Source organism: Fundulus heteroclitus, chromosome 9 (genome assembly GCF_011125445.2).
Source record: "Fundulus heteroclitus isolate FHET01 chromosome 9, MU-UCD_Fhet_4.1, whole genome shotgun sequence".
Lineage (NCBI taxonomy): Eukaryota > Metazoa > Chordata > Actinopteri > Cyprinodontiformes > Fundulidae > Fundulus > Fundulus heteroclitus.
In genome coordinates this window covers 22,865,382-23,005,688 of record NC_046369.1, presented here as the reverse complement: position 1 = coordinate 23,005,688, position 140,307 = coordinate 22,865,382, and the positions used below count along the sequence as shown (strand labels likewise).

Below are 140,307 nucleotides of genomic sequence, written 5' to 3'. Positions count from 1 at the left end.
AATAAAAACGAAAGGCTTTATTTACTAGCAAATTGAGCCAAAAAACAAAGTATAAAACACCAAAAATAACTAATATGCAGGATGTGATAATCTTTCATAAAACGTTGTATGCAACCAGAGTGAGCTACTGACTTAATAATAAAAAAAAAAAGTCAAATAATGTGGCTATGCACCTTTTTAAAGTGTTGGTCTTGTCTGGGTACACACTGGTCTTGGACTTTTGTTAGTTGATCTCGACTAAAACCCTATTATGTGTGCCGCTGTCATCCTCTTTAGTGTCTAATTGTTCTACTTGTTAGGTCAGACAAATATTGTTTACACGGAAAATGCCTTTTGGGGAAATAAACTCAATGCTCTTTTTAACTTTAGTGACACTGGATATCTTGTGCCGAATGCCCTACTCTACATGTTGCAACTGACGATGTTGTGTAGATTTCTAAAGGGAACAGAATTAGATGCTTCTGTCTTCAGGCTTTCATTAATGCATGTGGGTGTTATGTGTCGTTTATTTAGCAGGGCCATGTTTGTGTGTGTGTGTGTATAAATACTAAATATCTCTTAATGTATGCACAGTTTCTATGTGTGCTTGCATAGATACACTGCATGATGCTTTTGTGTGCTCATCCATGTGCATGTGTTGGTGCTCTCATGTTTTAGGTGTGTGTGTGTGTGTGTTCGTTGTGCAGTACTGACAGGGCTGTCTAAAGGCTGGCAGGCTGCAGATTTGTAGCACATTCAGCTGATCATCTTATCTCCTGTCACCGCCAGTTAAAGATTGGAGGATCCGATCTCACCATAGCACAGACACACACACACACACACACACTCGCATCATATCTACTCTCGTGTCTTTCTCCTGCTCACTCATTCAGTCTAGTTTCCTCCTTCATTCAATGTCTTTCTCTCTGTCCTCTGGAACTTCTCTCCCTCCTTTCAGTAAACTGTACTCTGCCAAAGACTAATTATTACAGGCAATCATTCCAACAAGAAACGCCACCTTCTTACTTGTCTCTCTCCTCCCCTCTCTCTCTCTTTTACTCCCCCACCCCCATCTAACTCCTTTTTGCTCCCACAGTCACATAATGGTTACACACTCGCACTGTAACTCCATTCCATGAAGTCCATTTTGTGAGGAAAGGTTATTGCACTGTTGGTGCAACCAGCAGGTCTTTTTGTAAGCAGAAGAGCTGTCAGTCTGTGGGTGGATGTCTATATATTAGCGGTGCATATTTTAAAAGCTGTTGTCTTGAGCCAAAGATCATTTTTACAGGTGTAAAGATAGATTTTCTTTCATGACTCATGTGGGGTTTATTAGCCAGAAACTAATGTGCTGAATCAAGCATGCCTTGACATTTTAAAGTGGCTTTAGCACCTTATATTAGCGCAGCTAGTGTTGCAAAGAAAACAGCAGGCTCTGTGTTCGTGTGCATGTTCAGGAGACTGTCGATCCTTGCTGGTATAGATTGAGATCCGAAAGAGATGCTGGCAGCATTTCCAAATCCAGCGCCTTCCATGCCAGACAGAAGGATAACAGAGCAATGTTGCTTTGATATGTTTAGCCTAGGGGTGGGCAATATAAAGTGTTGACGATCTGCCAAAGGAGAGGGCTTAGGGATCATCTATAAGGCACATTCTAGGGCTTTCAGTTCGATGCTGCTGCTCAGGCACTTTAGTTTCATTTTACTCCCTTTCCTTTGGCTTCATAAACTACTGTTTACATAGCAGGAATTAAATGATCAGTTTTAATTATGATTATGGATGGAAGTGGTAGTAGTAGTTGAAAATATTCTGGGCTCGACGACGCTCCCTCTCCATTCATTTCCTATGGAACTTGTTCGATGAGGCGACAATCGCTCGCCCTCCTCCAAGCGACTGGCGAAATTTGTGCGTGTTAAATATCAAACTCTTACATCAGTTTCCTTGTCTGTAACATAGGATGAACCTGATTGTATTATTTCTTTATTTATTTGTAGAGTAGACATAAAAGCAAGATTTCAGTCAATTCCAGCTAAATCTTCTGACTCATTGGTCATAGACTGCTTTAAAAATATTAAAATACCTCCAACTTCATAAACAATAACATTTGTGGCAATCAAGTGATCAAACAGCACGATTTGAAACACTGTCGCGTCCTGTGTGTTGGGTCTCCACAGTGGTGGCGTTGAACGCCGTTAGTCACTGTCGTTTGACGCTCCCCGTGTGTCAAGCCCATTACCATCAAAACCATATTTGGTGACCGCAATTTCAAACTCAGTTCTTTGATTGTCCATCACAATACAAGCTCCTCAGGGTGTGTTGATGCAGAAAAAAAAGTAGAGCGGTGAACGCACCACAAGGACTTTCCAATAACCAAACATGTCTTAAACTTTATAATGGGGCAAATCTAACTCCCATAGCCTTCCTTGTCCTAACTACATACAAAGGGAAACTGCAGAGAAAGTCCTTTTCCTCCAGCAGCTATTAGCTGCCTAGTGACTTATGCTAAGTAAACACTTAGCTGGATGTTTACGCCGCTATTCAGAAAAATCTGGTTTGTCTTACGTGTTACCACCTAGTCAGAATTATTATACTACCACCGCCATTTAGGGTCTCTTTATATTTGGCTGGCCGGTCAAAAATACAGATGTTTATATCCATTTTTGACAGTTCAAAATGACAACCCTTCACAATAACACCTTAATCATACTCCAAGCAGAACTTCAAATAGTATAGTTTTAAACCCTTAATATACACAGAATACAACTTTTTTATATGAGCAGCTATTATATGTCTCTCTTAACCTCTTATTCATCCATTTCTGTCTCTCTTTTTATGTTTCTTTCTCTATTGTGTAAATTTACAGATGGTTATATTTTGAAGGCTACCCATTTTATTACATTGGATCTGCTTCTGATCCATTCATAGGGTCTATCTAGCAACAAAAATTAGTTTTCCAAGAATAATGCAGCCATCTGATGGACACAGAAAGGTGGACAGACTTTTGGTGATTTGCGACAATCAAAGCAAATTGTATTTTTGTAGGACATCTGAAAACGACAATAGAGCCGTTTACTTGTTGACAATGTGCTGTATCGAGCGTTATTTATAATAATCCAGTTTAAACCGACGCGATCATCCTTATATTTGTATGAGCCAAACTTTCTCGTTTGGTAATCGGGGGACCACATGAAATAAACAAATGCCTCCTTTTTCAGTTTCAACAACAGAAAAAAAAAAAAAACAGATCAGCAAGCGATTTTAATTCTGTCGGGGATGATTCTTGATCATTTAGGCATTTCTCTTTAATGACCGCCCCGTGTTCCCAGTCAGAACAGCGTCCACTGACGTCTTCACAGCCAGGAGACACTCAGTGCTCCCAACTCCGTGGGACTTTTTAGCGCAGCCATCTCCAGAAGCTGGGCCCATTTGCAAAACGCAGAAATATTTACCAAGACAGGTGAAAATTATGTTGCAACTCTGAGCGGGAGTGTTGAGTTTAGATTTTGTGGGTGGGGGTGCCCCCCTTGTTGAATGGTAGAGGAAACACTCTTTAACTTCTAAACTTGTGCAATGCTCCTTTAAGTATGTAAACGTCAGTAAGTTATCATCCCAAGTAAATCTATTAATTGCTCCATTAAACGTAGAGCAGTGTACGTCCAATATGTGGCATTGAGGCACTTTTCGTTAATGTTGTGACTTGAAAACAAGTAGAACTGGTAGCGCCACACAAACAGCCGCACCAGTCCCCGGCCCAGCTGTCAGCGGCTCCTGCCGAGAACCAATTCCAGCGTAATAAAATCTGGAGAGTGGGTGTGGGGTTTAATCCTCGCTACATTTCTTCCACCACCTCCTCCGTTCTTCTCGTCCTGCCTCTCTCCCTCACCTCCCCTGTCTGCTCAACTGGCTGGCGATGATAAATGAGTCAATTATGAGCGTGTGTGCACGCGGCACTGGAGGACGGGAGCGGACGGGGATGTTATTACCTGTTGCGGCTGGGGGTAATGTTGCGGTATTAATCATATTCTAATTTTCTCCCACCAAACGACCCTCCTTCCACCCACATCCAATGTCCCACCCCACCACAACAACAGAGGGCCCACACCCGCCCTTCCCCCAAACCGTGCCAGTCGCCACCATCAAATCAATCTATCTGCTACCTGCAAACAAGTTGGCGTAAAACTGCCGAGGGCCGAAATGTTCTCGCTTGCTTTAGAGGAAGCTAAGTGTGGAAGTGCAGCTGAGAAATTCATTTCGCTGGGAAAGGGAGCAGAGAAGGTGAAAAGTAAAAAAAAAAATGCGTCCAGTGTTTGCAGGACAGCAAGGAAAGGTCTGGGTGTGCAAGGTAAGACAAAGGACAGACATTTCTCTGACTTAAAGCTGAAGCTGAAAAAAAAATAATCAATGTGAGCGTGGAACAAATGGACACAAAGACAGAAGGGTTTGCTGATAATTAGGAAAGCAGTCAGATGAGAAAGAAGGTCCATGGATGAACTGAAAGTTGTCCAGAGCGAGACGGAGGAAGTGCGAGGAGCAAAGGGACACCTTGGATGTGCCTCCCTGCAGTCTTGGCTGGGATTCAGGCTCCAAGCGTGACTTTGTCTATTTCTGCTCTGCTCTGAGGTGATAATGGGCTGTCAGCACTCCAGTCGCCGCGCTCCCTCCTCCCCAGTGAGCGATGAAGGGACAGAAGTGGAAAGGGGAGGGGATGAGAAGAGTGCTGGAAGAGTAATTTGTTATGTCGCTAATTGCATTGTGTATTTTAATTTGGAGGATGATACGCCAAACAGTTTTTTTTTTATTTATTTATTTTTTCTCCTCTGTTGCAGTTTGAAACTGGAGTGTGAGAAACTGGCCACAGAGAAGACCGAGATCCAAAGACACTACGTTATGGTGAGACGCACTAACGCACATGCCTCTTCCAAAAACAAACGCAGCGCCAAGTCGCATGAATCCCTTTCATCTGCTTACAGGGGCCATACAACACCCACAAAAAAAAATAGAGTGCAATTTCAAACACGGAAATGCAAGCACAGGAAAATATTTATTTGTCCGCTTATAATAGTCATCAGTCTCAAGTGAAAGTTATGAGCCCACATTTAGAGAGGCTTTACATCTTTTCAAGAGATTATTGCAAATACTGTTTATCAGGGATGAGTGGAATCCATCTTTTAAAAGTTTTAGGCCTTTTAAAATGGAATCAATATTCATAATATCGTCGACTCAAAAAAAAAAAATTGACCGTCATTTTACTGCATGAATGGATGGAGTTCTGGGATATTTTTAGCCTTAGTGTTTTCTACAGTACAGATGCAGCATGCAGATGTTGTCTTGTTGCTACTGAATAATGTAGCAAAGGGATTTTAAAATTAGATAAATGGTTTCCCAAAAGGTTTTTATGTGTCAGAAGGCCCATCTAGAGCTTCCCTACATATTGAACCGCAATCATCATTACAACGTTGTCTGAAATAATGCAGTACTCTGTTAAGTGTTTCCCAAACCTTTCGACTTCTGATCGACTAAATACCGGTGGAAGAGAATAGAAGCACCGGGTCTGACATGCCAGTTCAAAGTTAACCCCATTTTTCTCAATAAGGACTGCAACACATAAGAGATGATTTACTGCAGGTTGATCTTAAGATTTTCCCCATGTATGCATCAAACCTTCATCTGATTTCTATTTTAATACTTAAAAAGTGTATTAAAGTGCATATTGTGTGTAGATAGATGGTAACTTTATATCAGACTCAGGGTTCAAATAAAAAGAAAAATGAGATAAACAACCACACAACAAAAATGCATACCTGCAGTCATCAAAAAACGACTTAAGATTTCCCCGACTGTACCACTGTCTCCACAGCTGGGAGCATTTATTAGGACAAATTGTAAAATCATACGTCAGGTTTCTGAGCTCTAAGGTTCCTGCTGACAAACATTTCACTGGCACTGCACCATCTTGGTCTTTACTGAAATACCCTTAATGCATGTTTGTTAGCAACATGAAGTCAATTCAGACTTCTCTTGTTATCGTCTGGCCACAAGTGTGCAGCGTAGAGTGGAGTACAGTGTTTTTTTTGTTTTGTTTTTTAAAGAATAATTTAACTAATCCTAGACCAAGTTGAGATTGCATGCTGAAAAGTTTGCCTGAGCATACCTTCATCATCTGTCAGGTCTTCTCTTAGCTCATGTGATGATGTCTATTGATGTTCTTATTATTGGTGCACATAATGAGGAGAAATAAAAAATGGCTGATTCCCAACTCTATGCATTCATTATATTAATTTGAACTGAAACAATAATGAACTGGACTTGACTGTCAGGGGTCACATGTCTCTACTAAAGATGTCTAAATCAAATACCATCAACTATCATTAGATTTACCTCAAAGACCATGACACCTGTTGATGCAGGAGCCCAACTTTGAGAACCGTCAGGTTATAATGTAACGAACCCCATGCAGTAACTTACTATTCTATTATTAACAAAAATACAATTATTAGTGGGCCAGACAGCAGAATCAGTCAATTTTTCCGTAATCGGTTCTGATCGGTTTTCAGCAGATCAAATCCTGACAATTTTTTACTCTTTGAATGAATCAAAACTGACACCTCTTATCATTCTTGGACCATAAATGCATCAGCAAATAGGAAATACTTTGCACTTTTATTTTATGATAACCTTATTGCAGATTTTCTGTTTAATTTAACTTTTAAAGAAAACTGCATCACGTTTTTCCTCTGTTATAATCCGGGCATGTCAGACCTCTAAAGTGAAACCAGAAACTGGTACCAGGCAGGAAAGGCCCCATAGGGGCATCGCTTGTCATTACACACACGTCAAAATAACTGTGTTATGTTTTAGAATAAACAACTTAATACCAGAGTGTAATCACAGTCTGGTCTTGGTGGCAACTGACCTGTGACGTGAGCATGGATTGGTTTCCCCTTACTGCTGTAAGGAAAGGAGGCTGGGAGCCACGGCACCGGAGGACCACCAGCACAAGAGCTGTACAAAGTTCAGACCACCCAGTTTCAGTGTGTTCACGCATGGCTCGCATGAGGTGTGCAGTCTAGTTTTTAATAGCACTACAGTGATGACATTCCTATTTTTGAATATCCTATAAACAGAAACAAAGGTCCCTGCTTTTGATATTTTGCCAATAAAAGCATTAAACAGCTGCCTGTTTATATCATTAATTACATAGTACTTTACTGATGTTGTTGGTTTACTGAATTATATCAGTTAATAAGACAATTTCTCTTTTTTTGCATCATTACTTAATTTCTTGGTGTTACGTTTTATAGATAAAATGTTTTACCACAGGGGTTGATTTGCATCGTTGCTTCAGACGAGCCTAGAGCTAATGTGAGAGCTGATCTGTTTTAGGAGAAAAGAGTGAAAAGTCTAAAATATCTGACATGCTCTCGATCAGCGGAATATTTGTCTGGACAAACAAAGAGCCAAAACTCATGGTCTGTCTTTGATTTTTAAGTCTGATTTTCCCCCCCCACCCCCCCCCGGGCTTAATTTACCTGTGATCAGAGCCAGAAACCTGCACAGCTGACAGAGCGTGAGCTGCCCAGAACCTGCTGCTCCAAAAAAAAACAAAAAAAAAACAAAAAAAAAAACAGCTATGTGGGATCTTGGCACAGAGTCCAAACTTGTGAGGGGGAGGAGACGGTAGCTGGCATCGGCTCGTCTTTGCTGGCTGATGATTTGGGGTAGTTTGGATGTTGCTAAGCAACAGGCGAAACTTGGCAAAGAGCTGCTAGGCGGAGCTGCCAGGGAAGGCATCTTTTATGGAGGCTTAGAGGCAAACACACACAGACGGAGGAGTGTGCGCTCACATGGCTTGATTTTTTATTTTTTATTTTTTTTTTTAACGCACTCACACCAAAGCACGCAAAGCACATAGGTGCACACGCCCACACAGTTGTAGACTTGTGCTTGAAGCGCACACACACACACACACACACACACACACACACCTGCACACACACGGATGCTAAGTGCCAGGAAAGATATCTGGAGACAGAGGACCCCTGCCATCTCCTCTTCCAGCCTGCCAGCCGGTTTTGGCTGCTCGACTGCCAATCTCCTCTCCCCACTACCAGCCACACTGAAAAGCAAATGTCAGCCTGTCACTTTTCAAAGCATCTGACTTTAAAATGTTCTCCTTTTTGTCCATCTCTGAGGGAAGAGAGGCATCCTCAGCTGTCTCCGTGGCATTCATCTCCTCCTGCGTGTCTCGCAGCTCTTTGTGCTTAAAGATAAAAGCAGTGGTTGAGCAGCACACATTAGACCTGATTATTGCTGTACTTGGTCCAGCGACTGTTTCCCTGCATCACTTTGTTTTTTCTGGCTGTTCAGCTATCGCGGTTAAATTAGTGGGGATGTGCTTTTAGGGACATAAAGCCCTTCAGCGTGCACATGGTTGAACTACCATTGGATGACTCTGGCAGCAGAGGGTTACAAAATATATTCTGTCAATAGTTATTTTTGAAGCATTTCTGGAGCTTAACATTATGGAGCGACTTATGCAAAGCACAAAATCTCTGTTTAGGTTGTTTATTTGGTCGTTTTATGTGTAAACTTATAAAGGTGTATGCAAGTGAGCGCTCAGCTGTTTTACGGTGAAGCAGTTTTATGGGTTAAAATCTTCAGTGAATGCTGCCTGTGAAGTTTTTAAAGTCCAGCGTTATTGGTTTTCTTTAATGCTTAATGAGGTTTTTATCCAAGACGACGTCACAAAAACCCAACTTGGAAGAATCCTAGCCTTGTTGTCGTCTGAGTAACTTTATTAATACAAGGGAGACCTGTCGTCCTGTTCGCTACTTGGCTGTGATGTGGCAGCAGCTTTGACGTGAAGTGAAAAGCAGCGATCTGATCGCTCCATATGGATTCAAACGCGTCAGGGACTGTCTGGCTTCGCCGCTCCTGATCCTTTGGTACCAGGGCTGGAGAGGGCCAAAGTTCATCCGGCTGACTGGATATACTGTAGGCATGCAAAGCCAAAGTTTTATTAAAGTATATCTGATTCTGAATGCATCCCTGCTACTAAATATTGCAACACAACAGTTCTGTCTGAAGCACATTAATATTAAACAATGGTGCAAATCAAGATATTGTGCACCAGTTAGCTGCACAATATCTTGATTTGCACCATTGTTTTAATATTAAATGATATTATATATTAAATGTAAATAAAAATATCTTTGATAGGATTTTTTTTTTTTTTGCAACAGTGTATGACTATGTTTAGGACTTGTAATTTTGCCATTTTCATCCAAGCTTCTGGCAACAAGAGTATATTTTGGGTGGATTAATAAATATATATATATATATATATATATATATATATATATATATATATATATATATATATATATATATCTATATATATATATATATCTATATATATAGATATATATATATATAGATATATATATAGATATATATATATATATATAGATAGATAGATAGTTCTATTTTGAACCAGAAAAATTAAACTGGAGACGTGTGTTAGTTTCTGCAGGAAATGAGTTAAATATTGTTTAATCTCTTTTGTTTTCTACAACAATGGATAACTGTTCCTTTCCTTTTGTTTCAGTATTATGAAATGTCCTACGGCCTTAACATTGAAATGCACAAACAGGTGAGTCAGCTCCAGGTCTGCTGCTCTTTGCTTTGCTCTGTTTCTCCTTGAAGATTTGTTTTCTTACTTCCTACATCCTTTGACCGGCGTTCTTTTCTGCTCTTCAACTCTTGTTTCCAGAAAAAAGTGTGTGTGTTTTTTCTTATTCCCCTGCTAATGTCAGTCTTCTGATGGACTTCTAGAGCATGTTTGTGCTGCGGAGGCATTAATAAGATCCACAAACAGAATTCATTTCTCCACCACAGATAGATGAGAGAGCTCTGCCCTTCCCTCTTGCCCGTCATTAATCCCTGTTTGTTTCTCCATCCCTCCCTCCATCCTCCCATCCCTCTCATTCCTGCACTGCTCTCTTATTTTTTTTCTTCCACTCCCCATTTTTTTGTGTCTCTGCCTCTTTTTCTTTGTGCTATTATTTCTTAAATTATATTTTTTATTGACACTTATACGCGTCTCTCCTCCTCTCCATTGATTCTCGTTCTCTGTCTCCTGTTTGTCTGCGCCTCCCCCCCCCCCCTCCTGCTCGGCCTCCTTCGCAGATATTCGGTCCATGCTGAATTTCACTTTAAATCAGGTCACTGCCTTCCTGCTGTCTGCTCTCTATCTTTCTGCGCTGCCTTCCTTCATTTCGCCATCTCAATCGCTTCGGTTTTGACGTGCCGCCACTGCCGCGTTTCCCCTCCTCCCGCCTCCACCCAGTCTCCATTTTTTTTTTTGTTGCCTCCTCCGCCTTCCTTCTGTTTCTCCTTTCTCCATTTCTCCCCTCCATCCCGCATCCGTCCTTCATCGACAGTCATTTCCTCAACCCAATGTGCCCTTTTTCCTCCGCCCCCTCTTTTCATTTTCCCCTCTCCCATTTCATCCTACCCTCTTATTCTCCTCCTGTAGATTGCTCATGTTCTCTCCCTCCCTCCTCCCCCCCCCCTCCTCTCTCCAGAAGATGCCATTTAGTAGCTGAAGTTCTCTAACAAGAAATCATTGTCTCCCTGGGGGTGAGGGGGGGGGGGGGGGGGGGCGGGCGATGGATTCAGAGGGTGGAGGGAAGGAGGCCAGGGCTTGGGAGTGGAACGGGGAGAGATGAGGCTAGTCAGAGAAATGAGAGAGGAAGCCCAAGGAAGAAAGACGGGTGGAAGTTCAATCCGGCATCAATAAATCACTTAAGAGAGGGTGTGTGTGTGTGTGCGTGTGTGTGTGTAAATGCACACAGAGTCTGAGATGCACGTGCATTCTCGCACACACTTCAAAGTGTAGCTGTCAACAAGATAAACAGCCTGCAGCAATAATGATGCTGTCATGATCTCTGCATGCGTGTCATTACTGGCCCTAACGGCCTCATTCGACCAGCCGCAGAACGGTTTGGTGTGCGTTAGAAATGACGCCGCAGCGCACGTCACACTGATCACCGTCCTGATGGGAAGAAAGAATGGACGGAAAGAGCGATCAGACCGGAGCAGGACGGAGAGAAGATGGAGGAAAAGTTTTCTGCTGGCGATGTATAAGAAACGCACACCCACAGCACCAACGAGTGACCCCACCCCCACCCTCAGCCCCAGCAGGGAGCGCACGCTCACAGAACCCCGCATGCATAAATACAAACACACACAGGCAAAACAGACATGCAAAGATACACCACACGCACAAGATGGGGTCTGCTGTGTCTTCTCTTGTCTTTGCACACACACAAACACACACACACACACACACACACACACACACACACACACTGTGTGGGCTGGTTGCGGCCGCAGCAGATGCTGTCCATGAATATTTTAGCCAAACTCTCTGGCAGAGTTTCCATTTGCATGGACCAGATGTAAGCAGCTGAAATATTTACCACTCTGGCCCTGGGAGAAGCAGGCCAAAACTCTGTGTGTATGTATGTGTGTGTGTGTGCAACCTTCCCAAGTGTGTGCCTTTTCTTTGTGTTCATGCTCAATCTTGGCGGTGTGATTGTTTGTGTGTTTATTCATGGAAGTGACAGTATCTTTTCCTTTTTTTCACTCTTTCAGACAGAGATTGCCAAGCGGTTGAACGTGATCTGTGCTCAGCTCATCCCCTTCCTGTCGCAGGAGGTGGGACACACACACACACACACACACACACACACGCTCTCTCTCTCTCTCTCTCTCTCTCTCTCTCTCTATCTATCTATCTATCTATCTATCTATCTATCTATCTATCTATCTATCTATCTATCTATCTATCTCTATATATATATATATATATATATATATATATATATATATATATATATATATATATATATATATATATATTAAAAAAATAAAATAAAAGATGCATGTCAAAGTGTTTAATCCTGCACTAATTGTCCATGTTGTCATGTGCTCATAGAGGCATGTCAACAAAGTTTAAGGTTGGTTAATTCAGTTGAAGAAGTGAAACTCTTGTATTTTCATTAAACACAGAATTATGCATGTGAACTGTTTTTTGTTAACTTTGAGGATTGTGGCTTAAAGCAAATGTAACCCAAGTTTTATTTTTGCACAAAGTTAGAATACTACTTCAGAGCGGTAAAAAAGGTTTATTGTGGAGAAAAGCTGGTTTATATAAGATGTACTGTAACAGTATATGCGCTCATTACATGGTTGGGGGTCTTTTTTGCATGAATTGCTGCAACAAGGCTGGGAGGCATGAGGGTGACCAGTTGGTAGCTTTGCTGAGGTTTTCAGGAAGCTCAGGTTTAATAGCAGCTTTTAACCTGGCCGGCCAGATTGATGATGTTTAGCACTCTCCGTCCTGCACATTATCAATCTGGGTTTGTCTATCAAATCCCTTCAGGGATTCGATAGAAGCGTCTATCGCTGGTCAAGGCACTTCTTGCTTTTCTTCTTTCAAAGAAGAAACCATGGATTCTTATAAAACAGATGTGATAGCAGCAGCTACTGCCATGTTTATTCTGGTTCGACTATGGGCTTGGCAGCTGTTGCATTTGTCACATCTGGCATGTCCCACCTTGAATCATAATACTGGAATGTGATTGGCCAAACGACTGAGGCTTTTTTGTCTGTGGATGCACAAATACTAGGCAAGAATTCGGCTTGCAGGCAAAGTTAGGCAGCTTTGAGCTTGTCTTTATTGTTGGCTCTTCTGTGTCTCATCTTCGTCTTGACGATACTCCATAGGCCCTGTAGGGGGTTCACGTCAGGCCAGTTTGCCGGCCAAACAAGGAACCAGGGTACCTGAAGCAGCTTTTGGTACCTTTGGCAGTGTGGGCATGTGCCAAGTCCTGCTGGAAAATTAAATTAGCGTCTCCATAAAACTAGTCAGCAGAGGGAAACTCGACGGCTGCTTTGACTTTGGACTTGATAAAACACAGGGGACCAACACCAGCAGGTGACATGGCTCCATAAATCTTCACTGACTCTGGAAACTTGACACTAAAGCAACTTGGATTTGGCTCTTCTGCACCATTCCTTCAGATTCTGTGATTTTTGGTTTCTGAATGAAATGGCAAATGTTCTTTAGTCTAAAAAGAGGACTTTGGATCACTTAGCAGCACTCCAGACCTTCCTAGCCCTGGTTTGATGCATCCAATTACTAATGATAAGTTTAAGTGAAGAACTGACTCCAGCTTCCATCCACACCTTGTAAGTCTACCCCGAACTCTTGAAAGTGCTTTGATTCCCAATCCCTCAAATGGGTATCCCTGCTGCCTATGCTGCTTTCTTTCCATTGAACTTTCCACCAATATGCTTGCTTGATGGTCTCTGAGAAGAGCCAGCATGACCGTTTACGGTTTACCCCCTTCATGGAGGGTAAACTGTCTCCATGAGTGTTAGGGACACGAGGTGGGCATATGTTTTCAGTATTAAAATCTTTGTCTTTAATTGGTCGAGTGTTACGCTATTATTTTCTAAGAAACTTAATTTTGGGTTTTAATAGCCAGCCATAATAATCAAAACAAGCAAATTAAAGGCTGGGACTATTACTCTGCTTGTAATGAGTTCATAAATGAGTTTCACTTTCCAAATTGGACTTCTGAAATGCTGTAAATGATCATATTGATGAGCTCCTTCATTTTTGTTGAATGTAAAGTTGATGGAACGCCTGTAAATTGACTCCCTGACGTCTCGGTTTGCTCCACAGCACCAGCAGCAGGTGGTCCAGGCCATGGAGCGCGCCAAACAGGTGACCATGGGGGAGCTAAATGCTTCGATAGGGGTACGTGGGCTCCCCCCTCTGCCTCATAGCGTGTGTACCTTATACTCCCATATTTAATTTTTCTTCCTTTTTTTTTTCTTTTCCTTTTTTAGTGCAAGCCGACTTTTTGGCTATTCTAAAACGTGCTGACTTCATCAGCTCGGTATTCATTTGCATACTATGGTTATCAAATGTAAAGATTTGATTTTAGATCTTATTCGAGCATCACTTCCAGAAACTTGAGTGCTCCTAAAATGGCCGTCTGATTAAACGTTTGCTGGTATTTTTTTGCAAACATTGAAACATTTTCTTTTCAGTTTTTAAATCTAAATTTCACCTCAGGGCTTTTAATTGTGCCACTGCACTGACCTTGGCATTTCTCCTTACGTGCACATCGCAGCAATTAGTTCCCTCCTCCTTCTTCCTCCTTTTCTTAATTACTTCCAGTGAAGCAACTTCCTTGTAAGTCACCGAAGCTTCTCTCGTCTCGTCTTTCTCTTGCTCTCTGGGTTTGTGTTTATTTTGCCGTGTACAGCAGCAGCTTCAGGCTCAGCACATCTCCCAGCATGCCCAGGGCTTGCCAGTCGGCCCACACCCATCAGGACTGCCCCACCCCAGCCTGGCGCTCGGCGGGGGCTCCGGCCTGCTCGCCCTGTCCGGGGCTTTGGGGGCCCAGCTTGCAGCCAAAGATGAGAGGGCGCACCTCGAGGCGGCGGCGGCGGCGTCCGCCGCTGCAGCCGAGCACCACAGAGGTGAGCTTTAAATGAGCCGTGACATTGTTTTTGTTCTCGCAGATCTTAGAGGGCAGATGAGTTCAGCGTTCAGGCAGGAGTCAGACAGCATTTCTGAAGAAAGAACAATGCTGATGTAGGAGGAGAGTAAGCATTAAGTCTTGGCGTGGCGCATTCTGATGATTGATTTTTCCTTTGGCGCTTTCTCAGGCCATAGACAGTTGCTGGTAATAATACTCCTCAGGGATATCTCTGCTCATTGTCATCATTGTATGAAGTTGCAGTGAATAACTTGTGTACTTCTTTGTCCTTACTCGCCCTTGCTGCATTGCTGCACGCTTTCCTGGACGTGTTGGACGTTTTCCTCCTCGGATGAACAGACCGGGAAGCCGGACCAGTGAGTGCAAATTCCTCCCCACCTCACTATTGATCACTTACATCAAACACTTGCCCACCATTTTGTTCCGCTGTTGTTTATAGCGGGAACCCACATCTAGATTGGGGAACTCTTTCCCCAAAGGTCGGGACTTAAAATAAACATGTGCCCATCAAGCCTTAGTTAAGCGTATAGAAATCTCAACCCAAAGAGTAAAAAATGTCGATTGATAAAATCTACTTCAATGCCCATCAGACACGTTGATGGCCGTTGGCCCGTCCACATTTTGTCACAAATTCAGTGACTGTTGTTGGGATTAATGTGACAGAACGGCCAAAGATTAGCTTAATTGTTGCCCGTGTAGCTACTTGTAATAATTATGAAGTGAAAGGAAATGTATATGATTTAGAATTTCTTTTTGAGCCCCCCTTAGTCACCACTTCCCTCCCATTACAGCAGCCTTTTGTCTTTGGGGGGCGTCTATTCCAGCTTAGCAAAGCTTGCATTCTTCTTTGCAAGATAGCTCAAGCTTCTTCAAATGGAATGCAAAGCGACCATCAAAATTCACATTTGCCACAGATCTACGATCTGATTTATCCCTAGACTTTGACTAGGCCATTCTAACACACAAAAATGCTGCATTCTAAACCATTACATTGCAGCACTGGCTGTAGCTTTAGGGTTGTCGAGGTGAGCCTCCAACTATTTTCTGCCATTAGAGCCCCATATTTAGCTCCATCTGTCTTCCCATCAACTCGAACCAGCTTCTGTGTCCCTGCTGGAGAAAAACGGCATCCCACCATGATGCTGCCACCACTATAATTCCCTGTGGGGATGGCGTGTTTGGGGGTGGTGTGCTTAGTGTTTTCTGAATGGAGGACCAAACAGCTCTCTGGGAGATGCAGTAGATGTGTGTGGTATTATTTTATAACCTGACCCTGCTTTGACCTTCTCCACAATTTTCTCCATGACCCACCTACTGTTTTCTAACACAACCCTGAGGCCTTTACAGAACAGCTTGATTTATAAATTCATTTTCACACAGATTGATTTTAATTTCTACTGAATGCAATTGGTTGTAGTGGAATATATTTGGTGGTTTCTAAGGAGAAGGGGGCACAGATACATGCAACAAGGTTTTCAAAACCACGCATCATCTTTTTTACCACTTTATAATTTGTCCACTACTTTGTGCTGGTCTGTCACATAGAATCCCAGTAAAACACTCATTTTTGGTTGGAACGTTATAAAAACCTCAAAAGCCAAAAGCAATTAAAAGATGTTTTTTTAGCCACCAGATTGATTGAGTGTTACTTACAAGATACTTTCAGGAAATGCAAGCACAATTTAATCATCCTAAATGAGCATCATTATATTATGAGTCAGTTATTTCAGTCAATTTTGTCTTTTTCTGTGGCAGATTACTTGTGGCTAACAGAACTGACTTTATTGTTTTAAATGTTATCTTTGTGCATAGAAACATTGTGTAGCTGTGTAATTGTGTAACATTTAAAGCATCACAAAATGCGCAAAAACCTGTGGGAAAATTTAAAAAAATAATAATTTCAGAGCTAGCTGGAGGTAGTCAAAAACCCAAGGACACATCTCTTTAATAGTGCCTTGCAACCTTGAGCAGTTCCTGTTTGGATAGATGTTATCCCACAATGTGGACAGATTTGTTTTCAGCTGATTTTTAGCTCGCTCCAGCCTCTCCAGTGCCTTTAAGAAAACCCTGCCTCCCGCTGCTTCCCTCTGTGGGCTAGCCAGTCGATGCAGCCTGATATTCTTTCACATTCATCTCTGCAGCTCATGAGCCTGACATGATTTATGCACTCCTCCTCACCTCATTATCACCCTCTTCCTCCCTTTCCACCCTCACGCCCTTTCCTCTACTCTGCCGTACTTCCTTCATCTCCCCCTCTCTCTAATCCCCCCACCCCCTCTCTCCTCCTTTTATCCTCTTGTGTATGGATGCTCACTCTTTTGACCACTTTGCCCTCACTCTCTGATTTACCCCTCCCTGTCTGCAGAGCTCCCTGTCCAACGGGGATAAGGGTCGCCCAACAGACTACCTCAGCAACGGCAAGAAGAGGAAAGCCGAGGAGAAGGAGTTCATGACAGACTATGTGAGGACGCCTCCATAACGCTCTTAAATGTTTGAGTAACTGCGGGAAAGTTTCGCCCAACTCCTCCAACACGAGTCAGATAAAAGAGACAGCGTCTTTGTACAAGAGAAGACCGGCAGACTTCAGGGAACTGCCCTCTTTCTTTGTGAAATATTTACAGTCCTGACTCTCTGTACTGTTTTCCTGGAGTATCTGTGGAAGATCAGACCGGTGGAGGCTCAGTTTTAGTAAATTCTGTTACTAGAAGGTTGATTTGAGAAGTGTTTTACCTCCCACGGTTAATATGGTGTAATGGTATTTTACATTTGTACTGTTTGTTGCACACCTTTACTTCTTGTTATGTTTGTTTGCCGATGTGTCCTCTGCATGCAGCAGGTAACTGAGCAGGAGTGTGTTTTTTTTTTTCTGTCGCAGGGCAGCGATGCGGATAAGAGCGACGATAATTTGGTGGTGGATGAGGTTAGTAGGCGGCCGCCAGCATCTGTTTGCATCACTTGACCGCTTTCATCAGCAAGCACCATGTAAACATATCCAGCAGAATCACACGAACAGGAATAATGACCCCCTAACTTTGGCCCATCTCATTTAGCTGCACACACATCCACACATCCACTATTCATACAGGTGCACCGTCTGAACTGCAGCTCACGCTGCCGGCAGAGTTAGGAAAACATGCAGGTAGAATCCTAAAAAATACAGTCTTCACATTTGGACAATGGAATCACAGTTTCTACTTAGTTTCTACTCGGTTTCTACTCAGCTCTGATAGGTCTGGAAACTGAGACACTTTGTTTGATTTTCCAGGTCTGGAATGATCCAACACTCTTTTCTGTTTTTCTAAAGTGCAAATAAATGTGATGGTTTTTTTTACATGGATTTACTTTGAAATTACATTCATTTTGTCTGATTTGCCACACCTCAGTTTTCTCTTTACTTACTAACTAAAAATGCCACTTTACTACTTTTCTGACTGTAAAACTTTGGATTCAGGCTGGACTGGACCTGTGCTCTTTAAGCTGAATCTACTTTAAACAACTCAGTGAAAGTGTACATTTTATGTATTTTTTTATTTACTAATGAAATTAAAGCACTTTAATAAATCCTATTCATTAAAATTTTTCTTTAAGTGAAACTCCTTATTACCAATGCAATATTTAAAAATGGAGCTAATCCAAGTTTGTTCAGATGCCATATGTTTGTCATGCCACACTCATCAGAAGCCAGTTTCAGCTCTCTGTCTTTTCCTGAATTGTGAATCCTACAAATACGACTATTTAAGCAGCACAGGGTAAATATTTTTGTGCTCAAATGTTCAGAAAACTGCAATAAAAAAATAATTTGACTCTGAAAAAGAACAGAAAGTTGAAATGAAAAATTGTGCAGTGGCCATTTAGGCTTAAGTTTTTTGGGGGAGATTTAGTTCTGATTGGCATGTGGTCTAAACAGCCTTCAGAAAATTTAAAATGTTAAAAAAAAATTGTGTTTAGGCCACATTTGAGTGCAGGTTATAGTCCAGTCTAATCTTCAGATATTGTAGCGACATGCTCTGGTGGACCATGTCCAAATGAACAATTAATGCCGCAGTAAATTATCAGTAGGCTCTGTGGCTGCAGGATGTTTTTTCTAAATGCAAATGTCAGAAAGACACATCACTAAGTTGATGTATGTCTGGTAAAGCACAGTTCAGAAGGAGGGAGTCCAGGTTAATAAGAGCTGTTATATTCTTTTGGCAACTTACAGCTTTGCAGTAAAAGTAGGATTTCAACATTTACAGCCACATCTAAGTGCTCTAAAAACTTCATATAAAATCTATAAACGAGATGCTTCAGCAGCATCAAAAAATCTCATTTAAAGTTTGTGAGCATTGATTTTTTTATTTTTTTTCCCCCGGAGAGTTTTCGTCAGGGGCCTCAATGAAAGCCCTAAATAAACCCGAATGTTGTAGAAAGGAAAGTTGAAACTTCAGCTGCATTTAGTTTTTACTTTAACCGGACTTTGGTTCTTTGTGTCATATTTAATGTTTTTTTGCACTTTTACATTTAGGACCCATCCTCCCCCCGCAGCGTGCAGTCCTACTCGTCGAGGGAGAACGGTTTAGACAAGATCCCCCCGTCCCGTAAGGAGGGGCCCCCACAGGCCAGCCCCACCTCCCTGGCATCATCAAGCAGCGCTACCTCGCCCTCTCGAGGCAAAGAGCCCCCACAGGTAGATGGAAGGGCCCGCTGTCAGACGCTTCTCTTTTTAATATCGCATTTGCATGTTCAGCTACACGTGAAATGTTTTTCTCTGAGCACATCAGTTTTTCATGCTGCCACGCCGTTTTTTGCCATTTTGTTCAGGATCAGTAGTTTGTCTCAGTTTTTGAGCTAGAAGCATCCAGTCAGCTCTCAGTGATTATGTTGTCACTTTATTTTATTTTTTGCAGCTCATCTGGCTTCTCAGTCTTTTACTGAATTAGCCTTGCCTTATGAATTTGACCTCTTACATACAAAACCCTAAAATATGAATTTAAATTAATCATTTATTTTAGGGGAATTATCAGACACTGAAAGATGGTCAAGAATCCAGCCTTTAGTTTCTGTACATTTGTTCAGTTTCAGGGGGGAAAAATCAACATTGAGAATTTATTTATTTATTTAGATAAAATCACCAGCAGCTTAATTATTGTTACAGAGGCCACCAGGTTGAAATTGAAAATGTTTTGGTCATGCTGGCATGATTCCCGCTGCATGTGGAGGAGAAACAGGCCCACAGCACCACAGTTCCTCCATCGTACCTAACAGTGGCCACGAGGCACTTTTCCACCGATTTAGTCTGTTGTTTTCCACAAAGCCCACCTGGAATGTTGCTGAAAAGCTCCATCTTGGTCTGGTTTAACCAAAGCATGTAACTCAAAGCGAGTTTGAAGCCAATGGCACATTTTAACTGGTGTTCACTTCTGATTGGTTAGATAGAAAAAGGCTTACAAACCTGTGCTTGACATTTAGGTGGTATCTAATGGTATCTTCTACAACTTTTTTACTTCCTGCTTACTGTGTGTAGTAACATGCTGAAATGATCGTGTTATATTTAACCCCAGGAAATAAGAAAGTCATGAATTACTTATTAGAAATTCCCTTTATAATCATATAAAAAGCAAAGTGTACATTTTAGAAAATGCTTTAATGTTTATTTTAATATTATGACCAGAATAGAGGCCCCCTACATTTATTTAGGTTTTTTAGCTGTACAATTAGAAAAACTCACACGCTGATCTCATTTTTTGGTGCCTCTTTTTTCTGCAAAGACACTTTCAGCTTTCTGTAACTTGCGCTTACTCAGCATTGCTCTGTGTTTTGATGGAAACGTCTCAAAGGCAAATCCAGTCTGCCCTGGCTGAACGGTAATAAAAAGGTTAAAGGAATTTTAAAGGGGACCAGTGCTTTATCTGTATGTGATTTTTATTAAAAATTAAACAGATCTTTCTCACCACTGCAAACTGAAAACAGAATTTAAATTTTTTTTTTTTTTAGAAATGATTATTTCTGGCTTCACCTTGCTCTTCTCTGTCCTTCTCTGCTGTTGCTCTACTCCAGAGAGAGAAGTCTAGCACTCCCGGTATGAAGCCAGGGACCCCCATGTCTCAGGAGTCCAACACCCCAGGACCAAGCGGCCCGCCACAGTTCAGACCTGGGCCAGGAAAGCCCGGCGTCGACCCGCTCGGTAAGCACGCCACGTCCGTGAGGCTAACGCAGCTTTAACGGTAACCCTGGGCCTGTGAATAAGGTGACGTCCTCCATCACCCCAAACTCTCACAAAGCAATCTGCACACAGCACATCATTAAAAATGGGAATTCACTTCTGCGCCCAGGGATGTTTTAAGCCCGTAGCGACCCCGTTTCCACGCAGCGTGTCAGCCGGTGCCGGCCGGCAGTAGTTGGTATGGGTGTCGGCCCGCTCCTCGCCGCCGACCACCATCTGGACTTAATAAGCTGCCGTGGGCAGAAATATTCAGCCTGCTTCACTTTTTAAATGGAAAGATTAGGAGAGGTGATGGACTGTGACTGTGAGCAGCTTCACAATGAGCCTCTATCTATATTCCAGTGTATCTCTCTTTTTTTTTTTTTTTTTTTTTTCACCTGTTAGCGCCTGCTCCAATTTCACACACCTATTATGCATGCGAGCAAGCATATATATATATATATACACACACAACGCACCAACATGTGCAGACAGAGGATATGAAGGATGAGCTTACACACAGATGATGATGTGCAGCGGCACTGCAGGGCAGCGCGGTGGCCAGCAGGGGTCAGTAGTGGTCCAGTCTTGCGGTACGTGACCATCTCCAGCTTTTTGTTGCAGCTTGTTCACAGCTTGTCAGTCACAGCTGTCTGGGAAGCTCATTTTGGTAGATTTGGTATCGCTGAATTGTTTGCTTTAAGCAGGAAGTTGCTCGTAAGTGCTTTCCATAAACAATAAACGCTCTTTTCTTTCTCTCCCAGCTCTGGGCCTGAGGAATCCCCTCGCGGTGCAGGGGGCGTACCCTCCGGGGGCTTTCGGCCTGCCTCCCCCAGGGGTGAACGGAGATCTGCCCGGGGCGGCGGGCTACGGCGCCGGCCTCCACTTGGTCTCCCCTCAGATGAACGGAGCCGCGGCTGCAGCGGCGGCGGCGGCTGCTGCAGGCTACGGACGGTCCCCTGTGGTGAGGCCCGGCGCTCTGCAGATAATCTGTCTTTGCAGTGTCACTGTCAGCATATGAAGCTGTCAGAGAGGGCTCAGATCTGGATATTTATGGCGAAGACAGGAGGGTTTTAGAGGAAAAGCAGCTGCAGTGTGATTTTTATCTTGAGCAATCTGACAGTCTACGACCTTGGCTCTTAAAAACCTCTTTGCTCTTTTATTATCTTGTTTTATTCAGATCTTTTATCCAGATACTGTCACTGTATTATCCATTGTAATGAGCCAGCTCTCTTCCCTGTGAACCGTCGTCTTCCTCTGAGCCGGCTTTTCGTGTCTCCTCCAGGTGGGCTATGAGTCTCCACACCCACATATGAGGGTCCCTGGGCTTTCTGCCAGCCTGCAGTCTGCCTCGGGAAAACCGTGAGTCTCCTCTTCCTGATTATTGAAATTTTCTCTGGCTTGTCATATCCAGCAGAGGACAAATCTAAGATGCATACAAAAGCAGGAGAAACGGAATACTTACAAAGTAAAAGCTCTCTGGGTTTCCTTTCAATGAGATACGTTTGTAGTGTCTCAAGGAGATAATTGGTTTGCCTGTGCAAAGTTTAACAACTACAGTGGCTTTTAAAAGTGTTCATGCTCCTTGAACTTTATATTTATTTAAGAGACTTTAATATGGGGTTGAAAAACTGAAAATCAATGATGCATCATGAAATGGAAGGAAACTGACGCATTGTAGTCCAAATAAAAACCCGGACCATCCAAACATGTTTCTCTTGCTGCTAATCGGAGCCGCCTCTTTAAATCATTTCCTCCCGACCTCCTCCCCAGCGCCTACTCGTTCCACGTGAGCGCCGATGGCCAGATGCAGCCGGTGCCGTTCCCCCCCGACGCCCTCCTGGGCCCGGGGATCCCGCGCCACGCCCGCCAGATCCACACGCTGAGCCACGGGGAGGTGGTGTGCGCCGTCACAATCAGCACCTCCACACGCCACGTCTACACCGGAGGCAAGGGCTGCGTCAAGGTGTGGGACATCAGCCAGCCGGGAAGCAAGAGCCCCATGGCCCAGCTGGACTGTCTGGTGAGGCGCGGCGGACGAGCGGAGGCCCGGCGGAGCGGCGTCTTTCGCTGCTGCTTGTCTGACTTACCGGTCTAAATCCTCTGTGTCCAATCAGAACAGGGATAACTACATCCGCTCCTGCAAGCTGCTGTCGGACGGCCGGACCCTGATCGTGGGAGGCGAGGCCAGCACGCTGTCCATCTGGGACCTGGCCACGCCCACGCCCCGCATCAAGGCGGAGCTGACGTCGTCCGCGCCGGCCTGCTACGCCCTGGCCATCTCCCCCGACAACAAGGTCTGCTTCTCCTGCTGCAGCGACGGCAACATCGTCGTCTGGGACCTGCACAACCAGACGCTGGTCAGGTAAGAGGCTTAAAACGTTTCCTTCAGTCAGATCAGGAGAGCAGACGGAAACGAAGAAGCTAGTTTTTGGTAAGTTGGCGCTGGTGAAGAGGGAAGAGGAGTTGCGTTATAAAGGTAGATTTAAAAGGAGCGTCTGCTGTTCTAAGCTCAGGTTGTCTCGCTGTAATTTGGAAAGTTTGAAGTTTTTTTTTTCTTCTTATCTCTAACAGCTTCCTAAAACTCATACTAAATTTTGCTTCCCTCCATTATTACTGCTCCCTTAAACCCTCTGTCACCACATTTCCAGAGCATTCGAGACGGAAAATCATTTGTCAGAGAGGTTTTGGTCCCGTGAATATTCAGTTGTTTATGCTGAGCTTCTAAATTCAGTGCCGCTCCAGCTAATGGCATCTGTTTCTCATCAAACCGACAGCAAACCTCCAGGACTAGCTCCCCTAGGCCCCATCATTCAGGTTTATATACTGACAAGTGCAGGAAAGATGACCTGATATTATCTCCTTATGTATCTAAAATGCTGATGGCTCAAAATGTAACGGGGTGTCACACAGGGAAGCATAATAGGATAGCTATTTCACAAATCTGACAGTAGAATCGGGCATTTAGAATATTTCACCATGGCTGCGTTAACTTTCAGATTTTTCCACTGTTGCTTCCATGAGAGCATCACATATCTAGAAAATCTAGTGGATCTGTTTCGTTTTAGCATTAAGCTTTTAGTTTTATTATTGTAGCAGCATTTGTGTTTGTAGGCCCCCGCATGCGGCGACAAATGAGTGGCTAGAAATAACGCGATCAACTATTAAGTGCTTGTTATTGTCACTTTTTATCGTTGGGGCAACCAATTCCATAAAATATAATCCAAGTTTTATGCCATGTCATCAATCTCTAATAAAATATCATTAGCTGATGTTTACCAATGCTGCCTGGAATATTTTGTGACACCTGCACGATGTGCGCAGTGACTGAGCAGTGATCCGAATTCTGGTCGCAAGCGTGAGGAGTGATCACAGCCACTATCGTTTATATATGTTAGAGTTTTATTTCCGTGGCTACGTGTTTCCAGTCAGGACGCAAATATTGTAATTTGTATAGATAAACCTACAATGGAGGGAGGGAGCATTTACTGAAAGAGACTTTCAGACCTGAGTCCAAGTTGATGCAATTTGTGGAAAAAAAACCCTTATTTTTTTATTTTTTTGGTCCAAACTCTAAAATGTTTTTGTAGCGCTAGTCTCCCTGTTGCTGTTTAACCACCTTAGTGGAAAACCCCCCCAGATGTCTGATGGTGTGTGTGTGCGTCGTCCTGCAGGCAGTTCCAGGGCCACACAGACGGAGCGAGCTGCATCGACATCTCCAACGACGGCACCAAGCTCTGGACCGGAGGGCTGGACAACACGGTCCGCTGCTGGGACCTCCGAGAGGGCCGGCAGCTGCAGCAGCATGACTTCACCTCACAGGTTCTCAGTCAGGGCTCCCATATCTGAGCTTTAGCAGCTTGATTAAAGAAAATATATTTTAAAGTGTTTTTCTTTTTCTATTCTTCCCTTGTCTGTCCCAGATCTTCTCCCTGGGCTACTGTCCCACGGGCGAGTGGCTGGCCGTGGGGATGGAGAGCAGCAACGTGGAAGTCCTGCACGTCTCCAAGCCCGACAAGTACCAGCTGCACCTCCACGAGAGCTGCGTCCTCTCCCTCAAGTTCGCCTACTGCGGTACGCTCACACAACGCCACCCGTTTAGTCACAGAGGGGTCAGAACCGCTCCTCCGTATCTCACCTCCCATGAGGCTCTATCCGCTGACAGCGGCGTGTTTCTCGTCCTGTAGGTAAATGGTTCGTGAGCACAGGGAAAGATAACCTGCTGAACGCGTGGCGGACACCCTACGGATCCAGCATATTCCAGGTAGGAGCGGTTCGATGCGCGCGGGACGCACTTTAGATTTGACGTGAGAACCAGCAGCTTACCCCGGTGCTGCTGTGGCAGTCGGTAAAACAGCTTCCTGCTTGTCTCCCCGCACAGTCTAAGGAGTCGTCGTCCGTCCTCAGCTGCGACATCTCACCCGACGACCAGTTCATCGTCACCGGCTCCGGGGACAAGAAGGCCACGGTCTATGAAGTCATCTACTGATCTCTGATCGGCTCCTCTCTGAAAACTAGCGATCCCGAGGGCCACGCTGAGGCCCCCTTCCTCAACCAGTGACTGTACAGGGTGTCGGCGGCGGGTGGGAAGCAAGAGACACTCAAGTCGTACTTCGTCGTTTTGTTCGCATTTGTGAGAAATGAGCGAGAGAGAGAGAGAGAAGCGGGGAGACACAAAGTCCCGTCTCTGGAAAACAAACGTTGGTGTTAAATGCTCTGAGAAAGCTGGTTAGTCTGTAGCTGCGCTGATGTGGGATTCCTCCAAAGAACTTTTTCTTTTTCTTCTTTTTTTTTCAAACAAAATAAAACCTCTGTAGTGCAAAAGAGCTTAGAAGAAAACGTTTCTTTTTTTACCTTTTTGGATTAATTGAAAAGCAGTTGAACTGATTTGAACGGCGGAGGTTTAATTGGAGCTGTCCTGACGCTGTGCTGTGCTGTGCAGGTCCAAGCCCGGCCCCGTTCGGCCTCGCTCTGGGTTCTGCTCGGCACGCAGCGAACCCCTCCTGCTTGGCAGATGCGGGCTGGGCATTCTACTGAGGTTCCAGATGCTCTTGTTGTCCCTTCTTTTTTTAATTCCAGCATCATGATTGTAACATTTTTTTGTGCGTACGTGACAGAAACAGGGCTTAGTTGGTTTCCACTGAAATGGCCAGAGAATTAGACTATTTTCATTTGCTTAGAAATGGGGGTGGGGTGGGGGGACCAACCTCAAACACAGGAAAAAAAAAACCTCTGAAGTCAGTTCAAACACGTTCTCTTGTATTTCCGGATAAACACATCCTCTTGAACTCAGTATTTCATGTTCCTCTGTCGTATTTGTTAGGGCACATGCAGACGGACCGACTGGTATTTTCATAAGCACCACCCTGAACCTGGCTATATATGAACATGTAAATAAAGGTCTCTAAACGCAAACAAGACTGTCATCTATGGCTCCGTGTTGCTTTGAACGTCTGCTTTGTTAAAATCCATCAGTGTGTCACCATTCTGGTTTCTTGATTTGTGTGTGAGATCGAAGAAATTAATTGTTTTCCTGAGTCAGGCTTTTTGGCAGGTTTCATTTGGATGTTTCAAACTGTGCTGCGTGGAAGAAGAAGAAAAAAAAAAGGTGCATTGTTGCATTTCTGTTCAAACCCTAACAGCCAGAGCAGCGTGTTCTCGCAGCATGGTGCCACAAAGCATCCTGGAAATATTCAGATGAGAAATAAAGGATGTGAAAGGTGAACGTACGCTGCCTCCTCTCTCCTGTGACGACTGTGTTTCATTCAGAGAGACCAAGTTTCTCGACTGTCTGGAGGATCAGAGGTGAAACGGAGGTGTGTGGGGGGGGGGGGTGATTGTCTTGGGATTTAATGGCACAGCATGAACCATCTATCGTTCCTAGCGCTGCTGTAAGATCTCCCACGTTTTACAGTAAGCTTTCTATTTAGTGTGTGTGTTTCTGAGACGGAGGTGATCTGAACTCATTACAATAATGCTCAAGGGGACGTTCTTCAGTGATCACGGCGAATGTTCTGCTGAGATGAAGCTTTAGATGTTACAGGTGACATTTGTAGTCACCTGGTTGTATAGAAATAAAATGTGACACAAGTTTAGTGGCAACCCCAGTAAAGATGAATACCAATAGATTCCTCTTTTATTGCAGCAAAACTAAATCTGGGAACAAGGGACACTGGAAGTTTCTAGGGTCTAATAGCGTTTTGTGAACATTCAAAACCATTTATTCTGGCTGCTAAATGTTTGAGCTGTAATCCATATGTTTTGTTTTTTAAATCGGTCATATTTAAAATGTGTTTATGCATTCTGCTCTGAAACATCAACTAGTGACAGCCTTGGTGTTCTAATTACTGAAAATCATCAAAAACTAATTCTGTTCAGTCTGCATATTTCTATGATACAGTAACAATCTGTTTACTTAGAAGCTGTACACTTCTGTCTGATTTGAGATACAAACTATCAGAAGTGCAGATAAAAACCACATGACTAAAAACTTTGACCCAAGTCTCCAATATGGCTGCTGTTCTTCTTAATCATGGATTTAGTCCTGGAGCCATGTTGATGTCGATGAGGAACCTCCCATGTCTCCAAGTATTTCTGATTAAAATCAAGTTTTCCTCCAAACTTGGCACTCAGAAGTTCTCACCTATGAGTACAAACGGGCCAGAACCCATTGAAAGGTATGTTAAGAGGTGTTGGGATCTGACTGATGTAACCAAAAGATTAATCAAGTGAAAGCTGTGAACAAACAATACTTTCAGAAAAAAAAACTTAACCAGAGGCAGTTTGGAGTTTTAGTCGCTGCACAGGATCAGCCAGGTGAGCTGAGGGCAGAGCTGATTGGTTCAGAGGGGCTGGAGGGCAGCGAGGTGAACCTGCTATTCAACCAATCGAAGACCGGCACTGGCACAGTTTCTGCAGCCAGAGGTTTTGAGACTGTCAAATTAAGTTTTTAATGGAAACTTTCTGCTTCAGTGTCATCTAATTTTTTTGTCAGGTGTTTTGATGAAAAACAGAAGTTCAATAAAAAAACTTTTTTTCAAAGATCCAATTTATATTTTGATCTCTGAGCCTATGAGTTATCCCTTTTTCATTTTTTACACCGCTCCATTGTGCTGGAAAAACATGGTTTATAACCAGACTGTTGACTGATTGCTGGACAAAGCTGCTCCTAGAGGATGTTTAATACCAGTCTTAGTTCTTGACTGCATTGGATGAGAGGAGACCACACACACATAGTCTCAGGATGCTTTACTGTCATTCTGACAATAAAACATCCTTTTTTTCTCTCGATTTATTTCTCTATTTTATGCATTCAAAGACTGAATGAACCTGTTCAGAAAAGGTATTTTAGCTCTATGTCACTACTTCAATGAGATACAAAGCATCAGAACGTTTCATAAAAGAGCAAATGGCAGCAATTTTCACCACATTCTAAATGAGCGAAACAAGTAGTCAGAATTAATTCTGTAATTTTGACTTCTTGTTTTAACATCCGACTAGGAACTCGTAAAGTTCAACTTCTGAATATTAATAGAATGTACAATGAAACATAATGCTAATTATTTCTCGGTGTGATTAAGATATTTTGTTAATTAGCTTGTATTAATAACTGCGCTGAAACTGATCACTGCAGCTTAGACTCAATGAAAATAAAGATTTCAGTCAGCCACAGGGTGTGGTCACAGTGAAAAAAACGTATAGACTAACATTTATCTCATCTTTTTTAGACATTGAATTCATTCAACTTGTGACTAAACTTATGTGAGGCTAAAAGAATAACCACATCTGGATTTTTTTTTCTTTTTTACAAAGTTTAAGATGAACAAATGCTATAATTGACTGAAAATGTATTTGTTCAAACCGTGTTTTTGCCACAAACAGAAGTTATCTTACAAAAACTCCCCATTAAGAAGTATTAAGTACTTTTTTTATAAAAATGTAATAACCTAGCCTTTGAGTGATTAAGACTGAAGAATTTAAGCAAAATGATGAACCAGATCCCAGATGTGAGGCTACATAAAAAGCAGAAGATTTATATAAAAGCCGTGGTTAAAAAGAGGAATTGTTGACTAATATGTTAGCACGCTAATGTGCTACCATCCTCGTTTACGACATAAAGAGTCCTGCATGGAACAAAACTGTGGACTGTCTGCTCTTCATATAGCAAAATGAGAGATTTTGACAACTGAAAGGATGAGCACAAGTTTGGTTTATTCTTCACAGATAGCATTTGTTGTACAGCACAAGGAAAAAAAAAACACTTCAGGAGGGGAAGACAGTGCATTTAAAAAAAAAAAAAGGAGTTCCTTGGCTTTCCGAAACAGAAAAAGTTCATATGAGCTGTAAAACAAAACAAAAGGTTTTTACACTTTTGGAACAGAAGCACAGACAGGGGAGGGAAAAACTAACTAATTCAAAAGAAGTATCAAATACAATTTCCCAAATACTGACGCTAAACCACCATATGCATAGCCATTATACAGCATCGGTTTGAGTAGTATACAAGCTTGTGTACGGGAGAATCATTTATGGCTACCTGGGGCTGTTTGACAGAAAGAGAGGGGGGGCAGGCAATGGCAGGGCACTGTACAGAACATCTGAGACTCTGCTGGTACTTCAGCCATCGCAGGAGGCCCTCATGATTCTCATATTCTGCTTCAGGGCAGCAGCTACAAAACAGATAAGTCTGGCTAACATTGGATACAGGTAAACAAAATTGCATACTGCCATTCATTCTGTTCTGAAAGGAGGATCATTAAGGATCCCCGCTGTATAAAATACCTTTTTTTTTTTTTTTGTTTTGAGCAGCTCAGCTTTAGTGCAACAAGCATGCAGTGAAAGCGGAGCCTCCTCCATAGCGAATCTTTAGTGCCCGCTGAATAGAGACGAGAACCAACGGAAGTAGGAGCTGAAAACAAGATGAGGGGCAAAAAACAGACTCAAGTACGCTTACTACCACTTCTGCAAAGGGGGGGATAAAGTATAAACAACAAACAGTGGAGTTCTTGGTATGTTTTCTATACACAGGATTGTTGACGCTGTACACCCTCTGGCTGACGAGCATGAAAAGAACTTTAAAATAGATCCCACATGTGTTTCCTAGATTTTCTACTTCCCATGTCAATGTATCCCCCTCTGAGCCCCAATCAAGCCACAGGCAACCCAAGTACATAAACATATTAGTATATAGGAAAAGCAATCACTAGCAATAAAAAATAATAAAACAATTGAGTGGATTAATAGAAGAAATTTAAAAGTGCGTTTTATTTCTAAACACCACAGAGAGCTCTGACACACAGTTTCCTTCTCGCTCTGGAATATGAGAGATTTGAAGAAGAAAAAAAATCTGAAAAATTACTTTTAATGCCTGGGTGTAAAGGTTAATACCACACAAGTCTGGACGCTAACGGTGGTTAGCTTTTAGCACACACTGAAAACAGATCAAACGTTAGCTTTACTTCCATTTTCTGCGCATTGAAATCCAAAGTAAAACTCTCGAGCCGTCAAAAATCGTCTGCCAGACACCAGAGAAGCAGCGGTCTCTCTTAGCTGCTCTGAAAACACAAATGTTTACAACTCTGTTGTGTTTCCTCTTCTCGCGCCTCAGCATTCTTGAATTATGTCGACCATATTGTGAAATACGATGAGATTTTCCCACCAAACGTCTGCTGACGCTTTTGATTTAAGTCAGAAGTCGGAACTAGGGACAGGAAGTGACATCACACCCAAGTTGAGCGTGTGCAAGCGCCATAACTAGTGGGAAATGCTAACTGCTGTGGTCAATGACAGGACTGGCTACTACCAGCAATACGACTCAATAAACATCCCAAAAGAGGCTGTTCATAAAACGGGATGATGCAGTACTGCGTGTGCCGCTAATTTCATGAAATACCAACGGTCATGAATCCAAATTAGTTTCTTCAGAGTACAAATCAGACGGCGCACTACCCTGAACAGCCCTGCCATATGGTCTGTAAAAGCTCCTCAAAGCTTCCATTCAACTGCTAAACAATTCACTCCAACATTTTGGAAAAGTACAAAGCCCCCCTGGTAATATGGACAGAATTTTTTTTTTTTTGAAGATGTTAAGTCGTGGCCACGCTTTAGTAAGGCGTTGCCACGACTTAACATCTTCAAAAAAATTTCTGTCCATGTCACCAGAGGGGCTCCGCAGAAAAGAGTTAAAAATTTCAACTGGAATTCTTCGTGCTCTAGAATCTTATCAGCTTGTGTCAATTACGAGGCATTTTTCTGCCAAAGACGTCATGCTGAACCATCGCCCCGGGTTGAGGTGCAGGCGTCTCTCTATATCGAATATGACGCCCTCTGAGTTGCTCTGATCAAGCGCGACGGCTCTTGAAAACAGTGAACACGACGTAGTCCACGGGGGAACAAGGAAACGTCTCAAACACGGCTGCGGGACCCGGCAGCGCCTCGCACTTCCTTGCCAAGGTTCTGCTCGGACACGACCGCAAACTCCCTCTGCAATGCCACCTGTTGCCCCGGCAACCGTTTCAGACCGTGCGTAACGGTGGCAATTTATTTTCCCACTGGCATTTTCAAGGATCAAACCAACAAGATCCAGCGTTAATTGGTGATCTTAGAAGCACTTGTTGGACACGGTGTGCTGCGCTCAGATAACGCACAGCTGCTCAGCCCGCTCTGTTCTCAGTCTGTGGGCGGGGCTAACCGCACGCTTAGTTTACAGCGGCGCAGTCGCCTAGCTTTCTGAATGCCATTAAGGTGTTCAGCTTCTAATTTGATGAGAATCAATAGCTTTATATAACAAGGTTTAGTCAGAGATGGAGACTTGTGCGGAAATGAAAACAACTAGTTGCATAAAATCTGGAATTGGATTAGTCACTGCTTAGTTAGCCACAGACGATGGTGTAATCGCGTGGTGTTAATTTGCCCTCTAGTGTGCCTCACAGTGAGCTCGGTGTGCTGCTACTTCATCTAGCTGACAGCGCCTTTTAATGAGCGCGAGCGCGGCGGTGGATGTCAGGAGAACAATCCGGAGGAATTAGAGGCAACGGATCGGCTGATGTTCTGTGTTTGTGTCTCCGGGCCCTGGGAGAATCCCACCGACTCCCCTGCTCATTAGGGCTTGCTGCCTTTGTCAGACCAAAATAAAACAGATATTAAACAGAAAGACGGCGGAAGGCGCTGGGATGAATGTTTAATTGGGTGCTCGGCGTGTTGTGGGTTTTTCGCTCCCCCCGTCTCACGTTTACCTCAAGCGTCCGGGCGGAGGAGGAGGAGGGGGGGGGGGGACGACGAAACGGGAGTGTTTGTACTCTCCGCCCTGTGCGTCGGAGCGGGTTTTCGTGTCAGTTTATGCGGAAATCTGAAGCATCTCGCAACGTCATCGTTCTCCGACTCCTGACACCTCTCGCTGGGGAGATGGAGCTTCAGCGTCAGCCTCATTAAGGCCTCCACTGTCTAGCTAATGAATCGATTGTGTGGTATCAGTGCTCCTGGCTGGCGCTCCCACAGTGCCGCTCCGCGCCTCCTCTGGGAGCCTCCCTTCCACTGAGCTCTTAATCAGGAAACAGCCCTAATTACCCTACCTCCCCAAACCCCCCCGCCCCCCCCAAAACCCGCCCGTTTAATTTCTCTCCCTTCCGCACTATCGCTCTCTCTACTCATTTCCCCCTCCTTTCTCGTCACAACTTTATCTTTACACTCTGCCGCCCTCTTCCCTTTGTCTTCCTTATCTTGCTGTTTCTCATTCTGCCTCTCTCTCTGCTATCATGCCTCGTTCAATGAGCTTAAACTGGGTGGAGGAAGGCTGTGGTGGGGGGGTGGAGGGGGTGCGGACATTTGGGAACACCTACAGCAGCTTATATTACAGCAAAACAAGAGGACATTTTAGGGCTGATGATCGAAGGAGATCAAGGCGAAGGTGGTGGTGATGATGATGATGATGATGTAGAGGGTCGGGTGGAGTGGATTCATAACGTCCCGCCCGAAAAAAAAAAAAAGAAAAATACAAAGGAGAAAGGAAACCCTCCATCCTGTTGTCTCGCGTGTCCTCCTGCTCCTTAATAGACCACTTCGTACACAGTGGCCTTCTTGTCCCCAGAGCCCGTCACTATGTACTTGTCGTCCGGGGAGACGTCGCAGCTCAGCACAGACGAGGACTCCTTGGACTGCGAGCGGCGGAGGAGGGCGGCGGCAGATGGAGAGAAACAAAGAAAAAGAGAGAGGGATGTTAGGAAAGAATCAGACGTGACTCATCAGTTAATCCTCCATCACACCAGACATATTTGCATTTCAAAACAGTCGGCAATTATCTCCAAACACACAAACTCTGCAGCTCCAGGATGCGGACTTATTTGTCTGATGATTTCTTTCTCCTTTCTACTGAAACGCCGCCTCCCTAAAAGCAGGTTAATGGCTTCCAGAGCTGCCTTCCTTTTTTTTTTTTTTTTTTTTCCTACCTCTGCGTCAGAAAGTACGAGCGGCGCACCTTGTTTCAGATGATCTAAAACTGCTCCATCATTCATTCTCCTTCTATTCATCACACACTCTCCTCCTCCTTCTCCCTCGCTCCTGCTGACTCTCTAAACTCCTCCACCATCTCCTGCTACACGCGCAGTGGGGCTGTCAATCATCGGCGCATAGCGAGAGGCCATCCGACACAGGATTCCTCATATTAGATCAAGACAGCGGGAGGCGGAAAAGGAAAGTCCGGGAGGAAGGAATGCACTGACAGCTTAAAGGAAACCAAAGCAAAGAGAAAATTGAAGAAGAAAAAAAAAAACTATTAGACTTGGATTGCTAACATTTCTGAAAGTGGTTTAAAATAGAGAATACCAACACATCTATTTTGAGGAGAAAAAAAAGGGAGGACTTGTGTTTCTAGGAATGTGTTATCCTTCTTTTCCACTAAATTAAGTAAAAGAAATGACAGAAATGGAGTCATTCAGAAACAAACCCACGAGGCAGCGGGCCAAGCACCGACAGCACTCTGATCACTCCTGCTAATAAAAAGCCGAGGTGTAGCTCATGTGTATTCGCCTCCATGGGTCACTGCTCCTTAAACAAACAAAAAAACAACCTTCTGCTCTCACAGGCTTACATGTCCGGCCCCTTTTGTCATAGGTTTGCTGCAGAGAAACGAGCCCACGGCACCATGCTGCCGCTAACGCGTGTCACCAGGAGGACGCTGTGTTCAGGGGCTGTTTGCAAACTTTTTTTCCTCACGCAATGCTTCCTTCCTTACGGTGCTCTGGACAGAAGTAGGAAGCTTCTTCCTACTTCATTTTTTCACTACTTTATACCAACTTTGGATATACACATGAGAGAAGGCGGGTACAGACCGAGAATCCGCCTGAAAAAATATGCACACAGCCACATTGACGTCAACACTTTAACTGGAATTGCAGCACTTTATTCATCAGTATTTGGTCAGCAATGTTACTGAAGCTATCTGCAAACCCCGCAGCACATGGCGACCCTTTCTTCAGTGTCTCATGCATTATGCACGGCAACAGAAGCCACTCCCCCTGCTGGCTTACATAATAAATGCAGCTTTATGATTCTTTGGATTCACTTTTCATAAAGCAGAACACCGCGTCCATCTTTTCTGCCGTACATGCTGACAGCAATCAATCCATCAAGACCGACAGCATGATGGGGTTAAAAGGGGTTACATTAAACATAGCGTGTGTACAATGCTATGTAATCATTTTTGATTGAGGTAATCACTTTTAACTGAAAGGATCAGGTTGCTTATTTTTCATGCAGGGAAATGTTTTTGCATGAAAATAATTTAATTCATCATAATCAGAAAAAAAAAAACTCCAAGCGCTTACATTGCATTTAATGGTTATATAATTTATTCTGCCAAATTTTCTGAAATTATTGTTCACCAGTGCAACATTCAAATCAGCACGACGCAAACAAAAAGAGAGCTTAATCAAAAGCAAGTACCCCACTTATTAGACGCGCGTTGTTGCAACTTCTTACTATTTACGCATACAATCTCTAAACTGCAGAGCAAAAGCAGAACACGCAGCTTTGCAGCATGACCAAGCTATCTGGAGGGTTGATAAGATGCATTTTTTGTTAGATGTGTTGTGTTGCCAAAACTGAGCAAGAAATAAAATAAAAAGATCAAAGGAGAAATTGATAAAAAAAAAACTAAAGGAGGTGTAGTGCTAACAAGGTGGGAGGGGGAAAAAAAATCAAGACGTGGTTCAAATAGGCTTGTGGAAAAAGATAAAAAGAAATCCAAGGAGAAAGTGTGAAAAACATTGTGTGGCGTAAAGAGACACAAGGAGACAGAAACAGAAAAAAAACAGCATTAGGCAGCAAGAAAGAGGGGGAGGAGAGAGCAGCTCTGTGTAACATGCTGAAAGGACGGAGCAACGTTTGGCATTTGGATAACAAAGCCAGATAGCCTGCCTTCTCCTCTCAGTCCACAGAGAGAGACAGGAGCCGCCAACCCCGCTGCCCACGGCGGATTACACAAATATGACAGCCACACTGCTAAACACACACACACACACACACACACACACACACACACACACACACACACACACACACACACACACACACACACACACACACACACACACAGAGAATACGCCGCTTAAATGGACCTTTGTCTCCCTTCTCTCCCTTCATTCACACCCAGATTTACCGGCTCAGCTAAAAATACTGCACAGGCGTGATTCACCGTATCCGGCAATAGAGCATCTGGACAAGGTGGAATTACGACGGTGGCGGTTGCGTGCGCGCATGTTCAGGTTTTGGCATCCGGCGCCCTCAGATCAACAATTTTCTTTAGGATTCAAAACGCTTCTCCCTCTCTCTGTAGCTTCGGGGGGGCTGAGTATAAATGTGTGTGCGTGACCAGCAATCCAAATTCAGGGTCCAAACACGCAGAAAGAATTGGAAATACTAAATATAATTTTGATTTTTGAACATGTATAGAGTATAAAGAGCCTCAGAGCTCTCACCTGGAAAATGCTCGCTCCATATGGTGTCCTCCATGCATTCAACAGATTGTCTTTTCCTGTGCTGACAAACCACTTTCCTGAAATAACAAGCACACACAGCACAGCACGTCACCAAAAGTACAGGAACGACTGATGTCCAAGCTGTTCTTCTGGACCTACGGGGCTGAATACATGCAGGATCACACACACACAAAAAAAAAAAAAAAAGAAAACACTTTTGAGTGAGCGTACCGCAGTAGGCGAACTTGAGGGAGAGGACGCAGCTCTCGTGGAGGTGCAGCTGGTACTTGTCGGGTTTGGAGACGTGCAGGACTTCCACGTTGCTGCTCTCCATCCCCACGGCCAGCCACTCGCCCGTGGGACAGTAGCCCAGGGAGAAGATCTGGAAGACGGGAGGTGGAGGTGGAAAGAGTAGAGGAGGAGAAGATAAGGGTTCAAAAGTTATTGGAATGAAGGGAAAAAGGTAAATAAATAAAACGAAGAACGAGTGGAGATGTTGAGAACAGATAGAGGAAGAACTAAAAAGATAAACAGGGTTGTTGTGTGTTTAAACCTGTGATGTGAACTGGTGGTGTTTATTGCAGATAAATCCATAACTCTGCAGCTAGAAAATGCCATAAGGTATTTTCATTTAATCCAAAGTTAAAATGGTTACAGTGAGGGAAATATATATAAGAAAGCACTTGTTTCTGAAATTGAGTCTCAAACAGAAATAAATATAATGCATATTACCAAGAACAGAAGTATTTGACTTCCCCCCCCAAAAAATACTCCTATTATTTTTTTGATTAAAAAACCCAAATCAGTGCGATCAGGGTTTTGGTCGGTGGCCAGCATTCCAATGTTCGGCACTTGGGGAACCTTTTCAAATCTGTCATGTTCAAAAGCTTCAGAACGTATAAAACCATGACTGAAGTTTGGTACTCAGCATTACACCAAATCCTCTTTTCATCCCTCTTTTTTTCCAAGAAATACAACAAAAAATTGGCTGATGGTCAGAATTGGCTGACTTGATAGGGCCTGACGTGTGAACAGCCGGATGGGACATAAAACAACGTGATCTTCTTCCAGTCAGTGAACGCACCGTAAGATAGTGTGCTTTCAGAGAATACAGCTGAGGCTGAAGATCCAAAGAGGTCTGACTTCCAACTCGCAGCATTAGCTGTTCAAATCAATCCCTTCCCCACTCGGGCTAAAGTGACCTTCTAGCATTTTTGAAGACTTTTGATCTGAGGTTTACAAAACCAGAGATCCAAAAATAAACGTCACGTCTAACAGATTTCTCCATGCAGTACAGCACAGGCTACAACCGACCCATTTGTTTCAACCTGTTCTCTCTCTCCTGTGCTACAGGCTGGAAAGGATTCATTTTAAATAAATGTTTGATTTTTTTCTCTCTCTCTCAAAACATTCCAGTAGTGGAAAGGTTCTGCTTAAACCTCGCCGGTGTCTAGCCAACAGTTCAAGCAGGAGCTTCGAGAGGTTCATCTAGAAAACCTCTGATAAAGAACTTTCTGTCGCTGTGCCGGATGGACGCTGCTGCATGTTTGCTGAGTTTTGTCTTGTAACCTGTGAGGTGAAGTCATGCTGCTGCAGCTGCCGGCCCTCTCGGAGGTCCCAGCAGCGGACCGTGTTGTCCAGCCCTCCGGTCCAGAGCTTGGTGCCATCGTTGGAGATGTCGATGCAGCTCGCTCCGTCTGTGTGGCCCTGGAACTGCCTGCAGGACGACACACACACGCACACGCACACACACACACACACACACGCAGAGCTTCAGAGAACAGAAAACACACACCTGCAAATACACAAATCCTGCAGACTCTGCCTTCTGTGTGTGTCTTTGCTTCTCTTCTGCTCGAGGTGTCAGAATGAATATATTTCATTCCCTCTCTCCCTGCAGCACTTACTGCCCTGAGCCCACCCACACATGATTCCTTTTTTTTCTCCCTTCCTGGCACTCCTTGTGAGCCGTACCTCAGCACCTTCCCTCCCCCTTCTTCCCGCGTTTCTTTCTCTCCTGTCATGCCAAAGCTGGCTGTTTTAATCTCTTTATACCCCCTATAGCAACTTTATCCTTCTTCATCTTTTTCCTTCTCTTTTTGAAATTTCTTATAGGTTATCTTCATTCCCTCTAAGATCCTTTTTTACCCCTCTATAATGACATTCAACTTTGAGTCAGACTGAAGTGTTTTCGTTGATTCTGAAACCCACCGGACCAGCGTCTGGTTGTGCAGGTCCCAGACGACGATGTTGCCGTCGCTGCAGCAGGAGAAGCAGACCTTGTTGTCGGGGGAGATGGCCAGGGCGTAGCAGGCCGGCGCGGACGACGTCAGCTCCGCCTTGATGCGGGGCGTGGGCGTGGCCAGGTCCCAGATGGACAGCGTGCTGGCCTCGCCTCCCACGATCAGGGTCCGGCCGTCGGGGAGGATTTTACAGGAGCGGATGTAGTTATCCCTGTTCTGATGTGTAAAGAGAAAGAAGAGGTAACACACCTAATACAGAAAAAGTTAAACTTAGCAACTCTTGGAGGATTCTCTTGTAAGGATGTTTTACAAAATGACAACTTTGCTGGGTCATAAAATAGTTTTGTGTCATGTCTGCAATTGTTTTTCCTCCCAACATCTATAAGAAAATATGAAAAAGACATCCAGAGTGTTGATTTTAAGGAAATATTACTCTGTGAACTGGAGGATGAAAATTCACATTTCAAGAATCAAGAAGCTTTATTTATCATTATGTGTTACCATAATGACATTTTGATGAGGCAGACACCAGCTGATACAACAAGACCTAATCTTTCCATTCCATTCATTTATTTTTATACATAAATATAAAATACTGTTGATCGTACTGGTCAACAACAACATTCCCTGATGGCCTTAAGCGTGCATATCGTCCTAAGCTGCTAATACTGAAGTCGAACAGATAGCAGTCTATAAAACTACGCAATCTGAAGCAGTAATTAATATCACTGTATTAATAATGTCCCTATCAGACGCATAGCTGCTAAAAACACCAAAATAACAGAAAACTAATCACAAAGTCATAAAGTCACACAGATTGAACTGAGTTTGATCTGATTTTAAACCTTCTGTGGGTTGATGTTGAGGATGTTTGTCTGAAGTAAAAAGTACCGTTACACCATGATCTCACTCACATGATGAGGCGGGTTTTGCTTGGTCCCAGCTCTATTACAAGACCAGAAATGTTATATATTTAAGTAACTTGTCAGAGAAGTCTTTGAAATCTGAATAAAGTTGCTCTTTTACTTTTTTCTATCGTTTTAGCTTGAAGATAATCTTCTGAAAATAAGTTATTGTACTCCACCACTCGTCCGGCGCGCCTCACCAGACAGTCCAGCTGGGCCATGGGGCTCTTGCTTCCCGGCTGGCTGATGTCCCACACCTTGACGCAGCCCTTGCCTCCGGTGTAGACGTGGCGTGTGGAGGTGCTGATTGTGACGGCGCACACCACCTCCCCGTGGCTCAGCGTGTGAATCTGGCGGGCGTGGCGCGGGATCCCCGGGCCCAGGAGGGCGTCGGGGGGGAACGGCACCGGCTGCATCTGGCCGTCGGCGCTCACGTGGAACGAGTAGGCGCTGGGAAGCAGAAAGGAAAATAAAAAAAAATATTTTTTTTTTATTTATTTTTTTTAGAAAGAAATTAACAGAAAAAAAAGAAAACGTGACAAAGAACAGAGCAAAACGCACTCAGAAGGTAAAGAAAATAAATCAATGAGCATGTGAACGCGAACAGCAGCAATTAAATACACAAAATTCAATAAGAACCACACAGCTCAGACATCGGGGTGTGAAAGGTGCAATCTCTGTTATATTCACCCAAATCTGGGCGAATTACTGAGCTCGGAGCAGCTGTGGGTGCGAATGCATAATGGCAGATTGTATTAGGGGCAGAGGCGGCGTGGCACTGCTAATGGCCGATCAATAGCGTAGCGGCTGGAAGCCAGGCCTGTTTTATGATTTCAAATTAGCAGCACAAGAATGAATCGCTGCTCTGCAAGACACAAGAACAATAACACAATAGCCGAGTCCGCCAAGGCAACATAAAAAAAAGTGTAAATGCGTGCGAGTACTGCGGATCTTTTGAAGTGTTTTCAGTGGAGGGATTTCAGGTAACATCAGTGAATGAGTCGGGCTGCTTCTTCATAAAGCATTTAGAAACTCGTTTATAACGGTGCTGTCATCATTTATAAAAACACCCAGCAGAGTCTCAAACTCTGACGAACCCAGACAGATTAAAGACGAAGAAGAAATCTAAGATCTTAAGCTTAGGGATCCTTTAAGAAATCAGCTGTCTTTTACACAAACATTGAAATGTTTGTGTAAAAGCATTATGCTGTCCGAACAAACGTGGATAATAGAATCAGCTATTTAAAACACAGAAAAACATCGTTTATCCATCCTGGTGATAAAACAAGAGATTTTTAGAGTTAAAAATGTTGTTTAGAGAATGTATTGACTAATTTTTAGATTTTATGTATATATCTTAATAAAACTATAGATTAAACACTTTAAACTAAACTAAATTCTGGTTTACTTTTCAACTACATGTAACACATTTTGTCATTTCACTCGCCATGGAGTTAAATGGTTGCTATTCTTTAGCTTACCTGGATAGAGAAGCATGCTTAACTACAAAAATCCAAAATGTCTTTCTCTCCGAATTTGCTTTTTCCCCACAGAGATCTGCAGTATTTATCCCTCTGGGTGGGCATTTGCCAGTAGCTCTGACGTTATGTGAAAAATGAAGAATGTTCATGTTTTTTTGGAAGTACAAATGTTTACCTCTCCTTTTATGTATTTTAGTATATAGTCGTCTTTCAGCCACCTGACAGACAGTGTGCAGCAAAATGTGGTGGAAGGCGGCACCGCTTTACTTTGCATCGTATCTGCCGCCTCGTCAAAAGGGCTTTATACAGTGTTACAGGTAGGACACAAGATTTTTGTGCTTTTTTTTTTTTTTTTTTTATAAATATGCAAATTCTTTAGAACTTGCCATTACTTTGCATATTGACTGATGCTTTAATGAGAAATGCAAAAAAGGCTGAAGGGATGTAGAGAAGAGTAAGCTTTAAAGGTTGAATCAAAGTAAGTCTCAGAAATAGATTCTAAATCATTCTGAATCACGGTTTTCTGTTTTCCCCTGGTTTCTGTTTGTGCTGCATGCATAAAGCGAGGGAGTATAATGTCTACGTTTGAAAGTCATGTAAGCGGATCCTTACGGTTTGCCACCAGAGGAACCTGGGAGAGAGGACGACAGCCCCGGCGCTCTTAGGTGAGACCGCGAGTCATACGCCACCTGGTTGGTATATAAGAAGAAAAAAAGAACTGACGCTCACAGATATTTCAAAAACAATGACAGAAAAAAAAGTGAATTAGACGATAACTCTGTCTCATTTGAACTCCCTCATGCTCTGAAGCGTGATACAGCAGACAGACATAATAAGGATTACATGCAGGAACGTTAAATGGCAAAAGCACTAGCAGCTCTGAACTTTGCCTTCCCTACAACCGTTTCTCTCTGTGAAACTTGATAAGACGGTGTAAACATGACAACTTTGAGCGCATAATGAATGCGCTGCATGGACACTGACAATGCAGAGCCAATTCATCAAATATATCAACAGTACTCGGACAGTCTGGAGGGCTGGATGTGAATCATAAATCAAAGCCTGACAGAGAAGAATAATTCGGCCTTTTTCGCTCACCATCGGGCTGCGGGAGTAGGCGCTGGCTGCGGCGCTGATCTGCGGAGAGAGAGTAAGAGCTCCTCCGAATCCCCCTGGGCTGGCCAGCTCCCCGTTCAGTCCTGCGTGGGACACCACGCCAAAATGAGCTGGGTATGAACCGGGGGGCACAGACATGGGACTGCGGAGAGCTGGGGAGGCGGGGAAAGAGGAGGGAGCGGTTGAAGGAACGGGGAACCACATGTAGCACGCAAAACAACAAGAGTCGCAGAGGGGCTGAGGAGAAGGAAACAGCTCCTCGTCCATTAGCTGCTCCTCATACGGCAAAACATCACAAAGTTGTGAAAAACTGGGAAGTGGAAGTGAATTTTCGTTTTTTAACATGAAATGTGAAAAAGTCTGGCTTTCATTCATATTCAGAGACCTTTACTCCAGTCGCCCTAAATAAAATTCACTGCAACCAAACGCCTTCAAAAGTTTAAAGATCGGTAAATAGAGTCAACCTGTGTGATTTGATCTCAGTAAAACTCCAGCTGTTCTTTGAAGGCCTCAGAAGTTTGCTGGAAAACCTTAGTGAACAAACAGCATGAAGGGGAATAAAGGTGATGGAGGTGTAGAGCGTTTATAGAGAGGTTTGCTAATAAAAGATAACGCCTCAAAGTGCTTCGTCGATCTTTAGAAAACTGAGGAGTATGGGAGAAATGTTAATCTAACTGGACATACAACTGAACTGCACCTAAAAATGTCCAGAGTGACTCGAAGGGAGAAGCAGAAATCAACCTAAGTGGGAGAATCTGCTGAGGGGGACAGAAGGCCGTCATTGTAAAACATGGTGATGGCAGCGTCATACTGTAAGAGTTGCAATTTTTTAGCAGGGACCAAGATGACGGGATCATGGACGGAGCTAAACACAGGGCAGTACAGGAAGAATGCTTGTTAGAGGATGTACCATGTTAAATGAAAACATGCAACCAGAGCTACAACGGAGCAGGAATATCAGAATAAACTTGGGAGACATGCCCCCAAAATGAGTTGAAGCTGTAACTGCGTTGAAAAGTGGTTTTCCATAGGGTTGACTAAAGGAGGCTGAATACAAAAGCATTTAACATTTTTAGGAATTTCATTTATTAAACATTTTGTTGAACCTTGAATCATCTTCCTTCTGCTTCATAATTAAGCAATAATTTGTGTCGGTCTGCCACATAAAACACCAATAAAAGACTTAGAAGTTTGTGTTTGTATTTGACAAATTGTGGACAGTACAATGAGTGCAGGATAAATCCTTTTTTCAAGGCGCCGAGTAACAGGCGGCAAAGTTAGTGACAAGGGGTAACATGAGTTTTCTCCACTGACTGCAAGAGTAATTATCAAATAAATGTCTTACTAAAGACCATCACAGTAATGGTTAGTCTGGATCTTGTCAGTTCCTTCCACTAGAATGTCAAAAATGAATAAAAGTGGCTAATTAAAGGGGGATGGAAATGTGGCTGCATTATCCTAGATAAATATTAAAATGAATGAAAGTTGAGGGATAATAGGGGACTGGAGGTCAAAGACAAAGACTCACAACAGCTGAATACATTTGACTAATCTGCTGAAGAAGATGGCTTTAAAGAATAAGTTAACGTTCTAACTTTCTTTACTAACTGATGAGATGTAATTAAATATTAAATATTAGGCGTGTGCTGGACGCTGGCTTGATTGAGCGCACTCGTTTGTTCTCCGGTTCTAATACCACTGTCAGGTTTTTGTTTTTTGTTTTTCTCACCGAGTGGGTCTGCACTTGTTGCTGCTTTGCTGACGAGGCGAAGGCAGGAGGTGCTGGGGCCTGGAGCTCCAGGGGCCCCTGTGGACCCTGGGGTAAGAGCCTCGCGGTGGGACGGGGACGGGGTGCCAGACTTGGAAAGTGGAGACTGGGATTTATCCATCTGCTGAGACATCAAAGCACAAAAATAACCCAAAAAAAGTCCTCATGCTGGAGCTGTCTTTGGAAAACACTTTAAAAATAGATTCATTAGTTGTTGTTTTTTCTCTGGATTTAGTTTGAAGGTATTGGAGCAGCTTTAATAGTGCTTTACATGAACATGAAATAATTATAGCTTGGATGAGTTTTCTTGTTTGTTAAAGCAAATTTTAATGAAATATTGTAAAACGAATAATAATAATAAAGAACCTAAGGAGACTAAAAAAATATATTTCCTTTTATCGCCAAAAAAAAAAAGCTATGTCCTTCATTAAACATGTGAAAAAAATGCTGATTATGCTGTTTTAACATAGCAGCAGTTACTTTCTGAGATTTATCTCACCTGGGCAGGGTCCTTGGCCTTCCCTGGGGTGGGACTGCGGGGGTTTGGCGTGGACGGTGCCTCACCTGTGCTCGAGGAGCCCGGCAGCTCTTTCCTGAGGGACGGCGCCCGGTCCAGCCCGTTCCCGTGGGGGGAATGAGGCGGGCTGCCGGTGGGAGAGTTAGGCTCCTAAATGACAAAGTCAGATAACAAACACATTTAAAACATTTAAAGTTTAAATGTGTTTCTACAAGGAAAATAAATGCTTTTTAAATAAGTCAGATTTATTGCAATTTTAAAGTAATGTACTGGATGTGAAGATGACAAAACTAGCTCCAAATAAGAGAATTTCCGTAAAGATTGACAGTTTTTTGTTTTGTTTTGTGGCAGCATCATCCAAGCTATCTTGTCTCAGTCGTTTATATTTCATGTTTATTAGTCTTCGATTCCTACTTTTGGTGCCGATGGCAAAAATGTGTGTGATTCCAAAGCCAATTTACTTTTTCCACTATGACCTCAGCAGTTTCATTGCACTATTTCAGCTGTGCAAACTGGTCCAAAAGCCCCTTATGCATGGGGTTTGCATGTTCTCCTTGTGCATGTGTGGGTTCTCTCCGGGTACTCCGGCTTCCTCCCATGGTTCAAAAACAGGACTGTTAATTGATCTCTCCAAATTACCCTTAGGTGTGTGTGTGCATGGTTGTGTGTCCTGTGTGTCTCAGTGTTGCCCTGTGATGGACTGGCAACCTGTCCGGAGTGTACCCGCCTCTCGCCTGAGGACCGCTGGAGATAGACCCCCCCCCCCCAATGCGACCCTGCACTGATAAGCGTATTGTTCTAATCATTTTACTAATTCATGCTAGACAAGTCCATAATAAAAGCTGTGTAACCAAGGCATTCAGGGCAACGTCTGATGTTTGTTGAGTCCATTTAAATGTGCAAAAGCTTCCCAATGAAAACAGTAATTCATGCAACATTCGATTAATTAATGGAAAAACAAAAGTATCTAATCCCAATCAATCTTACCCAAATGAATGATTTAAGAACTTGTAATAACAATTACCTAAATTTATGAATATGAGTTTAAATTCTTATAATAGTGGGTAAGAACAAAGGTCCACTTTCCCTCTATTCACAAGATGAGCCCTGGGGAACATCAACATACACATCAACATACACATTATATATATATATATATATATATATATATATATATATATATATATATATATATATATATATATATATATATATATATATATAAAGTGTAGTGAACATTACACAAATCAGGAAAGACACTGGCTTGGATGCAGCAGTATGTGGACCTTGAGACACTCTCATGTATTGCAGATGCTTTCGTCACTGTTGGGTCAGTGCTGCATCACACAGAACAGAAAGCTGGAGCAATCACAACTCTCGTTAGGTCACTGTGATCAGCATTTTTTTTTAGCTAGTGCCACACACACACACACACATGCATGCATGCATGCCTGCACGCACAAACACACACAGACGCTGAGGCATGAGTGCACTCTTTAACTCACACTACTACTTCTTCTTGCCACAGCGAGTCGTCTGTCTCCATGTAACCCTATCTTCTACATCTAACCTTATCTTCTGGACACCAGAAATGTTCATGTCCTACCTTCGTCCCACATACAGACACATTTCCATATATGCATGGAGAATCTCTATATCGTAAAGAAGTTGGTGCAAACACAGGTCTTTATCTTTTGTTCAGTAACCAATATCTGTTGCATCTTCTTACCATGTCTGCTTTTGTAGCAGTTTCTATATCACACAAGAGACAAGTTCTGCCTTTGTTACCAAAATCGAGATGCACAAGGCTTAGATGAAACATATTTTGGTGCACAGTGCGAGGTATTTAAAGAATAAAAATTTTCCACGGACATAAATGGCCTTGCATATAAACTACCCAGACTGTAGTTATCTAATGAGAGGAGGAGGAGAAGGGGGGGGGGGGGGGGTGATGAGGAAAAGGGAGAAAAGAAAACAAGGCAGCAGAGAGACTGTAGAACAGAAGCCTTGAGAGTGCAGACGGAGGACAAAAATATACTCGGAGGAGATAGATTTGAGGCGATGGGGAAAGTATTTGTGAATGTATGCGGTGTGTCGGGTGTGTGGGCATGTGTGCGTGAACATGTTTCACAAGCAGAGAGCACAAACAGTGGCAGCTGATAATGAGCTTACACAAGAGTTCTCCCTATTTACAAGGAAACTGCAGCGGACAGCTGAGCGAGCAGCGTACCTGCTGACTCCTTTCACATTCCCCAGACACGCACCCAGAGAATAAGAAGCAGGAAACCAGGCAAAACAAAAAGCTGTACATTTTAACTGGTGTGTGCAGAAAGGATGAACTAACTATATTCTGTGTTTATCCAAAACACATAATTCTTGTATATCTACTTGCCTTCATGAAAAGTTTAGCTGTTTGTTTTTGAATGTCGCAACCCGAACAAAAACACTGCAACCTTTTACTTTACAACTAACATATTAAAAGCAAAATATGGCATCTTGCTTGTCAAAGTGCAACATAATGACCTCTGCCAGTAAGAGAGAATAGATAACAGTGTCCACTTCTGATCTACAGTAAGCATATTTACAATGGAAGTCTGAACTTGGGATACATCCGTTATGGGCATGAAAGCCTTATTAATTTTGGGTTGATGTATTTGAATTATTCCTTTTAAAAAGGTTGGAAAGATATAACCTAGTGAAGTTGCTAAGAAACCAAAGCTTTTTGGAGATTTGAACACTCTTCTACCACTTCTGATGAGAAAAACAGTCATCTAGGACAGAATCGTGGCACAATATGGCTCATCGTTATCAAAGGGTCTGGTTTCCCTGCAACTTGCTAAAGGATATTTTATTAAATATGTGTGTATATTTAATTAAGCCACTAGTTGAACTTGTTAGGATTAGAGAAAACAAACCTTAAATTCAACCCTGTGTACCCACATCTAGTATGGAAATCTAATGCAATCAGAAAACCTAATCTCCTTAATCTAGACAAAAAAAAAAATTGTAAAATAAACGGTGTATGCAGGAAACAAGGCTGGTTCTAAGCTGTGGTAGGTACATCTGCAGCTAGTCCTGTTAGCAGCACCAGTCATCCTGATGTTGGCCCCATGCAACTTTAGGAGAAATTCAGAAGCATTGTCTCCATCAGGAATGTGTAAATGCTGCACGAAGAAGAAGCTATGAGGAGGTTAGGGTCTCGTGCAAATATATCATGAATCAGACAAAAACGCCATTTGCTTAAGGAATAAAGCTGGTGCACATTCTAGTTGCTCTTGACGCAAAGGAACAATGTTTGTTTCCAGATGGGAGTAAAATTAAATAATTTATATGAAGGGTTAAAGGGATCTCTCACAATACTGATGAACCTTTTCTCATGGACGTCCAATTAAACTGACTCAAAGGGAGGGAAGCAAGACCAAATCTCCATTGATGAGAAATTAATTATAATGAATATTTCCACTGAGAGGGGAATACAGAGGTCAAAAGAAACACTTATTTTTTTTACTAGCAAGTTTAATTTCAGTATATGGGGATATCAGAGCATAAAGTCTCTATGATTAAAGCATTAAGTGAATTAAACATCTTTTTCTATGATTAATGCCCTCCATGCCCAGTCTGTGGGTTTTGGTGGGTGGCCGTCTCTTGGCGGATTTGTTTTGGGGTAACATAAAAGATTTGGATATTTTTTTCAATAATTTCATCCTGACTTATACTTGTTCCTGACTTGTTTGGAGAGCTCTCTGTTCTTCCTGGTGTGATGCCTCTGGCTTAGTGGTGCTGTAGCATCTGGGGCCTTTCAGGAAAGGTGTGTTAATATCGACAGATCATCTGATACTTTCAGTCATTTCACTGATTTTGTGATTTTTGAAGGTATTTAGTTGCACCAGAACTTTTTGGGGCATGAATACATCAATTTTTTTCACTTTACCAGCTAAGACTATTTTGTGCAGATCCATCAAATAAACTAAAATTAAAAAGCACTGCAGGTGAAATAGATCAACAGTAGTTGGAAGACTAGATTTTATAATGTGATGGGCATCCAGCCAATGTTTAAGATAATATCTGGGTGCATGAACAGGTCATCCCTGTGGCTCAATTAAAAAAGTGAGAATCATGTTATTTACAGTGCACACAGCGGAATATTTATTTCTTCCCTACATTTCCAGAAAAATCGTCCACTCTACCTCTAATGTTCAAAAACATTTTGAAATATTTGTAACCTTTTACCTGATGTGGTTGACTTGTTTTAGTCTCAGTTCCTGCAAGAAACGATGAACTAACAAAGTTTCTACATTCTCAGCTACACCCATTGAATTTCTGGCAAACAGTGTTGCGCTGGTAGAGTGGTAAGATTTCTATTAAAGTTTTTGCGCATAAAACGACCATCTGCTGCAGCCAAAAAAAAAAATGGTTTATGAGACCAGGGGGAGACGGGGAAAAAAATCAATGAACTAAACATTTCTGCAAGTCTTTAAAGAGCTGAGGGCAAGAATGAGCTGATCACGCTGAGCAGAGCCACTGTAACAATTAGGTTAGCGGTTTTAGAAGGGCTACTTGCCTCATTGGAGACGTCCACCACAAGATTGTCCTCACTTTTGTCTCCATCACTGTCCTGCAGATAGAAAGACGACATGAGAAGGGTGTTTTTTTTTTTTCTGCAACACCCACGGTACAGAAAGACATACGTACTTGTAAATAGAGAGCTTTAATAAAGAAAGACATGCACAGTTGCTCTAGTGCACACACAGATCAATAAATCAATAACCCTCGCTGCTTTTTGCTTCCTTTCACTGTCTGTCCTCCATGCAACATTAACACAAAGATACTGTACCTTATATTCTCACCAAGCACCCCAACTCTTTTTATCTCTCATAATCTACAGACACTTTTAGCTCTGCTCCATCCATGGCACATTTTTTTTGCTTTTTGTCCAGCCATCTCTCCCTCTTTATCTCCCTTTTTTTTTTCTGGAGTGAGAACGATGGCACTTAGTTACCATGGCAACAACGCTTTGATGTGATTGTGGTCTGATATTTCTATTGACATCAGTACCTAATTATGCAGAGCCCAAACAAGACAAGTCATTCAGTCTATTCCTGGAACAAAAACGCAAGCTGCAGGATGGACATGCGGAGAGGGTGGAAAGGAGGAGACGAAAAGTTAAAGAAAACACTAAGAAAACGGTGGGAAGGCAGAAAAATTCTGAAACGGCTTTGAAAACGATTGAGAAAGATCCAGAGGACCAACAGGTAGACCAAGAGAAATGAGTGGTAAAATACATCTTGACAGACAGAGAAAGAGGAGAGGCATTCGAAGAACTGAAACTATCCCTGCTTGTTTCGCGCTCCGAACTAATGGGGAAAGATTTGGGCTGTTGTTGTTCATGCCGAACTGATTTTCCTGGAGGCAGTCTTCTCCAGACAAACTCCTTGTGTCAATCAATCTTCCAGACTGCAAACACACAACCATCTAATTCATTACAGCTCTCTGCCTTGGCTGTGTCTCCTCTGGCATTACATCCCCCATGGCTGCTCGCTCTGCCCCAGCAGACCCATCCAAACCAAACACGGCTCTAAATGACGACGGGCTCTCGACCCCCTCGTGCCCTGTAGTGTCATGGGCAATCTGTCGCACACATCATCTCACACAAACACACGCATGCGCTACCGAGTGTGGATCTACACAGTGCTTTCTTCTTTTTTTTTGTCAATGTAATTACTTGGCGTAAAGAAAATAAAACAGATTTTACCTTAAAGACTTTCTGTATAGTTCATTTTTTAGCTGTGCGTTATTGAGGCCTAATTGAAGCATAATTCTAGCAGGAACACGTGTTTAAATGGGTGAATCTAGCCTGTGATGGGCGAGCTACGTATTTGCACTGTCTGTTGCTGGAGGCTTGTACATTCGGCATTGAGATTGTCTTGTGTTAGACTAATGCTGCGTTCCAGACTTATAGGTTGGAACTGGGCTTTTAAAAGGACTTTATGGTCTGCTTAACCAGTTGGTAAGTTTCCAGTTGTTTACTGGAACACCAGTAGGACTTGCAATTTGTTGAGCTGAAAAACCTTGCTAATTGTCATTAGCCACTTAGGCTTTCTCTGCAATGTATGCTTTAAAACTGCAGCAATTCATTCACAGAAGGGGCAAAACAGTATGTGTGAGACTGATTTTATGAGGCAAAATTCTTCAAAACTGCACAAACATAGTTTATTACCAAAGATATTGGTTATTTTATGAGGCGGCAGCCATATTAGATTCTCAGTTTTGGATTGGTGCAGAACATCAGACTTTTCCAGTGCTTCCAGCGCTTTTCCAGGTGATTCTGATAATTCAGGGTTGATATTTCAACTTCTAATATTGCATACTTGCCTTATATTTCAGAGGCTTAGCAAGATACTGTGCCTTGGGTACAAACCTAAAAATCCACTAGTGTAGGATACATAAATCTAAATCGATTACAAGACAAATCAGGCTACCACAGTTTTTGGTCCATATATATTTGCAACTCTTGCAAACCATTTATACTGTACATAGTGATAAGGCTAAAACCTTTGAACTCAAGTTTTTGTCTGTTTTGCTTACCTATGAGAATCAATTCTAATGATCATCCTTCACAGCTCCGTGTTGCTTTATTGGTAAATATCCAAAAAGAGCTTTTGACATCTGACTCTGATCAGAGTTATTCCATATTTGCAATTAAGCACAAACTTATTTATACACCTGATAGTTTAATGTAAACTTTTAATCTTTTTTTAATTTAATGTAGCAATGACACTGTAACAATATTAACGCTCTGCCTGCTCCGACCAGGATTCACTCACCTCAGCATGCCAAATGCTTGGGGTAGCTCCAGCTACTGGCAGTATGATCTACTGTCTGATTAGTTCAGTGAATATTTATTTAATCAATTTAGGCTTTCATTGACTGAGCATGCAACATTGAACTTTCATTAGATGATCATTAAGTGTGGATTAAGATACAATGAGACTGTGACGCAGTCCCGATACAATATATTTTACACCTGTCATCACACACACACACACACACACACACACACACAACAATCACAACATTGGGCACGTCATAGATGAAAAAAAGTTGATGTTCTTCATGATGTCCTTCATTTAGATACACGGCAAGAAAAAAAACTGATTAAAAACACCTGAAGTACAAATACATCGCACCAAAAGACAGAGACACGTACATAGGAGTGTGGAGGGATAGGCTCTTTGTCATCACAGCGCCTCCTCTTGGCTTCAGCCCCACCCTGCAAGGCAGAGTAACCTCCTGACGGCCCTTGGTGCTCCTCTGTTGGCTGGCTGTCTGTTGACGACACCGACTTACTCTGAAGAAAAGCGGAGACACAAATGAAGTTGTCAGTATCATGGTCCATAGTTAAACCTAGAGCCATTAATGAAACTATGCTGATATTCTACCGTCACCTAAAGACCTAATCAATCATGTTTTAAAAAAACAAGCATGATAAAAAACACGAGTACACACCCACCCTACTTAGATATTCAGATAACACACACACACACACACACACACACACACACACACACACACACACACACACACACACACACACACACACACACAGCAGGAAATGCAGACACAAGCACAGGTGGAGCTGTAGCCATAGTAGCACGCAGGACAGCCTATAAAGCTAATTAGTGCTCTGCCCTCGACACACCAGTCCTCGTGTAAAATATGACTCATTATCGGGTAATAAAGCTGTGAAGGCATATTTACAATGCAGCCTGCACTGCTGCCTAGCGCTGAAGAAATTCAATCAAAGCATTATGTTGTGTTTGTACACGTGGGTAAGGACAAAAGACTCAGTGAAGGCCACTTGTCATTCTCTGCCCCCCATGCAAGGACGAAGACTGAGGGTTTAGAAGCCCCTACAGGAAGGGAGTACAGTGGAGTGAACAAAAGAGACGGCACAATGAAACCCAGTGAAGCTTGTCAAACTGAAATACATTTGATATTCCATAATATTTTATTGGTGTGCAGCTTTAAAAGCTAAATGATATGCATTTCACTTGTGCGTTTTATCCCCCTGCCCATCTTTCACGTTGCAATGCTTGAGTAAGTTCAGCCCAAACTCAAGAGAATCAAATTTCCGCTGTGCTTTCTAATCAATATTGCGTAAATAAATTCAATTATGCGGGATGTTTTGTTGTGTTTAGAGACAACAGAGAGAGAGAAAGTGAAAATTGCTGTTCTTTTAAACATTTATTTATTTATTTCGTAGCAACAACCAGAGCAAGAATGAGGGGGCTTTAATTCTCACCCTACTTATTCCTCCTCTTTTGTGCTGTAGTTTTTGTACTTTATTAATAGAATAGGGCCAGCAAAAGATTTACAGAGTTTGTTTCCTAGTAAACACGATTTATTTTCACTGCTGTCTGACACTCTACTCTTAAAGTTAGAGTGGATGAAATGTAGGTAAGAAATGTCCAAGTAACTTTTTGAAAAATAGCGTGGGGGATCGCACCTCACAAATCCATTCTGGTCTTATTTCTTTCTACAGAGGCCTTCCTCTTCTTCTCATAAACTTGTAGGCAGTTTGTTTCTTGTGACTCAGCCATGTTCAAAGTATACGGTGAGAGCAGCGGAGCTACAATGAACGGCTGAAACCGAAGCTAACCGTATACGCAAACACTAGAACATGGCAAGCACAGCCAGCAAGCAGAAACTGTAAAGGAACGAGCACGCACATTGGCGTAACGTGAGCGTGTCACAATGATCGGGATGTGGGACAATTAATCGACAAAATGATCCCCCTGAAACTCGAAGCTGAAAAAAGATCGTTCACTATACCTTTAACGCAAACTAATGAAACTGCAGACTGGGTTGTACTGGGAAACATCTAATAAAATAAATTTCACTCGGTTGTTAAATGTAAAGTAATAGTTTCTGCAGAGACTTTTGTCAATTCTGTAAATCAGAAAAAAGCATTTGCTGCGTTGAGGGGAAAAAAATCTGTTCTCTATTCATCCATTTAGTAGTTTAGGTCCTTTCAGAGAAATGTGAAGTGCTACGGTGTTAGTCTGATGTAGAAAACCTTGAGAAGCTCAAGGCTGTTGGTGATGAGCAGCTATTGTGCTGCTGTCAGGCTGTGATACTCCTGGAACAGATCCCGTCATACTCTGCCTTTTTTTTTCCGAGGCCACTTTACAGTGTGTCTCAATTTCCCTCAGTTTATCACTGTCACACAAGCACTCAGAGGGAAACGTGGGCGTACAACACACACACACACACACACACAAACACACACACACACACACACACACACACACACACCACACACACACAGAAAAGTACTCACCCTGCTGGGGGCTCCCTCTGGGTCGTGGCGGAGGGAGGGAAGGTGTAGAGAGCAATGCGGAAAAAATAAAATTTACAGAGAAAAGAGAGAAAGTTTGACGTCAATGCTGATAATAACAACAACAAGCTAGAGTCAGTGAAGGTTAGGAGGGATTACGAGTTCTCCCCTACAATAAACATATAGACCTACTATTTTGCCTGATACCACTGTCCTATTCCCTCTGTTTTTCCTTCTCACTGTTCTCTAACTTCACAAAGCTCACCAGCTTGCCCTGCTGCCCCTTTAACTTTTTCTGTCTTCTTTCTCTCACATAAAAGAGATGTGCTTAAAATGACAATATGGAAAACATTGGTATCTTTATAGTTCTGATTTCTACGTTTTACTGATTTCTGTCTTTTTGTTGTCCCAGCAGGACTCCTTTTATTCATGAGCAAGTCCCTCAGCTCGGTGACTGAGATTCAGCCCGGAGATAAGATATTCTATTGGGGGTGAACCAGAGTTCAGTGGGAAAAGGCATTTTTTCTGCATCTACACAAGCTTCCAGAATGCATCAGTCCAGTTTAGGACACATACCTAAACAGGGAAGTTTAAATTCAGTCCAAAAGGTGAGCACCTCTTGAAAAAAAAATGGAGCCAGTCAGAAAAGATGCAGTGTGCTATTTTGCATTTTATCTTGTCTGAACAAATAGAAATTATCTACTTTTTATACTATGGCTGGCTACATGTCTCCCCTCCTTTTACGTGTAAAATAAAAGTAAATTTAACCAACACAAAAACATAAATGTAAATACAGAAATACACTCAGTCAGAAAACTAATTTTTGGCATTGTATGCAACCATTTGCAAACCATTTTGTTTGTTTAGTCCAAAAAGAATATGCTGGTTTAATCTTTACTTCTATCCCCTGCAGCATACATCTGCAGGATCCAGAAAACTCACAGAAGTTGTACAAGGACAAAGAGGACATTGAGCATGGGCAGAGTAAAAGGCAGTGTAACGAAAGAATTCAGCAACGAACAATGACAACTGCTGAGGTTAGATACAGAGGGACGAGTGGAGAATGACACAGAATGCAGGCGTATTAATCAGGGGGGTAATGTGGAGTAGCTGAGGCAGAAGGTAAGCAGGGAGGCTGAGGGAGAGAAAATAATTAGGAAGGATGGAGCTGGACTAAGACTCAAAGAAGCAATGAGACCAAAGGAAAAAGTCTTACAGCCTAACGTGAATAATTTCAATTGTACCATGAAAAGAACACAGGAATAAAAAAAAGAAACAGAACATAAAGGAACAATTTGATATGGCAAGACCTTTCAGAACATACACAACAGGAAATTGATGAAAAGAGAGACAAAAGAAAACCCAAACACATATGGACCATAATATTTCAGAAGCATTTGGAAACAGATGAAAATTGATTTGTGTCGTTTTAAAAGCTATGTTTTGAAATCTCTACTTGATTTCAAATTTGCAATGTTTTGACTCAATAATGTACGTGAATTTCTTTAAGGGTTCTTTGGACTTCTAATATGAAGCTGTTGTATTTTAAAACTCACAACATCTACTAACATACAACATGGCTAAATCAGACATTTTTTCCTCTTCATTTTGCCAAAACTTACAGTTTCAGTTTCTCTACTAAAAACATTGATTTGAATTTTAGTTTAGAAGTAAAGCTTTCCTTGGCTGATATCAGTTAGTTTTCTCCTAACATTTCATTAAAGGTTGGATCAGAGAAAAGGAGATCTTTGCACAATCTCTCCTCTATCCACCTAATCATCCATAGTCCTGGGAGTATGGACTTTTACTTAATGTATTTTTATCAATAATCCAGAACTTACAGAGCTGGAGCAGTCTTGTTTTTGCAGAGAATGTACCGTTCTTTACCTCTGAGATGTTCTGGATCAAGATGGTTTCGCTCATCTTTGGAAGCGAGGTGGGCAGAGACCCCCAGGGCTCCTGTAAGCGCCAAAAGACCAGAGCTTCCTGCACCCAGGGACAAGCCTGATGGGTGCGGTGTCAGAGGGATGCCGGGGGCGTGGTGAGACAGGTGCTGGAGCTGCTGCTGCTGTGGCCACAGGGAAAAAAGAGAATAGGGATGGGGAACAACGTAAAGGAGATTAGAAAAGTCGGAGCGGAAAACATAAAGAGAGCAAACAGCGGGATACAGCAATTGAAATAGAAAAAATTAGACGATGTGAGCAAGGGAGAAGGTGAATGTGAATAAATTATGAATGGAGAGGAAATTAGGATGATGGTAGACAGGATGTGAAAGAAATTAGTGCATTAAAAGTTGATTAAGACAACAAGAAGGACAGACGGGAAAATTAAATATAAGGAAAAGCAGGTTGAGTAGCTATGGCCAAAGGGAAAATAAAAATAAAAATAGTGAACATGCAAAAAAAGTAATAAAAGGGGAGAAAATTAGTAAAAGACAGAGTTGGTAAGAAGTGTAAAATATTGAGGCAATGGGATTCATTATTTACAAAAGAAAGCCAGGAGGGGGAGGGGGAAAATGGCCTCGGGAAAATAGGGAGGATAAGAAAGCGAGGAAAATACTTGAGTTTCAGAGCAAACAAGGCAAAACAGAGCAAAATCATGAAGGCAGTGAAGAGCAACAATGGACAAAAGGGGAGAGTTAAATGAGTTCAGAGAAAAAGAAAGAAAAGTGTGGAGCACAAAGAGCAAAAAATGAGAGGAAAAAGACGGAAGAGGAGAAAGGAGGACACGGTCAAAATAAGATGAAGAAAATGATCAAAGATTATGTGGAGGGCTGGATGGGAAAATCCAGACAGAAAATGAACACAGATGGCAAAGAAAAAAAAAAAGAAAATAGACGATGGAAGAGAGAGTGGAGAGCAAAGGAGCAGCTACAGATAAAGCAAGGCTATTATCCTGAGGGGGGCATTAGAACGCGTTTTCATGTGTTGTTTTCTCAATCCAGCACATTAGACACACACACGCGCAGCAGAGCACACACATTTTAGAGACAACAGTGTTTGTAGAGCTGCGAGGAACAAAGGGACTTTAAGTAGACAGTAATGTGATCAGAGCTTTGACAAGCTGCAGAAAGCCCCATCTACCGCAGCACTCCGGACCATCACTGCATTAATGTGAGCATATAGATACAACAAACAGAGCTGGTGCCACCGTAACAGGATAGAGCACTTTTTTTTCTCTCCAGAGAATAAAACAGAGTTTGCTATGTATTCTGTAAAATTGTATTGCTTTAGTGAATGTTTCTTTAAAAAATGATGTCAAGCAGAACTGAAGAAAAAAAAACCTGTAAGTGAGTCGTAATTAAGGCAGTGAATACTCTTGTTCTACTGAAAGGACACATTAGTACGATTACTGTTCTTTCTTATAAGACTTAATGTCATTTTAGCTGACTTGTATGACAAAAAGGAATATTTTTCTCTTCAACTGAGGCGCAAATTCTCTATTAGCTTTCTTAATTACCGGCATGCTATCAAAGGCTTGCAGCATTCAGAAGTACAATAATTGCTGTCCAGCTTTTCAGGTTACACATTCAACATTGCCTTCCTGATGGGTTTGCTTTGCAGGAAGTTAAATACTTTCAGGTTTTCTTTAATTAGCTTGCAAGAAGACAAAAGAATACCCAAATCCGGAATAACTGGTAGTTTCAGACCGTCTGACCCTTTAAATACAGTAGCTCTTAAAATCTGAACCTCAAGGATGTGAAGCGGAACCCATGCACATGGTGTGGAGAAGCAGCTTTCCATTGTGGGGGTTGTTATCTGTTATGCACCGCAAAGATGGAAGGGTTAAAAGTCTCAACATACTTCATGTCTGTGAAGCCTCTATTTACGGTTTTGGGACTGATAAACCACAGCAATGATGTACATTTTCAATTACTATCCCCACAGGGGGCAGTAATGCTAAGCTTTGGTTTGATAACTGCCTACTTAAAAGAGAAGACAAGGAGTAAAATGTAAAACAATGTATTTCGTCTCTGTGTTCGGGATTAATGACCCCGATGAGGAAAACACCAATTCTCCCAACACTGCACGTCTTAAAAACTAGCATCACTGTCGATTTTATCAGCATTTGGATTTAAAGGGTAAAACAGACTTGGAGGCATGAGTTCGTCTTAACTTTTCCAACTGCAGACCCAATGGCTAAACCTGCTTTTACAAAACAATACCCTTTAACCTTTTGATTTCATTTTAAATCAATATTTAGACAGAAGTTATACAAATCGAATTGAAACTATTTGTACTGACTGAATTGTTTTAAAGACAATTATAGTATTTTCTACTAAAAAGTAAGCAACCATTCAAAACCATTTTTACTGTAAAAAAGACAACTGCATAAGAAAAAAAACATTTGTGTTTTTTCTCCATCACCACCTGATTGCCTAAAGTTATTTTTGTAGGAATGTAACACAAGGCTTGAGTTACAGCAACTTTTGCTTTGCCTGGTTACATTGATTTTATCCACCTTTGGACGTTCACATGTACAATACAATCTACAGTACAAATACTACATATCATAAAATGATAAGTTTAAATATTTGCACATTCAGATAAAGTAGATACGCTGATTAAGGACAGAGGTGACCTCAGGTCAAGAAGCAGTAACTCAGTTCTTATAATTATAATTTTTTGAAAGTTCCAACAAAAATGTTTCATTGCTCAACTTTAGTTACTTAGTATGTAGACGTGTTTATACTGCTGAATGGAGGTGACTCACCCCAATAATGGCATTTAGTTCAGCCATGGTGACCTGTTTGGCCCTCTCCACTGCTTGGACCACCTGTTGCTGGTGCTGAACACAAAGATACACAAACAACACAACTGAAGCAGAACATGTGAACACGCTAATGCACACATAGACCATGTCTCTGTGTGAACTACATAAGTTAACCTTGATTGTAAAGTATATTGTACAGTTACAGCACCTTGGAAAAGTATTCACATTCTTTCAAATGTCACGTTACAACCACAAACCTCACCGGTTTTAGCAGGATGTTGTGTGAAAGACCGTAGTTGTAAATTTTAAGAAGATTTTACAAATACAAAACGTGAAAAGTAGGGCAACAATTTCTATTCAGTCCCCCTCTACTTTGATACCTGTAATAAAATAAAATAAATCCAGTGCAAACCAATCGCTTGTCACCTAACTAGTGAATGGAGCCCACCAAAGTGTAAAGCACTTTGCATTATCTCTGTACTGAATTGTGCTATATGAATAAACTTGCCTTGCCTTGCCTTGTTTGCACTCTGCCACCTACTCTGTGAAGGCCTCAGAGGTTTGTTAGAGAGCAAACATCATGAAGACCAAGGATCACTGCACACAAGTTGGGTGCAAAATTGAGGAGAAGCTTAAAGCACGATTCAGCTCAGTCAGACTGGATGGCGAGTGTCGGTGAGAGGAAAAGAAAAACCATCTCCACAGCATGATGCTGCCAGCACCATGTTTCACAGGGAGAACGGTGTGATTAGGGGTGAATATATCCTGACGCTCTCAGGAGCTCAGTGAACTCCTGCATGGTTCTGTGGGAGGAGGCCGTCTGTGCAACAAGCCCAGCTGTGAAATGTCTTCACTCCTAGGTTTTCCACAGTCAGCCATCAGTGGTGCTATTACACAGTGGAAGCAATTGGGACCAACTTCGTATCAGCAAAGAAAGTGGTAGGGCAAGTAAACTGATGGAGCAGGGGTGCACCGGATGCTGAGGTGCATAGTGATGAGTGGTTGCTAACTTTGTGCAGAGTCAATAGCTGCAGACCTCCAAACTTCATGTGGCCTTCAGGTTAGCTGAAGAACAATGCGTAGAGAGCTTCATGGAATGGGCTTCCATGGCCGAGCAGCTGCATCCAGACCATGCAGTGCAATGTGATGGATACAGGTCTGTATCCCACTGGGCTGTAGAACTTAAGTTCATATGCAAGGCAAGGCACGTCAGTGTATATATTATATATATATATATATATATATATATATATATATATATATATATATATATATATATATATATATATATATATATATATATATATATATATGTTTTAAAAAGAGAAAGACAAGGTTGGGTTGGTGCAAATGAGTATGGTATTGATCTGGGTACTGTGGCTGTTCATTGTTCATTAGACAGACAGCCCTAGGGGGGAAAAGGCCAGAAACTGTCTCTGTGGTGGCTGTTTTTTGTAAATAGTGTTCTGTAGTGCCAACCTGAAAGTATAAGTCTAAGCAGTTTGTGTGCAGTTTGTGTGCAGAATGTGTGCGGTCTATAGAAATGTTAGCTGCCCTTCTCCTGACCCTGGATCTTTACAAGTCCTGGATGGAAGGAAGGTCAGGCCTGATGATCCTCTTTATAGGTTTTCAGTTGTACTTCTATTTTTGGATGGTGGATTAAACTCCATAAGCTCCATAAGATTTTAAAAGTATGGGATACTGTTTTATAACCTAAACCTGCTTTATACTTCTTCACCGCTTTCTCTCTGAAGTGTCCTTGATGTTCGGTAGACTAGACGATGCTGTTTGTTTGCTAATGTCCTTTAACAATCCTCTGAGGCCTTTAAAAAACAACTTTATTTATAATGGTATAAATATATTTCTGAATTCTAAGAATTCTGGAGGGAACATGTTTGACTGGGTTTTATAAAACACTATAGTGGAGGACTGAATAACGGTGCAGGCCACACTTTTCAGATTTTAATTTGGAAATAATTACGCCCATCATTTCCCATCGACTTTGTGTTATTCTATTGTAAAAGTGCCAGAAAATGTACAAATCATTCTGGCTGTAACACAATAATATGTGAAAAAAGGAAATACTTTTGCCAGGAACTGAACATATAGTAAGAGCAGTAATGGTGGGAATATTTTTTTCTTCAAATTGCTCAAGTGACTATATCGAATAACACCCCAGCCCTCCAGTTGCTCAGAAAAGAAACAATCAAATGCCAACAAATGTAACATAAATGTGTCACACCAACTAAACTCTCAGCTATATTTACTCATCATCCCTATATAATCAGTTATACAAATGCAAACATACGCGCGTGTGTGTGTGTGTGTGTGTGTGTGTGTGTGTGAGATGAAGTTCATGCATACACACCCGAAGAGACACAGTGTCAATATTGATCAAACTGACAGCTTTGACCTTGCTGTCTCCAGGTAGCACATTCATCAGAGCTCACTCACATTCAGAGACAAACACAGGAGCCTGCAGGGCTTCATGTATGCACTCACACAATCAATGCAATACACACATAAACACACACACACACCATAAAATGATGAATGTCATCAAAGCAGTCATGAACAAGGAGGGAATAAAAAGACAACTGTAAGTAGTCTTTTAGAAATGACTATGTTTCGTTTGCAGAATATTTACATTTTCTGAAAACAACCCATTAATCTAAAATGTCTTTGTAATGAAAAGTTAGCTCTAAGGCCAAAGCTTTTAGCCATTTCCCCTGGATGTAGCATTTAGATCACTGGGCCACATACAAAGCATCAGTGATGGTGGTCCTTTCGCCTCCCAGATCATGAAAAAGCATTGAATCTACCACAGCAGCAAACTGTGATGAATACAGAGACTAGCAAAAGTATTCAGACCCCCTGGGCTTTCTTTTTTTGGCAGCTCTTCATATTAAAACCACATACAATGTGAATTTAGTTGGGATTTTACGTTACGTACCGATATAAATTAATTAAAAATTACGATGTGGAAGGAAAAGTATACTTGTTTTCACACATAAAAACCTGAAAGCATGGCATATTTTTGTATTCAGCTCTCCTCTACCCTGACACCTTTAAATAAACAGGTCAGGGGAAAAGGTTCTGGAAATGTTTAAAGCAGGGTTTGGCTATAAAGCAATGTTCAAGCTTTGAACATATCTGGAAGCGTTGCTCAGTCCATATCCATAAATGGAGATAGTATAAAACATCTGCAGACGATGGTATAAGGGCCAAGGTAGCTCTACAGGAGCTGCAGAGGTCCAGCATTCAGATGGGAAAACCTGTTAATAGGATAAGTATTTGTTTTGCACTCCTCAAATATGTCCTTTAGGGAAGAGTGGCAAAAAGGTTTAAAGAAAGTAATTCAGATCCCAGTACACAGTTCACTCCAAACCCTGTAGTGGAGAGAGAGAACACGTAGAACAAGGTTCTCTGGTCAGACAACATAAAAATTTAAGTTTTTTCCCTACAGCCAAAAGTAGCAAGTGGTCCAAAAAGCTAATGCTGCAAATCACCCTGAACTCACTATCCCCACAGTGAAATATGGTGGTGGACGTTGTATTACAGCAAAGCTTGTCTCAACAAAGCATCGACTCATTTTTTAAATGTTTTAAAGACCTCGTATTATTTACCTTCCACTTCACATTTATACATTTTTTTGTGTTGATCTAAAACCAACAAAATCCCACTGAAATACACAGTAATGACTTCAGTAAAGTTTGTGGTTTTAACGTGGCCAAATGAAAGAAAAGGTGCAAGTGACGTGAATACATTTTCAAATTGTTATGTTTTTTCTCTTAAGCATAATGTATACGTATATTTTTGGCAATCCAACCTTTTTTAACGTCACGTTTCAAAATCAAACTATCATGTTGTGTCAACTGAACTAAGAATAAAAACAGAGTTAGGATTTATAGTAATATCTTCAAGAATCAAACCCATGCACAACATTTAACTGAATTAATGAGTTCCTTTTAAAAATGGCAAATAGTTGTGTTTACCTGATACTTTAGCTATTACTGAGAATTGCTGCACTGATTTTCAATTTCTTTTAACTACAAACACCAAGAAGGACTGTGGATTCATATTCTGCAGATCCAATTTACAAGACAAAGTTAATGAGCTGTGCTTTTATCAATATGCACGCCTGCATATGTTTTAATGAGCATATGATGTGTATCCATTAACATCTATATGCAGCAAATTAAAACTTGTGTTCAAATCACTTTACCTCCTTAACTTGCCGTGTCATGAAAGAAGTATTTACATTTTATTTTTTTATTTTTTTTTGCCACTGATAAACCTAAAGTGTAAATATGTGAGTTCCCTTTTGGTGTGTGGGCACACTCTGTGTGCCCATGTGTAAGTGTGTCTGGCAGCACTTGCCTCCTGAGAGAGGAAAGGGATGATCTGAGCACAGATGGCACTGAGACGCTTGACGATCTCTGCCTGTGATGAAGGGAGAGAGAAAGAGAGAGAGAGAGAGGGAGAGGGGGATGTAAAATCGTGTCACATATTGTAAAGGTGGAAAGCACACACTGAACATGGAGCAAACCATGCACCTCAACAGCACGTTAAGCCTTTTGTTGCATTCAAACACTTCCCTAATGAGGTATCCGCGTTGGAAACCTCTGAGAAAAATACAGAAGGAGGTGTTGGAGTGAAGAACCAGGATAGCGACCACATTAAAGCACCTGTCATCGTCGGGTCTTTTAACACCTTCACACGCTCATTATGCTCACTCTAACGGAGTCCTATCTACTTCAGCTTTCCGCTGTCTCTGGCTCCTTTTATCACTCCTTTCTTAGCACGTAGTTTAAAAAAAGCAGCCCAGCTTTCTATTCATTTTGTTCATCAGCTAAAGTTTTTTAAACTGCACACTTTTTTGCTCTTTGGTAAATGCTGAAGATCTTAGCTCCTTTTCTTTCCGCTAGGAGTCGGATGACCAAAAATATTTGATTGTGAAAGATTGCAAAATTTGATGATCTACTATGGCAGATAATCAAAAGTTGTCTTTATTTTCATCGTTTTACACATCCCGATTTTATTGGATACCATGGCAAAAAATAACAGAGGGTTAGTATCAAAATTTCGAAAATGAAACTCCAGGTTTTCTCTGCATCACTGAAGACACAAGAAGAGGGCAGTGATGCTGAAGCTGGGGTGTTTCAACAAACAAGGAGCACCACGTGTTAAATAGTTTCTTTATCTTGTGAAAGGAAAGTATTTCTTTTCTATATACAGAGAGGTAAGTGTGCATCTGGAGATGTCATGAAACTGGGGAGTAAATACAGAGAAAGTATATATCTCTAAGCCTCTAATTCTACCTCTGGAAAAGACCATATTTATTTGGTATCGCCATGTGCATCGCCATGGACCCTGCATATAAACCTCTAAACTGTAACCTCATGCAGCAAAATTGGTAAAAAGCTGTTTTTGTTTTCTTGCTCTCAGCTTTATGCTAATTCAGTTCCTTGTAGATGATTGCTATGTTTGTAATTTGTATGCCAAAATTAATACAGTAGATGATCATATAATCAGAATATCATGACAATGCTTTTTTCAGTAATTTCATTTTATAAAGTAAAACTTGCATATTATATTCATTCATTACACACAGACTAATATTTCAAGTGTTCATTTCTTTTTCTCATAGTATTCCAATTAAATAATCAGCACCTGTATCTATTTTATGTACAATATTTAAATCAGTGCTCTCATTCTACATAAACTTCCCCATCACCTACAAAATCCATTACCAACTTGTTTTCATCATCCACCAGTTAGTTCATGTCAGTGCTCCAGAACACCTAAAGCAAATCCCTACACCCCGCTCACCCATCTGCTTCCTCCATTCACATAGCGCCAACCTCCTCCATCCACTTTGCACTTTGTTACGGACAATGGGTGAGCGGGCCTCCTCCACAGTTGGCCCTCACCTTTGGTACTACCTCCCCGACCACCTGAGAGCTCCACAGATACTTGCTGCTTTGAAAAAAACCTTAAAGACCTTTCCTTTACAAACAAGCAATTATCACTGATCCATGGGTTTTTAGTTGTGTATTTTAATTTTGTAATGTTTTTATTGTTTAGCTCTTCAAGATCTTTTTAAAAATTAAAAGTTCTTTATAAACAGTGTATTATTATTATTATTATTATTATTATTATTATTATTATTATTATTATTATTATTATTATTATTATTATTATTATTATCAACAATAATAACAATAATGATAAAAAACTATCTTCAATGAATTTAGAAGCTAAATGACAACCAAACCCTAAAAAAATAGTATTTATCTCAGCTAAGGGGTTATTCCAGCCTATTTAAAGAGTTTACAGTTAGTTTAGTTCATAACTAAACACTAGGGTGCTGTTTCAATGAATAGCGGGAGCCTTCATTGCAACAGACCCAGACTGTAAGAAGCTGGCGTCTGATAGCATTTTGCTGCTGCAGGCTGGTAGCTGTGAGAAGCCTGCAGCCGCCACCTGAATAGCGCAATGCTGAGCAAAGATTTCTACTGTGATTTCTCTGAGGTACAGAGAGTGAGAGAGATGCTGCTATGAGCAATTTTTCATAATATTCCTATGATTATCGTGGTCGTTTAAATGTCTAATGAGAATAAAAGAAATACTTTTTTGAACTAATTTGTCTGAAAGCAGGAATTGATCAGATTTCTTTGGGTAAAAAAAAATGGGGAACCAAAGTAAAGGTTTTAAAACTTTTAAAAACAGGGAGAAGCTGCTCCGCTTGCCTCAGTGTTCAGGTGCCTACGGACACAAGCGGTCCTCGACCTCCAGCTGGCTTTCTGCTGATGCTAAATAAGCTAACATCTAGCTGGATGTACGTGCTCTTGGGAATTGTCTGCTTTCTCTGTTTTACTTGTCAGATCTTTCATCTGAACCAATAGTAGCCAAGGGTCTGCATCACAATTTATACAACCTAAAATACTACTACTACTACTAATACTACTAATAATACTAATAGTAAAAAAACATTTTTCCATATTGCAAGCCTCTACACCCATCTGTTCACACACATGGTAAAAGCATTGCACTCCTACAAATCCAGCTGCCTGCATTCATTTTATCACAGTGCACAGAAACACGTAAAAAACAAACACACTCTCTCTGGTTGTGTCGCACACACACTGAACCTCTGCGGTGTGTCTAATTCTATCTGTCTGAGTGCCCTCAGCCTCATTTTGTTCTCTTCTTCACTCAGCCGTTCTCTCCTTCTCCACAGCAGCTCTCACACTGAGCCATTATTACCCTATTCATCCCCTTCCTCCCATCCCTCTCCCCCATTTCTCTCTCTCTCCCTCTCCCTCTCCCTCCATCGCTTGCAAGCTTTGTCTGCTTTTCTCTCATCTTTTTACTTTTCTATATCATTTTCTTTTCCTGCAGTATAATTTTCCCAGCCTTTCCCTCGCTTGCCCTTTTTATTCCTCCACATCATCAGTTGCTCTTATAGGTTTTTTTTTTCCTTGTTACTTTGCTGTCACACTTTTCCTCCATCTACCCATGCTGTTTCCCCCCTCTGTCCTCTCTGCATTCCCCACTAAAATATCTTCCAAATACTTGAGGATGTTGGATAGAGAAAGCAAGCGAGGGAAGCCTCTGAGGGCAGCCGAAAGAGTGACAGGGTCAGATATGGCATTGCAAAAAAAAATAAAAAAATACTGAAACACATACACAATCAGCCAACCTGTCAGTGGCAGCTTCTCTGATCACAATATCAGAAAGGCGCTGTCACCAGGCACACAACTCTGTTCTGTCACATCTGACATATGTCAGCGTATGCATGTGCAGGTGGGTGATTGTCCCGCAGCTCCTCTTGTGTATTTGTACAAAGAGCAAGCATAAAGCGCGTCGAACCACAAAGATGGAAGTGAGAGTGAGAAAGAGGAACCTTGCAGACTATGAATTATATTTTACTACATGGGAATAGATTACTGTGTCCGCTGCCAATGTGGACCAAAGCAGTCGTCTTCACGCGTTCCAGTGCAAGCCGATCGGCTATACCATATCCTGCTTTGCTCCGAGCTCTTTTGTAACAGTGCAGCCGTAAATAAAACAAGTAGACATGGCGTGGGTATGAGAGTCACGTGGTACAGCCCTGGAAATGCCAAGGTTTCACAGAAATGTATAATAAACAAATGTAACATGATCCACTTATTTTTTTAAAAACAGAAAACACTACTGTTGCTAAAATGTTATATCACATTGATTATTGCATGTATGCGTTAAATTATTAACATATTTTTCTATAAGGCACACTTAAAATCCTTAATCTTTCTACAAAATTGATGGTGCGCCTTATTATCCGGTACACCTTATATATGATTACTGACCGATTTTATGTGGTACAATACACTGAAAAATCTATTAAAATGTGTAAGTACGACTTTGGTCAGCAATGAAGCCGCTCCGTTCAATGGGTGTTCGAAGCATTACGGTACACTGTGTACACTACCTCATCAGACCCCTGAGCTGTCTACAAGACTGCCTGACTGTAATGTCCAAACTAGAAGTGCATTCATGTAAAGCCCTCCACATTCTCGGGCTAAGTTCACTACTCGGAGGTTCGCATGTACTCGAGGCGTACTCAAGGTAGACTCTGCGAGGACTACGTGCATATAGATACGTGCAGAGCTCAATTTTTTACGACTGCGTATGTGCCGTCACACTAAACTTCTCGGAGGCACTGAGTTGCTCCAAGCAGGCGGTCACAAGGACGCGTGACATCGCAGTCCCTCTGTTCTTACTGACAGGTGTGAGCCTGCTGGCAAAGAAACAGCTCTAGGTGCTCAGCTACCTAATCACACATTTTCCATCCATTCCGCTGCTTCGTCCCACTGACAGAAAGTGTGGGAAATGTAGGAATTTGCCACAAGAAATGTGGACAACGGTACGCTTGACTATGAAGGGTAAAACGTCCATGCAGAGCCAGGGTGGAGTCCGCCAAGCTTACAGTATGCGCACAGTACGCCTGAGTATGTGGGAGGCTTTAGGCAGCCCGTGCCCGGCGTACGAACCAGCAACAATAAACCTAGTAAGTTAATTCAATATAAAAGTTATGTTTATTTTGACCTTATGTTAGAAACAGGGCAGTGTAGTCCAACTACTCTGTCCTCCCGAAAGAGACGGAAAGTTTCCCTCTCAGGAGAGAGCTGTGTACGTGAAAGGGAGAAGTGAAATTACACACTTGGGAAGAATATTTGATGCGCCTTATAATCCGGTGTGCCTTATGGTCCGAAAAATATGGTTAATAAGCGCCAGGGTCTACGTTTTCTGACAGAGATCTGGATTTAATCTCCGAAGAGGTTTGTGGCGAGAACACATTTACATTTCTACTTGTGGTTGAACAGTCTCCACCGTAGCTGCGACAAATACAGCTATGCCAGAAAAGTTAATTATGAACAATGGCTTCCATTTCTGTATTTCAATTCCCTTAATACATACAAGAAACAAACCCAACATTAGAGGCAAAAATCTAATTATGGCGGATACTAACCTTAAAGGAGCAATAAGAGACATTTCAACACTAGGTGGGCTATTTAGCACTGTCTGTTAACCAAAAGATGTGTGACAAGCCACGACTCTACACCTCCCCCCTCTACTTTCCTCTTCCTTTCTCATTCGTTGCCTCATATGCGCATATTTGCAAGCATAAATACACAGAAAACGGCATCACCTTTCGGAGGAACATGTCTAGTGAAGAAGTAAGTAACTCATAACTTTATAAAGCTGCTAGCAAAAGAACATTTCGAACCGCTGGGCTTGAAATGTTCTCTATTGCCTTTTCGTTCTGTATGCACTCTGTACATACAAAATGACAAATAAAGATGTCTAAGTCTAAGTCTACAAGGTAGAGATGATAGAGCTGGTTGCTTGTTTCTCTCGCAATAACTGGCAACACTGGAGTGGCATCCTGACTGGCACGCAACGAGTAAATGCTGCAGTCTCTGCACAGAGGGATAGAATATTATCATCATAAGCTTCCACTGCGATGGAAAAGTTAAAGCTTAAAAGTAATTTATCCTGAACTAAAACATCTATCCCCACAAACATGCAGCACTGCGCACGTTCGTCATGTGCTGTGTGGCAGCCATTTGTTATGGGTTAGCGGCTAGCGTTAGCGTCCTCAAATTTCCTTATTTATCTTCGGTTTAACGGCTGCGAAGCCAATATATTTTTGTGCCGAATATATGAGTTTACGAAGCTAACTTTTTGGTTAACTGTTGCCACCACTGGCTGCCTCTATAGGCTCCATTAGACGGTTCATACGAGAGTGAATTGGGTCGTACTCTGGGCCTGGTTACTTTGTTGAATCGCCACCGTTATTGACGTAATAGCGAGGGAACACAGGCCAACTTCAATATTTATCGCTTTCTTACTTCAGAAGACATTACGCCTCTAAACAAAAGACCTGTCCAGTCGCAGTCGCCAGAAGGGACAGACGTCTGCAGAAATCCTGGAACTTACGCTATGCTCCTTTAAATTGCAGATTCACTCCAATTGTTTGCAAAAAGATATCACATTTTAAAAAGGTAGAAATCCCACAAAAAGTATGAAAGTTTAATCCTACTGTTTATGCTATTTTTTGTTTTACATAGTAAGGCAAATATTGTTTGTCATTTCCCTGCTCTTTTCAGTCTTGCTGTCTCTGCCAAACGAAAGTATAAAACAGCCAAAAATACAAAAAGGAAAATATTCTGTGTCGGGGTGAGTCAGTCTGAGCTGAAGCAGGTGTCAGAAACAGCACATCACAGTCTCATTCCACAGCCGGCCAAAGCACAGCCACCAGGGAGCACTGGCAGAGATTGGCCGGATGGAGGGATGCCTGAATGGGCAGGTACAAAGCAGGAGAGAGAAACTCGTCAATAAAACACCTGAGGGCAGATATATGCTGCCAGCTGGCCTGGAAACAGATAGTGACAGAGTGAGAGAGAGGCTCGACATGAAACAGATCAAATATAGGTGAGGCAGAGAGCGAAAAAAGCTTTTCAACTAGAAGAAAAAAAAAATGTGAAAGATGTTCCAAGAATTCAGAGAAATAAAGAGAAAATAGGTGAAAAGGAGAAAACAAAAAAATGAGACAGAGAAAGCCAAAAATTGAAGGCAAATTATGATCTTGTCCCGAGGCTGTGGTGAATATTTGGCTCTCTGAGCTCTAATGACCTCCATAAACAGGCTCTGTGTAAGGCAGTGTCAGCATGCTTAGGCTTGCCATCTCATCAGATCCCTGACAGGATGATAATCAGAATGGAGGAACACATTTAAATGATCACAGGGCCTTGTTGCTGCATAATAACGCAACCAGACATAAACAGATTAAATTCCTAAACTAGTTACAGCAATGCTGTTCACAGGATTAATGAAGTGGCTCATGCACCTCCTTCTGAGGATCTGGTTTCCTTTCGCAGTTCAAACTCCTGGATGTTATCGATTTCAAAGAGTCTGCTGTGTATTTCGCCACTCCTGGTCTATGCAACCCTGAACAGGATGTTGCAAGAATATAAAACATGTAAATGGCATCCAAGATAGAGAAATATGCCTGCAAACTCTGAAACAAACAACAAAAAAAGATGTGACCTCAGCAATTAAGCAAAAATAAAAAGGTGGCAGCATGAAATTAATTGTAGGACATGAGGAATAAATGTTTTCAAAGATTGGAAGTTTAATTTTTAATGTCAAGTCAGCAATGGTCACATAAATTAGATTTATTTTAATGACACACAAGAAGAAGCACAACTGTGCTTTCAGTCCTCCTCAGCTCATGCAGTCTTAAAGACACCACAAAATAAATTGTCCACAATTGGTGAAAACAAAACATTTTATTCCTCAAATTAACCTTAACTCAAAGATTCCTCAAGAATTTAAGCTCAAAGGCAACATGAAGCAACGTGTCCGCAGCAGACATTTAGGAGACATCTGTGCATGAACGTGTGGAGTGTTTGTATTTTTTTTTTAACGGAGGATTGCTTCTGCGTGAGCGTGCTGTTTGTGTTCCCAAATACAGGATCACTGGGTGTGAGAACACCGGGTAATAGTAAAACAAATACAGGAATGTCAGAGAACGAGATGGAGCATTATCACTTTAACCTGATCACATGGTCGAATGTCTTTTATGAGCAACAACGTATCTTTTCCATCCAAATGTTGCTGGCTGTGACAAAAAATCTGATGTAATTTAGTCATAAAAACTAAAGGTTTCAAGACAAAAAAAAACATTCTTCAATTTTATATTTTGAAAAGAGAAATAATGGCCTCTGTAAATGTTTTAAATTATTTTTCATCCTTTAAATATAAGGAACATGATTGATCAGACAGCAAAGTTTACTTAAAAAGGATGAAGTGAAGAAAGAGCTCCTATCAGCTTTTCTTATAAAAGGATATCTAAGTATACAAACGTTTAAAACACCGATAATCAAAATTCAAAGATTTTGCCTCACGTCACTCCTATAAGTAAAAATTTACTGACTAAGGTCTCTTCTCCAGCTGTACAACACATAAGCTAATTTTATAATACTCCTACCCCAATCTGTTGCTACACACTGAAGGTCAGATGGCTAAAAGAAGTCTACCACGCTTTCTTCTTGCTGAAAAAAGGGTTCAAATTTAGTGTTTAAATTAAGATATTAGCTCAAAATATCACAAAGAGTCACAAAGACAACCTAAAGGTAAAGACACAGATTAATTTGGCATTTTCATGTTTTCAAAATCTAGCACAAGTAAAAACTTCAGAAAGAGAAAAAGAGGTGAAATGTGCGTCAGGCTGAATATGTGAAACCTAAAATCCTGCCGTAGATCAGTTTGTTCATAGAAAAAGTGGGGCATTAAACAACCAAAACTGTAATGAGGCAAAATTAACATCTCCACAACAGTGGCAGCGTTTAGCGAGCAAAAATTAATAAAAATTAGGAAAAGCAGGTGATATCTCAATTGTGTGAGTCACTTTGGATTCTGAGACATATAATGATCAAAACTAGGAGTCTCAAAGTGTGTTCACACTGAATGTGAATGTGTCAGGCTGAGTGACAGATTCACATGATATCCCTATGCACAGGTGCCACACGGGAGCGATGTGTCGCAAAGCGGCGCAAAGCAAGGCCACAGAGGCAGTTCTAGCAAGACAAATCGCGCGATTTTGGCAATTAAAGCGAAGCAGAGCAACACGACACCTGCAATGGATGCGAGGCAACAGTTGTCGGGAGTTGAAAAATCTGAATTTTTGTGTCTCGCGACAACCAATCAGGAACAGGATTTGGCTGTGACGTAGGGTGAAGGACTGTGGTGGAGACGAAGCTGTTTTCATTTGACATGGAAGACAAGCTGATAGTGGTGGTCTGTGGTCGGCTTGAGTTGTATGACTCAACCAATTGTTACTAGCGAGACGAGTCCAGAAATGAGCAATCCTGGAGAAAAGTGAGAGGAGACTGGAGTGGCAGGGAAGTGAAAGCATCACTAGAGAGCGCCATTGGCCAGGTCTCCCTTGCAAAAGAGATTTTTAATCTCAATGGGTATTACCTGGTTAAATAAAGGATAAATAAAATTAATTGTACTGCTGTATTTCTGCTCTGCTGTGTCAACCAGCGGCAATATGTCAGCAAGCAAAAGTGGCGACTTTGTCGCGCCAACGTGAAAGCACCTTAAGCGGCATCGGCACAACTAAGCAGCATAAATCAATTCAACCACCTGAAGTTAAAACTATTGGTTCCTAATACAGATAGTTGACTGGAACATAGACAACATATTGAAATTAATGTACAGGATTATTCAATAGCTGCATTTCTACTCTAAAGTTAACTGTGTTGAACTGTAACACAACAGGTAAGGATCAACTTATTACCTAGGATGTAAAGTTTAATGCTATATGAAAGCCTTAAATTAGAAAATAATTCTTAGTTGAATTAATTAGAAACTAAGTCATGCTGCTGTCTGGTCAACAATGGATTTGGATCAATGTTCACTGTAGACAGAGCATCTGCAGAGAATGGTATAAGATTAATTAGTGTTATCAATACTGCAACATTTGAGTAGCTCTTACATCAATTTTACATGCAGGGCCTCAGAGTCCTGACACGCATGTCGTTGAATTTTTTAAATGTGTCCAGAAAGTGCATGGCGGTCTGGCTGGAGACCATCTTGTGTATGTCACCGTGTCGAATTCATAGACAGCTGATGCTGGAAAACCATTTATTTAAAGCTGTGGGCCTTCGTTCAGCCCAAAACAAAGCAGGTGCATAACGCTGTGATCGGGCTAAAGGTGCCACGAAGATACGAAATACAACTCAAGAGTACGCTTTTCACTCCTGATATTAAAGTGAGCTTCAGCTTGAATGGCAGGAAAGCCTCTTCTCTGTTAAAGTGCAGCATTGTATTTGGTACAGGAGCATGACGGCGAGCAACAGTGACTGCGTTCATCCTGCCAATGCAGCCCGGCGAATCCGAATGTGATGAGCGTGGGCTGAGATTGGCACGGCAGGTGGAAGACGGTGCCCAGTGTGCTCAGGCACTGCCAGCTGTGCCAACCTCAAAGTCCCACTATAGCTGAGGGAGCCAGCTTCATCTGTGTGTGTGTGGATGTCAGAGATGCCCGTTTACTCACACTGTTTGTTTGCAACTAAAATCTCTGCCATCACTTTTAGCTCACACTAAGTTCCCGTTTCCAGCACCTATCGCTTGCGGTTGCTGGTCTGGATCCTTGCATGGATGCTGGCAGTAAGACTGAACAATGGCTGAAAAAAAAAAAATGCAGAATAGTCGAGCTACAATAGATAGCCCCGGAGGAAAAACATTCCACAATCAGACAATTATATAAAAAAAAAAAGCAACGCCTTGCAGACAAAATCAATTTTACCTTGACATCACTATGCAAAATAAATCTTAGTTATAATAAGGGGATTGATTCTAACCTTGGTAGCTATTTTACATGACTTGTCAGTAATTGGCAAAGGTATTGTTATTTTTAGTTTTTATCCCCCTCTCTTTCGTTATGTTACAATTTCTGTATAAGTATTTGTGCGAGTAAAAGGTGTTTGCATATTTTGCCTCGTTTTGCCTTCCTTAAATTGTGTGCCTCACATTTAAACAATGCCTCCTTAATGGCCGGTTTGTTACGCCTTCAAACAAGGAATGACCGGCTGCTTGAACTCTGCCATTTATCTTAACAATCAGAGCAAATTGGAACTATTCTGGAGGAGAGGGGCGGCAAAATAAAACGCTGCATTTCAGATACAAACTGACGAGAGGCCCTTCAGCACTGCGCATTTTAAGAAACAGAATTGGTTTATTGAACATAATCAACTAGTATAAGTTAAATCACAACCTTTAAATATTTGGAATGGGGACTGTTTACAGCATATTTTCAACTCGAAATGCCTCAAAATAAATTCTAAGAAATATCCACTGTTTCTGATTCCCTTTTTAACGGTTTCTAATGTATAATAATTAAAAAAACTCAATAGGTGTAATGTGCGTGCACACAGTAAGCACATACTAAGTCTATGGATCAATTAACTTTTCCATCTTCTAAAACCAATCAATTAAACAAATTCTGTTAAACTAATGACTTATACATCACTATCTGATTCCAGCTTCCAGCGAATGTACTCAAGTTGCATGTTTTTAATCTTAATACTTGCCATTTCACATGGCATTTTAGGGCTGGGCGATATGGCCTAAAAATAAAATCTCCAATTTTATTATACCAAATCCGATTAATCTGTTTTTTTCCTTCTTTTCATTTCACAAAAATAAATTTTAAAAAGCTTTTTTTCAAGCATTTCGTCTGGGAGTGGAACTGAATTCAAAGTGAATTCAAGGTGAAACATGCTTGTAAACTAAATGGAGGCCCTACCATTGTAAACTATGAAAATATGACAAAATGTTTGCTGCTAATGGTATAACACAATAATGATATAACACAATGAGCTAAGAACAGGATTCAATTCACTTGTGTGACTTCAAACTAACTTAAAACAATAAGTAAATGAATAAATTAAAGTGCCTTGTCTTATGGTAAAAAGAGTTTCCTCTTAATATTCAGACAATATATTTTCCTCACCATAGATTCAGCATTGCATGCTATTCTCATCGCGGAAGCCCAATGAGTGCATTTGGAAAATAAAATCCAGATTTTCCAAAAACTTAAATCTTAAAAAAGTTAAAATTTGAATAAGTAGATTAAATTTTTATCACCCCAGACCATTGGCATTTCATTATTTTGCACCATCATGCACACTTTTGCTCTATTTTTCAAAAGAAGAACCTGGTGCTGAAAAAGCCTCAACTTAAGAGGACAATTGTTCCACTAAGGAACATTTTCATATGTTTTAATATTCAAACAGTTGTGGATATGTCCCTGTAAAACTCTGGTTATTGTTGAGCTGCACAAATATGAACTTTCTGTAAACGGATGAAGCTTAACTTGTAGGTGTGGCAGGTGTACACAGAACACACACCCAAAGTTACCTCAGTTACCGAGAGAAGATTAATCATGGCCATTGAGGCTGATGAATATAAAATCAAGGTGACCACTGAAAACTGACGCAGTTGCCTTGCAGCAAGAAGGTCCTGGGCTCTTTGTGCATGGAGTTTGCATGTTCTCTCTCTGCATGTGTGGATTGACATAAAGGTTTGGATTTTTTTTAACTCGAGCAAAATTTAGCATTGCTCTATTTGCAGTTTTGATTCTCTCTATTGGCTCTATTCACAGACTAATATAATAATTCACTCCTGAACGTGCCTTTGTTAGCGATAGCACGTAAATGACTCGATCCATTCGCCTTAATCGTGAAGGGAGGGCTGTAGAGCGACAGAGAGCAAGAGGGAGCGACCTGTAAGATGTGCTGGTACAAATTTTCCGGCTAAGTCCATGGTTTTCTCAAAACGCCCTGCTGCAGCATCAAAAGAAAGAAAAGGCTGTTTGATTAAATAATTTAAGTTTGTTTTTTTTAAGAAATTGTTTTTCTTCTCTTATTAGGACAGGAAATCTATTTCATTTTCTCTGTTGAGTTTTTGGTTGGCCTAGCTCCTTAAAAAAAAAACCCCATAATAAAAAGATCTTTATTAGGAAAACTAAACACTTGATATTTTTTAAATACACTGCTGTGAAGGGATTGTGGGCGTTGCCATCCTAGGTCTTATAATGCATGATAGTCTTCATTGTTAGTACATCCTTCACATCAGCCACTTCAGCGCTAATGAGAGCGCTGACCTCTCTGTGAACAGTCTCAGGTAAATATTTGCATCCAGTATTGTAAGAAACATCCTCTGATTCGGGGTGCACTGCAGACACGGCGCTGTTCAATAGGAATACCCCCCCCCCCCCCCGTGTCCTCTCTTTCAGCACACCACCACCTCCTCCCCCCAAACTTCCTCTTTTCCTCCACGCCATCAGTCCCCCTACTCTTTCCATTCGGTTGGCTCATTTTCCTCTTCCACAGTATCTCTGTCTGTCTTACTCTGTGTCCTCTCGCTCTGTTTTCCCTCGGTGCACTTGGTCTTGCACTTTTGCTCTCTCGCTCTCTCTCTCTGCCCTCCTTATTCTCTCTCATATCTCTCTGCTTCGTACTGCATATATCGGCCTGCCTCTCCCTAATAGTCTCGCTCTACATCTTTTTTCTTCGCCTGTTCACTCTTGTTTTCTTTCCTCTCAGCTCTCTCTCTCTCTCTCTCTCTCTCTCTCTCTCTCTCTCTCTCTCGCTCTCTCTCTCTCTCTCTCTCTCTCTCACTTTTTCTCTCTCTCCTCTCTGGGCAGTGTGCCAGGCCCTTTTCCCTGGCGCTGAACCAACTTCTCTACTCCACGCCTCCTCCTCCCACCGCCCTCCCTTCCTCTATCCCCCTTGCCTCTGATTGATGGCCCCTCTATTCTGCAAAGAGAGGAAGGGGAAAAAGAAAGAAAAAGAGAGGAAGAAGAGCTACAAAGCACAGAGATATATACACACAAGGACACAAAGTCACACATGCATACGTAGCCAGCCGAATGCCAAACAACTGCACCCGACTACACACGAGGAAGCGACCCCAAACAGTTCTGCACACATCTCTAAGTGAAAGGAGCCACAGAAAATCCACCCAAACAAAGCAGGGATGATAACACACACTGAGCAGGCACCCTTCCAGCCTGAAACCGACGGCGGGCGAACACTTCCTCAGACACATAAACACGGCAAGACCAAAGACACGCGAAGATTCAACCTCCAGTTCATAAGCAGCACAACAGGAATAAAACAGAGCGTGCTTCTATTTCCCAAACATAAACTCATACATACGTTTGCAAAGTCACATATATTGCTTCAAGGACACAGATGCATGGTCCAGGCATGTGTCTGCAATGCACAGGTGCATACTGACTATGTTTGGACCAAATATACATGTGTGTTCACTCTTGTTCTAGTTAAATGGTTTTCTGTACTTCTAGCACTTCTCCTCTGTGATCATTTTATACACAAACGCATTACTTAGATGCAGGTTTTGCCGGCTCTATGCAGCCTGTGTGCACCGACTCTTTTCATTCTCAAACTTATTTTTCTACCATGCAAACAGATAATGAGGGCCATTGTGAGATAATGAGTGTCTGAAGTGGCTGCGGTGTGCTTGAGTAAGAAAGCATTCCAACATCATGGACAAGAATACACGATTAAGCCAATCAATGAGATACTAGGCTGTTCACTTTGGAAACAGAACTGAAGGCAAGGCGACGCTTGCCCACATTGTGGTGCAGTTCAGGACTGTTGCTCATTACTGTTTTAGTGCTAAAGGCAGAGTGTTGTTTAAAAACATTTGTGGTGAAAGAAGTCATTCAAAAAAAATACCCAACCCTGAAAACTGAATTTTTCAAGTCTTTGAGGAGGTCGATTTAGAATTGAAAGAAACAATCGATGCTCCAGAGGATTGGGAACCCAAAAGGTGAGCTCTCCTGTTTTAATCTCTGTTTCATAGGAGTTGCAGGAAATGTAGAGCCTTTGTGCAGCATTCACTCTCCAGTCATATAGCAGGGAGTTTAATCTAAAAGCGATTCGAAGTGTGGAACATATGTGAAGGAACTTTGCTGGTCAAGTGTAAGAATGCACAATCTCCAGCAGTGATGTTGGGCACAAAATCTCAACACCTATTACCAGCAACTAATTTTTTTGTGTTGTATACAACCTGACTTTTATCAATGTTAAATTAAACAGATAAATTGGCATAAAACATCAGACTAGAAAATCCATTTTATATAAGCGACATGTAATTTTATACATAAAATTATAAATAAAGGCTCACTCATAATGTTAATTAATTGAACAGAAAAGATTCACATCGGTTCTTCAATGAGCCAGCAAGGATGACCAACACAAGATTAATATTTGCTCTCAGTTTATATTTTCCTGTGTTTTATTTTGTTAAAATGTTCCTACATTATATTCAAACTGGTTTTTTTAACTTGCTTTTATCCTGTTTTTATTTTCAAATGTTTCAATCATATAAAGCACCTTGCATTGACCTTGTACTGAAATGTGCTTTACAAATAAACTTGCCTTGCCTAGATGGTCGCACACTATCCGGCAGAACGTAAACGTAACGTGTGCAGTTCCAGTGTTTTGATTTGACGATCCGAGCTTGGGGCCAGATGATTTGTGCCTCACGGCTGTGTCTTCTGAGAGCGTGTTGGCCATGCGCCCCGCGATTTCAGTTGTTCATTATTCAAACAAACGTCGGTGGACTTCCCCTAATATAAAGGCGCCTAAAGAGGATTTAGCCTACTGCACTTTTCAGTATTCTGGCAGACTTGGATATATAGACACAAATGTTTATAACAGAGTTTTATTGGTAAGGGAATCTGTCTTTTTTACAATATTACTCTATAAATAACGATCACATCCCACAGATTATGGCGAACATATTAGGCATATTGGGCCTTCTTCTTGATTGCTCCTAACCTACCATGATTGTTCATGGTAGGTTATTCCAGCTGAGCAATAAAGCTTCACTGGAAAGCGGATCGTTTTCTTTATTACCCCCCAACACTAGTATAGATTTGAGTTTTCTCAGCTTTATTCATGTTAATTTTCTTTTCTTTTTTGCAACTAAATGCAATGAAAAAAGGCTAAAATGATCGTACACTATCATACATCTTTTGAATCATGGCGTCTTTCTTGATGATAATGAAAAAGTAAAAAAAAAAAAAACATTAACCTGTTACATAGAACGCACCGTTGATCCTGCTTTATCCATGTACAGTAACAGGAAATGCGTTTAGCGCCTCACAAATAAACTTTTGTCTCAAATCTGTATACGTCACGATTATCATTTCTTTTAGCCCGTTTAGTAACAAACATAATCTGCACGTAGGACATTGAATTTTTCCATAAACACACATACACACACGCGAGCGAAACAGATAAAACAATAAATACTGTCTGACGCTACTCTCAGCACCTCTGTCACAGTTAAAAGCTATTAAATGAAAACACTCTTTCCCTGGGAATTTAATTACTTCTCTTTTCTTCTCATCTCATTTTTCCTTTCCTTCTGCCACGTTTTTTTTTTCCATAACTCATTTCCTAAAGTTCTGAGAAGTCTTTGTCCAACAATATCCCTACTCTCTGTCTCTACGGCCCATTATTTACAACCGAGCTCTGTTTTACACAACAGTGCTCCAAAGAGTTTGAGCAGGGGGAGAGACATCAAAAGCCACACACACACACACACACACACACACACACACAGCACAGATGCTACATGTGCAGAGAGGGACTGCATACACCACTGATCAGAGGGAGTGCAAACACACACAAGCAAACACATTTGATGTGCTGTGACCTCTCCAAAGCCGGCTCTAGTAGACCCACATGTGCACTATGCTCTCAATCCCTCCCTTTAAATAAAATTAGTTTATAAAAAAAACATCCAACCCAAACCATGGGATTATGGGCAGAGTGACTGGTGAGAATGGAAGAAAGAAATATGTGGTAGAGGGCATGAGGGGGGGCGTAACTCGGAAAGAAAAGCCAGGAAGAGAGAGATGCCAAATCCCTTTATGAAGCAAAGCAGTGAGTTGAAAATGAAGGCATGTCTCCTGCTTGTGCCGAGGATTCAGGTCAAAACTTCAGCCAAACATGTCCGTGCTTCCAAACGCTCTAACACCTGCGTACAAAAAACACATGCAGAAAAAGGCCAGACAGCCCTGGCTAATTAGGCAGGCAGTTGGATAAGCACCTGCACACACAAGTTTTTTTTTTTTTTTTTTGCTCCTCTGCAATGCAACTGGATAAACAACCTCTTATGTGATCTTATTCATCTACTCTCTCATAATCTTACTCGGCCCATTATTTATGTTTTAATATCCATTTCAGTTCATTTCTCTGTTCACTCTCTTCACTGTGTTCTTTTAAGACGTAGTTTTTCCGCTAGTCGCAGCTTTTCCGGCCCAACAGAAGCACACGTACATGCACTCACACACCCTCATCCCCATATGTGTGGTGGTGAAATGAAAGGAGGGAACAGGAAGGAAGGACAGCCAGCTGCTTCATCTGTCCTCAGGAGTCCACAGGGGAAACAATCTGGCTGCAGAGCATCCTGACTGTCAAACACAGCCTCCTGCCTATACTCTGTGAACCAAACTAACAATATTTGCATAAATCCATGACTGCACATATACACATATACATTATATATATATATATATATATATTTAAAGCTAACTAGTATGTCAGGATTTAAATGGTGCTTCTTAAGCTTTTATGCCAGTCTGTTCTTACCTTAAATGGTTTAAAATTAGTATAAGGTTACCTGGCCCATGGGCACACTGGAACATTTAATTAATGGAATTTGCACTTTCACAACATTCTCACTGTTTAACATGTTTGCAAAATTCTGTCCAGGGAAACTCAAAAGCGTATCTGACTTGAGACGAACATTTCACCATTGTCTAGAGACAGTTGATCGGTAATACAACAGTCATAGCCTAAGCTAATTTACAATGTCTGACACAAGATGGGCTTATGCTTACAGAAAAACAAAGCGCATAACACAAGGTTTAAAACGTAAATATGCTGTAAATAACCTGTTGCGACACATCTGATTTAAACGAACGGGTCATCAGCAGGTCTCTGCGGAGCTTGACTTCGTGCTGAAGAGGAAACCCTTTTGGATCACGTGTTCATTCAGTAATCCAAACGTGTTTTTTTGCCTCCCAATCAGCTACAAGGAACGACACAGAATAAGGAGGTTGAAGTCGACTCACCGATATACCAATAACAAACCTGCAACCACTCTGAACTGTAATATATTACAGGGATTGCAGAGCAAGCGTGACATAGTGATGTGCTACAGCACAGAGACGCCTGTGGCAGTGCAGTCCAGGGGTGCAGAAACAGTAGAAGAATCTTCAGCATTGGACTCCGCAGACAAACACATTAATCTGATACAGAAAAACATGCTGATGTCGGTGTAAAACATTGCTTCTTGTATTTAAAGCTTCAAATGCATTTAGACATCCTGCATGTGGACAACAAGACAGCTCAGTCCGATACAGGGGAATTCCCAATCATATAATTTACATGCTTTGCTCAGATGAATGCTGCAAGTTGTAATCCACTCTAATTCAATTCAAATAATGTGAGAGAGGCTATTTAATTCAACAGAATCATGCACGCTGCAGCAGAGACACAGCTAAAGCGTGGAGCATGGTGGTGCGCAGGGGACCATTTTACACCAGTAACACTGGTGTAGTATATATATATATATATATATATATATATATATATATATATATATATATTTATTTATTTATTGAGTTTAGCAAGGCTGTCTCAGAGACTACTATAACTCTAAATAAAAGCCTTGAAATAAATGTCTGTTTTTTTTCTTTAACTGCTATCTTCTCACGTAAAAGGGGAAATATTCAAAATCCACTTCTCCGGCCCTTAAAAACATTTCGTTTTGTACTTGGAGTCTCTCGGAGTGCAGACATTTTGAATGTGGTTTCTCCAGGTGCTGCGTAGGTGTCTTTTTATGCTTTTTGGGGTCATATTTTTCAAGCTGTTCAGTTTTCTCTGTTTTCTATAACACTTTTTGAAGTATTACATCACAGTATTTGCCTTAGAGCTGTTAAAGAAGGTCATGGACTCTCGGCTAACCAATTTCGCAAGTCCTCTTTTTTTTTGTGGTCCAAGCTCAAGGATGACAAAGGTAGATAAGTGAAAATGTTCGGTTGTTAGGTGTATTAACCCACACATTTCATTACACCATCCCCCAACATACTACAAAAATGGCTGAATAGGGTGGAATGAAACGCTCTGTGACCTGGAGTGGGGCGGGGAGTGAAGTGCCTCCTTAAAGAGACAGCACCAAAACAAGTTGCTCTCAGATACAAAAAGAGAGGATACTGGGCAACAATAATCAGGAATTCTGACCAGAACATTGCATTTCCACTTTATATAGACCACGACTGAATGATTTAAAAATGAAAAGGAAGGCATTAAAAAACATGTTATGTCCCCTTTAAGGACACTGCAATAAAATCATTGTTGTTTTTGTATTGTTAAAACAAATCTAGTGATACCTTTGCCATAGGGACTGTGGCAAGACTGTGACATAATGCTCAGACAGCTATGTTGGGCACAGCTCACTTGCTGGCGACTTAACAGAATGCCCCTTTGGTTCGGTAATCACAGCTGGATGTTCTGAAAGTTCACATGAAAACCCAGAGATCAGGCTGGATTTACTTCAGAAACATAAATGACAAAACGATATGTAAAGAAGGAGTTTGTGACTGTATGACGATTATAGAACCACGATCTAAAAAGGGGTTAAAAGATGCCCTGCATGTTTTAGGTGTGTTCCTGCTCCAGTGCAGCTGATTCAGCTGGCAGAAATACCTCCACAACACGTAATCAAGTTCTGCACAAGCTAGGTGATGACTCAGTGATTTAAATCAGGGGAGCTACTTTAACTTCACATCTGAAACATGCAGAATGTGGGCCTTTAGGCACTGGAAATGGACATCAGTGGTAAAGACAGCTAATAAAAGGTCAACTTTTGCAATTGTTGAAATCATTCAGGAACAAAGAGAATCATCTATTAACATTAAATGTTAACTGCTCAACATAGTTTAAAATTTATTTGGAAGTATTATGATTTGTGAAGCTCTGTACTTACCAAAGAATCATATGATTTAAGTTTTTACTATAATCATTGCTGTAATGCAATATTTCAATTCTATGTTTTTACCAGGAATTTAGGCACTACTGTAGTCTCCTTTTCATCTAACAGAGTTTTAAGTTAGTATCATCAGCAATCTATCTGGAGAAAACGAAATCCTGAACATATGTCTGTTGTAGTTTTCTTTTTTCTTCTTTGTTTGTTTTAAGTTGTAGTTTAACTGACAGGCAAAACAAAAGCACATTAAAATTGCCCCATTCTTATGAATTTGTCAACTTACATGAACCCAGCTTCTAACCACACCAAATTGGCATTATATTTTAACATTAAAAAAAAATCCGCCCACTAAACTGAAATTACTGTCAAAGCTCGGTACTACACCACATTCAAAGCATGTGTCAAAAAGTCAATCATGTAGGCTTAATTACCACTTTTAAGTTTGAGATGTTGATTTCTAAACAAACCACGTATACATCTGGGCACACGTAACACAGTAATTATCATGACTTAGTAATACAAAGCCCACAAGCTGAAGCAGAGGACAAAAAGTTGAGTTTTCCAGGGAAATGATGGCTTGATAAGTGAAAGAAAAGCAATGCAAGATAACCTTAGGGCATTTGACTTCCTGTTTTGCATCAACGAATAAAGTCTAAATGTAGTTCATCACCCAAAGCTGTGGCTACTGCAACCTCTCACTCCTGCCAAAGCTATAATCTCACCAAGGAATGCGATATCTTTCCCTAAGACATAATTCTCAGACTCTGTTGATCTTCTTAGGACCTGTCACTCCCCTGCTATTTTGTGATTTATAAAATCTTTGAAAAATCTGCTCTGAACCTGAATGTAATCCAAGCCTAGACACCTAACCCCTTTTCCCCAACCTTGAACCCAAACTGCATTTATAATTAATTTAACTAAAATACTGTCTATCCTCAAAGGAGTCTTGCTCCAATAGACACACATCCACCAATCAGAAGGAATATTATAAACAAGCCTGAGGAGGCTTCAGATAGTGGATACTTAAGAGTTGGGATGAGAATCTACAGCTACGTGTTGTTTAAAATAAAATGTGTCGTGTGAATTTAAAATGCCTTGTTGATTTTAGAGGTCAGAGTAGAAGATCTGAGAAGACATAGAAGGCAGCATCAGCTTAAATAGCCACTGGTTGCAACCAAGGTATGCAGAAAAAAAATCATCTCCTTGCAGCAGGTAGGGTACAGCAGCAGAAGATCTCACACTGCCACTCATGTCAGCTAAGAACAAGAAACCAAAGCTACACTTTTACAAAGCCTCACATAAAATTGGACAGTAACAGATTATAAAAATGTAACCTGGTCACACGAGTCCAGATTTCAGCTGCAGCAATCAGATGGTTGGGTCAGAAAGTGGCTTAAAAACATAAAAGCAAGGATCCGTCCAGCTTTATTTTAACAGTTCAGGGTAGCGGCGGCGGTATAAAGATGTGAGGGATATTTCCTTGGCACACGCTGGGCTCCTTAGTTACAACTAAAGCTGTTGCCACACTGTTTCTGTTCTTATCATGAATGGTAGGTTTTGAAACACACCTGTTGAATGAGTCTAAATTTGAAATAATTCATATTTTGTAAGACATTTAGTGGAAGATTTGGTGGGACATCAGTCCCATTAAAAAGAATATACACTGGGTATACACTCTGTTGCCAAATCCTCAGCTACTGGTGGTCCTAATGGTTGTCCTAAAAGTCGCTAGATGAAACTGTCAACTAATTTGTATATTTGTTCATGTTCTTGTGATTCGGGGTGGGGGAAAGAAAAGCTATTGACAAGACCGAAAAGTGATTAAAAACACTACATATGTTTGGAACTACAAATTAACTTTATGAAATGATTTATGAATTTTAATACACCGCCTGAATCCACACTACATGTATCAAATTTGACCAAAAAGACTGTTATCAGAGGCACACAGTGAACAACGTGAGTAAGTGATTGAGATTGAGTCAGAGTGTGAATTAAATCATATCAGGGAATTATTTTAGTGGGACAGTTTCAGAGGAAACAAAAAGATTACATTAAAAACTAGATTTACGTCATATTTATTTCCCGCTTTGTAATCCAGGGTGGGATCTATGGCCTCTTTGCGCTTGCATGATTAATTTACGATGTGGAATTGGAGTTGAGCAGGTCTCCTCTCTTCTCCCTTTGCTCTGACTGCATGCGAGTCTTTCAGGATGAGGCAGCTGCCTGTGAGACAGCGCTCCAGACAATGACTGGTGCTTTCATGTGAAGTTGTCAACAACACAGAAAAAAGTCACTAGATGTATAGCTAGTTACTTTTTTGAGAAAAAAAGTTGATAGAGGGGTCTAAAAAGTGACTAAATATGGCGACAAAGTCACTAAATTGGCATCACTGGACATATGGGATTAAATTTACAGGGTCCTACTGTGTTATGAACATATATGTTACTTGACATGAGCTGCCATGCTGATGTCCAGTGTTGTGAAATTCTTTATGTCCTAACAGAATTCTTGGCAGCCCAGTTTATGTGGCGATCAAATAGAAAAATAAATATGGACAGATAAATATTTACAACAACTTGATGAATTTGTGCCTCAGATAATTAAGGCATTGCTGAATCCAAATGGAGTTCCAACCAGGTGCTAGTAGGGAGCATCTAACAAAGTTGCAGGTACTCGAGTGTAGGTGTGTATAAAGTTCTCTTTCTCTTTCATTAGAACGGCCTAATGTAAGTGGGTGTATAATTCTTTCACAAACAATAACAATAGTAAGCATTGATTTCAACTTCCCCCAGGTTTATATAAACATCTGCCAAGTCACCTGCAGCATCCACAAGGAGGTTTGCATATTGAAATGCAAAAAAAAAGCAAAAACAAATGCACAACTTACAAAGATTTTAAACAACAAAAGAAAAAACTGCTAAATAATGATTAAGATTTGACGATGCTATTCTGCCCTGGCAAGGGTTCGTTTTTGTCTAAATGGGTGATGTTCAGCCTTCCTCTCCTCCCGGTGTTCAGGTTTTCCCTGACTGCCATCGTTGCTGATAGCTGTCAGAGGACGCACGCCTCGCCTCCTGCCATCATCCTATCATCCTGTAGCATTAATTATCTGGCAACACAAAAGCTTCAATCTAATCAGCCCACACCTCACAGCAACAACACATTATCACATCTGTAAAGTCCCCGGCTCCAGCAGCTGCGAGCCACGGAGAATTGCTGAATTATAAAGTCAATGAAAGTACATGCGGTGCATATGCACATCACTGGGGATGCGGGGAATAACCGCCACAGCCCCAGAAGTGCTATATCAATGAATATAGAATAATGACAGAAAGCAGCGAAAAGTCCTTATAACCTCCCCTCGCTGCTTGTGGGGATTCAACAAGGATATATGAATTCATGATATGATAATAGAAGTGAACCAAGTGAGATAATGTGATGCGTGTGTGTGTCTGCGGGTCACTGTATCCATAAAGCTTAGAGAAGAACGGAGGAGATGCTATCTGTCTTGAGCCTTTGTACTGTTTGGATACAATCATCACAAACAGACGGGGGGGACAAAGAGAAGAGGAAAGTGAAATGGAGAAAGGAGGGCCGGAGATAAAGAGCATGGGTGGAAATTTAAAGAGTGAAATAGAGAAGGAGAGAGCGAGTCGGAGAGAGAAAATAATCAAAAGCAGCTCAAAAGGAAGGGTAGGAAGGCGAGAGACGACTGTTACAGCTCAATTAATGGCGAGACATGAGATGGCCCTGCCACTGATAATGACGGAGCACGTGTTGGAGGAAAGGAGGGAGAGGAGAGGGCAGGGGGAGGCTGACGGCGGTGATCTCAACAGGATGTTGGGAGTAAGCTGGAGGAGGGAGGCGAGGGGGGGGGGTGTGGAGAGGAAATACGAGCAGATACTGTTAAATCTATTCATGATTCATTATTTTTTTTGGAGCCGCTCAAAGCTCCCCTCCCCTCCCTCCCTTGATGTCTTTCTCTGTACGTCTATCTTTCAGCTTCTTCCCCACTTTTTACCCCCGTTCCCCTCTATTTTCTTTTCTTGGCTCTCGTTTTTATCTTCAGCTCTTTTTCCCTGCTTCATTTGTTCCATGAGGTCTTTTTTTTGTGTCACTTCTAAAGCTCCATCCTTCCTGTTTACCCTCTCTTCTTTCATCCGTTCAATTAATCTCTTTCTCCTATTTCCCTTCGCCTCCCTGCTGTCTTTTATCAGTTTCTCTTCCATGGTTAACTGCATTTTTCTCTGCCATACTCTATTTTTTCCCCCTCCTTTTACTCTTATCAGAGTCTTCTTTTTAAAAAATCAAACTAGCCTTCTTCTTCTGTACGTTCTTTTTCTCCACTTTCTCTTCCCTCATTGGTCTATTGCTCTGCTTGATATGTGCTTTATTTGCTTAAGAGCTATTTATTGTTTTATTTAAATGTATCAACTCTTATGTCCTCCTATCAGTGTTCTTACATATTTCTCATATCCATATAATGCTATGTTTTTCAGACATAACTGACTGAGGTTCTCAGTCCACATTTGGCCTAGTTTTAATGCAGAAATGCAGAAATTCCCTAAAAGAAATTTACAGCAGATAATTGTAGGTCAGTTTGAGGTCAGGCTGAAAATATAAAACCTGCAGGAGCCACGGGAAGGACGGAAGGAAGGAAATACTCCACTTACACCAAGCAATAGTGTCTAACAACCCAGGTGAGTGACGGGTTGGTTGCTGATTTGCATCTGACTCGCAGTGTGCCTAGGAGGATGTGCCTCCAGGTTGCAGGTTGCTCGAGTGCGAGCCACCAGAACTGACAAAGACTCCTGGATAGGCGTCAAAAAGTTTTCAGGAAAACTGAGCGAAAGTCCGACCGTCTCCGATTTAAGCCCGTTTGCTGTTGCGCTGACCCGGATAACTGAGAATCTGCACAGGCATTTGAAAGCAGGAATATGACGGGGAAAGAAGAGAAGGAAGGAGAGAAAGAAGGAATATGAAACAAGCCAACACATTTTACTCCATCCTCTATTTTTCCATATTCACACCAACCTGGAATTAGACTTGATCAGTTTCTAGACCACATAGGAACCTTTCTGATATATATTCATTTTCTTCTTCTGCCTCAACTAGAATACAGCGATTCTCCAGGATTCTCCGCTATCCATTTTATCATTGTGTTTTTTTTTCTTTATTTCACCTGCTTTTTCACTCCCTGTTGTGCTGACATGACTCTTCCACTGTTTCTTTCGATCTGATATCCCCCCTGGTGCCTCCTCTTGCTTCCTTCTTTACAAGCTACTGACGTCAGAGTACACTGGCGATTATTTCTCTCTCTCTCTTTTTTTTTTTTGAAGTTTCATTTGCCTGAATATAACTCTTTGCTCTCCTGTCATCTTTACTATCTTCATTTTTCCTCCTTCTGTTCCCTCCATTTCCCACACTCCCCCTTACTTGGCCTCCTTGCCTCTGTCATCCTCCCCTCTCTCCCGCTCTAAGAGATAAACCCAGCACCGCTGTACATTTCCTCTTTTTAGTGACAAGAGCTGACAGGCCAGCTCTCCCTGGCTTTTTTTTTGCCAACCCTCCAACTTCCTCCCTCTGTGTCTTTTAATCCCTTTCCTTCCTGCAGACTCAGTTTCTCTTCTGACTAAAGTACAACCCTGACATTTTGTTTGGCCGCAAAGCAACCATTCAAACACAAAGTCAAGATGTTACACTGTCCATCCATGAGTTTGGGGGTGAATTTTGGATTCTAGACAAATTTAAAGAACAAATATTTCATTATAATTACATTTTTAAAACACAAATACCAGTAAAGTGGATAGCAGATTATTTTATTCAAAGAAAATGGATTACTCTCTTTTATCAAGAGGAGAACATTTTCTTTTCATATGTTCTCTGTTAAAAAAAAAACAACATTATGCAGACGTTTAATCACATCAACAGATTTTTCCAGCTAGAGATAAAGAGAAATAATCAATCTTCTTAGAGTTTATGTCCCTGTTATGGTACTTGATGCAGATGATGCGCTCATAACAGATAAATCATAAGTAAATACTTTCAACACGGAATGCCATTTTCAGTTTCCTATCTTGCAATGTATGTCGGTATATTATAAACATGCGACGTGGGTCTAAATGTGAGGAAATTAGGGGCATTTTGCGGCATATTAAGTCCTGTCATCTCTATCAAGTGTGTTTTGCTTTTGAGGCATGCCTGTACTGTATAATGTCTGTGTGTTTGGATGAAGCTCCAGTGTTTAAACACCTCAGGACACGGTTCCTTGCTTTTGCTGACACAACTGTCTTGTGTTATTTTCTCCATTTAGAGTTAACTTACCATCTGGGGATGAACGTTTAATGCTCCTGAGCGCTATGAAGTGGTCAAAAAAAATTATCTGCTGAATTATAATAGAGTGGACTACCCCGCCGTCGGTGCCGTTTCTAGGCTTCACCATTTTAAGTGAAGACATAGTCTGCATTAGGGTTGTCACATCCATCCATCCATCCATTTTCTGACCCGCTTAATCACAATACAAATTTTTTTTAACTAGATTTCAATACTAAGAAAAATACTCAGTTCTCAATACTGTTAATACCTTAATGCAGAATGGTCTGAGCAGATACTGCAAAAGAAAATCCTTGTTAACTACAGCCTACTGTGCTACTTGCGTCACATGTGTTTATTATTTTTCAAAGCATTTGCTCAGACTTATGGTTAAAAATGCATTCTGAACTGATGAAATTCCCAGCATGTCAGTTTTGCCTTACCTGTTGTTCCCCATCATTTGTACTGTGAATAATAACTAAACTTTCAGTCCTTTTAGCACAGCTTTCTCAAGGGCTTTACAAGCACAACTTAAGAAACAAGCCATAGTTGCAAGTTTACTAAAAATGCAAGAATCAGGGGTAGGGGTTAGTTGTTTTTTTTTTCTTTCTTTTAATGTAATGGTTGGTTTTTGACATATGGCTCACCTTAAAAATCAAAGCACAGGGCAACTTAAACACAAAGCTGCATGCACCCAGGCTGAACTCGGTGTTTGTAAAGCAAGCTGATGTTTGATATCTCTCTGCTATAATTACCTCGATAGCTAAATGACAGAATGATTATGAGGTGAAAGTGCAGAGCAGAAAGCCTTTTATTGGAAGGCGTCTCCGAGACGGTTTCATACAATGAGCTGCTTTCCGAAGGTGTATGCCAAGAGCTCATTGTAAAAGTGAAAAATAAACCTCCTCTTGTCTTGTCCTCTGTGACAGTGCCTGACTCCACCACAGAGAGCCAGTTAGCATGACAGATAGATAGATATGGAGAGGGAGGGAGGAAGACACAGGCAGTCACATTAAAGGAAATGCCATTCAACTGGATAATGATTCTGTCTATCTGCAGGAAGGTCTATCAACTAGAACAGGTTTTGCGTCTGCCTTTTCGTCCTTCCGCGTCGACATTTATCTGACTGTCTGCCTGTCGCTCTCTGTATGTAATTTGACTGTCTACTTCTCCTGCAGCGTGACCCAGACAGCAATTAGAATGGGGATTGACAAGCAGCTGCGGGCACCTGAGAGCGCACACTGCTCATGAGACAAATGTCTTCATTCAAGAACTACCAGATCTCAGCAAGGACAAGTGGAAACGTTACACAATTTACAATGACCTTACCTTACTGGCTTCAGCTGCACACAGTCATTGCATGGATGTAGGGGCGTTACTGCATGCATTGTCTTGTAGCAGTTCTTAAAGCTTTTACATCAAGTACCACCTCACACCTTCAAAGTTTTTCAAGTACCACTGGGAACATAAGCATTTTGAAATATTCTTTAGAAAGCTTATTTGCTGGATTAGATTTTAGATTTAGGATGTGGTTTAATGCAATGTGCCATTTGCATACATGAGCCAGACTTTCCAGGGATGACGTTACAAATTAAACAGGAAGTCTGCCTGAAGTCGGAATTCCAAGTGGCAAAGTCAGAAACGGGGACTTTGGTCTCCAACGTAGACTGAACTCCCACACAGGATGAAAAAAGAAACCCAAAAAAGACTTCAGAGCTGACTTAGACTCACTCCAAGTCAGCTCTGAAGTCTTGAGTCTTGCATCAGTGATGCAAGACTCAACTTGAACTTCAATGAAAGTAAGCTGGGAAGTGTAAACCATTTCAGAAAATGATTAATATTTTCCCTTCTGAGTCACTGTAGTGTTTAGAAATGGTTGTCATGGCAGAATGACAAACTGTACAAATGAGTCGTGTGTAATCTTTCTCAACAGTGTGTGCCATTGAAAGGAGTGAAGGGGAACACTCAGGTTTGTCTGTTTATATCTATTCAAAGCTACCCTCATTTATTAGCCTGGGATATTCCTGGACTGGAGGCTTTTAACGCTCTAAAAATAATTAACATACGGATAACTCTCAAATTGACATGTGTATTAAATTACTTTGAGGTGTTTCAAAACAAAACATAGCTACTTAAATTAACTTGGACCTTCTAATCTCTCTCTGGCAGAAATAGCTCATCACTGAAACACCCTGGTTTATCAAAATGAAAGCACTTTGTGTTTGAGTCATTCAAATAAGTTTTAGACCATGTCTACCTTTCTTCTTTGAACGTCAGTACAGATTTCTAAACGTTTAGTGCCGAAACTCTTACCCATTCTTACCCATTACCAAAGTAATTCACAGAAGTGAAGTATTTTCTACATGTTTAACTGAACTGAGGTTATAGAGAAGGGTATAAAATCTTTTCAACACAACCTTATTTATAAAAGCAAACTGTTCACTTGTTAAAACATTCATACTCTTATTTTGTTTTATTATCATTTGAGAGACACCCGTCTCATTTTGTGTTTGGTTGAATGAAAATAACTAAGATAAGAACAAATTTAAATGTCTCTGCTTAGACCAAATTCGAAGAGCCTATTTTGGCTACAGAGTCCAATTTTGTAGCGTGGCTTTAGGATTACTTCATGAGTAGCTGAACTAAAACAGCCCTGAAAGAGGATGACGACGGATGGAGCGTGTTTTGAAGGTGATGTTCTCAAATAATGGCTAATTAATCCCCATAATTTTTGAAATGTGTCTAAATGTAGCTGATACTTACCATGTATATGCTAGTTCTTGCACTACAATCTTAAAGTATTATCGAGCAACTATCACGTTGCTACCATCAGAGCCTCACACTGGCCCACGTCTGGTTGTGCTAATAGTGCAGATTTACATACTATTTGTAATAAATACCGGAGCATGAAAGCCCACACACACAAATGTGTCTTGTGAGGAATGGCTGTGGTATAAAACCCGCCTCACCTGCTCAAAGCAAGCTGCATCCATACAGACATGCACTAACACCCGAGCACAAATCCTTCAAGTATCCCAGCAACAACCTTTCCAACACAAACACATCCAAGCACAGTAAACACAGTCTTTCCTACCTGTTTGTGCATCTCAATGTTGAGACCATAGGACATTTCATAGTACTGCAGAGATAAAAACAAAAACAAACGACAGAGCATTTAGTTCATGGCGCACATTGACATTCAGTTTTTGCATAATAATCTCCCGTTGAACATCTGTTGCTCAGCAAACCCATATGTTGCCATTTATCACTGTGGTTTCCATGAAAGCTGGAATAATCAAGTGGAGAGATTTGAGATGCGCAGAGGAAGAGTGTGCTTTGAGCACAACAAGTGTGTGTGACATAGTAATGAGGCAGTTATGTCTAAGATGGGTTACAGTATGTAGCATCACTGTCTCGGTGTGTCTGCGTGTATGCCGGTGCAATTTTACCGTTTTGCAAGGTCCAAGCACGACTGTCAAATGAGCACAACTGTGTGCATATATTGCTATACGCTGCTTTCCCCTCTGGTTGCGTGGATGTAGGTGTGCCAATGAATAATGATGCATGGCATCAGAATAATGAGACTCTGTGGATGCCTGCACCATCGTGATGTCTCTGCATCTGTGTGTATAAAGCACGCTCACCTAAACTTATTTCACACCAACAACAGTCTGGGGATGGAAATCTGTAGCACTACAAAAGGGAAAATGAATCCAAAACACAACCTGACTGGAATGTTATTATGCGGGCCCAACAAACATCAGAAGGGTTATACTGTAACTAAGCTTCAGTGTCGTCTATAGAGCGTTCATACTTTCTTGAGAATATTTACCGAAGAAATGCCGTCTCTCATTGTCTTGATCGGTTTTCTCTCAAATTACATCCTGAACTGACCGAAACATTAACAAATCTGCAAACATAAAATTTGAAATACTTAAAAATGAACTTCATAATCAAGATTAAATGTACATCTCATGACCTGTTAAGGTCAGTAACAACAAATCCATGTCAAGGTCTAGTTCTCCTATCAGAATAGCTGTCGGTGCATCTGCACGTTTCTGGACACAAGTACAGTAAAGAGTGTGTAACCCCCTTCCTATACGCCTGCCACCACTGCACATGTGCCGTTCCTAAACGTGTGGGTCTCTCTCCGCCGCGTGTTGTTCTTTGTGTGCATCAGTGATATTCTTGGTGGTAAGCACAATACGGACAGCGAGGATTCGTCATGGTGACAAAGGCTGCCACAGGACGGGCAACGCTCTGACTGATGAGATCGAGACATGGCTCTTCCTTCCTCTCTGTATTCTCCTGCTCATTTTCACTCGAGTGCTCTCTTCTCTCCATTTATTCCCTGCCTGATTCAGTCCCTCCCTCACACTCCAATCTCTATCTTTCAGAGGCTGTCAGGCTGCCTGTCCTGCCCCCTCCCTGTTTTTTTCCCCCTCCTAGTTACTCCATTCCTTCTTCTTTTAAGTCATCAGGTTTGTCTCACTCGCGGTTTCAGGACATTTTTTTTACTGTCTGGTTTCACTCGCTTGCAATCATTCTGCATCTCAATCAATCTATAAGCAGCTTCGCGTCTAAATTTAAATCCTATTAACATGACCAAGGACAACACATTCAGACCATATACTGCACAAGGTCTAGATTATACAATGAATCTAAATGTAAGGTACAGAACAAGACAAATATGGATTCAGACCCCAGGGCAGATTTTGAAGAGACTCGATACATTTTCATGTGTTGTATCTCTGGTTTTCTCTTCAGGCTGTGACATGCTCCAACATATTTTACTGCTTCGGTGCCAGTGTTGGTTTTCCCTCAAGTATATATTAAAATTGAGTCAGGGAGTATGTGAAATGCCTGGTATTTTCTCGTTAGCCCAAAGAAAAAAACCTGAACTACGAGCCTACAACTATAAATACAAAAAGCAACAGCCGGGTTTAATTAAGGTAATCGGAAAACGCTGCTGTGATTGAATTGGTTCAGCTGGCAACAAGTCAGTCAACCCTGACTGATAGAGTAAAAGTAGTCTAATGCTCTTAGGCGCATCCTGTAGGTTTTGTTTCAAGTGGGTCAAATTATCAGTCAGCGCCTAACAGACAAATTGACGGGGGAAATTAGGTTCAGATGTGACAACCGCATTATTAAAACTGGGAAGGATGGTGGTGAACCATCCTGCTGGTGGAAGAAATGTGGTTAAGAACCATCTTTAAATGACTGTAATCCAAATCTAATATTTACCACCTTTTGAGCATTTATTTTATGCAATATTTCCATAGTTCTTCAAAAATAACAATGATTAACAGACAAATATTTATAATTCATAGCAAGCATGTTACAAGTCAAAGAGAAAATGGATAAGGGCTTTTTAACACAAAATATGCAATGCAATAGCCCCAGGGACCTCGTATTAGAACAAAGTAAAATGGCACAACACAATTATACTCCTAAATATATAATGACACTGGTCCATCTTTGAATAAAGTTCCTGTTTAATTCTTTCCAAAAGGGATACTGAATTATCTTGTGCATGATTCCTAAATTAATACCTTCCAAAAATGCAAATTAATTCCTTTGTTACGCAGAGATCTTTACTAACCCTGCCTCTCTTTCTCTTTGTGAGTCATGATATAATGTCTTTGAATTAACTACAGAGGTATTTAGGTGGGGAAGAAACATGTTTTTGTAAAATGATGTTAAATCTGATCCATTAAATAGGAAATAATTTATATTTCTAAGTGATAAAATTAAATGAATAAAAGAATCAATAATAATAATAACAAAACCCACTGTAACCTCAACAGAGCGGTGAGTCAACAGAGCACCAATCAGGCTTTCACTTATACTCATTTATTACTGGGCTTTGACCTACGCACTCCCCCTTTGTCAAATTCTACTTTTCTTTTTAAGATGTGTTTCACAAACTCATTTGACTGAACTTTCTTTTAATATGGCAATTAAATCTAAGAAACAATAAACATAAAGAGCAGGAATGTTCCTTGATGAACGTAGAAGTCTTGACAGCAGAAAATAAACAATTTAAAGGTTATCCCTCTTTGGGCATCAAAATGTATGTTGCTAAACAATGTTGGATTTTTAGTGATGGGAAAAACAAGCAGTTTGTTGATGTATTTATAGACTGAAAAAAAAGTGTGAATTTCTTTTAGTTTTGATACATTAAATGGACTTGAGAATGAAAAATCTGATATCTCACGACTTGACATGGAAAAAAAGGTAAAGTTGTTTGATATTAAACCCTGCCTGATTTGTTGGTGCATCACAACACCTGGGTCAGGTTTTGTGATTATCATCTACATTATCAAACACTGTGCAGGAGTGCAATGAGGCAACATAGATCAATAGGCTTCCGCTATGTCGAAGCCTATTGATCTATGTCGATGTTGCTAAAACTTTGGTAAATTACTCAATATGTTTAACAATTATTCTTCTAGGATGGTCTTGCTTCACTGATTCCAAGATGATAATTGCAGTATTTATTTAAAACAATAGATCAGGAAGAACTGGACTTCACTTTACACATACTGTATGAATTGACCGAGATAAGTGATTTTGTGTGTTTACAAATGAGGCAACAGCAAGTGGGAGCAATTTAAACGTATAAAACTTAATCTTCATAGGACAGAAAAAAAGTTACTCAAAAGCTGTTTGAGTAAAAAGGCATCTTTTAAACAATTAAAGCAAGAATGCAGGGAGCAGCCTTGGAGCGGATACTTTGTTTTTGACCAGACAAAGCAGCTGGACAGTAGCTGACAAATGAGTTGTGAGATGTTTAGCGAAATACTGCCAACTACGATTGATTCAAGGCAGCAGGAAAAATGAGAAAAAGACTTGTAGTTTTTGCCAGACAATCCATTTTTATACAATTTTGCCCCACTCATCCGACCCCAAAGCGGTCGAATTTTATTGATACCTAATGGAAAAAATGCTTTAAATAATAACAGGATAATAGTCAAAAAGAGCACCAGTTTAAAATGTTTTGGTGATAAACCAAAGTAATAAAGGGTCCTCTGAGTTAAAATACAGCAGAGGAAATCTTGCTTTTAATTTTGTGTTAAGAAAGAAATCATTACTGATAAAAAGTAACATTTCCACAGATTCTACTGTCACATATTCGCATGGTGGAAGTCTGTAAAAATAGGCTTAAATTTTGAAAAAAAATTAAGCACATTTTCAGAAAAATTAAGTCCAGTTCTGTACATCAAGTGTGTGTGTGTCACTTATGGTGTGCGTCTGCTTCATTTATTGAGATCAAGGGTGTAAAAGTCAGCTGTGTCAGATTATTGAGTACAGTAAATTACTTTTGCTGTGAAGTCACGTCTATTTTTTGTTGCTACGCATAATGATCACCCAACAATCAGGTGATAAACGTTGAGTGATACAGTGCCTTACAAATGTATTCACCCCCACTTTGCTTTTTACCCATTTTTCTATATTGAAACTTATAATTTAAATGTTTTTTTTTAATCTTGTGATGGATCAGCACAATATACTCTAGGCTGATGAAGTGAAATGACCAAAGACGAAAGAGCTCTCCAAACAGATCAGGGACAAAGTTGTTGAGAGTTACATGTCAGCGTGGGGTTGTAAAAAATATCCACATTTTTGATCTTACCCTGCAGCACCATCAAATCCATCATCTACAAGTGGAAAGCACCTGGTAGCACAACAAACCTGCCAAGCGATGGTTAGGGTTAGCCCACCAAGACTCACAGACTGAGCAAGAAGGACATTAATCAGAGAGGCAGCGCAGAGACCAAAGGTAACTCTGAAGGAGCTGCAGAGCTCCACAGGAGACTGGAGGATCTATTTATAGGACCACGATAAGCCGTACGCTCCACAGAGCTGGGGTCTATGGAGGAGTGGCCAGAAAAATGGCATTACTTAGTGTAAAAAATAAGAAAGCACGTTTTTAGTTTGCCAAAAGACACGTGGGTGACTCCCAAATGTATAGAGGGACGCTCTCTGGCCAGATAAAATACTTTTGCAAGGCACTTTATATTTGCTGCTTTTGCAAATGCTCAAATAAAGATTAGCTCAATAAATCAGAAGATGGGTCAGATTGCCCTCTAAGTCCATTTGGCATTTTGAGATGGGTGGATCTTTATTAGTGCAGACAGAGCTCCAGCATAGCTGAACATTACAGTCATTATTGCGTCACAGCTGCAATGTTCGAGTTGTGCAGATTGGTGGTAGTGATACCTCTGTGGGGTTTATATGACATCCCAGAACGGTGATGTTGATGATTTAGTCCTTGGATTGGTCCAAAAATTTTGTATGAGTTTTGGAACTCACATTTCATAAACACTGTATAGAAGGATAGTAAAGAAAAACTGGGGCGTAGTGACTTAAGCTGTGTGTCTTTATACAGCGTGGAAAACACAAACCATGTGACTGGAGGAATTAGAAAAGAGGCTGTATGAATTCAAGAGTTTCTGCCCAGGAAGGGAAACCACATGTTTTTTTTTTTTTACTGTGACCCTATCCTTTACCCTGTTGTCTCTATGCCTATCCTTTACCCTGTTGTCTCTATGCTTTATTGTGACTAAATGTCTATCATTCTGTGTGTGCTGTCATGTTTCCCGTCCTGAGCTTTCCCTCGTGTTCCCCATATCCACAACCTCTTCATCTTTCTTGCCAATTATCAGTTTTCTCTCTTTTCTGTTCCCTCTCTGTTTTTTACCCATTGTTGCATCACTCTTGTCTCGGTCTCTTACACTGCAATACTCATTTCTATCCATCATGTTACTACTTTTTATTTTCTTCCAGCTGATTTATTTCACTCTACTCACATTTCTTCTCTCTCTCTCCTTTTTACCCACCTTACCTACAAGTTGCCCTTTTTTTCCCAAATTTTCTATACAGAGATTGGCAAAAGTGCTCCCATGCTGTTACGAACATATGCATTCAGCGAATCTCTTGCACAGAAAAATGAACTTATGCTTTACACAGACACAGAACTGAAAACCTGCATTAAAACAAACAACAGTAAAAAAAAAAGATACTTGGGAAGCCTTTTGTGCTTCTAGGTATGCCTTTCCTCCTGTCCTTAAAACATCTCTCCTTCAGGTTTTTCCTTTCTCTCCATTTTACTCTTTTTAGATTACTTCCTGTCTGTCTGCTTATTAATTTTCCACTGTCATTTGCCATCAGCCTTACTCGTCTTTCACAAAAACAATTTTTTTCCTTAAATACATCGGGACTAGGTAGTAAAAGACAAAGTCCTAGTATTTGAAGACAACCATGCAGCTGTCCCTTTTAATGCTACAGTAAGCATGTTTAACGTGTTTTAATTGGTGCTACATAAATAAACTGAATTGAACTGAACAATAATTAAGTAGTTCTATGGATATTATTGATTCTTTTTTTTTTTTTTTTTTTTTTTTGGTACAGTGAATTCATAATGGTTCCTTTACATGTAGTAGCAAAATGTCATAGGGTAGTGGGTTTGCACAAAAAAAAAAAAAAACAGAAGAAAAGTTACAATTGTTTTCGGGATGGCGGTAGGATAATAGCTAGTAAGGTGGGGACCCTGATTGAGCTGATTTCAATTTGGGTTTTTTAATTGCAGTGAATACTTATATCCACATCACACAATGAATATATATTAATGAATAATACCTAACTATATTTTCACAAAAGAGTTTTGTTAAATTTAAAACTTTTTCTCAGTAAAACAAAGTCCTTGTTACTATTTAAAATTAAATTACTGCAGGCTATATCAATCCACCTACAAGCTGGTTTGCCCAATTGCTAAGGTGCCTGGATAATTTCCAAACAACATATCATCTATGATGACAGACTGCGACTAAACTCCACTCTTGGAAGATATATAGTGGGCTGCATTAGATGGGGTGGTTCCACTCGCTCTGCAGCTTCAAGCAATGTGCTATGTACTATGATTTGTATAGTAACGTGGACGTTGTTTAGCTATTAAAACAGTGGCACATTTCAAAAGAGTGTTGTGCAAGTGCAGACATTTAATATACACTAATATAGTGTTGTAGTCCATGAAAATCCTTTTTTTATGTTTTAAATTCCTAAATCCAAATGTACCACAAGGTTGATTTTTGTGTAGTCACATTGATTTGATATATTTATACATCAAGAGAAAGTACTATCATCGATGGGCAACTTACTTAGAAAAGTAAGTACCGTAGTAGTTTTAGGACTTAATTATTATTGCTTATTAACAGGCTACAAATAGCTATGACACGGGAATAGCAATAAAAACAATACTCTTCAAGCAATATAACCAAATAAAGACACTTTGTAGTAAAATTAAACAGGGGTTACATTACACCATTCTAAACAACAGCCAGGTAGAATGTACTTTAAGTATTTTGTGATTATGACAGTAATAATAACAGTATACCACTGAAGTACAAAATAAGGCAAACCCATTGTAAACATATCTTAAAACAAAACTTCAAAACTACTTCTGACCATTGATTAAAAACACAATCAACACTCTAAACTAAAGCTACTAACTCTCCACTCACTTATTTATCTATCCATCCAGTAGATCTTTGCCTTTGACTTGAGAAAATGTAAAATAGTGACTACACTTTCAGTTTTCTATGTATAAAGCTTGTTACTCCACATTACTCCAGACTTTTTGAATTGAGAAAGCTTCCTGGAGAGGAAGTGAAACATCTTCAACTACGGAAAACAAGTCCAGTTGCTTTGTTTTTTACCTTTTTTTGGAATCAGCTTTCTATGCTGTCTGAATTTTCAAGGCTCTCCTGCATCACATTGTGAGTCTCTTCCTGTTGGTCTACTCTGTCTGTGAGTGCAATGCATGGTGAAGACCCGCCAACCTTAAGCCTCCTCAGTTTCTTGCTCTTTAGAAAAGTCGCTTTAATTGATGGAGTATGGTAACGCGGCGTTATACTGTACGTAACGTAGCGGCATTCCCATATTGAGAAAAGTAATTAGTTAAGGTGCCCACATACTTGTGTGGACATGAGTCCATGAATGTCCGCTCATACTCAATGTAGACTCTCAGGTACACGCAGAGCTCAATTTCTACGACTGTCTACACTGTGTCCAAGTATAAACTCCTTGGTGTCAAGAAGTCTTCACCTCAAACTGTTTTATATGTCACACCAAGTTTGATACACTGAGCTGCTTCAAGCAGGCGGCTGCAAGGACGCGCGGCATCGCAGTCTATCTCGGTGCGCACTGACAGGTGTGCAGTGGGAGCCTACATTTTACCATCCCGTCCCCCGCTTCGTTCTGCTGGCAGAAAGAGCGGGAATTGCAGGAATTTATCACAAGAAATGTAGGCAATAGGTACGATTGACTATGAAGGCAAAAATGTCCACGGAGAGTCAGCGCAGAGAGTTAGCGTGGCTCACAGTATGTGCACAGTACGCCCGAGTATGTGGGAGCCTTTAGATTGTTAAGCCGTTATTTTCTAATGCCGTAACTGAGGGGTGTCCAAATTTTTTCCCACGTGAGCCCAAAATTATCAAGTTAAATGAACTCATGGGCAAAAAAAAAAAAAAACATATATGTTGTGATTTTTAGTTACCTGCTCTACAAATGATAATTTCAATTAAAGAAATTTGCCAGATTTTCTGTAGGAACGGGATGTGTAAATCACTGTAGAACCAAAGTTAGAAACAAGTTTGGCTCATTTGCTTTATTAAAAGATGGTCCACCAGTTTGTAAATTACTTCATGCTCGGTTGAAAAACCCTGAAGGACCCAAAAGAATATCAGGACAAGTCAGATTCAGTCACAGAATGGTATAATGGATGAATAGACTTGAAAAAGTACTTTACTGAAATTAAAAACTTGCTAAGTGTTTCACATTTTTCACATTAGAAAGTGCAGTGGGAGTGCAGAAAAACAAAGGCCAGATAGAATGAAGAATAGATCAGTCCATTGTTGCAATAATGATCCCAATAAAGCTTGAGCTTTTGAATGGCCATAAATATTTTCACCAAAGAAAAATCCAATTAAAAAATAAAAAACTTTGTCCAGGCAGCCGTAAAGTTTGCACACAAGTAGCAACAACATCATGAAATAGAATGTAACAGAGGTATGAAGATCCACTCTGCAATGTCAGAGACAAAGTCAGAAGGTCACAGCTGTGGAGTCTTTAATTTAATAAAAACCGAAGGCAATTGCTTTCTCTTGAAGATTAAAGACTGACTGATTAAAACATCCTTCTGACATTATACTTTCCAGTTTTTATTTAAGTTCCTCTAATGGAAAAAAGATGAAGAATATCTTTAACTGAGCCAACTTTAAATTCCTGTGAGACAGAACACTCTAAATGTTTATTTTTTTCCTTTTCCTTCATTGCTACTCTCCATTTCTTGCTTTCAAAGAGAAAGGGCAATGCAAGCAGGACGAAAACAATAAACATGGGCCGTGTCTATGTTTATTGAATATGTGCAATAAATGAAAGATGTTTAGATCTTTAGATGGCGTTGTGCATCCAGTGACCAAAGACAGGAGATTTTTATTATCTGATTAATTGAAATTATTTCATGAAGTGCTTGAATTTAGGAGCCGATATGGTATTTTAGAAATCATGTTTTCAAGATTTAAAGTCAGGTCACATCCTTTCTTTGCAGTGGATTTTTTTTTTCTGGCTCAAACTAGTTCTGTCAAACAACAAATAATACTCTAGTGCTACGACACTACAGATAAACAAATAGAAGATGTACTTGCTCCGTCTCTGGCATTGCAGTTTTTCTGTACAGTCAAATTAACGTCCCGTCTTTCGGTTTTTGGACACAGAAACGCAGCCAAAAAAAAAAATAAATAAATCCCATTTTCAACTTTCCAGTCTTTTTTTTACATAAATATACATAAATGCATATTTATCTTTCAAATGATCTAAATACCACAACTTATAAATACTCCAAATATTTCACAACAGTCTTTTTATGCGGTGAATGAAATATTACTGCTACTAAAGCAAAAGAGTGCATCATTTAGCTTACCGTATTTTTGGGACCATAAGGCACACCGGATTATAAGGCGCATTACATATTCTTCCTATGGGTGTAATATCACCCAGTCTCTGTCAGGAAAGCCTAAATTAAACAGGATTTTTATATTTAATTAACTTACTTGGTTTATTGTTTCTAGCGCGTACTCCGGAAGCAGGTTGCCTTACATAAATGCACTTCTAGTTTAGACATTACAGTCAGGCAGTCTTGTAGACAGCTCAGGGGTCCGATCAGGTAGTGTACTCCAAATATCCATTTAGCGGAGCGGCTTTGTTGCTATCATACTTACACATTTAAACGAATTTTTGAGCCTGTTGCACCGCATTAAATCGGTCAGTAAGCACAACAGTAATCATATATAAGGCGCACCATGAATTTTTGAGAAAATGTAAGTATTTTAAGCCTTAAAATACGGTATTTTTATCATAACATACAACAATGCAACAGAAAGTGCAAAATAGATGGCATGCATCTTGGGATTTGTAACTTTACATTTTTAAAAGTTATTCCACATTCATATGTGCGCAATACAGCAAAAATGGCTGTATAATAAGCAGGTTTTAGCAATGAAGCACTCACGGTGAGCACAGAACCAGTCCCGTTCCAAGTTTTTGTTTCACAGATTAACACTTAAAATTCAAAATGCAAACAGCAGAGACTTTATCAGTCTTTAAAACCAGCTGTATTAACCTTACAATAATGTTTTTTTTCCCAGTCTGGAAAAATAGGAACTCCTGTGAATGGGCGGTGGAAGGAAACCAGGCAAGTGAAATGTAGTAACAGTTGTCCTGTGGGTGTATGCCAGACAGCAGCAGAGTGACTATTGTAGTATTGTGCTCCATCTGTATAGCAAGCCAGCAGCAACACACTGTGGCGAGCTGTTAAAACACACAGTTGCAAACCATTTTATAAAATAATTTGTATTTCAACACTGTATGGTGCAGTCTAACAATTTCACATGCATTTTCAACCATTCTCATAGCCTACATACTGAAAAGAAAACCCATTACTTCACAGTAGGACATTGTCCTAGGAGTAACAGGTGCACAACATAAATTATATCATGGTACATTAACAGCTGCAGGACTTTGCGCTATGACTAATAACAGCTCTGTCTGCAGAGCTAAAACTGAAGCACTACAGTGTGTTTTGTCTTTTTCAGTCACCTTTTAATGGATTCATACTCTCTTGCTTCCCCAACGTTTAATTATACCTTCAAGGCCCGCTTCTCACCGCTCTTATATAAATCCCTCTGTTGTGTCACAGTGATCTCATTCAGGATTCTCTGAAAACTCTTTGCTCTGTTTGAAGCTTTTTACACACAGGCTGCAGAAGCCCTGTGTGTGTGTGTGTGTGTGTGTGTGGGGGGGGGGGGGGAACCATATTACTGATGTCAGTAACCAAGGACAATAGGCCATATGAGCGTACCGCCCACAGACACGGACAATCATGTGTATATAAGTACACTTAAATGAAAGTTGATTACTGAACTGTCAAAAGAAAAAACCCTGTAGTCTTGAACTCACTTTATAATAATATCGCTCATATCTAAAAATGTGCTTCAAATAGGTTTTAATGCGAAGATAAGGATATATGTGAAACATATATGTGGACGTTGTTATAAAGGTTGTTCAATTTACAGTGTTACAGGGTCAGGACAGACCAAGTTACTTTTCCTGTGATGTCACTGTTCTTTTTTTTCCCCCTTTTCCACACTGCACTCACCAGTTAAATGATCTATACGGTCTGTGAGCACGTCCAAGAGGTCAAACAATTGTTTGACCAAACAATTGTTTGACCTCTTGGAGGTGAAAATAAAGACTGAAAAATATGGTGGCAATTGTTTGACCTCCAAGAGGTCTAACAATTGGGTTGCCTTTCCATTGGAGCGACTTCAAGCATTTCGACATGCTAAAGTGAGTGAACCTTCATCAGTGTAGAAGAATGTCTGCATAGTGTAGCATGAGGTTCTATGTTGTTGGGTGACTGCTGTGATATTTGGGTGGCATATAGTTCTGTAGCACCATTACTGCTGATGCCAGATGTTTACACACACACACTGTATATAATAAAATGTTTTCAGAATAATGGTTAGCAGTACAACTATGAGATTGATTTTAAGCATTCTATTTGTTTTCTATAAGTTGCCACCATATTTTTGTAAGTCTTTATTTTCACCTTCAGCTAATCCAATATTATCCATGGTTAGGCTGTCGCTTCATGCTTGCTCGGTATGAGGGATTGCTGCAAAGCCATGGACAATGCAGACGACTCTCCCTGTAGCTCTACGCTTCTTCTCCAGGAGTGAATGCTGCTTAGTTGTCGGGACTTTGAAGAAATCAACTGGTTCCCTAATATAGGACATTTTTGACCAATATGTATAATCTGACTCAATCTGTAAAATATGATTGAATTTGACTTTGTAAAGATGACACGTTTCATGAATTGGCGCTATAAATAAAATTGAATTGAATTGAATTAGTTTATCCATACCTAGCAACTAAGCACAGTGATGTACAGCTGAGCACCAGACATGCTACAGGAGCAGCAGGTTTTTTTTCTTCAAACTACAATTAATCACTATAAACAGCCTTCTATTTAAGGTCTAGAGCAGATCCAAATTCAGCTCATAGATAATTTGAATGATGGAGTGACATAATACTAACTCCAACATTACACACTACAAACACTGCTTCCCCCAAAACCTCAAGCTGAGCTCAACTGATTAATTGTTCCTGTTATTTTACTTGCAATTCATAGATGTCTTAAATCCATTTATTGTAGAGCCAGCACGCGTCTCCAGGCTTCGACAGGACTAACATGTGCAACTCAATTTGCAAGAAACAGAACAGGGTAAAGTCTCTGGAGCTTTAAATTGTTACAAACGCACATTTATGAATTTAGATCTACCTCGCAGTCACCAACTAACTCTTTTTTTTTTTTGCCTTACTTTATCTCTAATGTCATTCCAGCCGGCGGGTTACTTTAGATAAAACAGGTTGCAAAGTTTATTCTCTGCTGCATTCTACCCTTCTAAACATGTTTCCCATCTAATGCCGTCACCAAGTAATAACGTACACGCCACGCCGTCGTCATCAGGGCACAACAGACACAAAGCATTCCTTGAAATCTCTCAACAAGCTATCATTTCTCTCTCCCCTCTTTATGTTTCTACCTTCATGCTGCCGTCTCCCTCCTACTTTCCACTCTTTCATTCTTCAGGGAGTATTTGCTCCTCCGTTCTCCCCTCCCAGCTCCACCTCCATAGTGTTGAGAGAGAGAGAGAGAGAGAGAGAGAGAGAGAGAGAGAGAGACACTGGTGCCAGACTTTCTCTCTCTCTTCTGTGTTTTTCCCCACCTCTTCTGTGGATTCGACAAAGAACGCTGGAAGACTTAAAAATAAGCTTTAGGAAGTTGGCCTAATCCAAGGTGATTTATCTAAATGGGACATATGTGCGTGTGTGTGCCTTCACGTGTGTTTGCATTCATACCGTGTGTGTTTGTGTGTACACAGGCATGTGGGTGGGAGTCTGTGGGTGGGTGTGGATGTGTGTATAAGCCTTAACAAAAGCATTGTTCATAGATGTCTCTTGGGTGAAGTTGTCTCTTTCATCTGCCCACCCACACACACTCAGACACATACAGTACCGCCGATGTTAAACGGGGTGTCTTCTGCTCATTTCTGGCTCCATATTCTAATTCCTGCGTTGGATCAGCTGGAGGGGCCGTCTACTGGGACTGAGTTTAGTGAGGGTGTGAGAGGTCAAAGAAATGAGGCTACTTCTAAAACTGACAGCTACTTGAATTGCTGTGACAAATAAAACAAAACACAGTGTTAGATTTTTTATATTGCTTAATCCGAACAGAACTAGGCTTAAAGTGTGTAAAGGTTATTGATTATTTTATTTTCAATAACATCGCAATTATTGGTGATTAGATGAAAAATTAAAGTATTCTGTGGTGTTCTTTAAAAAAACTGCAATTGTTTTTTACATTCTAATCTCAACTTGAGTGGTTATAGATAGCTAGTTTTTAATTTTTTTATCTGTTAAAGCTTATCTTCATCAAATAAAGCAATAAGAAAAATGAGTAAGACAAACCAACGGATTATGTTTTATTAGAACATGACACTTTTGCAGAGTTCATTTCTTGGACTTGTGGTAGTTTCTGTGGGTTGTGTCTTCTAACTTGTTAGGTATTTCTAGCATCATATTTCCACCTACATGTTTAATTTCAATAGCAGCTGGAAAAATTGTTAACTGCAAGTTGTAAAGCCCTTTTGTCAGCATAAACTCAATCAGCAAGGACGATATACAGTCATATTCAATAAATTTAAATATTACTAAAAAGCTCATTTATTTCAGTAACTCAATTCACTAAGTGAAACACATTACATAGATTAACATAGACTGATGATGTTTTAAAGCCTTTATTTCTGGTAATTATAATTTTTTTTCACCTCCAGCTAATAGAAACACAGCATTTAAGATTAGAATATTGCATCAGACCAATAAAAAAGCAACATTTTTCATACAGACATGGGGGATTAATGAAAAGTATGTTAAATACCGGTTTATATGCAGCTGCTTTTTCAAAAGCTACTTTTAATATGACAGACAAGCCTCTTAGAAATGCATATTCTAATTTACTGAATATGACTGTACATGTGCACTTTCACCCATAGACAAATAGGCTGTACAGAAGCATTTCACAGCCAATTTACACAAATTCCTGTCTATTTTTGTGTGTGCAGTTAAATTTATGATTCAGGAGAAAAACTTTTTTATGCGAGTTATGCAGTTAACACGATTAAGCGCAACCACTATGAAAGATGTTATGGGTCGAATGAGGAACAGAAGGAAAAGCACGGCAGCTTTAACCTCGACCTTCAGCTAGACTGTAGCTGGATGTGCTGAATCAGATATATGTCAAAAAATCCTAACGACAGAAAAAAATAAAACACCAAATATTTAAAATGGATGTTTTAGGAAGTGCGTTATCCGAACCTTGAACTACACCAGCTTTTCTTCACCGAGCGAGTCTCGTGTTGGAGCAGCATGTTGAGGCTCTAGATGGGGTAAACAGCTATTTTTGCAGAATGTCACTAATGACATTCTGCACTGTGATTTAATTGGGTCACAGTCGCCATACTAACTCAGCCCACTGAAGAACTGTAGCGTGTTATTTTACTGCACATTAAAGCTATTGGGTTTTCAGGATTTCACATCACATTGACTTTATTAACTTTAATGAAGTATCACACTGGCACTCTGTACTGACAAATTCCTAATCTTTAAATGTCTCAGCTTGAAATTGTGGACAAAATTATCTTAATCGCGATGTACAAAAGAAAGCACCTAAAAGATGGCAGAAACAATAACAGATTTTCAGTAATTGCAACAGAAACATCCTCTTTTTTTCACCCCCGGCTCATACCAGTGAGGAATGTATTGTTTTTTGTTTTTTTTTATTTCAATACTTAATTTTCACTCTAATTGAAAAAAAAAGCTCTAATAGTATTATAGTGAATCATGTTTCTATTCAAATTCACATATGAAGGGCAGAATAAAATAATTTTCCTGGCAATAACACAAACAAACTTATTAATAATTCAAGGATTGACACCCAGCAAGGTGATTTTACCTACTCACTTATGAAGGACCCTGAGACTGAAAATCCTCCTTTTTCTGATGATCAGGCTAAGCTCGAGGAGGCACACACTGATCTATAACATTTGTGATAAGTTTATACTCCCAAAACACAAAAAGCAAAATAATATGTTTATATTTCTCTGTTGTTGTCTCCATGTTATTGCATCTACTAAGTCAGCCATCAGGGAATACCAAAGGCCTGCAATCATATATTTTGATTAAATGAAAATATTTTTATATCAGAGTATATTAAATACAAATAATTCGATTATTTTTTTAACCTCTCTAAATACATAGAATATGTAAACAGTATGCTGGGTCTGCTTTATCTTGAGCCGATCATCACATAGAGGGATCTAGAAATTAAGCTTGCCATCGTTACATAATTTGTCATAATACGTCATGTAAATAAACTCAGAAGAAAACAAAACACGTGTGCCTTTTAAGAAAAAAAAACATTTACTAGTTTGCAGCCAATATTGCAGTGCACACCAGCAGACTGACTTCTCCGCTGGGTGATGACTAAATCCACTGACATTCAGCCTCTGCAGCTCTCCCGGCAGCCCCTTTGATGCTAGTGGCGGGCAGAATAACTGGAAAGTGCCAAACTTGAATTTGAGAATGCCTGCATTCACAGCATTTTCCCAACAGGAGAACCATCCCGTCTTTATGAATACTTTGTTTTTCCTTCTTCAGACAGGTTTAAGACGATTTAAACCGGCTGAATCCTCCCCTACATCTGGCCATACTTTAATCCCCAGGACCATCGCCCACTGGTGGATGGCAGAGCAACGTTTAGCTCAGCAACCCTTGTTCAGCTTCTGACCTCTTCTTTCTTGCTATCTTACATCACTTTGATTTCTTCCTCCACCTCCCAAGCTTTATTTACTCTGGAACCAAAAAAAAAAAAAAAAGAATAATAATCTGCCCTTTTCGTCTTTTCTGTGTCGTGTTTTCCTTTTTGTCCTTTTCTTTGTAAATGTCCTTGTTTTTTTCCCCCCTCATAATTTTTCTCCTGCCTGTGTCGGTGCCATTGTACCCTCTTCTCTCATATGTCTTTCATCAGTTTTTTTTCCATTCTCTCCTACCACCACCCCTTCCAGCTGCACCCCATCTTATGCCCCCCCTCCCTTCCTAAGCAGGCTGTGTAATGTTGCAGAGGAGAACACAGTGTGTCAGCCTGAATCAGACAGATGAGCTGGGAGAGGAGTAAGAGGCTGAGAGCACAGCATTAATCCACACACACACATACACACACACACACACACACACACACACACACACACACACACTTCATCCTGCCCGAGGGGCCGGACACGGAGAAAGCATAAACACACACACAAGGTCCCACTGTTCCAATAAATGCCCAGCGACTCAGTGATAAAATCCTAATACACATGATGATACTCTGTGAGAAAATAAAGCACTTCTTTATCGAGAAACAAAATTTGTAGGAAACCCAAATCAAAACAATAATAATTTTACAGTTTTTCCTACTGTCCTGCTGTTAGGAGATTATGTGAAGGGTTTGGCTTACAAAGTATTCATTTTAACTCTGTAGCTCTTATCTCCAAACTTTTAGAACATTTGAATGCTTTTTGCAAATAGTTGTTGATAACCCACTGTTTTACAGTTCAAAAGGTTATATACACACATTATGGACTTGAATGTTGAATGTATTATTTTAACCCTGACTTTAAACTGTTCTTTTGACACAAGTGTGATAAATGATGATACGACAAACAAATCAAACAGTTTTCTGAAACAAACACTGGGTGGATGAGTTTAAACTCGAGGTTGAATCTTATCTCTAACATATGGTGAAAATCATAAAAACAGGTTAAAATATGTACAAAAAACACAACTGCTATGGTTAAGTGCTCTTTAGTATGTAGAGGAACCACAATTAGCCAACAAAGTTATGCTGGCTTTATATTAGACCAGTAGTGATATCATCCTATCTTTATCAATAACAAACCATTTTTAATGTACGTTTTGCATCTTTGTCTCATAGGGAACATCCATGCTTTAGTCAACCATTTGACCCAAACTGGCCATCTCAGACTAAAGCAGATTGCTCAGGATTGTCAGGGAAACCCAGGAGCCACGAAGGCTGCTATGAACTGCAAACTTCAGGAAAACCGGTGTCAATGTCTACAGTGATGCAAATATTATATTGCCAAGGACTGAGGGAGTAGCAACCAAAAAGGCAGCATGGACTCCAAAATCAAAATCATTAAGCCTTCTAGAGAAAAGCTTTATGGCTAGACAAGATAAACATTGACCTGTTTGTCAAGTATGTTTGAAGGACTCATGGTTTTCAGACCTAAAAAAACCCATTAAACACTGTAATAGTAGCATTATTTTTACTGACACTAGTACTGGTACATCAGAGTCAATTTAGCGAAGAGCCGGAATGATAGAAGCAGCACAAATTAGAAACGGTATAACGTGTACACTTCTCATGTCCAACTACGTAATGAAATACTGTAACTCTGTCATTCTGTTGACAAAAGATAAAAAAAACTATAAACTATCTTAAGATATTTCTTCTTTGATAGATTGTCATTAAATACATTTCCTAATCCTCCTACAGAGGCAGAGAAACACAGATCCAGGGTACGTACACTAATTCATCACGTCTCACTTTCACATTGCTTTTATTTCAAAATTAGATGCAACAATATTTTTCCTCATGCCAGCAACTTGGTCTTTCATTAACATTGGACCCCTGTAGATTCCCTGCAGTGCATTAAAACGCGCGTACCCCAACACAGAGATGGAGAGGCCACCTAATGTGACCCCCGACTGTGAGCTGTCAACCTCCAGTGGATATGTCTCTTTTATACTTTATATTAAAAGGGGCCAGGCCGTCTTCCCTGTCCTCAGGACTTTAGTCTTGCGTTTGACGTGAGAAAATAAAGCAGGGCTGCAGAACAGTTAAGAAATCCATAAGGCGATAAAGAAGAAATGGCAGATTTTAGGGTCCAAAAAGCTGTTTTTGGTGGGTTAAAGAAAAATAAAACAGAGGTCAAACTAGCAGTGCTATGAAACGAAACACTAAGGACAAAGCCTCAAAGGCTGTCTATTTGCTCTTTCTAAAAATCCACCTCTCATAGGCAGAGCAGATCTCTCCAGACAGAAGTTCTGCCCTCTGTGTCGGCATGTGACCGACACATCTACGCCTCTCATTAGCCAAGGCTACAATGCAGCCTCATTTAAAAATACACGGTGGAAATCCAGAAGAGCCATGAAAACTGAGAGCCATGAATTATAAATATAACAGCCAGAGTGGAAATCAGACACAGACACTCACAATGTGAGTGTCTTGATGCATGTGTCTGTAGAGCCCCCACCCCACCATTATTCACCCACATCCCCACGCTCCAAAAAAAAAAAAAAAAAAAAAAAAGGATATTACATGTGTTTCTACCAGCTTTACTATGAAAGTGGCAGAAACTGTATAAAAGTTGTCTGCTGTTCAAAAGAAGCGCAGAGGGAAGGTCTGAGAATCGCACCGATGCAGCACATCGAAGCCTTGCTGGGGCGTTGCACTGCTGCAACACGGCAGACAGAAGCAATCCGAGCAGGCGTTGTCATTTCAAGCGTGAAATGTATAAATTGTTCACACAGCCAAATATAGACGTATGGCAGAAGATGTGGGTGAAAACAAACCACAAGCAAGCTGAATCTGATAAACAGACATCTAGCAAACATAATTAAAACTGAACACTGTTAACAAAAAAAAGAAAAAGAAATGATGACTGGTTTTCTGTAGCCGTTTCATCACATTCAGGGTGAAGCTAGAGCTCACTGCACTTATCAACCCTGGACAGATCGCCAGCCGACCGCGTTGTCGCATTTGTGTTATACTGTATTCTGTTTGCAATCGAACGGCACCACATTTATAGTCCATTACTATAAGTCCACTACATTTCTTAGGACCATTGACTCTCATTGATAATTATCGTAACTCGTAGACATTGATGTGAGAAATGGTTGACTGCATTTCCTCAACATTTCGCTACATGTGAAATAAACATGCAGATAACATAAACATAAAAATAAATAAAAAAAAAAAACAGTAAATGTAATGCAGCAAAACTTTAAAGCAGCCTTCTAGTAATTTGCCACACAATAACCAGGTGCTTATTGTGTAAGGTGCTTTTCCCAATAAACAGATAACGGCACTAAAGCCATGCCTGCAGCAGTGGTGTCCGAACTTTGTGTCCCATGCACCAAAATCAAAGTCAAAAGTGCTCATGGGCCACAAAAGTACCTGTGCAACAATAATTTACACATGCAAGATTTTAGTAAAACAGTCAAGTCTGAGGACATCTGTAAATTGTTGTGGATCCAAAACACAAAAAAGGGGTTTGTAGGTTTCTCCTGTTAATAGGAACGCGTGCAGTTTCCAATCTTTTTGTGAGGTTGACTGAGCTTTATTTTATTGTCTAGTCTCCCCATTAAGAAAGGATTTGTGCCTTTCTTTATTTAAAAAATGTTTCCTATGTTTAGCCAAGTTTAATAAATCAATTAAACTGAGATTTTGCTGCATTCAGTCGCTTGATATTTGTGGTCCTGTTTACTACAAAATCATAAAACAGAAGCAACAAGAATTATCAAAAGATGAATACTTTATGTTTAAAAAAAAAAATACTCAACTTAAAAAAAGTCTATCTACATCGACCGCCTGATCTTGAATTGCGGTAGGGGGCCACACAGAAGCAGTTTAGGGGCCTATGGTTGGCCCCGGCGCCACACTTCGGACACCCTTGGCTTATTGCACTTTTCTGTTATTACTGCAAAAGCACCAAGGCCAGTACAAACAAACTGCGTTAGCCTCCAACTTATTGTCAGAAGGGAGAAAACAGTGATGTTTTTTTGGCTGCAGGCTGACTCATGAAGAACAGCAACTAACTGAATGTTTTGACTGCCGCACTTAGAAATACTGATTCTGTTTGTAAAAAAAAGAGCAGAGAAAGCAGCAACTTTCACTAACATAAAATGAGCATGATAACACAAGCTTATTGTCATCTTGACTTTGTTAGGTTTTTTTTTATTGCCAGTTAAATAGTGAAATTATTTACTGCAGCTGCACACACACCTACTTTTCGCAACTGCATTTATAAACGCTGACTGCAGATTAATTTAAAAACGCTTTCAGGACTTTAATGTCCCAGCTTGTGTTTGGAAAATTCTACTTTAAATGGTAGATCTGACTCCCGTTGCAAACACTGATCAGCAGGCGGAAATGCTGGTCAACTTTATGAAGCTAAGAAATACAAAATAGTTTGAAACAGCATTTATAAACTAGACTGGTTAAATGAAGACAATAATTTGCAGGAATAATGAGATTAACTCTGAGGGTTATGTAGACAAAAATTCCCCAAGCACTGCAGTTTTCTACAGAAGGACGGGAGGAAAAGAAACTGTGGGAACATCAAACATTGATGGGAAGAGATGTTTTAGTGATGCAATTATGTGCTTTATGGCTTTGGAAAACCAGTAATTAAACTTTTGCTTAACAGAACCGATTTTGAAGAGACTATAACTTCATGACAGGTTTGTGCTGCCGCCACGCTGCCATATGTTTTTGCTTCCTTAAAACTCCTGTTTTATCTGCTTTAAGTTGGATTAAGTGTTGACCCACCAGCTCATTGGTATTAAGGACACGCTGTTTTGGTTGCTGTAAGAAAGTAAAGTCAAGTGGTGACCCAGAGATACAAAGCTGTGTCATCAGCTGATACAATATAGGAATAAGTTGTAATACTCCACAATCTGAGATAGGGGGAGCATTTAGATACTCAGACTGCGATTTGAGGTTGATCAGATTGACAATTATCAAGTGACGCAAGTCCTGATTGGTCAAATGAGCTCTGTGCCAGTTTATAATGGTACCTGACAATCGCATCCACCTTTTCAGTCTATTAATCAGCATTTCATGACAATTAGTGTAAAAAGAAGCACTGAGATCCAGCAAAAAATAATCATTGTTAAGACATATGTTCTTTAAAACTTTTAACGATACAATTTCTGGATTTCATCTGTTTAGCGATGCAATTATGTTCTTTGCGGCTTTGGAAACCCAGTAATTAAACGTTTGCTTAATAGAGCCGGTTCTGAACAGACTACAGCTCCATGCCTGGCTTGCTAATGCAAGCCGGTGCTGCTGCCACGCGTTTGCTTCCTTGAAAGAACATGTTTACATGTTTGGGGTAATAAAATTAGTTCAAAACACTGTTTTGTTTGTGACGAATATCAATGCTGCAGTTATTTTTTATTTTATAAAAGTTACAAGAGGAAAGAGGTTTTTTAGAAATCAGGTGGAAATATTAAGACAGCACCATGACATGAACCTAACATGGCTAGGGCTGAAATTAACAGCACCAACTGTATTAAGGTGGGAAACTTACTCTTTGAACTCTGCTGCTGTATACAAACATCTCATCATGGTCGGCCACTTTATATGCAAAATATATTTTTATTAATGCTCATATCGTCCTGGGAGTTAGCTAGTTAGGCCTACATAAAATCAGCCGTATGCACCAGCTGCACATAACCATATGAACTCATGTCTGCACGTTCCAGCCCCGTATATTGAGGAGCTTAGCAGTGATGAATGGTAAAAGCAGGAGCAGTGCAGCGTGGTGAGCAGACCCCCAGCCTGTGGAAACAGGCCTCAGTGGATGACAGGCCTAACGAGCTAAATATAGCCTTCTGGGTTATCTCCTCTGTGGGCGCAGCGAGTCCGTTGTTGCTTCACATTATTTACGTGTCTGTGCATGCACCCTCTCTCTTTCTCTCTTTTAGTTCACGCACCCCCACACTAACACACTGCTATCTCTTTCTCCTGCTCTCCGCGTTGCATTCTCTCCATTTCATCCCTCTGCTGAATCCTTTTATTCCTCCCTCCATCTCCTCTCTCTGTCGCCTGGTGTCTATTTTTTTTCTCCCCCTCATTCCTTCGCTGCATTTTTCAATCTCATTTCTTCCCTGTGTATATCTTAGTCGTCTCAATCAGTCTCCTCATTCCTTTTTATCATTCTCTTTATCTCTGCTTTCCTTTGTACCCTTCCCTCTGTCCCTCAGAAGCTCCCTTTTTTTCTGTCTGACACTCTGAGCCGTTTTTTTTTTTTCCTCTGCAGCTATCTTTCCCTTTGAGCTCCTCTTCTCTCTCTCATTTTCTTTCCCTCCCTCTCATTTCCCAGCCATGCCTATGAAGTAGCAGAGCACTGTGTTAACCATCCAGTGCACCACAGTGAGCCCTTGTTCAAATAATACAGCCTGGGGTTCTAAACGTCTACCATGCTAACCTACATGAATATGTCATCAGCATCTGCAGCTCCATGACCTCCTGCCATGGGGAACTTTTACAACCCTGCAATGAACCTAAAGATGCAGCATTTACCAGCAGAGCTGCGGTCGCATCGGACAAGACCTTTGATATATTATCATAAACAGTTTGACTTGAAGACTGCAGACACCCATGACGATGTAAAAAAAAAAAAAAAAAAAAAAAACAGAGAAATCTGAAACTTTTTGGATTGTATAATTATAGGTGGAGGAGATTTACAGTATAGAAGGTGGATGTTTGTCATGAACATTTCTTCCACACTGTCATTCGGTGAAACGGTAGCTAAAGCGCAGGAGACGAGGGAAGACAACGTTTCCGAAAATCGGTCCTGAGCATATTTTTTTCTGCTTCGACTACTAAATCTGTGGTAAATTATAGGAGAAAATAATAAAAAGGAATAGGGAATTAGATTGTGATTTATTTTAAAGTTGTCAGATAGGCAAATGGGCATTACATTTCTGCTCTAATTACTTTGAACTCTTTTCTGCTTTTGTGAAAACTTGCCTTAAATGCCTGCCAGTATTCTACCCAACTGCACCATGGTGCTAAATAAAGGATATATTGCACTCTGGAATAAAGTTAAGCCCCAAAGTATTCATATCCTTCGCAGATTTGAATATAAAATAATTGTCATTCAACCAATAAGTTTAATTAATAGGCAATAAGACAAGTATCTCTGAAAAGACAACAAAACAATGTTTTCGAAACCAATAATTTATTTGCTTTTATTTATATTCTAATAAAAAAGTAAACCATCAAACCATTTTTAAACCCTCCTACCATAATAAATAGCAAAGAACTTTTTTGACATTACAGCAATCAGACACTTCTTGTAATTACTGATCAGCTCTTTTCAAGGCAAGGCAAATTCATTTGTAAATTCCCACTTCCATTTTGACCATCTATCTTTGGTGACAGCTGACACATCTTTATGTTAAAAAATACTTTATACTTATAACTGCTAGGGCCAAGAATAATTTTGATTGTAACTGTAAATGTATTTCACCAAACTTGGGGGTTCCCAAACAAGAGTCTCTAAGTATTAGAGTCCCAGACTAAAGGCAGCTTCTGATGCATGTATGTGGTTTCATGGCAGCTGTGCGGCCAAAGTTTTCCCACAGCCAATATTTAAAAATCACCACTTATTGCTTTCAGCATGGCCTGGAACAAAGTATAAGAAACCATGGAGAATATTTTGTTCTGGCTTTGCAATGTGACCCGCCCTTGATGTAGGGGGGAGCTACGCAGAGTGCAGCTGAGGCCCTGGTGAATATATTTTAGGATTTTCAATCCAAAGAACTAAGTTTTTATGTACATTTGTTTAAATAGATAAACAAGAACCACTATAAAATCTGTTATGAACCGAGTTATCAACAAGTGGTATCAAAACACTGGACAAACAAGCCAACATTAGTCTAGCATTATAATAAACGCTTTAATGTGAAAACTTCGCACTTTAACTCCGGCTGTATGTGTTGAATCTGATATATCTATGAATTCAGTTTTAATATAGCTGATATGTCTGTCGCTTTTAACAAAAACAGAATTGAAACCATAAGCTACCAGGCTGGGACTCGGTAATGGCAAACCCCTTAATCTTAAATGACTCAGCTCTTCGTTTAAGGATTTGAATAAATCCAGATCTAGACTGTGTGAACCAATCTAAGTGTTAGTAGAACTAAATTATAAAAGCATATCTTGACAAAAAATAGGTTGGAATATATATATATATATATATATATATATATATATATATATATATATATATACACACACACACATGCTATCAACAAATTACTTGACTATGCTTGAATCAAACCAAGGCCTGATGCTTTGCCAAAGCCAAGCCCGACCTTAAAAAACAGACCAACAATTATTTTTCTAAAGGTAAGTCCAGGCCCTTTCCAAACACAGCTTTACAAAAACCAGTCACAGTTGCCACGCCGTTGCCCTCCCTAAGTGTCTTGAAGTGCAAATTGAGTTCTGCTGTTGGTTGTGCAACATCTTGACTTCAGAAACGAAAGAAAATGATGAGTTGAGCCAAAGCAGGATGCACAGATATTTTCTTTGCACCACACTTTCCTCGCTGAACATTTAAAGCTACTCCAACAAATTTAATATAAAAATCAATGAATTGCCAAGAACACTAAAGATGTTTTTTTTTTTTTCACAGTCTTGCAGTTTTTACTTTGAGTGCTCAGTTAGCACTGATTGTAATCACTGGGCTATTGTAATGTTTTACATCACTGAAAGGATTTTAGCACACTCGCACCCGATTATATACAAAATCTGTGTACACAATCAAGTTTAGCAGAGCAAAGCTAATGCTTCACCAGCAGGAAGTCAGACAGGTGAAATATTACAAAAAGTGTGTTTTTGGCTGAACTGACAAAAAAAATCCTTACGGTCTGCAGCAATGATTAACGCCAGGTAGACAGCGAGATGAAGAGCGTTGGCACAGTTACACTTGTTTATATGTGAAAGAGAATAAATGGATGCAGCCAAGAACGGGTATTTAAATATATAAAGTCCTATAAAGTGCTCATTACATTCTATAATATGTTAAGTAGCAGAAAGCAGCAGGAACCCATTTGTTGGAAAATAACCTGGACTTTTGCCCTATTGAGAAAAATACAGGGATGGGGCTTGTTTGCATTAAAACAATGTTCTGTTTAGAAGTACACACATGGATGGGTGTGCTGTGTTTTTCGGTGCATGTGTGTATTTTATGATTTGATCCCCTGCTCCTCAGCGGGACCGTTTTCCTGTCTGCTTGCTTTTTTCCCCCTCGCACTCTCCTATCTATGTGCCTGTCTGTGTCTCCCTCTTTCTGTCCATCCATCTGTGTGTCTATCTAGCTTACAGCCCTGATCCCGCCCGCTCTCCCAGGTTTATGAAATGCGAGCAGCTTAGCAGATGGTGCATATCGTATTCTGGCTGGCTCGCTGTGGGTTTTGTACCACAGACGAAGGCTTATGACGGAAGCGAGCCCTTTAGTCGCTTAGACGAACCGACGCAGGGAGCTCAGGTTGTTAGAGCAGGAGAGAAGAACAAGAGCCTGAGACCCAGATTGAAACGCGCATATAGACGGTTTGAAGGAGGAATGAGTGCGATGAGAAGCAGAAAGTGATGAGAACTATTAGAGTAATGTAAGTAGTGGGAGCATAACACCTTCACAGCTACAACCTTGGGGGGGGAAAGTTTGGAGTATGCTTCATTTTATTTTTTGCTCTGCATCAAAAACACAACATAAATAGTGAATCGAACAGCTTTGTACAACCTACTAAAAAGAAACACAAATAAAGTATATATATATATATATATATATATATATATATATATATATATATATATATATATATATATATATATATATATATATATATATATATATTTGACGATATTTGATTAAGATATATATATATATAAAATAACTATGAAATCTGAAATGGTAGAGACGTAAAATAATCAGACTTCCAGTTATTTATTGAAAGCCGTCTAGCGTGCTCTTCTTTGCCTTTAAATGTTTCCTGGATCTACATTATTCTCCTAGTTCAGTGCAACAACTTCTCTTTACAACACGTTTTCTTTCCCCCCCTTTTTAAGTCTAGTGACGGTTCATCTTTAATTTAAATTGCACTTCAGTTTGCCAGTTCAATAACATTCAACCAGTAAAAACATTTTCTGTTTCTGAATAGTTATGTATCAATTTTTTGTAAAAGCTTTCAAGTTGCTTGGATGTCTTCCTCATTATTTTGGTACTTTTCTATTTTACAGCCTTTTCAGTATAACTTCAGTTCTTTTACCTAAGATAAACTACAGCCAGGGTATTACAGTGGATACCTTCATACTGCTGTCAAACTCACTGTATGTTTCATGTATCATTGTCAAATGTTAACTTCTCAGAAATGCGCCGATCAAATTATTTACGGTCCAATCTGATACTGATCCAATTCTACTGTGTACCTTGCCATGTGAGTGAAGTTATCATGCTTGAAATAAACATTGTTAAAAAAGTTCTGCATGTTCTTTAGCATGGTGCTTTTGGAGATGCTTATTTAAGTCTGTAGTTTTGAATTTACCAACCTTATCACCCCCCTCGCAACTTATGCATTGCAGATGCTGCATGTTGCAGTCGGACTTGTTGGTGTATGAAGTTTGAAATGTTTCCAAATAGCAGACTTGGCTCGGTCCGGCTCTTGCTCCATGTTGCTCTGTTATTGCGCATCGCTAGCTGCCGTGCGTGCTCCGCCATCGCAAACATAGAAGAGAAATGACTAGATCGCTGTAACTGTATTGCTGTGTATGATGTTAATTAAAAAAAAGGAATGAGTGGATCGGTATCAATAATCCGATATCCGATCCAGGTATCAGATCAAGTAGATTTTCTACTTCTCATAAGTCTAGAAAATCTGTATTGCCTTTTACCTACATACCAAGATAATGCAGTGTCAAATTGAAAAGTCAAATCAGCTTCTATTTGACAAAGAAAAACACAGCCTTCACCAAAACATCAGCCTTGCTGGTTAAAAAAAAAAGTTTAGTCTATAATTCTGACAGAAGAATTCAGATTCTTCTCCGATAAACAAATTCAACAAAGTCCTCTAAAACTGAGACAGGACTCACCATGATGTAGTGTCTCTGCATCTCCGTCTTCTCGCTGGCCAGCTTCTCACATTCCAGCTTCAGGCTGCACAAGCACCAACACATCCACGTTACACTGGGTCTTTCCTTCTTGTACTATAGATCATAAAGGAGTCCTAAAGGAGTTTCTACTATGTACCCTTTCCTTAAGGTTATCAAATAATTACTTGTTGATACAGACGTTGAGCTTGGATAGAGTCTGAGGACAACAATAAAATAAATAACCTTCATAACAGAAACTGTCATCTGGGTTTCTCCTCGGCACTTCTGCATTAATCTGTGGGATGTTGTGTAATTCTGTATCATGTGTACACTGCTAGGTAATCAACCCACCACCGTGGCTGCAGAGCAATTACCTGCTTTACTTTCAGATGTTTCAAACACACTGCATGTCAAAACTAAATTAAAGAACAGCTCCTCTACTCCCTAGTTGTCACAGAGCTCATTGGGTCCAGGCAGTTTTCAAGACATGAATCAGTTTTGTATGTTTAAAAACAAATTTAAATTCAGCATACAGTTCTGTACTTTGATAAAAGACAGAAGCCAATGCAACGCAAACCCATTTAAAGTTATTTGTATCCCAATGTACTGTTAATGCACACCTAATATACATTAAAGTATTGCTTAGTTTTACATTTCTGATAAAAAAGTTTACAGAGTACTTTTCACATCTTAGTTCATACACATCCTTGTAAAATAGAAGCAATGGATGCGATCCTCTCTCCCAAAGGGCCCATTGTACTTTGACTGATCCGTTCTGTTTGCTTAGCTTAGCTACACAACACCTATTTAAAGTTTCAGGTAAAGATGCCATGAAAGACAGGCATGCAGGAATGAATCATATTAACACTTTATGAAGGGGACAGAATTCTTCTTCCTTTGACGATATTTGATTAAGATATAGTCTTCAACTATCAAGAATAAGACTGAGCAGGATCTGCATCGCATTGGCTTTAGACCAGAAACCCATTGAGTGTGTGTTGATGTTTGCATTTAGCGTGTGAGTGTACCTGTGATATTGAGCCTGGAGGAACTGGAATTCCTCCTTGATTCGGTCCAAAGTTTCCAGGACTGTGAACTTGAAAGACTGGCCAGGCTGCAAGGGGACCTGCGCAGGGGAAAAGAAAGAATGGATGAAAAACACATACAGAGAGAGTGTGTGTGTGTATGTGTGTGTGTGTGTGTGTGTGTGTGTGTGTGTGTGTGTGTGTGTGTGTGTGTGTGTGTGTGTGTGTGTAGGGCTGTTTGCAGGGAGATTGTGACACACTTCATGTTACGTCGATGGGTGAAGTGTGTGTTTGTGTGGCAAGAAGAGAAAAGAGCCAAGATGAAAGTGAGGGAAGGTCACTTCCTCTTCCCACACATCATAAAGCCTTGTCCTCTGCCTCTCTCTCCTCCTCCTCCCCTAATGACTGACTCCTTCCCTCTACTCCCTCCATCCTCTCTTCCTGTCCTCCTCTGCTCCCTCGCTTCTACATTAGCATCCCCTCTACTCTGCCATGCTGCTAATGTATTCAAGCCAACGAGGAGCTGAGAAGAGGGGGGGGGGGGGAGCATCAAATGAATAACTCAAGACAATCGCGGCACCATCTCTCACCTGCTAAAAGCTAAAGAAGACCCGACAAAACAAGCAACTCCCAGGAGGTCCGCCACCACCCGCAATCCATGTCTGTCTAAAGCGCTGCTGACAGCAGCCCGCCTCCTCTATAGTCTCCATGACGTTTTAGAATCACGCGCGCTGCTGATGCTTTTGATGCTGCGCTTGTTTTCTTCGCTGGAGCTGGAGTATGCAGAATAGGTGGTTCTCAGAGGAGGTGGTCCTGTGTTGTTGTTTTTTCCCCCCTCTTCCTTCCTTTTCAGATCAGTTAATTTTACCGCCCCATGAGATTTATAAGATTACCTTTCGAGATGTCTCAACAAATTTTATGCATTCAGTCTCTGCATCCCTGTCACAGCCTCTTAAAGCTTGGTTAATGTGTTTATGCACGTCTTTTCAAAATGCAAGTGAAGCTGTTAAGTGGTTGGACAGTTATAATGAGCCGTACTGCGAACTACTGCAGTCCGAACACCAGCTACGGTGGATCACATTTTCTAATGAATATGACTTTATGTGAAAACCGACATAGTAATATTTTATTGTAAATTAGAATACAACCACGTTTACCCCCATCTCCAGAGAATGAGATTGAGTTTTATCTGCATTGTATTATGCATCAACACACCAGCTGGAGCGTCTTCAGGGGACAAGCTTAGATTGTTAGATAAGTGTTAATAGAGACCCATTGCAGCAATAGTTTCACACCATTTACACAAACGTTCTAATAAAATGATCAAATTGCTTTTATTTAGCAGTGGATCACGGGTGTAAATACCTTGGTGTATTGATCTCTCACTTTTAACCCCCATTACACCTTGACGATGTGGTTTGAAATGGTAGGAATATTGAGAAATGAAAAATGATTCAGTAAAGTTTTGAACTTTTGAACTTGCCCTATAATTCACAATGGTCAGTAGAAAAAATCCAATTTTTAAAACATGCATATGCTGTCAACCTGTCGTAAATTTGACCCGAACCAACACATAGCCGAGGTGGCTTGCGTACACCACCACTGCCTGCTGATTAATATTCACCGCGCACAAAGGATTATATTGGAAGCAGCTTGCTGCCACCTAGTGGCCAGGGTTAAATAACAGAAATAGTTTTTTTATTTTTTATTTTAGATAATCTCCAGCAGTGTGTGGTGAAAATAAAGCTAAATATTAAGCTTTGCCTTCAGTTTTAAACAAAATTCATTTTACTTCTCGCTTTTGGAAGATGCATCAGCATCCTCCTCTGTGCACCAGTGTCAGCTTATCCCACAGTTTTGAGCGCGTTAAGCTCCAGGTGGTTCTGGGTGCACCAGTGAGTCAAATTCCTTATATGTATCCACATAGCTGGCAAATAAAGCTGATTCTGACAGCATCTAAAGATTGAGCCAGATAAGTATAAGTAAGGGCTGCACAGCGTAGCGTTATGCAATACGATCACACAACCATAGGACTGTATGAGGCTATTTGTAAGACACCATTTGGATACTTCAAACTTTCATTAATATACACTTTGCATGCCAATTATTCCAGCTGTTAGAGACTACTTGTAGTAGATAATTACACCTGCAGTGCCCAAGATGCTACAGGTCACAGAAAGCACTAGAAGCAATAATAATGTAGTCACATTTCCTAATATTGTGCAGCACTACTTATTCATGTTTATCTACTGAGGTCAAAGGTAGAGCAGCTTTCTTTGTGGAGAACTAAGTGTTTTCTCTTTTTTCCAGCTCAATTAATTGATAATTAACATTATCAGAATAAGCATATGATGAAATATAAGAACACGAACAGCTTTCTGTTTTTGATGAGTGTTTTTTTTTTTTTAAAACAATGATTTACAAGAAGATAATGTAAAATTTCAGTTGTCAGAATGAATCGTTGCATTGACCAATGACAACTTTTACCTTCAGCTAGTTAAGTATTAAATATACTTGGGGAATAATTAAGTTCAGCTAATGATCAAGCCTACAAAAACAACCGTAGATACTCATGAGACCCTTTGGGAAAAACTATTTCTCACCCATAAAATAATAAGAAATATCTCAAAACATGTTAATTTAATTGTAAAAGTGTTTGTTTTGCTTTTAGACAGATAGGGTTACAAGCGCTTAGTTTAGCACTTACAGCAAGTGTAGATTATTTTGTACCAGGGATGAATAATAGCCGTGTGTTTTTTCACTGAAGGTGAGGGGAGGCTTGAGGATTGACCAAAGATAAAGAGGCTTAAGTGAGTAAAGTCATCTGGTGGACTAAATTCCATGGGAACCCCCACAGATCACGATCATGATGCCATATGACACAAGGCAGGATGGTTTTACAACGCAACGTTTAAACAGAAGAGCGTCTGGCCAAACCCTGAGCATCAGAGCCGGAACCAGACTGAACAAGTTTCCCCTGGTGACCAACTGACCCAAGCACCAAGTTTATTTTGCCTCAATTGACAAACGTTTCCAGTAACCTGAGAAAGCGAAAGAAATCCAACCCAGCTAATTGTCAGTGATGTCTCGTTTACTTGGTGGATAAACCCGAATCAAGGCAACTTCCACCGTGATTTCATAATCCAGCTCTGCCCAAACTGAGCCGGACAATGCCATCTGTACGCCGCAGCTGGGTGGTTATTGGCTCGCAGCGAAGGCTAAAAGATTGGCGCTTTCAGTGGTGGGGCTTCATTAGTTGAGACAAGCACAATTCAATTAGGTTTCAATTAGTCCGATTGCGGAGGTCAGAGACGCAGTGGGTTCCCCCAGTAATTAATCCGCAGAGCCGAGCTGAGCCCGAGCTAAACTGAGCTGAGGCAGGAAAGCGGGGACGTCTAGATGGCTGGATGGACACAATGCACACAAACGCTGTCTGTGTGTGTTTGTGTAAAGTGTGTGTGTGGGACAGAGGGGCGGGGCGCGGTGGGTTTGGAGGGTTGGCGTCTGCCAGCAGATCCCCACTGACCTTGATTCACACCACACACACACACAGGCTCAGTCAGGAAGGGGCGGAGGGAGGGATGAGGGGATAGATACTGATCTGGCACACATAAACACACACACACGGTCATAAGAACATTGGAAAACACATCAACAAACAAACACGCATCGCTGCACATGCACATTCACACTTTAAGCACACAGAAAACACACAAACCCCTCAGAGGGCTGGGGGGTGGGGGGGGTACAGGGATAAACTGAAAGCGAGGAAAAGTCAGAGAAGAGATGGATACCCATCTGACAGATGGAGGGATGGATGTAGGGAGTGATGGACCAGTCTGACATTCTTTCAGAGGAATGAATGCACAAGCAGAAGGACAGATGATGAAAGAGTAGTGCGGCTGCTGACTGAGAGAGACAGCCAGCCATTCATTCAGCTGACACAGAAGGAAGAGGGCGAGGGGATGGAGAGAGCGGCAGAGAAACAGACAGAGAGTGTCTTTGCTGTAGTCAACACAGCCTGCTCGCCCTGTGCACTGTCCATCGGCCTGTGGTAATACCGCTCCCACCATCTGCCGCCACGCACTCACCAACGCACACGAGCAGAGCGCTGCTGGGAGGTTACATCAGCAGCACTAAGTCATGAAACAAAGCCCCATAGTCACAGATCGGGATTTTACAAGAGATTTTGCAACCATTGGTGTCAACACGGCAGCTCGCCCGGTACGTCGATGAGAGCAGTTTTAATTCTCTTCATCCACTGGACAAAAAAAAAAAAAAAACCTCCAAAAAAAAAAAAAAGGTCTCACTTTCAATTTACCAGTTGCAGCTTTCTGAATGAGTTCCATCAACCCCGGAGCAATAAGGCTGTGGGAGCGCAAAGAGGAAATGAAAAATCCCAGAAAAAAAAAATGAGGACAGTTCTCAGGCAGAAAGAAATATATATATATATCCTGAGCTCCGTCTTCCAGGATAAAAAGATTTGTATCGAAAGTTGATATCCAACTCGGCTATTTAAATAATCAAGGGCACCTACTCAAGTACGTGCAACATCGTGCTTTAGGACACAAGAGCTGTGTGTGCGTAGGTATGAAGATGTGAAGTGTTTATTGAGACGGAGGCATTACTAAAAAATGCCATATGTACAACAAACAGTTGTTGGGTTGGGCGTTTCATCTCTCCTGTACCGAGGCAGATAGCTTGTCTGTTGGTTAAGGCTGCTGTAAGGATGTCAGTACACTCCAAAAAGATTGATTTTCTGCTAAATGTTCCTGTGTTGCATCTGCACTGATTGGCTACTTTGTTTGGACACCTCCGGTGTCCCCAGGACGATTTTAGAGAAGTTTAACATTATGTCGTAACATTTCCTCAGAGATTTTGGTCCATTTTGACATGACAGCATCATGAATTCTGCCCTGCGCTACCATGATGAGAAGCGTCCGTTCCCCCACATCCCAAACCTGCTCAGCCGGGTTCAGATCTGGTGACCGTGAAGGTTACTGGAGTGTAGCGACGTTCAAGAAACATGTTTTCAACATCGTCTGAACTGCTGAAAGGGGCCAGAAAAGGGATGGAGATGGTCAGCAACAATACTCAGAAAGGCTGTGGCATTTAAACGAGGCAAAATTAGAACTAGGGGGGCAATCGTGTTCTAAATATGCACCCCATCGCATTTAATCAGCACTACCAGTCTAAACAGCTGATGCAGAGCAGGATGGACCCATGCTTTCATCTTTTTTACTCCAAATTCTGACCCTTGCATGTGAATGTCCTATCTGCTAATGTCTAATCCTGTGTGAATATTACCCTGACTTTTGTTTTGTTGTTCCGGTGTGGTCTTCTCCCGCTGTAATCTGTTTCAAGGTTTGACATGTTGTGCATCGTATTTACTATACTTTGGTTGTACTGTTCAGCTTCTGTTGCTTTTCTATCCTCTCGAACTGGACTCCCAGTTATTCTCTGACATCACCGAGGATTTTTCTCCACACAGCCACAGCTAACTGTACACGTTTCCATTTTTTCCGGACCCTTCTAAGCAAAGCCAAGAGAAGATTGTGTGTGATAATCGGTTTCTAAAATACCCAGTCTATCCCACATTCAGAGTCACTTAAAATCCACCCTGTTCCCCGTTCTGGTTTTAATTTCAGGAAGCTGGCTTCGGTGTGTCAAAATGCTTAAAAGAAAATACGTTTCTTCCATGTTATTGGCTGCTTCGCTGTTTAGCCAACCAATATGAACAGATGTATCTAATAAAATGGCCACTGAGAGTATCTGCACCAGGGCTGCCAGCGACTAGTGACATGCAGCGGCATAATGGAAAATAAAAGTAACTTTGACTGTTGGTTACAGAGTAAGATATGTCATAAAATTTAGAAGCAGGTCCAAGTCATTACATCCCAAGTCACAAGTAAATATCAGTTCTTCATTATAGTCAAGTTTTAAGTCGAGTCTAGGCCCTATGGTTTAAATCTCAAGTCAACAGCAATCCATGATGAGCTATACCTGAAGCACTTTACGCAAAAAAAAATTATAAAAAAGTATTTAAATGACACAAGCAATAAAAACATCAGACTTGATTCTAATATAACCAAGTCAGTCTAAGATCATCAAATATGCGACTCGAGTCAAGTTATCAAACCAAAGTCCACACCTCTGGTAAAATTAGAGTTAAACTAGAAAATATCCATGATTACAATTTGCATAACATCCTTTTATCTTTAGTGAAAAAGCGACGCTGCAGGTTCATCTATATTTAGGATGTTTTACATTTATTAGCATTTTTTTGCAGGCTAGATTGTTAAATGAGGTAAATGTCAGATTTCCAAGTGCATACTAATGCATGCTGGCAAGACCCATTTAACAGGTATTATGAATTAGAGAGCAGCACCGTTCCATGATGGTGTTACATTATTAAATAGAGCTGGATAATGGAAGTCAAGTAAAACAGCATTTATGAATGAAGTTTGTTGACAGTAAATATTCCAGTTCAAATATTGAAAAGCTGGCGCAGAGCTAAAGCCTTTGATGGTGCAGAGCTCGCCCTTCTCTGACGAAGTCTGCAAAATAATCATCTGAGCACAGAAGTGTTCAAACCTCTGGCAGATTTAGGTTAAACACAATATTTTAACTGTATCCGCCACTTTCTTCTCACTGGATTAAATATTATTGTTTAGGACCGGTTAGACCAGAGTCCCGCTTTGAGTTTGTTAAGAGAAACGGTGAAAGAAGCTAACGATTAGAGGAATGGCAAGAAGGACTTCTCACCTCAAAGACTTGAAGATTATCACCCAAAATAAGTAATTAAAAAAAAACTCTCTTAAGTCAAAGACGTTTAACACAGTCTCTGCTGATTGCCACAATTATTTCCAGTCACGCCTCAGCCTTTTGTTTCTATTTGTACTTGTGTCTTACATTCCAATGGAAGTACTTCTTCTTTAGCAGCTGACAGCGTTTGAAAGACCTACGGTGGCTCCAGAAATGAGGCTGCAACTGGGAAACAGATGCACATCTGGGAGTTATTGGGAAAAAAAACACGATTCCTTCGGTGGGTTTGTCATCTCTGTCAATCTGGTTAGCCCCTGGCACGCTTTCTACCAACACATCAGCATTCACACGATATAAGATGACATGTCTGCGCATGGATGTATTCACTCAAGCAAAACACCCACAACCCCCCCCCCCCACCACCACTGCTCCCCCTGCCCTCTCTGTAGCAGCTCTACCTTGCTGCTTTTTTTCTCTAAGCTTTCACACTTCTCCCTCATACTCTCCTTGCTCTCCTCTCCGAAACAAGCCAAGACGCATTTGGGTTCAGCGTATGAAATAATAATTACGTGGTGAAATATTTAGAGGAAAAAAGACATGAAAAAAAAGGCCAAGCGAAGACGAAGAGTGTCAGTGCCCCTTGAGCACATGTCTCTTAGTGTGTGTGTGTGTGTGTGTGTGTGTGTGTGTGTGTGTGTGTGTGTGTGTGTGCCGCAACAAATTTAAGCAACAGCTCATTGATTTAGACTCCGATAGACAGAAGAAAGGCAGAAGGGACAAATGGGAATCCAAGTCACCGGCCAACTTTTCTTGAAGCCAAAAATGCTGCACGCATGCTTTCCCTGCAATTTCACAAACTGTTCAACTGCCTGGATAAGAAAAGAAAAAAAATGGAGTCCCGTCACACTCCAAGCAAACAAAACCTGTTTACAGTTTGCGGCTCTCTCATTGTGCTGACAAAGGGCAACTGCATGGCAGCAGACGAAGGCAGCCATTAGTTAATGCAGTCAATCTACCGGTCACCTAGTCAGCCGTCAGTCCGTCACAGAGAGAGAGAGACGGCTACATTGCAGCTCGGGCCGCAAGCAAAGTGGTGGAGAACATATCAGGGAACAACTGAGAGTCTGAACTCCATCCAAGCCCCGCTCTGATCATTCCTTTTTTTTTTCACGACAAGAGAAAGGACAATAGAAAACAGGATTTGCGGATAATAAACGGCCTGTTTTTAATCAGAGAGAGGGCTTACAACGAGCAGCCACTGATATCTGATCAGAAGTTCTTGGTTGTTTGTGTGACTTCTGGCCCGTTCAGTGGGCTCTCTCACAGCGGCCGCATTGTTGTTCCTTGGCTTTTTGCCTCTCCGAAAAAAAAAAAAAAAAAAAAAAGGGCCGCCTTTGAAAAGCACCGTGAAATTAAATGTAAACAAGACAAGGACAACGGGAAGGAGGGGAGAATGTCATCTCTGGGAGGTGACAGCAAGGCGCTGTGCTGTTTACAGCACATGGCTTTCATTACGGCCTTAAACGCTGGTGGGGAAAAAAACTGCTTGCCGCAGCTTTAGGGAGAAGGAGTCAAGCAAGGTACGTTTGGAAAAAAAAGGACATTTTTAATTGGCTTGTCCCAAAAATTAAACACTTCTGTAGGCAAGAAGTAGCTTAACTCGGTATAAAAAAAACTGTTAAATACTATTTCTGCAACAAGAAAATGCAACCTTTCACCGAATGCATATTATTATAAGCAAGAAATGCTTCTGATGCTTAGCTTCAGTTTTAGGCCTAAACTATTTTGTGAATTTGATCCCCATATGCTCTCATTGTCCACAATATCAACTTGCTTTCCCTTTTTACATTAAGTTATTTTAGTTAAATAATACTCAAAAAATAAAAGTGAAACCTATAGGATATTTGGGAAGGCGTGGCTTTTATTGTTTTTTTCTTTTATTTTGTGGTGCTTCAAAGCATCGTCAATTACCATCCTTATCATCTTAAATGTAAGGGCAGTCAATCATTTTCTTTCACGGCAGTTATTCGTAAAAGTAGCTACGATGGAGAGGCAAGAAGAAAGCCGGTGTTGTGAGAAAGAGCTGTTTGCATTTTGCCTCGGTCGATGCAGCAAACATGTGGAAGAAGGTGCTCTGATTAGATAAGACCTAAACTGGACCTCAAGGCCTAAATGTTAAACGCAGTGTGTGTATTAGAATATTACCACTGCACATCATGACACACCATCCACATCATGACACATGGGGCTGGCAGCATCATTCTGTGGGGACAGTTTTTCTTGAGCATGTACAGGACAGCTGGTCAGAGTTGATTTAAATATGGATGAAGCAAGATGCAGGGCAACCCAGAAAGAAAACCTGTGAAAAGCTGCAGAAAAGCGGAAACTGGTGCATAGGTTACTGGAGATAGGCACCAGCAACCCCCGCGACCCCATGAGGGATTAAGCGGTTTGGAAAATGGATGGATGGATGGATGGATGGGTGCATAGGTTTGCTAAACATACAGTGAGGGACACCGTGGATTGGTTTCAGAGCAAAGTATATTATAAAGGCCACGTTAAAGTCCAGACCAAACTCCAGTTGACTTCCTGTGGGACATTTTGACTCATAGATGCTCTCCGTCTAATCTGAGTTATTTTACACAGAACAATGAGGGTAAAACGTTCAGTCTCTAAATGTGCAGAGCTGCTGTTATCCACACTCTAAAAGACGTGTTTCTGCAATAAGGTTGACACAGAGTGGCTTAGCAAAAACGCATCATCAGGTTTTATATGTAAAAAAATCTGAAACCCATACATTCTACTTCTGCTTCACTTTGTGCTTGCATAAAATCCCAATAACATGAAACCATAAAACCTAGTTTTTATAACATTACAAAATGTCAAACGTTTCCAAGGGATGCAAATTAGAAGGCAAAGATATGAATTTCATCTTCCTAGAGAGACTGCTTATTTATTTTTTTTAACTTTGCTGTAAAGATAAATACATGCCAACCTACAGCCAAACATTTCAAGACTTGTCAGATAAAATCTGAAATTGAAAGTGGATCAAAAGAAAGATGCATTCAGCAGCTTGTTTGCTTTTTTATGCTGTTAATTACAAATACTGATTTTAAAATATGCATTGTCAGTAGAGTCAAAAGCACTCACACACACACACACACACACACACACACACACACACACACACACACACACACACACACACAGAGCTCTCACAGGCGTGTGGAGACTAATCCAAAGCTTGTACATTCGCAGCAACAGTTGAGGTCAAACCAGGACATTAGGACATTATTTATTGTTGTGGTTGGCACACGGAGCGCACACAAATCACCGCTGCTTTCCGTTCACCTTCCACTCTCAGTTACACACACACACACACACAAAACTTGAACAGCTGCATGCACCCACACACCGCTCTAAAGGCATGTAGGTGCGTAATCAAACATGTGCAAAAGTCTGACATTTTTACATGTTTCAGTTTCTCATCCATCACAACATCCCTGAAGGAGGAGTGTCTGACAGGTGCACATTTATCCGGCACCAACACGACTAGCCTGGAAATACAGCCAAAGTAGTAAAGACCTGCACCACGCTATAGTCCTGTGACTGAGGATGACGAAAAGAACGCCAATAATAGGAGCTTTGAGAAGTCCTTTTAGAACAGCTAAAGATCCTGCAAGTCAGGGGCTACAACTGTACCAGAACGAGCTCCATCAAATCTTCATTTCTGCTCCTGTTTTCAACAGTTTGCACAAAAGGTAAATGGCAACACAAATTTTTTTACTTTTTTGAGTCAGATATTGAATACTGACATATACTGCACAATGATATTCACATGATGAGAGATGCATACAGTAACACAGTGACTGTGGCACTTTACACTTCCCAGAGAAAGTGTCCATATAAAACCAAAGTGAACTTCCCAATGAGTATTTACACCGATCTAAGCACATTTAAACATTTATATTATCACAAAGCACTAAGAGGGCAGAGATATGAGAAGAGAACTCACAGAAAAATTAAACAAAAACACGCCTCTCACTGCTCTCCTCCCTAAAATGCAACGTTTCGATAACATTCACCACAAAAGATCCAGGGAAACCAATTACAGCACGGCTCGCCTCACTCGGTTTTAACTCTTTCACTCTAGAAAGGGAAGATAAACTTGCGTCTCTTTTAAATAAAAGCCATCCCTTGGATGCCCATTTGAGCGGGTCATACGGACTAACGCTTGTAGCTTTAAAATAACGCTGATCAGGTCCTTTGGACCATCTAGAACCAGACCAGTTTAATGTTAACACATTGCAAACAGTCAGAAACTCACATTTAAGGACAGGCAATAAGGTGACGGTTTTGATTCAAGGCATTTTCAAAGTAAAAAATAAAAATAAAAAAATATATATATCTTTCTTTTAGCCTGGCAAAACCTTTGTTAGACTATCTGAAGCCATCTTAGCTGACAATTTGGCTAAACTTACATCTTTCACTGTCAAAAAAAAAAAAAAAAAAAGGCACAATATATAAGGCGCCTGCGAGGATGGATAGATAGATAGATAGATAGATAGATAGATAGATAGATAGATAGATAGATAGATAGATAGATAGATAGATAGATAGATAGATAGATAGATAGATAGATAGATAGATAGATAGATAGATAGATAGATAGATAGATAGATAGATAGATAGATAGATAGATAGATAGATAGATAGATAGATAGATAGATAGATAGATAGATAGATAGATAGATAGATAGATAGATAGATAGATAGATAGATAGATAGATAGATAGATAGATAGATAGATAGATAGATAGATAGATAGATAGATAGATAGATAGATAGATAGATAGATAGATAGATAGATAGATAGACTGACTCATTTCTTTCTTCTACTTTTTCTCCACCGGTTTCTATGAGCTTTAGAATCTCGGCCACGAAAAGTAAACAAGCGAAGGGCAATTAAAAATCATTTAACTGATCAAACATATTACTGGCACGCAGAGTGTAAATGCATGACACTTGAACACTGATAGCCAACTAAACGCCGCATTGAAGCAATCTTTTTGCGATTGCGATATTGCAAACATTGCCTTTGTGAGAAAGGTTTTGACAGAATATTTTGTGCAGCTGCGTTCGTTACCTATCCTACTGACAACCAGTCGTGATCTGGACTTGATGTTCCCATATGGAGCGCATACAGAACTAATCATGCAGGCACACCACCCATCAGGCTTTCAGTTTTAATAGTCAAGTCACTGACTGCGAATTGTAAGGATACGTTCAGCTTAAAAGATGAGAAGAAGCACGATAATGGATTCAAAAGACAAGCAAAGACTTTCAGAAAATGACAAAAACTGTTTTTACAGATAAAGGTTTATCAAATCTAAAACTAGAAATTGCAGGAAACCCTACATAACAGGGCATCCACTCCCAGATACAGCAATGAGTTGCCAAGATTAAAGTGCTAACCATCACATTGCTGGCTCTAATAACTTATTTATGCCCTATTTCTCTAGACAAAGTCAAATGCCATCAATAATTGGACAGGATTCCATTGGACAGAGCACACTTCAATGAGAACTATTGTTGCGTTTTAATGTTTTCCTACATGGACCTGTTGTATTTATATCTAACTTTAAAAGGAAATTAAGCATTTCAACAGCCTTGGGTCCCCCCTAAGATGAAGTATGAGGAAATGTCTCACAATGTAAAATGCACAATACAACCAGAGTCTGTCGACCAGTGGAAATTACGCAATATTTTCGACAACAAAGAGTTAAAGTTTGTCCAAGAATTATAGGGCGTTCCATTTTTCCTCGTTAGTAGGCATTCTCGACCTCCGGGTCGGAAAATTTAACTGGAACGGACCCTAAAGTCAGCATTACGAGTCAGAAAGCGGGTGCAGCCAGCTGGTACCCGACATCAGCATTCAGGATGTCTGCTACTCGAAGCAACATTGAGTAACATTTGAGTTTGTAGCCGCTCTCTATTATTTATGAAACATTTAGTCAGTCATACAGGTGCTGTCTTTCAGTCTTCATCAAACGAGATGTTTCAGCTCTGTTTATTTGCTCAAAATACCGCCTAGAACAGCGTTATTGTCGTTGTATTAACAACATGGCGAGTGTCCATGGGTTTTCCTACTGTCCGACGGAGGGAAACTGGAACCCGAAAAGATGGAGACGACGTAATCATGAGTTCCAACCTCCGAGGCAAAAGGAACGCACCATTATCTCACTTTAGAGCAGCTGTTCTTTCCTGAACAGGAACTTTAAGTTCAAGTTTCTTAATCTAATAAATACCTTTAAGTGCTACATTCATGTAAATTTCCCCCCCGTGTTGATGGACAAGACTACATTAAGGAGAGCTTTCGTATGAATCCCATAATTCCCGCAGCTTCTGACGATTGTTAAACAATAATTGTAATTTTTTTGTTGCATTTTAGATTAACAATGAATTAAACTGAAACTGTTGTCATATGTGTCTATAACCAATGGTTTTACAGAAATCAGAGCTGGGTGTTTTCAAAGATACTGGGAATTATAAATGCCTTATAATGTGTCCGTAGATGCATGTGCAGCAGCAGTATGAGGGCTGAACTTGTTTTAGTGAGTTGCAGAATTGCTCTTTTGCTTTTTGGTTGAATTTATGAACCAACACACTATTAGAGAAATACTTTGAACGCACAAAGACGGCAAAAATGTGGCCGTTAAGGGAGTCCTGGAAGGTCAGGTTCACTGTTGGCATCTAACCGTCTAAGTGTTTAAGGGAATAATTGAAAAGAACAGAGACCGCATGAAATGACAGTACAAATAAGCACAAAGCTACAAAGACATAGCGTTGGGATTAGGGTTATAATATTATTTTAAAGATTTTCTATGCATCTTTATATCCATCTATTACAGAGCAGCACAAGAAGCAAAGCTCTGCTGGTCAAGGATAACTGCAGAAAAAGTAGGCAGGAGTTGACAAAAAAAAAAATCGTATGAAGAAATACAAAATAGAGACAGAAAGAGAGAGATGGGGGGCTATCGATCTGTTGGAGTTGGCTCAGTCTGGCGCTGAACTTTATCACAAACGCAGAGCATCTCAGCAGGAAGCCCTCTGATATCCCCTCTAAAGGAGAGAACAGAGGAATGCTCACACAAGTTTCTTCATTCATTTTCATTTCACTTTCCACCTCCAGCAGTCCCTTTTAAAAAGAGCTCTTTCCATCTTGTATTTTTTGGGGGGTTCTTTTACTCGGCTCTCACATCTTTCGCTTTCTTGCTTTGTTTTTCCACCCCTCCCTGTTTCTTTGCATCTTTTCCAGCAGCTGGCTTATTAGCATTCTCTCTGTACATATAATTGATTCCTCATGCCTTCCTCTTGTGAAAATGTCATTCATAATTCTATGTGATAGCTGGCTGGCTGGCTTATTGGTTTGCTGTTTGGCTGGCTGGCTGTGAGGCAAAGTGGCCGGTGACCCATTTGTAGCAGATACAGAGAGACTGACAACCAAATCTGATCAAAGCAACCAGATCAGGGCCTTTGTGCAACAACTGGCCAAGCTAGACTTAGTCTAAGCTGTAATTAATCCTTCAGTGCCATTTAGCCTTTCTAACCTTTATTTCTCCTAACATTAAACCATTTGTACTGCTTGAGGGTCAAGCTGAAGAAGGGAAGGGACTTTAAAGATGTATCCCTGGGGATGTGGTGTCCTGAAACAATACTACCCCCTTACTCTGATACCCCTAAATAAAATCCAATGCAACAAAATGCATCATGGAGACTAAGGAACACACCAGACCCTTCAGAGATCACATTGTGAGATCTTTGAAGCATAATTAGGTTAGGATATTTTTTAAATAGGTTAGAATATTTTTTTAAATAAAGCTGTAATAAGTCCTGTTCACAGTTTACCAATAATTATGCAGAGAGGACATCAATCGTACAATAATGTGGGAGATCAAAATAATTTTTTCTGGCCTATATGGGAAATAGTGACACAAAATGAAGATTGCACGCCATCCTGAATAAACCACATCTACTGTAAAACATAGTGGAAGCCTCATCACGCTGTAAGAGCGCTCTTCTTCAGGGCAGCAAAGACTGCAAAAGACTTCAGATGGGGTGAGGGTCATCTTCCAGCAGAATAATGATCCTAAACTTATATCCAGAGCTACAATGGAAGGGTTTAGATCATAGCATATTCATATTTTAGACTAACCAGTCCAAGTTGGAACCTAAAACTAACAGAGTCTAAGGCAAGATGTGAAAACTGATGTTCACATACTATAGTGTGCTCATCCAATTCAAGCTCATCCAGCTCTGAACTTGATCTTGAGCCAGTCTCTAGATGCAAAAAGCTGATAGAGACATACCGCATATGACTTTCAGCTGTATCTGCAGATAAAGGTGGTCCTACAGAGTGTTGACCCGCGGGGCTGAATTCAGATGTATGCAACACTTTTTAGATATTTATGTGTTTAAAAACTGAAAACCATCCATCGTTTACCTTCCACTACATGATGAAATAGTTGAAATGAGGAAACAGCTCTTTTAGCAAATCACTGAATGCTCAAAATGCTACAAAGGCATCTAAGGCTGTACATATTTTCAGGGCACAGCGGACTAGTGGGTAGGACAGTGTGCTTGAGCTCTAAGAAGGCTGCCAGTACCCGGTTTGATCCCCACAGACTGGCACTGTGGGTCCCTGAGCGAGACTTTTAGCACCAGATTGCTCCCCTGGCGTTGTAAAAGCTGCCCACCGCTCCCTTTGGGATGGATTAAATGCAGAATACACATTTCATTGGAATGTACAACTGCAATGACAAAGATTTCTTCTTCATATATTGGGATAATATCAGCTTGGAAATAAAACAGCACTGTCCTCACATCAGTCTTTGTTTTCCATTCTCACCATTTCCCCCGCCACTTTCCCTGAGATTAACTATTTTGGCCACTTAAATCTATATCAGGGTTTTGGGGATTAAGGGCAGTGAAAGTCCATCCAAACAAACAAATATAACATTGGCACGAAGCGCGTCAATGCACGTCTGGGGAAACATAATAGCCTGCCGAATATCCGGGCGGTCCTTTGCAATTGTGACATCGCACACATTGCCGTTAGGATGACTGTGAAATATTTTGCAACCCTAAAGACAAGGGGACATCAATCAAAACTGACCAACTGATTAAATGGTCGTGGTGTTTGCTTGGACACACACGCGCACGTACACGTCACTGCAGCCAGAGCTGCTCTCACATGCATGCTCACGGGCACACTTCTACACCCTTAAAACACCCAATAATTAGCAGATCTATATACAAACGCAACCTGAGAAGAGCAGACTTAGTTGTGTACCACCTATACAGCCAATCATCAACAAGATCTGGAAAGGGGCATGGTTGTAGCAGACCGAGAGGGAGGTGTTGTGCGAGTGTGAGTGTGTGTATTATATGGGGGAAACTCTTAGCCCAAACACCCCATGCCTCTCTCTCTCTCTCCTTGTGTTACAGTAGAGTCAATTTAACTAAACAAGTGAGACAGGCTGAAACAAACAGAGGGAAAATGACAACGCACTGCGGGGAAGTTTTAAGAAGGGAGGTCCGAGGTCATATTATGGTGGAAGCATGAAAACCCAAGTGGGACAATGGTGATAAAGCAAAGGTGACAAATAAAAAGCCTCACACTGGTTGGAGTTGAGAGCAACACACACACAAAAAGTGGAGAAGACAGGAGATAGACGTGAGGGGGAACTTACCGGATGCCTGCCCTGAGGGTACATGATCCCAGGAGAGGAGAGGCTTCCAGTCCGTTTGATGGCCAGGTTACTCCCCTGGCCCTCCAGTCCTCTGCCCTCCACCTGGTTACACCGCCGCACACACACACACACAGACACACACAAACCCGGACTCTCTGACACTCAGCGAGTACTGCCCCTGCTCCTTTGCTGGGTCCTCTCCTCCTTGTTGCTCTCTGTCCTTATCTTCTAACGTAAATTCCTGTTGACACACAACAGAAGAACCCTCGCTCCGTCGGCTCGTTTATCCAACAGGGTCATAATAAGACGAAAGCTCCAGACTTTGCCTCCTCCTTCCTCCTTTCGCCTTTCCCTAGTGAAACCCAAGACACAGTTTATCCTTCTCTCCTCCTCCTCGGCTGCCTTACAGTGTCTGTCCCCCTTTTCTCCTCAGCTGGTGATCAGTCCAGGTCCACACGTACTGACATGACACAGAGAATTCAGTCCATACAAGCTCCCCTCTTATACTTCTTCTCCTCTTCCTCTTCCCACTCTTCTTGTGTCTTGTCCTTGCGCCCTTTCACCCAGCAGTCCAATAGTGGAACATACAAACATAAACACTCATTCAGCTCTACCAAATAGTCCCCTTCTCTTCTTTTTCCTCCTCTTCACCCTGCCTCTCTGACACACTAAAGCCTTGACTGCTGCAGCAGAAATAAGGAGAGGAGGAAGGAGGAGGAGGAGGAAGAGGAGGACGATTGGGGTAGGGAGGAGAGAGTGAGAGCTTTGTTTTTAATCTAAATGTGGAAAAAAAAAAACGCAAGAGGAAAGCAGGAAAGAACAGCAGGTCAGTGGAGGATCCAGCGGGCTTTTCAGCAGCAAGCCCTAGACTGTAATATATTGTGCCTGTTGGCTTCAACACAAACAGGACAGGCTGCTAAAGCTTCTCTTAAGGTGGACTGAGCAGATAGAGACACACAGTCAAACACACACACACACACAGCGGATGGAGAGAGAGAGAGAGAGAGAAAGAGGCAGGCAAGAGATGGATTCATTTTCAATTGTGGTCAGATACACAAAGCAATCAGTCAAGCACAAAGACTCCGGCTCAAACAGATACGGATCGAGATACAAACACAAAAATGCTCAGACGTGCATATGCAAATTCATGAAGACTAAGGATGCACACACACATACACACACACACACACACAGAAGTCTGTCAGAGTGATAAGTTTATTAGTCAGTTCACACCTTGTAAGAAAATGCGTGTGAGATGATCGGATGCTAATCCAATCATGCCTAATTGCAGAGTAATCCAGTTTAAACACATTCAGGTTGCACAAAGACTGCTGGTGAATTGATCTCTCTAACAATGCATCCGTGGCTATAAAGTGCCTTCCAGAAATGTGCGTACCCGCTGAACTTTTTCACATTCTGTCATGCCAGAACCACAAACGCCATCGTATTTTGTAAGGATTTTATGTGATAGATCAGGGATATTCAATTCCAGTCCTTGAGGTCCGGTTTCCTGTAACTTTTTAAACGTGTCCCTGGTCCAACACACCTGAATCAAATGGCTGAATAAGCTCCTCAGCATGCAGTCAAGTTCTCCAGAGTCCTGCTAATGACCCGATTATTTGGCTCAGGTGTGTTGGAATAGGGACACATCTAAAAGTTACAGGACAAAGGACCTCAAGGACTGGAATTGAAGACTGGCGCATGATTTACACGTCTTGGCAAAACAAGAAATGTTTTTTTGATTTTTATTTGGGGCTTTTTTACAAATAAAAGTGATGCGTGTCCAGCCCCCTAAGTTGCCTAATTATTTTACACGAAAGTGTTACGCCACGCAAGGAATCCAGAAAAGCAGCCAAGAGGTCAATGGTAGCTCTAGAGGAGCTGCAGAGATCCACAGCTCAGGTGGGAGAATCCACTGACATAAAAACAATCAGCGATGCGCTCCACCCGGAAAAGTGACCAAAGATGAGTGCAGCTAACTGGGAGCTGTAAATCCTACAGGACACTGCAAACTTGTTCAAGATTAAGCAATAGTCATTTAGAGCTAAATTTACTTCTCTGGCTTTGGTGGAGGCAGCATCATGATGGGGATGCTTTTCTTCAGGAGTAACATTGAAGGTAGTCTGGGTTAATCTATTGAAGTCGTTTCAGTCAGCATTTGCATTAATAGAAACAGAAAATGCACTGACAGCAGCTTCCATACCAGTGAAACGGGGCGATGGGAATAATTCTTACCCACCAACCAACACTTGTCTGAGCCTCAAGCTAACAGCAGCAACTCGAACAGAGAGAATTATCAGTTTTATCTGTTTTCATGACAGCTGGCAGCTAATCCTTAGTCTTGCACAGAAAAATTATCCAACACAGCCACAGCCAGCATAGTGTAATACCATCCCTTTATGATTTTTTAAGCTTACAAGAGAGACATACTGTTTCATTTCTCTGGCTCTGAAGCTAAACCTGCTACTAGCGAGCGGGAACAGTTCGATTGTACTGTTTCAGAATGAACACCATCATTTCATCCCATCCTTTTGATGATAATGAGGCCAGCGTTTTAACCTCATTATTATGCATGCATCATGTGCACTGCTTGGCTCAACACTCGCAGTATCCAAGTCAAATAACACGAGGAAGCAAAAGCCAACAGAACCTATGTTACAAATACGAACGCTTCATGATGCACATGTGGTGAAACGGCCTAAGTAATTCCTTCTGCACTGGTGCTTTGTTTTCTTTCCAGTACATTCCTGGTTTTCCCTGTTTGGGTGAGAAAACTGTTTTTGTGCATGGTGAAGAAATACTCCTAAATGGAAGGAAATTGCTGAAAAAAATACTTATTTTTAAATCTGTCTTTTGAAGAAAAGAGGATGTCAATCGAATTTAACATCGACCAAGGGAATGTGCATGCCATCAACGGGCACTTGAACAAATGAACACTAAAAAATAGTACATAGAGAAGTGGCTTTTAGGTCCAAGCATTGTGAGGGGATAGCTGTTCATAACGGTAGTGCTGCAAGGAGGGATACCTTGTTTTACTGCCAGGGAAGTAATCAGGAATCAGTAGGTCAGGTATCTCAAGGATTACTCCTGTAACACTCCAAAAATATCTCCATCACAGCAGGATAAAAAATTGTCTGCATGCCTGCTTCAAAGTGCTGGATCTTGAGCAATGTTAATTTACAGCAGAGTACCCAGAATGGGACTTGAACCTTACTAAGACTTGATATTTTAAAGACTTTTCCTTGTACAGAACACCGGGCTGTCCCAGACATCTTTGGCACTGGTTATAATCAGTTTATCCAGGGCAGCTCTGCCATTTGAACTTGATCAGACAGCCATTAATCCGACACCGTAGACTCGGGCGCAGCCAGTCATGGCACCCGTGGAGGATTTCCAGTAAGACAGAAACTGCATTTGATAACTAGAGGTTGAGGCAAAGGACAGCTCCAAAGCCTCAATTAAGGACACATATAGACATCCTATTATACCCAACGCTACAGTTCCTTTTGGGAGAGCTTAATGCCTTTTTTTATGCTAATCCCCCCCCCCCCCCCCCTGAAAGTCACTGTCAAATTTTGCGTGATTGTTTCTGATGTTAAGCTCGTGTGTGAAAAAGTGTTTGTGTTTTGCACGTAAGATGGTAATTACTGAAATATGTTCCTAAGATATCCAAAATCAACCTTTAATAAAAACTCATAAAACAACTAGTTTTGTAAAACTTTGGATAATTTATTGAGTGCATTAGTGTTTCTAAATATTTGAAATGTAACTTTGAGGATAAAATACTCTTGTAAAATAAGAAAAGTATTTGGAAATGGTACCAACCAAGTTTAACAAAAGAAGATTTATGTGATGTGTGGAAAATTCTGGGTCGGTATTCA

At 40.9% G+C, this 140,307-nt stretch overlaps 2 protein-coding genes across 10 annotated transcripts; one reads left to right on the top strand and one right to left on the bottom strand.

The window, feature by feature from the left end:
- Window positions 1–4,590: 4,590 nt before the first annotated feature.
- Window positions 4,591–26,168, top strand: tle2a (TLE family member 2, transcriptional corepressor a). Of its 7 annotated transcripts, none has more exons than XM_012877892.3 (18): window positions 4,591–4,869; window positions 9,587–9,631; window positions 11,638–11,700; window positions 13,736–13,777; window positions 14,328–14,541; window positions 14,901–14,917; window positions 16,927–17,022; window positions 17,437–17,481; window positions 19,066–19,227; window positions 20,598–20,724; window positions 21,507–21,706; window positions 22,028–22,104; window positions 22,516–22,765; window positions 22,860–23,107; window positions 24,417–24,564; window positions 24,666–24,816; window positions 24,930–25,006; window positions 25,124–26,168. In XM_012877892.3, exons 1-18 carry the CDS (start codon window positions 4,606–4,608, stop codon window positions 25,229–25,231), a joined length of 2,334 nt encoding a protein of 777 aa, XP_012733346.2. In that variant the 5' UTR covers window positions 4,591–4,605; the 3' UTR covers window positions 25,232–26,168. The 7 variants fall into 7 exon arrangements, with proteins under 7 accessions (XP_012733346.2, XP_012733345.2, XP_021179886.2 ...); XM_012877891.3 differs by having other exon boundaries at window positions 14,325–14,541; XM_021324211.2 differs by having other exon boundaries at window positions 13,736–13,810.
- Window positions 26,169–32,003: 5,835 nt separating this feature from the next.
- On the bottom strand, window positions 32,004–137,309 carry tle2b (TLE family member 2, transcriptional corepressor b). 3 transcript variants are annotated; one of them, XM_012877897.3, is made up of 20 exons: window positions 136,427–137,309; window positions 119,913–120,010; window positions 118,885–118,948; window positions 91,354–91,398; window positions 62,175–62,237; window positions 57,795–57,869; window positions 54,969–55,149; window positions 53,085–53,101; window positions 50,952–51,092; window positions 48,306–48,359; window positions 43,727–43,894; window positions 43,189–43,348; window positions 41,442–41,611; window positions 40,956–41,032; window positions 39,063–39,312; window positions 37,926–38,173; window positions 37,284–37,431; window positions 35,946–36,096; window positions 35,715–35,791; window positions 32,004–32,894 (listed from the first exon to the last, which is right to left on the bottom strand). In XM_012877897.3, exons 1-20 carry the CDS (start codon window positions 136,448–136,450, stop codon window positions 32,787–32,789), a joined length of 2,319 nt encoding a protein of 772 aa, XP_012733351.1. In that variant the 5' UTR covers window positions 136,451–137,309; the 3' UTR covers window positions 32,004–32,786. The 3 variants fall into 3 exon arrangements, with proteins under 3 accessions (XP_012733351.1, XP_035997149.1, XP_035997150.1); XM_036141256.1 differs by lacking the exon at window positions 136,427–137,309 and adding an exon at window positions 120,500–120,516; XM_036141257.1 differs by lacking the exons at window positions 118,885–118,948; window positions 119,913–120,010; window positions 136,427–137,309 and adding an exon at window positions 104,426–104,446.
- Between the last annotated feature and the right edge of the window lie 2,998 nt (window positions 137,310–140,307).

Excerpts from the sequence above, each read along its gene's own strand:
- tle2b (XM_012877897.3), bottom strand. The coding sequence starts at position 136,450 with ATGTACCCTCAGGGCAGGCATCCG. Across the intron at positions 55,150-57,794 it reads AACTAAATGCCATTATTGGG|CAGCAGCAGCTCCAGCACCT; the intron begins GTGAGTCACCTC and ends CTGTGGCCACAG. Across the intron at positions 35,792-35,945 it reads CCTCAAGTTCGCCTACTGCG|GAAAGTGGTTTGTCAGCACA; the intron begins GTACGCTCACTC and ends TTGTTATTTCAG.
- tle2a (XM_012877888.3), top strand. The coding sequence starts at position 4,606 with ATGGGCTGTCAGCACTCCAGTCGCCGCGCTCCCTCCTCCCCAGTGAGC. Across the intron at positions 11,701-13,735 it reads TCCCCTTCCTGTCGCAGGAG|CACCAGCAGCAGGTGGTCCA; the intron begins GTGGGACACACA and ends TTTGCTCCACAG. Across the intron at positions 23,108-24,416 it reads CACAACCAGACGCTGGTCAG|GCAGTTCCAGGGCCACACAG; the intron begins GTAAGAGGCTTA and ends GTCGTCCTGCAG.